The following is a 136,207-nucleotide window of genomic DNA, read 5'->3' as shown; positions in this document are numbered from 1 at the left end:
GGCAGTGGGCGAAACGGGTTTCACGTCACCCGCCCGCCCACCGCCCACCGCCCACCGTCGGTCCCCGCCGCGCCGCTCACGTCTCGTTCCAGTGAAACAAACAAAGTGCTGCTGACCCGAGTCATTACATTCCTGCTCCACTTCAAACACGCCGGCGTTTCACGGACTGTTGAATCAAGTGAAATACAACTTACATAAAATAGCAGGTGCTTGAGCATTTAAGTAGATCAATGAACAAATTAAAGATCCAAATAAGTAAAAGCATTTTAATTAGCCGTGTATACATTCCATCCGCCAAAAATGATGAATCATTCAGATGAATAAACAGAACAACATTTTGTCTTTGCATTACGAACAACACGGACACTGTTATAGTGATTCATTCATATATATATAATATATATATATATATATATATATAATATATATACATTATGTATATATATGTAATATATATGTATGTATATACATATATATGTATGTATGTATGTATGTATGTATACACACACACACATTATGTCAGAGGTAGCGATTATAATTCATAGTTAACAGCAGTAATTAATATAATCAAATAGACACTATTTTGATAATAATATTTCCATATAGGAGATACAACCCTTTACTTGAGAATAAATCTGTTTCTATGCAGAGTACATTTTTTTCAGAAAGGAATGAAAAAACAGCAGGAAGGTTCTTTATTTAACCAGTTGTTACCTAGACGGTCGAGTACCGGGGGAGTGGGAGTGGATGTAGTGTTGGACGTGAAATAGAAATATAGCAAAGCTAAATATTAGTGAAAAACACAGACCCATTGAACGGTTTCTCCCACGTTTCATCTTCAAAGAGATGCTTAAGAAAATATAAAACGCGTTCTTATTAATAAATTCACATCGTGCGGCATCACTCACAGATAACAGTAATGTTAAGGTTAAATTGATGTTCTCTTTCTTGACCTCAAACTTCATAGAACCGCCTTCGTTAACGACACAAGTGGGATTATACAAAATAAAGTGTTCAATAATACTCCTTTAAAAGATATAGTTGGGAGTCACAGCTGGTTGTCACCTACAGGCAGACATGGCGACTAGTTCCGCTAGAATTTGGACCACTTCGTCAACATATCGTACGATACTGCCACTCTGGTGCGGATGGGGGGAATGTTTAGAAGCGGTTACTAGCCAGGGTGAGCGCAAAGCGCGGCAGGCGTAGGAATGAAGGGACTACCACCGACAGCCAGGAGAGATATGGCACCTGGCTCAGGAGGAATTTCAGAGAAGTGTAGTCAGCTACAGTCCGTCCTGGAGATAAACAGAGACAAAACAAACAGGTCATGTGACTCAACATCATAATAAGGAAGCAAAACATGAACACAAGCAGCAGATGCTCACTGACCATCAATGTCTTGTATGCCGTAGCGCCTTGCCAGGTCACAAGTCAGGAGTACCTTCCCAGTCAGAGACATCAGATGTTTATCTGTTAGGAAAGAAAACGTTGACTTAGTTTGCGAATGAACAAGAATAACAGTTAAATTGAGTACAGCTCCTCAGCAATCATTTAAAAAAATGTAATCCCACCGTTTGCCAGGTTGACGATGCACATCCCACTCACTTCTGTGGATTCCCCATTGGCAAAGACTTCTTTGAACTGAGCCAAAAAAAAACAGATTGAGCACATAAAATAAAAAAACCTGCGGTGAAGGATTTACTGTAAAAGGAGAATGTACCTTGTTATCTACACCTTGTGTCTTTTCCTTTTCTAGTACGAACTGAGACACCAGCTCTGTTTGTACGGCTCCAGGCCACAGACTCACAGAAGCCACGCCCCTTCCTTTAAGCTCCACCGCCATGTCTGCTGCCAGCCTGTCACACTGAGACAAATAACAAAACAAAACCGGTTGACACGACAGCGTCTCACCTAATTACACAGCACATGTGCATTCATCATATTTGGCCTCCTGACAACATAAATCTGGGACTAAATTAGAACTTACTGCAGCCTTGCCAACGCCATATGGCACATTGAAGAGATACCGCAGACCCCCCATGGACGAAATCGTGACTATCAGACCCCGACCTTGAGCCACCATCATCCGGGACGCGTGAACTGAGAAGAAATAGTGGCCCCTGCCAGATAAAATAAAAATCGTTGGTAAACAATGCCAACGAATACTGATAACTGTCAGTGAACACAGCACACTACTTTTCACATCACTCTTACGGTGTCTAGGAGAGTCACCTGGAACTCAAACGTAATAAAAGAAGAAAAAAAAGTAGTAACAGCTGATGTCTGACGTCTGGTCTCGTCGACTCATCAGACATGACTAACAGAAAAGCATACCTGAGGCCCGTGTTGTTGATGGAATCCCAAATGGACGGATCCATTTCCCAGAACTTGACCCCCATATTCTCGAAGATGGCCTGAAAGAACCCATCGTGTTTTAGAGGTCAAGCTAACAGTCTAACGTTTTTTTTGATTGGCCTCCTAATTTTGTTCATGAGTACTTCCGGTTGTGTTCATGGATCTCACCTGGACTCCAGCATATGCGTTGTTCACCAGCAGGTCCAGCCTGCCCTTCTGCTCACGCTTGATCTGTTCAAACACGTCTTCGATGTCTTTGTCTTTTGTGGAATCGCAGATGACCGGGACGCACTTCCCCCCCCTTTCCTTCACCTGTGTTGACAACAAACGCGTCAGCCAAAGCGGCTTCAACACACAACCGCTAAGAAACGGCAACATCGCAGGGACGACGGCGTCAGAGTGGTCCAGACCTCAGCTGAGGTGTGGGTCACAGGTTGATTGCCCCGTTGCCAGTAAGAGACTCTAGCAGATTCAAGCTGGAAACGTCACCTGGGCAGCAGTTTGTTTCAGAGTGGTCTCCTGGCGCCCGGTGATGTAGACGGTAGCTCCCGCCTCGGACAGCTGGAGGGCTATTCCCCGGCCGATGCCTCTGGAGGCCCCCGTCACCAAACACACCCAGCCAGACAAGGACATTCTCCCTGGGGAAGAGACAATAAACAAGTGAGATAAGAGATAAGATCCAATGTGAAGTAGGAAAGACTCAGTCAGTCTAGTATCATCAGAGGTCAGCTGGGGAGTACACATGATTGCCACACTAGTCACTGTTACTTCGCATTGCGCATGTGCAGTCAACAGCTGATGATGTCATGATGTCACTGATTCATTAATGACAAAGTTACTGATCATCAATGAAGGTAAACTTTTGCCCCGATCACAACATACATGCTTTAAAAGTCCATCGCAGTCCGCTTATTTGACGTTAATCAGGGATAATAGAACCTGATACAAGTGTATAATTCACACAGGTGACTATATGACAAAGCAAAGATACAACCAGAAACATGTGTTTAAAAAAAAGAACTATAGCGTTTACACTTTACTCGCGTTCTATTGTTCGTATGATATATCAACCCATTTTTTAGACAGTTGCCTGAAAGTTATTTAATTGTAGGAGTACTGGTTATACTTGATCGTATCGCGATGCAAGGAATGCATGAACAGAGCCAAGACCCGACTGTTACTCAACTCCGATTGGGGACTTGAAAGTTTAAAGAATTTGCTTGAATAAAAGACTCTTTTACCTTATTCGGACTTCAGGCTGAGACAAGCGAACGGCTCTGTAGTCAAACCTTAGCGTCTGCTGTTATTATGTCAATGACCGGTGACGCGAGCAACAATGTGAGCAGTGTTATTTCCAAAGAATTTCGAGGCACCGTTTTCTGGTCGTGATATCGCGAGAAGACGCGGGACGACGCACCGAGAGGAGATTACGAGCTTTCGTGACGGTTGGTTACTAAACTTTACGTTGAATGAGTGAAAGACAATTGTGGATGTCGTGTTGGACCCGCATGCTATACGTCTACCGATTTGTTGTGTACACATCCCCACATTTTCCACTATTATTTTTTTTACAATTTTCCACATGGCGTTAGGCCTAGAAAACACCACACGATGGCGCTATAGTCTTGCTAAAAATACACAATGAATGTGCGCAATAAGGGTCGGTTTTTAACAGAGAATAGAGGCTGGGGATATAAAGGTCTGTGCTGGTCTGCTGCTGTAATACTACTTCAGAAGCAAGGCAAGTCTATTTGTATAGCATATATGAACGATAAGGACATTTAAGATTCTTCACATGAAACCATTAAAACCACCAAATTAGAAGTTTGTTTGCTCAGTCCAACAGGAAGTGATTTATTTAAACCGTTGTTTGGGAAATACAGAGGTGGACGACATTTCAAAGATCCCATCGAGTCACCAACATTTTTTGAGTTGAATGACAACAAATGAATTTAGTGATTTAAATTAATTCCTTCAATTTTAATTACTTTAAAAACTTGTACCGTTGTATTTGTAGTGTCTCCCATTTGCACAATGGTTTAGCCTCATGAAGAGGACTCCCTGTAACACCGCATCAACATAATCCCTCTATTATCCTCCTCAACAGGTATGACGGAGCAGCTGGCACATCACAGCAGACCACTCAGCCATCTGGGTGAGTATTGAGCATTTCAGAGCCAGAGGAACATTTCTATGTGTTCTCTAATGAACCATGCGCTCTTCCCGCCAGATGACGAAACATGCAGCTCCACCTCTGCTCTCCCTGGCTGTGAGCGTTAGGCTGTAAACGTGGCATGTATCTGTGACAGATGACAGATGTGTTGTTGACTCCTCCGGGTCTACAGCTGTACCGTATGATTACATCGTCAGCAGATCCTTTCCCCATCGGCCTTATTGCCATAATCTCATTACACAATCAATGTCTGTCAAATCAACATTTGTAGCTATCATTTCTGACAAAAAAAGATACATTGCTCGTACTAAATACATCGATTAAAAATGCATTTTCCAGGAGCCGGTTATCAAGAGAACTGCCTGAGTGTTACAAAGAAATTCTTAGCAGAAAAACAGGACACAGTTAGCTTACATGGATGATCACAGCAGAGATGAACAAATTGTTTTAATGATACGGTTAAAGGGGGAAAGAATATCCAAATCTACTTGGCCCTATGTGAAAAAGTAATTGGAATTGAACTCAGCTTTCAAAAAATGTGGTTAATCACAGTTTTCTCAAGACACCAGGAAGGGGGCAAATACCATTTTCACTGTATATTCAGGGTTTTTGGGCCACCCACTCATCGTTTTAATAACTTGGTTGTGGCTGTCTGTCAAAACATGTTTGCATGTCCTTCCAGGCTTGATAAATCCTAAAGAGACATCGGACCCCCTTTCTGTTGGAGTAATTAAATTCAATACAATTCATTTTACTTTGTATAGCCCAAAACCGCAAATTACAAATTTGCCTCAGAGGGCTTTACAGTCTGTACCCATACTCTGTCCCAAAACCCCCCCACATCGGCACAGGAAAAAACTCCCCAAAAAACCCTTCCGTGGGTAAAAAAGGGAAGAAACCTTAGGGAGAACATCAGAGGAGGGATCCCACTCCAAGGATGGACAGACTACAATGGATGCCATGTGTACAGAATGAACAATGTAAAATATGAATAATACATTCAATTCCTATGACAGAAATTATTCAATTAATTGTGAGTAGCAAGCCAGGCGCACGGCAGGACCACTGCAGGGGCAACCACCATCAGATAGAACCACAATCCACAGAAGCCTGTGGGGAGGGAGAGCACAAAGACTTTAGGAGAGGGTAATGTTGGTTTATGAGTACAGTAATATGATTCATATTTAAAGTAATAATGATGATGATGGCAGCAGCAGAGTCCAGAAGGAACTACGATCTGCTAGGGGAGAAAGCACAAAAAACTCCCAGAAAGAAGCTGAATTAGTCATGTGCATTACTAAAATGTGGATTATTGTAGAAAGAGAGTGTGAGAGAGGAGCTCGGTGTGTCCTAAGAAGTCCCCCGGCAGTCTAAGCCTATAGCAGCTTAACTAAGGGCTGGTCCGGGCTAACCTGAGCCAGCCCTAACTATAAGCAAAATCAAAGAGGAAAGTTTTAAGCTTTATCTTAAAAGAGCTGACCGAATCTGCGCCCCGGACTGAAAGTGGAAGCTGGTTCCACAAAAGAGGAGCTTGATAACTGAAGGCTCTGGCTCCCGTCCTACTTTGTAAAACCATAGGAACAAGTAACTCTATCTATGGAGCGCAGCTGCCTTGTAGGGCAGTAAGGTGTTACAAGCTCTTTAAGATACGACGGTGCCTCACCAGCAAGTGCCTTGTAGGTGAGGAGAAGTACCTTAAATTCTATTCTTGATTCAACAGGGAGCCAGTGCAGAGAAGTTAATACAGGAGTAATATGATCCTTTTTCTTAGTTCTTGTTAATACACGTGCTGCAGCATTCTGAACCAACTGGAGAGGGTTAAGAAATGTACAAGAGCAGCCTGATAACAAAGAATTACAGTAATCCAGTATAGAAGTAACAAATGCATGAACAAATTTTTCTGCATCACTTTGAGACAGGAAGTTCCTGATTTTTGATATGTTATGTAAATAAAAAAAAAAGTCCTTGAAGTCTTCTTTATATGAGAGTTGAAGGTCATATCCTGGTCGAAGAGTACTCCAAGATTCTTGACGGTGCTGCCGGGTACTGTCGTGTGAGCAAAACAATGACTACACTGGAGACTTAAATCAAAGCAATATGACAACGTTTATTTGCAACAAGAGTATTCTGACCTGTAGTTTAACGTGCACGGACCTATTTCAAGCAGTGAAATTACAACATGAAAAGGCGCTTAATCCAAAATGCGCTCGAATTATATAGTCTCTTAGAGCGTTTTTGATTGGTTATTAAGATGGAGGCTCCTGCTTAGAACCCTCGGACAGCCCCATTGGAGCACAGGGATGTCCATCCATCTAGGCTCTCGGATCAACACGCCTCCGGTTGTTCATGAGTTCTACATATCAGGATGTTTGTGAGATGATTTGCATATAAGTGGAAGGCACAGTTCTATTTATTGACATGTTATTCTTAGAAAGGGGGAACAGGGGCTTCCTGTTGAACTTCATTTGACCCAGATAGTGCATGCATCTTTTTGCAACATGTTCGTGTGCATGATATGTTGTTCGTGCAATCCGGCCTTTAAGCGGCCTTCACCCATTATTACTATGCATTTATAGTTCAAGTGTAATTTCATTCTAGCGCTCTAGTGCTCTGTGCACTTTGTAATTCCAATTCTCTGCAGAGTACCATGAAAAGCACTAAACAAATTAAATGTATAATTATTATTATTATTATCAATGTGATACTGACGAGAACAGCGTGGCATGTTTGGCTTTTCTTTGTCATTCTATTAAACGTTCGTCATATTTCTACTCCCTCCATGAAAAGGCATGACTTATCAAATAATTATCAGTGTGTTTGTCAACATGAATGGCGCCTTTTTACTTTACTATTCATTCATAATTTTTCAATATACAAATACTCATTGGAGCAACTTTAAAGAATATTTCCATGGTGTTTGAACAATAATGGAAACATCATGCAAAAGAGGAGCACAGGAGTTCCCATGGCAGCCAGTGTGTGTTCATGTGGTCGGCCCTCTCAACTCAAGGTGCTTACAACAGATGATTAGATTTAGGACTAGGGCTGGAGACATTCACAACTTAAAAATATGGGATCAAAGAGGAGAGGTGCTCTGAGATTCTTCTGCTCCGATAGTTCCCACACAGCTGGTGTCATGAAAACTTCCTCAGAATTAAAACCATGATTAGCTTTAGACATTAATCTAATAAAACAGTATGCCATCATTATATTTTACCATTACAGTAACCGGTGTCTCTTGATGCAGGCAGTTAAGATCAAGCAGGTTTTGTTCTAATGCCAAGGCAATAGAGGCTTAATGAAGTATGATTATCTCTCCATGGAACCTCAGCATGTGCTGCGAGTGAAGGATGCAATACTATACTTGTTAACAATCACTTTCCATCACAATTCCAGCTTTATCAACAATTAATTGGAGCAACTTTAATTGAAACGACAAATGGACAAAGTGAGTTTCATTGTTGCACAACCAGGTTGTTGTGTCACTTTGATCAAAGGCTTCTAATGGATTGAACAAATTCTGATCAAACAACATTGCAGCCAAGAAAATAAAGGCAGGCAGATCACACTCACACACACATACAAAAGATCACATACCTGTCGTTTTGTTCTCAATCTGAGCCTTACACAGCTCCTCCTCCTTTTCTGTCTCCTTAATCATGTAACACATCTGACTGTGCGCGGAAAATACCTGCAAAGGGAACATTTCACAGATGCAGTCTCCCTCACGCTGATTCCCTGAGATGAGCACAAGCCGGGGCCACCATTCATCTCGCCACATCGGACACAAAATCAATTTTGTGTCTGCTATCCAGGCCTCACACGCCTCATATTTGCATGTACATGGAAGACGATGTGGAAGACGCGGTGTGATTCTTCCCTTGAAGCTTGTGGGCATTAATCAGGCTAGTACAATGGGGTTGTTGTTAGTCATATGACTCTATACTCCATATAGAGTATATACCCCCATACATGGTGACTCCCACACGTAGGTTATGATGCATCTAACTCCGTAGACTCCTACACGTCTTCATCCAGGAAGCACCTCTGGACTACGGTTGGAGGAGGTGCTGTCAGTGATTGACCAGCGGTGCCTGAAGCAGTGAGTACGCTTTCGCCTTATTTTTCAACGCAGAGGCAGATATGAAAAGCCAGCACGCTATTGGGCTCTGAACTCCAACTGTTCCTGCGTGAATCATATACATTCCCCTCTGCAAGACACAGTTGCAGAGGTTGCAGATGTGGACGCTATGGAGACCCAAGAGTACAGGGGCAGAAACAGGAGGTCATTGGTGTTGGGAGACCTGGTAACGATATGAGTAACTTATTTGAGTACTAAATATTTGAGGTTTCACAATTCAGAGGCAAATATGGGTTGATGGATTGGTGTTATTTAACAGCTGCAGTTTAAAGGAATTTACAAGTCATAAAGCCCAGTTTAGATAAACAGGATCTCAATTGTATCCTGCAGAATGTTTTTTTTCTTGTGTCTTCTCTCCGTTGTGACCATTTGCAAGGGTACCGACCCCCAGTTCAGGAGCAACAATCTACAACAGTTAAAGGCTAGTTATACTGTATGCATCCGCATTCATGTCTGTCTCAGACTCACAAAGGCCATTTATTTTCCCATACTTTGTATTTGATACTCAAAGTGTATTTTGTTGACATTTTTAATACAGAACTTTTATTTGGAATAAAATACTTTTGTAATGGTAACACATCTGCACTGTATTAATTATATTATGTATAGATAGATTATGGATTATAAATGCTACTATATTGAGTTAAAATGATTAACATTAATGTGATTAACTTAATACAGACGGACAGAAGTGATAAACTGAAAAAAAAGTAAAAATCTGAATAACTGTCTATAAATGGTGTGATGAGGATGAAAATGAATGAATTAACAACATCCTATGAGATTGGAAGCTTCCTATTGGTTGGGCGACAGAAGTGTATACAGCTAAAAAGGGGAGGCAGAGGAATATTAGATTTAGATTTTTTTTAGACTCCTTCCCTTAAAACTACCATGTTTGCATATGCATTAGGTCATCATCTGCACTTCACTGCGAATTAGCATTGATAGATTGACAAAATACAAGGAAGACACCATTTTTATTAGTGTGTCAGACCATATACATGCAATAAAAATCTCTTTCTCTCCACAGGCTCCCATATGGGGCTGGTCGAAGATAAGATAATACTGCTGTATATGCACTGAGACTGATGCATGGTTAACATACGTTTGTGAAGTGGTTGAAGAGGCCAGAGAGTTTATAGCTCATAATTCTTCCAAAACAGTGTGGGAACAGTGAAATATAAGTCTGCTCCCTCTGGAAGTATGTAGATGAAAACAAGCCCGAAGAATCAAATTGATACGAATGAATAGGATATATGTACTGTATCAGCTTATGTATCATATGCATGTGTAGATGACCATATAGAACTAGGAGTTGAACGTGTATGGGAGAATCATTATATATCCATTGTTTATAATCAGACATTTGATCAATTGAAGCAGTGAAATGTGGAACATTCAGAAGTTTATTAAGCGACAAAAAAACTGACATAACTTTACAAAGAGCACAACATGCAGCGGCTTTCCAGATGTTCTCTGCATCGCAACACCGTGCAGACAGGACAGTATGAGAGACAGTGTTTCTGACGCTGTGTGAGACACGAGAGAGTGTGTCAGACAGTAGTTTTTGATATCCTACATTGGCTAAACTGTGTCTTAGACCCGCCGCATTGGGACACAGCCCCAGCCCAGCAGAGACATGCAGACATGTGGAAAAGGAGGTGCAGGAAAAGCATATCATATGACTTTATTGAAAGGTGTTTCAATAAAGTCATTATTTTGAATTGAATGCTGTTGAATGAGGAGTAAAGGACATATTGAAGAGGATTAAGTAACCAAAATGCAGCGATGTATATGTGTATGTTTCTTCACCAAAAAAGGTCATATCTCCAAAATGTTCCGCAGGGCAGATACATTGTACAATCAACGCGGCTCGGACCGGAGTTCAATTTCTTGGCGTAAGGAATTGGATGTGTGGCGGGAGTGCGTGGCTCCAGACCGAAATCCATGACTGTCACGCTCAATGTGTGACACTGGACAGCCTCCTTAAAAAGGGAGCTGGGAACAACAGTTGGACTAAAAGCAAGAAAATACGACCATGTATGTAAAACAGGTGTGTATTTACAGTAAAGCACTGTTTGCCAAGAGAGTGGCTACTTAGTACACAGAGAGAGGCAGAGAAAGGGAAGCTGGCAAAGTATGGGACTCTGTAAAACCTTTGCTGACGACATAATCGGGAGCTTCCCTGTTCAGTTTGCTTGGGCTGTCTGGACCCCTCTAGCGTCTTATAAAAGGTAAATCTTACAGGTCATGTGATGACTCACGGGTAGTAAAAAGAAGAGAACATCTGCTGTACCAAAGTATACTATCTAAAGCTATTTCCTCAACCTTTGAAACACTGGATGGAAAGATAATAAAGTCATAATAAAATAGCCGGATGATAAACCCTCCTGCTCACACCTGCACTCTGTTACGCTTCAAAAATGACTCACCCTCTCATGGCTACATTATTCAGATTGTCAACATTGATCAGTATGGCAATAAAAGGTTAACCAACGGCATTAAACTGGATTTTGCAGTTAAGGCAAAGGTGATACATTTACAAGTAAATATACTGCATTCAAAAATGTAGTTGATTGTATTTAAAGGAAAAGAACAAATTGAAAACGCAGAGTTGACCCTGTCACTGCTTATACCATTCATCACATATTTATGCATAAAACAAGCTGCATTCTAATGCAACAGGTTGAAGCACTTTCTAACAGACTTCAGAATTCAGACATTCCATTAGACCTCCTGGAAAGACAGTGTACTTGCACAACCAGCGTTTGAGAGTTCACTGACATCACCTAACTTTCAGCATTGCTCTACCTAACGCCCACCTGACTGGAGGACTAATAAGCTAAATTAAAAACACCTGTTTGCAGAGCCTTTGATTAGCAAATTAACTCACTGCATGAATCGAAAATGTGTAGTGGGGTACAAAGTACAATATTTCCCTCTAAAATGCAATGAAGTAGAGTTTTGATGTGAATAACTAATTGTTCGTGTCCTACAAATTTCATTTAAATTGTTTAGGTATTCTACATTACTTAATACTTCGAATACACTAAAAACAATCAAACATTTCCATTCAATACATTTGTTAGAGAGCTACAATTACAATCAGTTTTTTTAAATAGGCATGATTAGGGATTAAACTACCAAAAATATATGTACTAGAAGTAGTACTAGAATTTGGTGTCCCTTCTTTTCCCATCTTTCAACCATAATTTTAAAGTTGCACTGAGATTGTATATAGTAAGATTGGCCTTTCTGCCTAGTGTGTACCAACCCTCTTATACTGATAGTAGTTTTCAATAGTTGCACTAATAGTTGAATTTAGAATGATAGCTTAATATCAATGAACTTCAAAGGTTTCCAGTGAGCGTCGGAAAAGTATAATACTGAAACCCAAAGAAAACATTTTTTTACACACATTGTTTGCGCCAATAAATATTAAACTGGACATTTTCATTTTTACAAGTGGAAGAAAGTGATACATGTTTCAAACATTAAAGTACACTGCCCCCTTCTGGTTGAAATAGCGTAGTGTCCTGTTTCTCTCTTATTGGCAGATGCATCATGACCTCACGTGGGATAACCAGGAAATGGAACTAACCCAAGGCTTTGCTTTCGGTTAAATGTGAGTTTGTAGCTGCTCGATTAAAAGGTGCGTTTTATGTCACATATCTGTCCTCACACGACGTAGCTTCTACTCAGATTATTACTGTCTGTACTGTAGCTCACTTGTGTTGACCATAACATGTTTCTTCTTCCTGTTGCAGACAGAGACATGGCAGACCTTCCTCTTAACCCACTGGTTTTGATTGGTGCCGGCTCCAGCTTTGCATTCTCTGGCCTTTTCTATCATTTATACCAAGAGAAGAAAAAAGAACTGCAGAAGCTGAAGGCAAGTGACTCCGCCTGAATCGTTATTTGTTGTTCCCAAGTATTCCCAGAGCTCTATTCTTGATGATGATTTCGATGATTTCAAAACACAGTGTTTCTCTTTTTGGGGCGTTTTAGGAAATACCTGTTTTCAAACCAGATACACATCTGATTAAAGTGTTGAAAGCATCTCCCCACAAGCGACTTCAATATGTTGCAGTAGAAGGTACAACCATGCCGATAATGAGCCTTTTGGGGAATGCAGTCTGAAAACAGGATCTGTCAGTTGTTTTACAGTTTCCTTCATATCTCTTCTGAGGTCTGGTGCAGGCAGATGGGGAGCCTCTGGCCAGCCAGTTTGTCCCCCGATGCTTTGGTGTCATTCAGAAGATAGCAGTGGAGGAGCACTGGAAATACTGGAACTCCCTCACCAAGACATGGTGCTTTTAACCCGCAGCATAAAACCAACAGTGTGTCTTCGCCAGTCTACCAGCCCGTTAATAATAGTCTGATTATCTTTCCAGGAAATCCCGGACGATGAACAGAAAAGAAACCAACAACTCTGTGCCTTTCAGTCTGGTCAGCCCTGGTGCCTACAGCACTAACGTGTATGTGAAGATCCAAAACCCACTGGAGGCCTCTGGGTGCCACCTTGACAGGGTTTATAACAAAGTAAGACGTGCTGAAGAGGGCTTGGTGAACCTGCTGATGCAGGGCCTCAACGGGGAGAAACCAGTGGCGATGGAGGAGAGCGAGGAGCTGCTGCAGGTGGGGAGCACCTTGACCGGTTTCGGGGAGGTGGTGCTGGAGGAGGGTCAGGTAATGAGGCTGCAGGCCCCACGGGACGGCCGTAAGTACGTCCTGATGCCCACTGACTACAGGAGCTTCATGGACGGGCACGAGAGATCAGCTAACATGTGGAAGATGCTGACCGCTGTGACCGGCCTCACGGGGGCTTCTCTTCTGGCCAAAGTGATTTATGGCCTTGTGGGGAATCAGGACAACAGATCAAAGTAGGCTTCTAGGCGTAGATGCTGCAGATTTAACAGCTTTAATTCCTGTGTGACGACTTTTTGGGTGTCCTAATACTGCCTACGGTTATTTGTCTTTTTTAGGGTCATAATTATAGGATGATTTGTCAAATATTGGACAGAGTATATTGGGAAAGAAAGCACAATAAGACTGTAGAAAACACAACACTGAATACAAATGAACAAAACAGACATTTTCAAAGGCAACAAAAAATATTGTTTGAAATTAGACAGAACCCAAGATTTCTTATCCTTAACATTGTGTGTATTTTTGATATGTTCTATTTTTTTTAAGCACTACTGTACCTAATTGACTACTTAGTTATCTTATTGAAGCTCTCAACACCCAAATCCTACACCCGACAGAATGGGGCATTTTGGTCTGATGGACACAATCATTTTGGTCTGCAGGCCTCTTTGTAGAGGGGGAGTAATGATGCACTGCAGCACGTTGAGCTGGAACCTGTCATGTCAATAATGTGTCCTCCAAGTCATCGGGCTTCATTACATGAAGCATGTGATTAAATGTTTCAGAAGAGCACTCTTTGGGTGCAGGGTATTTTACTTTAGAAATCAACATTTGTTGAAGGGAATATTTGTTTTTATGAAATTGTATTTCTTTTATAATTAAAGGTGAAATCAGCAAGTTTTTATGGGGTTATCAATCGTTTTATTTTAGAATGTTTTACTTTGATTTTAACTGAACTTGATAAATCTATCTGGTAATTTGGTCACCGAGTTTCTGGTCATGTCCAGACGCGGTTTTTGTTCAAATAAAACATTGTTACATTGTTATATATAATATTACTTATAACATTGACAGACAGTTTGTGTCAGTGAATCTTTCTTCTTTATTTGTACATCGACCTTCACAGTCGTTACATGACCCGACACTGATGAAATGTCATAGGATCCTGGTGAATATCAGTGGCAGAAAGCTGCTGCGGAGGGCAACAACAAGTGCCTCAATCCCTTCTTCCAAATGACAGTTTTCATGTTCCTGTGTGTCCTTAGCTGAGCGCTGCTCGTTATTCCCCTTCCTCGTCTGAAGACTCCTCGGCCTCCTCCAGCCACTGGATGAACTTCTGTAGCTGTAAGAGATTAAACGTGACGTGACAAATGATGCAACTCCATCACACATTGGGTAGTAATGGGATTTAGTAAAAGGTAATATGATGGCAGCGACTCCTATCTCGTCAAACAAACAGCAACATGCACTCCTAGATGTGGTGGAAATTGTGAGGGAACACATTCCTCTTTGCAAACAAAGAGTTTGCCAATAACTGTTAAATTACAGCGTTACACTGTTATTCCCTTTGGTATTTCAATATTTTAGAAAAAAGCTCATCTGATCACCTAAAAAACAGGGAAAGTTCCATGTTTGTTTTACTACCCATATGCACTTAGTCAATCACAGTAGTAAACAACAGCAGTGACTTATTTCTATTGGATCTGCTTCACTTTTCTAGTCATTTTCATATGCATTTTATTTTTGTGTATATCCCTTTTAATGACTATTTCCTGGGGATAAAAGGTACTACAGTTGCCTTGACATGAGCAAAGCACTTTAATCTAAGGTAAAGATTTAAGGTAAGGATGAACACTCATTTTCACTGAAATGGTATTTAACACAAACCCAAAGCTCTCCATACGCTCATATTTGACTTCTGTAATGCCGGCGCCAGCTGGTAACGCACCGTCCTTCTACATTGTCCAAACTTCAGCCCTTAATTGCATGAGTATCGTGATCGTGAATTTGTTCACTGTCACTGAGAGGCTGAGTAGGAGATAACTTGTGGACGCGCTTCCTTCACTGAATCCAGGATCCAGTTACTGCGTTCTTGTTTTATTTTAGGTACACTATACAATTAATCTGTCATCTGTTTACGATACATTTTGACGTAGTTTTTGCGTTCTTTTTAGCGGTCAACAAAATATATGACTCCGTCTCTCACCCCCTCTCCTTCCATTTCCCCAAACTAAACTGTGGACACACCTTTATCCCCGTTGATACCAAACACCACGTGACTCAATTCACGTAAAGACAAGAAAAGGGGCGTACCAGGTGTTAGAAACTACACCTGTCTCCTGCAAGTGTGAAATAACGTCATGGAAAGCGTCCGGTGTGACACGGCTAACCCTGTACCTACCCCCTGGTTCTTGCGGAGCTGCCTGCTCTTGTCAGTGGTGGCTCCCTGCGAGAACCAGCGCAGTATCGTCTCCTCCTCCAGGATCTCCAGCTGGTACATGTTCATCAGGACCTGGATGGGAGGGAGAAAAAGTCCAAGCTCTTGTTCGCTGGGTTCACCCTGTGTAAAAGTCAGCAGACCACAAAATGGTAGCGGTGATTGTTCCCGACCTTGACCATAGCAGCCCAGTGACTCTCCTGCTCCAGGAAGTGTTCCTCAAAGGCAGACAGACAGTCTAGATGGTCCTGGGCTCTCTTCACATAGTTCTTAAACACTGGCGCCCACTTCTTCAATAACTGCGAGTTGAAAAAAGTAGAAAAAAAGAAAAGCATAACCTCAGAGTGGCGGATCTTTACTGCCATTGCGTCAGCACTTGACACATGAATGGAAGGTGAAGTTTACCGGTAGGAGCAGACCAACATATTGCGATGGAGTCAGCTGAGGGCCCTGCTGCTGGAAAGGGTACTCCAGCACCACTCTGGTTAAAATCTGCATCACCTCTTTAAGAGTGATGTTGTAGGCGTACCTGTAGAGAGAGAAGTGTGTCAGACTGCTGCAAAAGCGGTCACTTTTAGCAATAGAACTGCAGGCAACTTTTAAGTCTTTTCTTACTTGAGAGAGTTAATTTCAAGTACGAGATTGTCGAAGCTGATGTTTTCCTCCAAACCTCTCTGCAGAGTCCCGAGCACCTCCAGCTGGAAGACTACACATGGGCACACCAACGAGTTAGACGACTCAACCCACACAACATTTCCTGTGAGCACCAAATGCTTGTTTCAGGGAAAATCCCTAAAAGAAAAATTCTTTGGGCTTTCACGATCCCTTTTCAGGGAGTAATCAGATTGATCAGAGCCAGAAAATGAATTGCCGGTTCAGTTGTTGTTATTTTGTCTTTTGGGCCAGTAGGGTCCAACATATGGTTTCACAGACTGTCGAAACAATCAACTCACCTTTCACATCCTCCATCTCTGGGGAGGGGATCACTGGGTCATCAGGGTCCTCGGGCTCGCTGTCCTCACTTTCACTCTCAGGGTCAGGATTCAACACCAAACCTGTTGCAGAGGAAACAAAAGCCAGGTTGCTGTGACACGGACCATAGCAACACAGGACATGGATTTTTTCTTGCCATCATGCCACCTAACCCCAGAGACACTGAGAGATCTCTTCGTCCTCTGTGTCATCCAGAGAGCTGGCCTTCCAGATGTAGCCTCTTCCCCCGACTCCAACCTCTGCCGGGTTGAACACTGGAGCACAGGAGGACATCAGCTCATGAACACAAACACTCGAGCATTTGTTTATTCACGTACATGTCGGCACACAGACACTCATCACACACCTTTAAGTTTGGCTTTGTCTTTGCTGTGACCGACCGCGGCATCATCACTCATGAATTCATCATCATCCTCCTCTTCCTCCTCGTCTGGATGGTGCATGGACACCACAGTGCCCTCAGGTAGAGACATGTTTGGTCCAATCACCACCTTGATAGTCATGGATTTAATGAAAGTGGTATATATATATATATATATATATATATACACACACATGTATATATAAATATATGTATATATAACATCTAAAATTGAGCTCTCTTCTGTAGAAGAGAGCATATGCGTCATCTAAATGAACTGTAGGACTTTAGGCAGCAACTTTCAAATCTGCAGCCAAAACCTATTTCACAGTAGTGTATCTCATAGTATCTATTTTTTTTTCATTTAAAAAGTTTTCAAATGTTACTTGTTTGCTTGTACTATGTACTAGAGGCTATTACACTTGCACATCAGCTGCAGTAATCAAAGCAGTTGATACATTGATCTAAACTTTCAACGTTTCAGTTGCGCTGAATATGCTGAACACAGTTAATAAAGTTTTATCTAAAGGATGAAATACGTTGAAATGTCCGTTGGAAAGCAAGAGACTAAAGCAGCTGCATTGTCCGCTCAGTTGAAAAATTGGACGGCCGCTATGCAAACCTAGTTATTCGATCGATCAGTTTTTAGCTAATTAAAATGAAGGATAAATACATGCATTGCTTACATTATACGCCAGGACACACTGTTTATTCAGCTTCACCCATTCTTTGATCTCTGCCTTGTCGCAGACCAGAGACTGGCTGATCATCACATTGCTGGCAATGTGAACATTATTCCAGATGTAGGCATGGTCGAGGGTTACATTGTCACCTATCGTGTTAAAAAGGGGGACCGTCAACACCACTTTTAGTACAAGTACTTGCATATGTTCTTCCTCATTCAAAACACACAAATTAGTCCCTTTAGTCTCGGTTGCTGCCGGTCGAGGAGCTCACCTATGGTGCAATTGTTGCCGATGACGCTGTTACAAATGTAACAGTTAGCGCCGATGTTAGTATCGGAGCCGATGAGGACGTTCTCCTCCATCTGGCTGCCGTGGCCCAGGCTGACTCCAGACCCTCGGTAAACATTGTGGCGAGAATACGTGCAACTTAGTCCCTTCTGGTCAATGAAGTTGGCCTCGGGCGTGAGCGGGTAGACCCACCGCCGCACGAGGTCCGACGACACAGAGTCATACATGAGGAGATTGGATACTCGGACGCCGTAACCGTCCTTGGTGACATGCATGTGTATCTGGTTGCCCAGAATCTAAACAGAAATAGAAAAAATGATACATTCAATGACATTTGAAGAAAAACAATTTCCTAATTAAAAGAAAGTCGACTGTGCCGAACCTCCTCATTGACCAACATCCCTCTGACAAAGTCATTCCTGGACTGGTAGTCAAAATTGTCAGTGAAGAGCTCAGCAACCTGAAAAATGAGAGTAAAAGAAACACTTGTTACCTCAAAAACTGTCGGTTCAACAGCCTCCGTCTGTTCGTAAACTAACCTGTGGGGAGCAGATGCTGATGTGACAGTCCAAGAGATCGTGTCTGATTTCGAACTCGTCACTTCCATTGTGGAAAATGTTCTGCAAAAACACACACGAGTGACAGTCAATCGCCATCAAAAGCCCAAGGAAGTTAAAGATGTGACGAGATGTGGAACTCCTACCATGGGGAACTGGAGCCTTTTCAGGCCTTGGGTCTTCTGGTAGTGTAAAATCCGCTGGCTCTTACTGTCCATTGCAACAATGACATCATCTTCCTCGCAGCGGGACTTGTGACCTGGCGATGATTCCTTGAAGATCATCGTCATCACCGAGATGTTCTTGTCCATCTTTCGACGATGCCTATGTGCAATCAAAATGACACGCAGTATTAAAGCAGCAAAGATGGATTCCATTTATTGGAAACAATCTCATTTCTCCAGACTACATTAAAAAAAACTACCTCTTACCTGTGCGCGTGCAGTGCCGAACTGATGTCAATATTAGATACCACATCTCCGTAGATCAACACAAAGTCAGACCGCAAAAGGGACTTGGCATCAACATCTCTGAGAACATCCCCCAGGGAGCGGTACTGCTCTGAGGTGATGATGTGGACTGTGTTTGGAGAACTCTGTCTGCACCACTTCGAGCTCCTGTCAAACGCGGGGACAAACAAATGTGCCATCGGGGTTAATTTGCGCAGATAATGGTAATCACATAACGTTAGTCAGAACTTACAGCAAGTGCTCCTTGATTTCACTGGCCATCCAGCAGCAGAAGACGAAGGTCTCCTGCACCCCGGTGGACGTGAGGAACTCTAAGGTGTAGTCGATCATGGCGACGTTACCCAGCGGCAGCAGAGCCTGTCATCACACAATGCGACAGGTGTCATAAGTGGGACTGCGAGTAACCCAAGCACTGGTATCAACACCAACCAGACTGCACAAGTTAAGGCACGTAGTGACGCGGTTTTGTCTGCTGTAACGGTCCCTTCACCGTTTACACAGCATGTACGTTAGATAGCAACCGTTAGCGCTCCCGTTAGCTCGGTTCGATGCCTACCCTCGGCTGGTCTTTGGTCACCGGGAAAAACCTCCGGTTGAAGCTGTCAGCGACTAAAACAGCCTGCAGCGGCTGCTCCTCTTCCTCCTGTTCGTCCGCACCTTTCCTACCCGAAAGGCCGGCGCCCGAACGACTCTGTTTTCCTCCTCTGGCGGCCATGTTTGACTCGCAGGTGATAACCGAATCCGACTACTGTGTCGTCACACGCGGCTACGGCGGCTGCGGGGGGACAATCCTTCTCCGTGGTTGCAGTGAAATTGTTCGCACTTTCGCAGATTCATTGTGCCTCTGTTTACATTGTTTGGATTCCAACTATTTACTTTTCCATGGGTATTACACTACAAATCATACTTTAAACTTAAACACGAATAATTGGTGTTAACGTATACAATATAACAAAATACATTTTTTATTTTCTTCATAATGGTGGGCGTTATGAAGAGCTGGGTGAACACTTTGCACAAAAGATTCTCTATAGCAGGATTTTTTAAGGATAACTTTATTGCAAAAGAACTCAGCTACTGAACATCTGAACCAACATGTTTAACATCATCAGAGACAACAACATCTGGCTCCTGCCGTCAAGTAGTTTAGACAAGAACCTTCATACAATGTTCTCTGATAGCTCGACAGTGTTTCATTTTGTCCTCAGCCTCCTTAAGCACATTACGCTACCAGAAAAAGACCTCAACTATTGGTGTTGCTGGGTTATCTTCTTGGAATGCTCCAACACTGAGCCATAGTGCCAAGTTTTTGATGTCCAGGCAGCTGGAATTCCCTCAAATCCAATCTGTGAAATTTCAAAAGCACTTTTCAGAAATCATCAAACCTACAATGCTGGTATAATATTAAATATGATGAATGTAGGATTAGCAGACAGTCATACCTGAGCCCCGAGGCAGGCTCCAATAAAGGACCCTCTGCTACAGGTACATCCCCCACAGCTCATGGTGTCTCTGACAGCCTGCTCGTAGTGCTTGGCTGTCAGGACTCCGTGTAGCGCTGCTTGGAACGCACCAGGCAAACCTGAAAGAACATCAGCTACAGATGTGAATCAAGTGATAGCAGTGACAGCTGCCGAAGTTACGCTAAATACTCCTATTCTGATTAAAGAGGATCAAATGAGCTTTGTGAGGATACCTCATGTGTTCGGAAACACAGCGGGGATCAGCTCCTGAGGAGTCTTTGACAGATTCTTCTTCACCTCATAAATGTGCCCTGAAATAAAATCAAATACAAAAAAAACATAATTGAAAAATGGAAATATACATAAAACATAAATTGTTGCACATGATTTTTATTTCTTTAATTTCTTTCAGTCAGCAAAAAAGGTAAGTAACTATTTAGCGTATTTAACTCCCACATGATGAGGTAGGGCAAACCCTTTAATCACATCACTCTGTCCCATGACTTTGCCGTAGTAAAGCAACCAAAAGGCAGGCCTCGCATACCGATGATGGCTTTGTCCAGATCCTGGGGCTGCTTTCTGTTTGGGTCACTGAGCTGGTCAAGCACAGAGTCCACGGCTTTGGGATCTGGACCATTCAGGATGAAATGTTCCAGCAACCTGGGGAAATGAGTCCAAACCATACAATTTATACAAACAAATATATTACAATTTAGAATATTTGTTGACAGTTCTAGTCAGCTATTCAGTCTCAGTACTGATTACCTGGTAAAGTTCTTTGCACCTACGCGATAACAATTGTATATTTGATATTTGTGTCAGAACCCAGATTAAAAAAATAGTTAGAGCAAATTGATGTAAAAATGGAAAACATACTGACCTCGCAGCTGCTAGAGTCTCTGCCACACATGCGTCATTGTTCTGGGTGACACGGACTGCCTGCTCAACTTTGTCCAGCATGTCAGGCTTCCCTGCATAAAAAGCCACTATAGGAGCCAGTTTGGTTATCCCATCAATCTGACAGTCGTTCTCACAGCCTGCGGACAACACAACACATCAGTTAAAGCCGTTTCCCTTAGTGATGTCATGTTAGTTAATGTTATAAAATGACTTCAGATCTACCTGTCTCCTCTTTGCCTGAATCCACATTCTTCAGGAAGCTCTTCAAACTTGCATGTCTCCATGGTCCCTCGATGGGCAGCTGAGGTGTCGGCCCTGTTGTAAACAAGGACAAACACGTAATCAGTGGAAGGAATTATTCTGTAACAACGTAATAAACTTTTCCTCTTCTGCTGAATAGTTTTCCTACCTCCCTTCTCTCTGTAAGGATTGTTGAGAGGCGTGTCGTAGTCGGATCCAGGGCCAAAGAATTTTAGTGTCCGCTGCGTCAAGTCGTCAACATTTAGACCTAGCCATACAGGATGGGTGGAGTTTGAGTTCAATTGACAGTAAATATCAACTTGATAGCAAAACCTATTCTTTAGAGCAGGGGTCTCAAACTCGCGGCCCGCGGGCCAATTGCGGCCCTCGGGACGATATTTTGTGGCCCCATCCTTAATATGAAAGTGTAATGTTAGTGCAGCCCGCAAGTTTTAGACTGTAACCCCCACTGTCAGCTGCTGTGTGGGACATGTTATGATGTTCTGGTTTCCTACTGTGTGCTTGTCCAGTGAACGTGGCATGCATGTGACTGACATGGGGGGCGGGTCGTGTGTGTCGGCCGAGGTGCAGAGAGCAGGAGGGTGAAATTCAGTTTCCTGCCCTCTTTCGCGTAGGTGATCATGTGACTAACCGTTAGCATCGCTCGTTTAATAAAGTTTTCCTTTACGACTCACACTAACAACACATGAAGCATCTGACGTCACCGACGAGCGTCTCCGTCCATTACTACGCAGCTTCGATTCACGTAACTTCACGTTTGGCTATAAAGGAATTCCACGGTCACATGACCTTAGGTCTCCCCCGCTGAGTTAAAGGAGGACTAGTGTTGTAGTCTCATTCGGACCGATCCCCCAGGGTGGGGTTCAATGACTGCTTTTGAAAGTGAGTGTTAAGTTGTGTTATTGTCGACCATGCCGTTCGGACGCTAGTCTGACCCGCGTTCGGTTGAAGTGGGCTGCATCTAGCCCGCAGCTGATTTGAGTTTGAGACACCTGCTTTAGAGAATTTATAATTCTGTCGAGTCGATAAGATGAGGAAGCAAAGCGTACCGCCACATTCAGACAGGGACTCCAACAGAACAAAGGCCTGGTCACCGTAGCAGCTCTGCTGACCCGTTTGCCTCCTGTAGAAAGGGTTGGCCGACTCTGAGATGAATTCAGGTATCGGATGCTGAGCCAGAATCGCCTGCAGCTTCTGGAGGTCATACACCCAGTGTAGAGGCTGCGCTGTAGGAGACGAGTCATTAGACTTTAGTTAAAACAGGACATGAAGATGTGTAGTCACTAATTTTAGTAAACCACTCGGCTGGGTGCAAGATGAGATCCTATTCCTTCCTCGTGTTAACAAAGAGATTCCAGGTCTTTTGTCTCTTTGGGTGAGGCCCGTTTATTATTGTTCACAAATGATGTATTTTTTAGCTTCCCTTCTCCCTCTGTGTGTCTTAGTTTGCAGTAAAAACCCTGTGATCTCCCCGTCACCCAGGCCTCATTATCTCTGTCAGCTGCACCCCATATATAAGATACCTGCCACACTAAAACACACTGCCAGCCGTGGTCAACCTGAGATTGGCTCCCAATACAGACATGTTGTACACAGACATAACGAGTGACTATGATTAAAACAGGGGCTGGAAGAAGGACCCCTTTATTTTTACATGAACACATTGAACCGACTACATTAGAGACAATAGAACACTACACTTTGACAAACGATACCTGCTGCATCTGCAACTGCTGATCCTACAATGGCACCTATCGCTCTGTTGGCCACAGATGTAGCCATCTGTAAAAACATGCAAAATAATCCAATGATTTAGTAGAATTGCTATTTTTCTATTTAACAAATAAATATATATAAGTATATCTGACCCATGAATATAATCATATAGTGATAGTGATTTGCACTACGTTAACTAACGTTACCTCATCTATGGTATCTGACAGGCTGCGTGTTAGCTTGAATACTTACGCAATGGATATTTATGAGAGATGACCTAACGTTAAGTTAAGTTATGAGTGAAGTACCGTTAACTGCAGTCAGTAATGTTACCTGGGCGGGGAGCAGCTGCAAACTAACGCATAGTTGTAGCTTACTATTTAGCTTACGTTAAATATAAGCCGACATTAAGAAGTCTTACCTTAAACTATGTTACCTGTACAATATCTTCAGTCCGATTGCACACGTTACTCATTAGTGACGCAGCGTTAGTAAACATGTTATGAAAGGTTGTAGCACCGCCCACGCGGAAGTAAAATACGATCCCGCCCATAGATATTATATATAAAGGCTAGATGTCTTACAGCGGAGTATAGTACGTCCGCGCATGGTGGCCATCTTGGGTCGGGCAGCTCGCTCACCCATAACAGTGTGTTGGTAGTGGTACATGTACTTTAAATAGTAATAACTTGGTCATTTTTTTAACGGTTTGGTTTGTTATACGCGTCAGAGATGTAGGTATCACACCTATGAATAATGCTGTGTTTAATATAATTTTTAGGAATCAGGAAACATTTATTGCCATAATATGTCAGATATACAAGGAATTTGACTTGGCGGTTGGTACATACAACAGAAGACAGTACGATATTCTCTTCTCAGTACGATAGACTCTCTCTGCCCTCTTACGACCCGACGGACTGGCAAATCCCCTCCGGCTCTGTGGCTGTCTCAACCGGTGCGTGCCATGAGAGCCACCATGCGAGCATCGGAAAGGAGATGGGGTAAATATAAACTACCTGACGGCCTGCTTCAATTTCAATCTCTTCTCTCCTCTTTTTCTGCTTCTATCTCTGCTGCCAAAAGCTCTTTCTACCAATCCAGAATCGAATCCTCATTTTCTAACCCCAAAAAACTCTTTTCGATCTTCTCCAACCTCCTCTAACCCCCTAGTCCTCCTCCCCCCTTCTTCCAGGTGACTTTGTCAACTACTTTACCAAGAAAATAGCTGACATACGCTCCTCTTTCTCAAACCCACCTCCTACTTCTTGCATCCCACTGGCTTCACCTCTATCGCCCTCACTTTCCTCTTTCACCCCCCTGTCTCCTAGCCAAATTCTTACCCTAGTAACCTCTGCCCGTCCAACCACCTGCCCTCTTGACTCCATTCCATCACATCTTCTACAATCTATCGCACCTGACCTTCTTCCTTTTCTCACCTGTCTCATCAACAATGCTCTGTTATCTGGCTGTTTTCCTGATTCTCTGAAGGAGGCAATAGTTAACCCTCTTCTGAAGAAACCTACCCTCAACCCTTCTGAAGAAAACAACTACAGGTCGGTCTCTCTTCTTTTTTTTATTTTTGTCCAAAACTCTTGAACGTGCGATCTTTAACCAACTCTCCTCCTATCTCCACCATAACAACCTCCTTGACCCCCACCAGTCAGGCTTCAAGGCAGGCCATTCCACAGAGACTGCTCTCCTTGCTGTCCCAAAGAAACTCCTCTCTCTCCTCTGTCCTCATACTTCTGGACCTCTCTGCTGCATTTGACACAGTCAACCACCAGATCCTTATTTCCTCCCTTCAGGAACTTGGTGTCTCGGGCTCTGCTCTTTCCCTTCTCTCGTCCTACCTCGATGGCCGCACCTACCGGGTAACCTAGCGAGGATATGTGTCGGAACCATGTCCTCTTACTACAGGAGTTCCTCAGGGTTCCTTTCCTGGGTCCCCTTCTCTTCTCGCTCTACACCAACTCTCTCGGCGCTGTCATTTGCTCGCATGGCTTCTCTTACCACAGCTATGCCGATGACACCCAAATAATTCTCTCCTTCCCTCCCTCGGACACCCAGGTGGCGGCACGGATCTCTGCCTGTCTGACTGATCTCTCAGTGGATCCGCCCACCATCTGAAAATCAACCCCGACAAGACTGAACTACTTCTCTTTCCCGGAAAAGACTCTCCGACCCAGGACCTGACGGTCAACTTTGGCAACTCCGTGCTAACGCCCACTTTAACTGCTAGGAACCTCGGTGTCACACTTGACAGCCAACTCTCCCTGACTCCCAACATCACTGCGACAACACGATCCTGTAGATACACACTCTACAACATCAGGAGAATACGTCCCCTTCTCACGTAGAAGGCTGCCCAGGTACTGATTCAGGCTCTTGTCATTTCACGCCTGGACTACTGCAACTCTCTCCTGCAGGTCTCCCTGCTACCGCCATTCGACCTTTGCAGCTCGACTGCTGCCCGCATCCAGTTCAAAACATTGGTGCTCACATACCATGCTGTGAATGGATCAGGTCCAGCTTACGTCCAGGACATGGTCAAACCCTACATCCCGACCCGCACTCTCCGCTCTGCATCTGCTAAACTGCTCGTCCCTCCCTCATTGAGAGCAAAACGCTTGGCTAGATCACGACTCTTTGCTGTCCTTGCTCCGAAATGGTGGAACGAGCTCTCTGAAGACACCAGGACCGCAGAGAGCCTTCACATCTTCCGCCGCAAACTAAAGACACACCTCTTCAGACTCTACCTTGACGAAAAGACTAACAAATTGTAGCACTTATATTGTACTTATAACGCCACTCATCTATAGCAAATTGTAAATTGGCTTGTTTGAGGAAATTGCACTTTCTTGTTTCTTGTTCTTCTGAGTGTGTACCCCTATGGTTGAATGCACTTATTGTAAGTCGCTTAAACCGTCAGCTAAATGACATGTAATGTAATGTAATATTATATTTTATATTATATTTAAAAATTTAAAATAAAGTGTACCAACGAAAAGAAAGTGACATGGGAGAGTGACGCGTGCAAAGTGACCGGTGAAATGTCAGAGTCAGTCAGTGGGGAACCGGGCTCTGTTGATGACCTGAAGGCACCATCATCGTCTTTGGCAGGTTGAATTTCTTCAGCTGCCTCAGGAAGAACAACCTCTGCTGAGCCTGTATGAAAACACAAATTATTCGTAAGTATGCAGTGTCATAAATACATCTCTGTACAGGGTGGGGATTTCAACATGCGGCATTTCTTGATGTATATTTGTAAAGGGACATCTTGTACCTATTTAGAACATTATTCTATTTTTTAGGACATAACATAATTATTCATATTATGTATGTGGTGTCATAACTACATCTCTGACGTTTATAACAAACCAAACCATTTAGAAAACGGTTGAAAATTGAGCATGTTATGGTTATTTAAAAAGTACATGTATCACTACCAACACAATGTTATGGGTGAGCGAGCTGACCGACCCAAGATGGCCGCTATGTGCGGACGTTTGACTCCGTTGGCCGGCAACGCGGACGAGACATCTAGCCTTTATATATAATATCTATGACCCCGCCCCCCCCACTCTCCCATCTCGTGCACCACACGTTGTGTGGTTGCTGTCAACGTTGTACGACGCTTAATACTTCAATGCAACAGTGGATGCATTAAAGATACAATTAAATATAATACCGACATTCAGTTTTCAAGCAGAGGGCCGCCGCTTTTTGGGGAGAAAGCGTGACAATACAACGTTTGATTTGCAACTAGGTCACGTGACTATCAACTTTCCATCAGCTCAAAAAAAGAAAATGGCGGACTGTCGGTCTACTATCTGTGAAAAACACAATATTTCAGCATTTCGATGGCATTTCTAGCGAGAAGTATGCGATATTTTCATAATCCTCTATCAGAGAATGTAGAAGGCCTTCCGTTTATTAGTTTTTAGTGACGTAGTTGCAAGGCAATGTAAATAAATGGGTCAAAATAAAACGTAGTATTGTCACGATTTGGGGGAGAAAGCGTGAGGACCATCACGTTGGTCCGTGTACGTTTTGATAGTTACCGTAAAAAACAGAAAACAAAAACACTCGTTTTCTCGTTTTTCGTTTTAAATCCAAAACGGTAAAACGGAAGTGGACAGTCGTTTTCTCGTTTTTCGTTTAGAACCAAAAAACGAGACAAACTCACAACTTTTTACTCCGTTAATCCCTTTTAGGGTTTTGGCCATACAACTAAAATACGAAGGCGCTAAACCGGAAGTACGTAGATTTTCATAGTAACGCAATGGAACGTTTGTATGCTAGAAATCCGTATGCGATGCCAGCGGTTACCAGGGTAACATTAGAATAACAGTTAATTAATCGATATAAATAAATAATCCTGGTCCGATGGGATGTGTGTCAGCAAAAGTAACACACTCGTTGCTCTTGGCTCTAATATTTATTTCCCACGCATGTGTTGCTTCAGTTCAATGAGACGCAGAGTAAACGTGTTCACATCTCCACCAGTAGGTGGCAGAATACGTGTATTTTAACCATAGATTTTATTATATTTAACTGTGTTTAAGTTATGTATCTGTTAATTCCGAGGCATTTATTGCTGTTTTGTTTCATGTGATTTTTAGGGTTCATTCGCAACCATTGTTGTATTCATCTTGTTTTATTTATTTCATGGAAGAGGGTTTATTAAGCAATAAGTAATGACAGTTTATAAACAGGGACGTTTGTTTTCATTAATTCTGGTTTATTTGTCACATTCGAAATCGAACGGTTAGGCCCAATAGGTCAAAGGGCCCTGATGATAGGAAATAATGTTGGTCAAATGCTGTGGTATAAAGAAAATTACTTGTATGGCTTTATGGCATTCAGACATATTGAATATAGAATATTTTACATTTTTCTCACTAGACAAGAACAATAAAAAAAATGAATTAATTCATCATTGCCTCCATGTTACCTTTCACGTCCCACCGTCAGGCTGGAATTGGGTTGGGAACCATTGCAACAGACTAGCTGCTCTTTAGCATGTTGGACACACCAGCATGACACTGTTACAGAAAATGTATTTCCCGCCAAATAACACTGGTCTACTGAAGCCTGTTTTGGGAGGAGGGTGTTTTAAAACTGTGAAAACTGTGACCGTGAACTGAGATAAACATGTCCCTCAATATGTAGATAAGATTGCTGTTTGATGACACTGGAATCTAATTTAGTAGAAGAAAGAAATGTTTGGACAGGTTGTCTCCAGTGGCACAACAACTGAGCACAACATGCAGCAGGGAAACATGGTGGTCATGGCATCATTTCACATTCTATATTTGACCTATTTACAAGAAAGAGATAAATATAACAAGTGCTGACAATGCCTTCTTGTAACACCAATCAATCATTTGAGTCCATCTAGAAAAATTGTGGCAATTTATTGACGCCACTGTCCAGCAGTATAATAACATCTGTAAAGCACATTCCATCTCTGGCAACAACAAGTGCTCAGGATCAGGAAGCTGCAAAGTGTGAGGCTGGTGTTAGTGAGTTAGTGTTGTTACCACTCTGCAGCTACTGATGCATCCGGCTTCGCTGGCTCAGTAACTACTACTACTCTTCCTTAAAATAAGAATTGAATGTTTAACAATAACATTCTCTTGGGAAAAAAATGTCTTGGTGCAATCGAGAAGCTGCCCTAAAATCTGTCTTTGAGGTGGAACTAACATGGACACAATCAGTGATAACTTAAGGCTTCTTTTTTTCAAAATTGTAAGAAATCTGACGGCAATAAAACGTAAAAGTAATTTTCTTTGGAACACAGACCAACATTAGATCTTCTCATCCTTTGACCTCTTCGGTTTACATTCAGGATTGAAGTGGGACAAATAACGATTATATACGAAGGAACCAAAAGTACAGCATTAAATACATCTTTAATAACCTAAATGAATAACTTAAACACAGTTAAATATAATTAAATCGTATTTGGGTAAGGAGGTGGGAAGAGGTCAGGTTCGCACCGTAACTGCCAAGGTAGTGGCTATTACCCGGTTTCTTGCCCCTGCTACTCGGCGTGAATTGCGCAGGTTCTTAGGCATGACTGGGTATTATCGAACCTTTTGCAGGAATTTCTCCTCTGTCGTAGCCCCACTGACCTAATTACTCAGTCCTTCTGTATCATTTAAGTGGACTGATGAGTGTCAGTCAGCTTAGGTCTTTTTAGAAAGACCTATTATGCACTTCTCCGGTTCTGTCTGCCCCTGATTTTGAAAAAACATTTAAGTTAGAGGTGGATGCCAGTTCTGTGGGTGCAGGTGCTGTACTGTTGCAGGAACATGATGGAGTGGATCGCCCAGTTTGCTACTACTCTAAAAAATTCAACAGTTGCCAGTCCCGTTACTCTACCATAGAACAGGAGACTCTGGCGCTGTTATTTGCATTACATTTTTTTAAAGTTTATGTTGCCTCCAATGTGTTGCCTGTTGTGGTATATACTGACCACAATCCTTTAGTTTTTTTGGGCCAACCACAACCAACGTCTCATGCGTTGGTTATACAAAGTTATAATTTAGAGATACGACACATAAAGGGGTCAGAAAATGTGGTTGCTGATGCTCTGTCTCGTGTTTGAATGGACCACCTCTGTCCTCTCCTTTTCCGCCTGCTGACCCACCTCTGTCCCCTTCTTTTTGACTTGCTTACTTTCTGTCAAAAGTGCTGAACTCACGGTCAACAACGAGACCTGGCAGCAGTTGGAACAGAACATAAACTGCAGAAGACCCAGAGGGATTCTCTGGCTGCTTTTAAAAAGAGCCAAGAGGATACCCACCACGAGATGGTCACAAGCAGTCGTTTCACTGGGTTCTGCCTGATCTCTAAGATGTGACAGGAAAATCAGATCCTTATCACCAGGATCCAGGATTTGGAGGATGACAAAACAGTCCTTGAGAACATCTGCCTCGACTTAAAAAAAAAGAAAAGAGGCATTTTTGGGAGACGGATGCAAGACCGGCAGACGGAGATGGACAAAATGAGGCGCAAGATGCAGGACGCAGAGACAAAGAAATAGGAGACAGAAGAGAATAAAAAGGAAACCATCCAGGACGTCAACATCAACGTGCCTGAGACTGGACACCAGTAAGAACCCCTTCCTTCATCTACCACTCCATCCTACCTCATCCATCTGCCCCTGCTCCCCTTCCACCCACGCTTCACAGCGCTCAAGACCCCCCCCCCCCCCCTCCCACACACACACCCGCACCGCCCCCTTCAAAGCGCTCAAGACCCCCCCCAAACACACACCGTTGATTTTCCCTCCATCTATGGGTTTCCCACATAAAAAATCTGCTCCTATCAACATCTGGAGGATACCATCACCAAAGAAGAATGTGATAACATGGGCCACCCCATCATCTGTGGGTTCCCCTGTGGGTTTTCCCCCCTTCTTGGGTTTCCCACATAAAAAAAAAGAATCTCCTCCGTGAATCGCCACCTTAACATGGTGGAGGAGTTTGAGTGGCTCAGTGATCTATGTTGTCTGTGGCCCCTTGTAGGGTGAATAACAGGTCTCAGGGGAGAGTCCAGACTAAGAGCGATTCAAAAACCCTGATGCTTAGCTTAGTCACCTGGCCCAGTCAGGAAGACTGGACAGGCTGTGCCGTTCCCAGGTGGCCTCATCTCCCTGGGGGCTCCGGCCAGCTGGCTGGTACTACCCGACCCCGGCCCTAATCAACCAGACATGAGTGTCATCGCCGTAAAGCAATTGCATCGGGTATATATATATATATATATATATATATATATATATATATATATATATTACATTTGCCTGAGCACCTCTCTTTCACATTTAAAACTGGCTAATATTTATTGTATATGTATGAAAAACAACAGGTCCTTTCTCTGACTACTTTGGTAGTTGGGCCCAAAACAGCCTCTTCCATAATAGCTGTTTTCCAGAAAATTCTAAGGGGAAACATAAACCACCAATCATTTTTCTAATAGCTGGGGGGAAGCCTTTTACTTCTTGGTGATTCCGCATTAAGGCTGGCGGGTCCGTGCAGGTACCTTTTGATAGTCACTTTTACGGAAAAAGGGACTATCAAAACATACACACACCCATCAGTATTGTATTCCTTATTGGAGCATCTGAATTGCACAATGAATGGTAAATCTACAATAGAGGACAAAAGGCCAAAACAACAGTTGCATTGCACTGAAAATCCCCTCATTTAGTGATGCAGGTCCATTCAAAAGCATGGAATAGTAAACTGGGGAGTCTGAAAAAAAACATTTGAATGAATGAACTACCTGAAATATTTTCTCATTTATTAATAACGTCACCTACTGTGTCTGATTCAGGAAGAGAAAATAAGAAAGCCGTTATGTTGCTGCCCATAAATGATACCCGTTTCATTTGAACCTGAAAGTTTACAGTAACATGGTGAGCGCCAATATAGTTTCATATTCCATGGTCATTGACACCACATGAAACCACCCCCCTCCACTGTGACTATCACACGCATACAGTCAGTGCATCCCTCCACTACTCCCTTCATTCGTACTCTTTCCACCATCTTTTCCACTGCAGGCCTCATGTCCTTCTAGAATAGATCTAGGGTAATGGTTCTCAACGTACTTTTAGTGATCTACCTATATATCTAAGAAATATATACTGCTCTAGAGGAACAAGGAGTGTGTCACGTATGTTGTTGTTTTGGGAGTTTCACGGTACCATGTATTCTCTATTTAAAGATTACCCCTTCCCTTTTTATCTGTAAAGTAATTTCACATCATCTCAATGGCACATCCTTCACACACTGCACGGGATACTTGTGTACTGTATGTGCAGATGGACCATACTCCAAGCCCCACCCAAAACATACTTTCTTCTTGAGTCAGGGCTACGTGACTCCTCAGCAGGTGCACCACCCTTTCCTCTCTTCGTGTCCCTGGGCGACCCAGCGCCACATTCTAGCGCTGCGCCGGTGCCAGCAGCAAGCAAATTAGACACCGGCACCCCTGCCTGATATGTACTTCTCTGTCCCACATCCATTATTTTTAGCTGGGATGCAAGCTAGACTTAATATGGGAAAAGAGTGCCTGATATTTTCCGCCAGCTCTAAATCCATCATACTGATATTTCTTTAGCTAAGCACCCCCCCCCCCCCCCCCCCCACACACACACACACATACACACACACATACATACACTCATCCGATCAATCACAATCTTTTTATTCCACCTCTTTTTGCCTCTCTCTCCACCTCCATCCCCATCTTCTTCTGTTGTCAGTGGATATGTGTGGAAAAAGAGCAGGTTGGTCCTCGTCTCCTCACTCCACCCACTGTTAGGTCTGAAAACACACACACACACACACACACACACACACACACACATACACAAGAAGCTGTCACCCCAGTAACCCCAGTGGCCCCCACCTCATTTGTCCCGATTACAGACCACGTAGACATATACTTGCACCTATGTCAAACTTAGCCCAACCTCTCTTGCACCCGGTGCCCCACTGCCAGTTACCCATGTGAGGTTTTCAATAAGGTGGATGCAAGAGTCGGTCTTGCTCTCTTCTGGGTGACGCGGATTGGAAGGGGTTCTCTATACTTTTACCAAACTATTCCGTTTTTTCTTCTGGCGTCTACTTTTTCTTTTTAAAACTGTAAATACATCTTCATATATCCTAAAGAGGAGCCATGAAGTGGACCTGGGTGCTTGTGACAGTCTTGCTGTCCTTTGGGGGGCTATCACGCTGCAAAGAAAGCTTGGACTTCCCAGAGTACGATGGCAAGGACCGAGTGCACGACCTCAACGCCAAGAACTATAAGTCTGTGATGAAGAAGTACGATGTCATGGTGGTGTACTACCATGACCATCCCGGATCCAGCCGCGTCGCCCAGAGACAGTTTGAGATTGAGGAGTTGACCCTTGAGGTGGGTTGAGTTGGGGACCATGGGGTAGCATGAGATAGCTTACTGATGGGAAAGCTGTGTAACCACTGATGGATTCATAGAACAGCGCACACAAAAACCCTACACAAACTCAAAGAGTTTGATTGGAAGTTGTAATAGAGTTTGGTTTCACAATCTAGTTAAGTTTAATGTACTTGCATAGCTTTTGAATAAACCCATGTGAGGAACAGATAGCTGCTGGTAGAGGAATTAAGCAGGAACATATAAAAATAGATTGTTATTCATCAGACATATAATTAACATGTGTGGTTTCCAAAATGAGAATATAATTTCTGATGGACGTCTTTTTATAAAGGATTTGAAATGTATTGAATGTGAAATTGAGCACAGGGGTGCGTTACGGGAAAGTGATGCTGCAAGGTGTAAAATTCCTTCGCTGACTTCAGAAAACCTGAATAGTGAAGTCCCAAAAATGTGTCACAAGCCTGCTGTGTGTGGTCAGTGTCGTCCACCCGAGGCAAAGGGCTGAGCTGTGGATATGTGTGTGTGTGTGTGTGTGAGAGAGAGAGTGGATGTACATAACCCACCTCCATCAGTATACTCAAGGCCTTCTGTCAGCATGGATACTCAGCAGTGTAATGACATTCCTCACAGGGAGATTACATCATCATACAGCGAGCTTTCAGTATCAGCTCACAAACGCATTAAGCCACAACTGACATGGGTGGGTCCTCATATTACTTGAATATATGATATACTGCAAAAGTCGTATTCGCGTTTCTTATCCGTCTTGTCCACACATTTTAGATCAGACCAAAAACAGACCTACACAGAATTGATATTGTTTATTTATTGTTTATGAACTAATTTCCACAGTGAGAGGGCAAAGTTTTTTAAAAAGTGTTAGCGATGTCAGAATTTTGGAATCAATTAACTCAATCAAGTGGCTACTGTATTTTAAGGCACATGCCATGGCCACTGCAGAGTGTATAATAAAGGGTGCTTCCTTGTGCACTTTTTGCATTGTTATGTTTCCAGAGAGCGTCTCCTCTCTTTTTAGGATCAGCCTGCAAAACAGACACAATAATAGGTGGCAAAACATGAATGCACACTGCTCCCCTTGGCATATCCCATCCCATGGGCAGCCTGCGGTGTTTCTGTTTCTGTCTTAGGGATCGACCTCAGGGCTGCAGGCCAGCACTGGAGCTTCTGGCTCCAGTAGTGCACCCTCAGCTCTGTGCTGTGATTGACACTTGAAGTACTGTACTTGTCAGCGGATCACGGTACTCATACCATCACCCCCACTTCGCCAAAATAGTCCCTAAGCTGGTGTGGCTCGTCCTGCTATATTTATCCCGATCTGCTTTTGTGGTGGAATGATCTCCCCGAAGGCGTATGTATGTGTTTGCTAATGAAGGGAGTGGGTGTTCTGTGTGTGTTGATGCTTAATCATTTAATTATTTCACTGTGTTAGTAAATTACCCCCATTTACGTGAAAACAGATTATACAAATTGCATGTATTGAAGGACATCAAGAAGGTATGACGATTTATATGGGAAAATATGTTGAGGTCCAAGCAAACTGGAAATTAAATGTTATCATGCGGTGTTCATGTGTTATATACAAACTTTCCACTGCTACTGTATATATTATTTATCTATACAGTATATATATATATATATATATAAACATCTCAGTGACCAGGTACAAGATGGCACTGTTTAAGAAATACATAATTGAAGCAGCATTGAGTATTTTGCATGCAAAACGTTGATCCAGCTGTGACATCCCATTCAAGATATTATGAATATTAAGTTTATTAAATAAGGCAGATTACAGCTCAACAACAACATTTTATACTTGGAGGACAAGTATATATGAAGCAATACATGTGTCAGTTGATCCTTTGAATTTGTTTATTTTGTATAAATTAAAATCCACATAAACAATCTAGAATGTTTGTATGTAAAAACACATACGTATCTGTAGCGTTCCTCTCACTTGTGTTACTATAATATATTAGTTTTATCAAATGTTTAGACGGGAAAATAAAAATACCCTGTGTTTTTTCAAATATTTTTATTGATTGAACAATGTATCTACAACTGTTTCAGTTGATATTATGAAGACTTACTCACCACAATCAATTGCCCTTTAAAGGTTTTTTTTTAACCTACTTCAATGCCAAAAGAGTGTGGTTTGCAACAAAATATGTATTGCAGTGCAAAAAAATTAAGTCACAATATTTTAGGTGTAAACACTTCTGCACTAAGGATATACTCATATGTTTTAATTCACCTAATTCATTGAAGCTACAAACTCACTAACTAATGCTTCACAATGCCGAACCCATCTGCAATCAAAAGAACAGCAGAAATGATCTGCGCAACAACCTGCAGGATAATCTGGTTAGTCGGACTATTTATGCCGAAAGCAGCTGCTCGAAATCTCAGACACCCGTGTGTGTGCTTTTTACCATCCAAACACACTGACACCGCCCTCAAACCACTTTCTCGATGCAGTCGGTCTGTGAACGAGTTGCTGCCATTGGGAGAACCAGCTGTCAGTCATGAGGTTCAAGTTTCATACAGATTTAGAAAGTGCATGAGCAGCACTCTGAAAAGCAGGCTTTTATGGTAATGAAACTATTGAGTGAGACCACTTTGTGAAAACGGTATAAATGTTCACGAGATACTGCGCACTCATGCAGGCCCCATTCCCATGTTTTTTAGGTGTTTACTACACTGATATATCACGTCCTCAGTTGTATGACAGTGTCTTTGTTTTACAGCTTGCAGCCCAGGTCCTGGATGAGTTTGATGATGAAGACATCGGAGTCGGCGTCATTGATGCAAAGCTCGACAAAGTTGTTGCAAAGAAATTAGGTATATAATATAACTTACTACAAAACGACACCGCCAACTCAGACACTTCTCGTTGTCAACCTATAAATCCATTATGTCTAAGAATAAAACTTGTGGAGAGGATGAGGCCAAACTGCCAGCATATGTGACCTTTCCTCTGGCTTCTTCTCTTTTTCCCCAGGCCTTGAAGAGTCCGACAGTATCTTCATCTTCACAGACGATGAAGTGATAGAATATGATGGCGAGCTCGCAGCAGACACTATTGTGGAGTTCATCTATGATGTTCGTGAGGATATAATCTCCCAGTTAATAGCCTGCTTTATTTTTAGAAAGAAAATACCAGTTTGCTAACTTTTAAGATGACACACAGAATCTGACTCTGGGTTATCTGCCCCCCCCCTCCCCCGATCCTCTACAACCCTCCTTTTCCTTCATAGGTTCTTGATGACCCTGTGGAATTTATTGACAATAGTAGGGAACTGAAAGGCTTTGAAAACATCGAAGAGGACATCAAACTGGTGGGCTACTTTAAGAGTCACAAGTCAGAACGTAAGAATCTGTACTGTGATGGCATGATAACCTGTTTGAATTTGTTTTTCTTACAGTTGCTTTTCAAAATAATTGCTCATGATTGCACACCAAGCAAGTGCAACACAGGCCAGGATTCAGATTGATTGGTTTAACTTTGAGCAGCAGACTGCTTTGATATTTAAAGGGAGTGTCAAGTGACTAGGAGCCACATTAATGACGAGTGCAACAAGTCTACATTCTTAGATATTTCATACAGGAGCTGATCTACTGAAACAACTTGATGAATGCCTTCAATTTCAGATTTTGAGGCTTTTGCCGATGCTGCTGAAGAGTTCCATCCTCACATCAAGTTCTTTGCCACATTTAGTCCCAAGGTGAGTAATAAAAACTACTATCTTCCGTTTAACATTCAATAAACCTTTGTTTGCTTTTAAAAAGGTTTTCACAAAGAATCAACACACCGAAAACAGGAAACGCAAAACATAATTTTAATCCAAGAAATTCATGATTTATTTTTGCTATTAATCATTAAGATGGTCTCTGATTGTAACCCTTCTATGTTACAGGTTGCCAAGGCTCTGGAGATGAAGCTCAACGAGGTGGACTTCTATGAACCCTTCATTGATGATCCAGTTGTGATCCCAGGAAAACCTTACTCTGAAGACGAGCTGGTGAAATTCATTGAAGATAATGACAGGTACCTTCTATTAATGCTATGCTACAATGATACCATGAGGTGAGAGCTCAAACGACCATAATGAAAAATAAACGCCCCAAAACTTGTTCCTCTGTGATTTTTAAGACCGACCCTGAGGAAGCTGCAGCCACACAACATGTATGAGATCTGGGTAAGAACAAAGTAGCCCAAAGGTCTGTTTTTGTTCAGCTATTCTATGAAGATGGTTTGACAAGATTTCAACGCTCAAAACATCATGAAATTCCCCGTCTTTATCATTGACAATTAACTCCAGTGGGTTGAGTTTGTCTTTATTGCTTCTGCAGGATGACGATTCTGAAGGTGAACATATCATTGCTTTTGCAGAGGAGTCCGATCCAGGTAAAGGAACCCTGAAGGAATTGTACACATTACTGAATAAACACCACAAGACTCCTGCAGTAGTTTAGTTGTATATTTCCTCTTTTGTGCTCTACATTCCTTAGATGGTTTTGAGTTCCTGGAGATCCTGAAGGAAGTTGCTGAAGATAACACAGACAACCCTGACCTCAGCATTGTCTGGATTGACCCCGACGACTTCCCTCTGGTAAGAATACAAGACAGTACAATAACGCAAGCTTAAACACATATTCTTCACAAATGTCACCTTAAATTGACTGACTGATGACAGCTAAATTATTCCAATGATTTTTTTTCTCCCTTTTTGCCCTACAGCTTCTGCCCCACTGGGAGAAAATCTTTGGAATTGACTTGTCTTTCCCACAGATTGGTGTTGTCGATACTGGTGATGTACGTCATATTTTGGTACTTTTTATTTGATTGCCGGAGAATTTGTGTATTTTTTTGCAGTCTGTTGCATTGGTCAGGTTGGTAATTTGATCAATGACAAATTTTTTCGGTAATTTAGAACAATCTCAGTGGCCTTGTTTTGCAGAGGACCTTGTGCAAAATACCGTAAAGGTAATAAGACAAAGATAGACTGGAGTAATGTCCACCTGAGCAGAGATTGAAGTTGCTCTCCCTCTTTGTGCGTTGTATTAGGTCACGCATGCATGTGAGTGTACCTGTGTGTGTGGAATCCACAGGCCGGCTACTCGCCAGCCAGCTAATGCTGTTAGCACTGTTAGCTTCCAGCAAGCAGCAGCTCCACAGCCACAGATATGCTCTGAATTTGGAATTCATCACTATTACACCAATTTGTGTTTGATTACATTATCCCAAAATAACTGACATACTGGAAATATGTTTCTTTGATTCCGAGACGCTGGATAAAACTTTATATATTCTCTGAAGCTCCCGAACACGTCAATCTGGCCCAATATACAATCCAATACATGTGTCAATCCACACTGTAGCTAAATTTACACTTTGCAACTTTCATATGCGTCTGGTGCAAACATTGCTCTATAGAGCTACTCGTCAAAAACACCGCAAGTCACCCTCAAGGCTTTGCCGTCCTCAGGGAAGCTCCAGCTTCTTCTTCTTCTTCATCTTCTTCTTCTTCTCTCTACAGGCTGACAGCGTCTGGATGGACATGGGCGATGGCGATGACATGCCTTCTGTAGACGAGCTGGAGGACTGGATTGAGGATGCTCTGTCAGGTGAAATCGATCCTGACGAGGATGATGATGATGACGACGACGACGACGACGATGATGACGATGATGACAACGACGATGATGACGATGATGATGACGACGATGACGACGATGACGACGATGATGATGACGACGATGACGACGACGACGATGACGACGACGACGATGACGACGACGATGATGACGACGATGATGACGACGATGATGATGACGACGATGATGACGATGATGACGATGACGACGATGATGATGATGACGACGATGATGATTATTAAATCATTAACACATCCTTTACTCTTTAAGTCTGACCAATGCAGTTTCAAGAGTCAACATCATTAAGTCAAATCATCTCCTTTTGTAACTAGTTCTCGTGTTGAACTCATCAGTCCGTTTTGATATCACATCTCATTCTCTCCCTGCATCTCATCTGAACAATATTCAACTACTTTTTAGCCATCGCTCCATTGTTTTACCAAATCCTCCATGTAACAAAGTACAAAGTAAAGATCTATCTTCATTTTCACCTGTAACACTGTCCAGTAAAATAAAAAATGATAATATTTCAAAACCTCGCCAACTACTACTAATTTTTATATTGTTATCAATTTTTTATTTAAAAAAGCACCGGAGGGGTTACAATGTTGTATGCGTTGTGTCTGAGTCCGTCTGTGGATTCTGTTGCAGTCTGAATGTGTTTCCTCTGTTCATTTATTCTTGTTTACCGTAGCCAAACAACTGAAGTCAGACCCGAGGTGCTGGCAGGCTTTTCTGAAGGGTCTTAAGTACGACCACCTTACTCTGTGAAATCAATGTAATGCTGTACATTGAAAGTGCTGTACATCATATGGATGTTTTCTACAATGATGAAATATGACAACAGCCATATTCTATTTTTGTAACAAGAGGATTTTAACTGTAAAGTCTTAAATAAATCACAGCTTGGACAGGAACCCCATTATCATGTTGTTTTTTGAAGGCATGTGCATGTTTGTGAATTATAAAAAAATACAAATTGATATATATATATATATATATATATATGATTTAAATTGTTCCGTGGGATTCCTGATGTTTTTAGAATGCCTCAACAACAAACTTGTTATTGGTCACTGATGTCCGTGCAGAGGTGAACCACCAATACCGTGTCAAATAACCTTCAACTGTAGCTATACACTGTAGGCATCGTTAGATACATTTTTCCTAATGGTAGTTACTTAGTATGCAACGCATTTCAAGTTTGGTGCTCTTTCTATGGCAAACTTCTAAAGCAGCATAAATCTGTAATAGCTCCATTTTAACCTGGTAAATGGCAAATACAACACTATCGAACAGAATTAATTTTAAAGGATAAGTGTTCACATACACTGCACCAGAAACAGCATGGTGTAAATGTTGCAATGTTACCTCCACAAATTATATAGTTTGATGATTTTCAAAAAATATTTAGATGGATCAACAAATGCAGCTGATTAGGGCTGCAACTAACGATTATTTTGATAATCGATAAATCGGTCGATTATTTCTTCGATTAATCGATGAATCAGATTTTAAAAAAACGGCATTAAAAAGCTAAAACAGAACCTCAAATTCGTCAGAACTAGTTCTCTATACTACACTCACAAACACACCCTCATGTTCACTTGAAGCATATTCATTACATTATTACCATCATTGTAGTGCGAGTTAAGTAAATGCATACAGCTAAAAAACAACCAAGTGCTATGAGATGAATTCAAAATGGCATTTGTAAATAAATGCATTAGAGGCTTCTTAGTTGATTTAATGGATCACCATGTGTCTCCCTTTACAGGCATAACATCAACTACCGTATAACACACAGTATACGCGCAAGCGCACTGGACTACCATTTATGACAGCATTAAAAAGTACAACACACACAAATATATTTGTCAACAATAACCGATATGGGACAAAGCACAAAATATCAGACAACACATTGAAAAATGAATGGTCCAAAAGAGGCGAGTAAATAAAAACGTGTCTTAGTCTTGCTAACTGCTTTACTGCTGTTATTAGGGAGCTAACGCCAGCTTGATCAGCTGGATGACGAGTAAACAGGAGGCTTGTTACGTCCCTCACGTCAAAACGGGACAACGTGGACCGGGACCCCCCACGCTCGCACACCTGAGACGACTAGAAGAACAGACGTCTCTCCCTGCGTCATGTGACTCACAACAACTGCCGGCTGCTCTTTCCTCTACGTCGGCTCGGCGCCTTTATTTTAATTTTTGCTCCGCGCGCATCTCCGCAACTCATTGAGTGACGTAATAATCGCGCGACACAGCGAATCGATAATGAAATTCGTTGCCAACGCTTTTAATAATCGATTTTAATCGATTTAATCGATTCGTTGTTGCAGCCCTACAGCTGATATGCATGACTTGAGACAGGACAGAACAGTGTATGAAGGTGCTCATCTTTGACACAACCCACCCCCTTCAGTACGTGGCGCGCATGCGCCAACTAGAGACACGCCTCCTCGTTCTACAAGCCATGTGGTTGCCGATGATCAATAAAGACGTCTGCTGATTCCAGCCCTCCTGGTTTACTTTTTTAGCGTACCAACTCTGACTTTCAGCCATTGCCAACATGTCGGCGGGCGTCCAGGCGCAGGTGGAGCTCGTGCTAGGCGCGCTGGTCAAAGCTGCCACGGTGGAGTTAATCAAACTGTTCGAGAGCGGGTACCGAGCGCCGCCGGATGCGGGCCGCACCGAGGACAAAGGGCGACATGCCGCCCCGGGTGGGTTATCCACCGGGACCACAACACGCAGCATCGGTGTGCAAGTGGACAAGGACATGAATCCGCTCTTTGAGCTTTGCGGTGGGTGTCTTTTGAGCTTTTAACTCGCGTGACTTGTGTACGTCCCCGGGTCGGGCTGCAGGAACAGATGCACGAGGGGACAATTGCATCTTAAATTACAAATCGTCGTCCTTTCGCATGCAGCTCGGTAGACGTCGGGCTTCATGCATGTTCAGGTGTTGCATCGGCTTTGTTCGTGTGAAACTGTTGCGCTCAACTCCTGTGGGGCGGTCCTCATTCCTCCTCGTGGAGTGTAAAGGAATGTATGGGTGCCTCTGTTTAACCTCTCCTCTCCTCCACAGCCCCCCCTTTCCTTTCAGATGAGAATTTATACGGGAAGTGCAGTGTGAAGCTGGTGGAGGGGAGTGTCTTCGGAACAGAAATCCTCCTGGCTGAGGATGATGGCCAAGTTGACCCCGGGGCGTTGTTGCCTTTGGAAGAACAGGTTCGTGTGGATTTATAGGGGTTGTTAACTTGTGCCATGGGGACCCTCCCCATTCACCAGTAGGGTGAAACGGAGCATTCAAGTGTTTGTCACTGTTGGTACAGCAGCGTCTCTTGTCTTATTTGTTTTTGAGATGTTTCTTCTTCTAACAGGTCTCGGCGGAGACGGTAGATATGGTGAAGTTAAGTGAGCTTAAAACGGAGTCTCCAGATGATCCTCAAACAGACTTAATTTTGCATGGTAAGCAAAAAGCCCAGTGACAGTCGACGGGCGGTTACAAGATGCTGACAAACAAATTATGCACACCAATTTATTTATTTGTTTTTCCTCTGAAGCACTTGTATTCCTGAGCACAGATGAAGCCGGTAGTACAACCAAGAAACCAATCTGCATTACAATGAGCTATTAGACTTATTATATTTTACAACAGGAGTGTGAGAAAAGTCTTGCTAGAAACAAGCTTCTTTTCCTAAAATGTTTTAATGCTTGTTTGATGGATTGATGCAAATCATCAGAATAATATATTTGTTATATATATATATTATAAATATCTAACGTAGTAGTTAATGATGATAGCAAACTTAAGCAATAATACTCATCTACCTTTCTACATTTCACTAACAAGTAACCACATCTCCACCACAGACTAATTAACGTGAAGCCAAACTGCTGCAGCTTGCATTAAAGTGTGCCGTTGCATTTAAAGTTTTGCTTTCATTTAGTTTTTTTTCATGGACTGAAACCAGGTAGATAGAAACAAGTTACAAGACGGGATACAATAAAGACATCGCTGGTTGGTGTGCTAGACATTTCACCATACCTCAACTCATTCAAAAGCTGTTAACAGATAGACAAAGCCAGAAAGGATTCATATTCTGTCTCAAATGAACTCCTTGTATGCACTCAGTTTACAGCTAAACAAGACGCTTTCTGCAGAGCAGTGTTAATTTTGTCAACGAAAACAATGACAATTTTTTTTCATTAACTAACCTTTTTTCCATGACTAAGACGCGATCTTAAAAAATAAAAACTATGACTAAATCTATTCTAATTTTCGTTAACGAGACGGGACGAGACTGTCGGCCAGCAGAGATCCACGCGGAACTTTCTGCTCTGTTCTCTGGCGACGGCAGGCAGCGTTTCCTCAGCTGGATGAGCCAGACGTTACAGGCTTCTCCAAACACGTCTAACATTATAAAGTAATTGCAGGTTCTGAAGCCAAGAAAATAATGTATTGCACCGATTGTAGGACGTTAAGGGGTCTCTTTTGTTGGGACAGTGGAAACAATTTCAGTTTCCGGTGGCCGTGTCAAAAGCATTGCAAGTAAACTGACAAAGACCACAAAGTGTTGCGTTTAGGTCCCTAGTCCTCATGAAGTTGTTACACCTTTGCCAATTTGTTAAATTGCCTTGCAAATAAATGCTTTGCCATTTGTTAAAATCCAAATCCTTTCATGCAATGATTTTTCACATGTCATTTATATTAGCTCACACAAACACTCAAACCAATTTGTTCTTGGCCCGGCTCCTCCGTCACATTTTACAACCCATTGTGGCCCGCGAGTCAAAAAATTTGCCGACCCCCGCTATAGACCTGTCCTAGAAGGGACATCTAATGGACAACCAAGTACTGCAAGCTAGACTATTATGCAGTTGTAGACACAACACAGGGGATCCCTGGGCCTGAGAAGGGAAGAAAAGGAGTTTAATATAGCTATTAAATGTGACTAAAACTAATTACATTTTAGTCTAGTTTTCGTCGACTAAAACTAATATGCATTTTTCGTCTGAAGACTAAGACTAAATCAAAAGTAGCTGCCAAAATTAACACTGCTGCAGAGAAGAATACTTCTGAAGGGGAATGAGAAAAAGATGGTGGGAATGTATAAAACAACAAAAAATGCATCTTGATTTCTTTCTGCCTCTGCAGAGACATGGACGCTAAGTGCAGAGCAAAGCTCTCCGGCTAAACAGAAGCCCCTCGTGATCATACCAGATACTTTCAATATCATTACTGGGGAGACGGTTAAGTTTGTTTGCCCGTTGATCCTCAAGTCAGAGTCTCAGGCCCCGAAACCTGACATTTCAGAGACGCCCGTTAAAGCAGAGCCTCAGCAGGTCTGTGTCAGCACCGCCAAGGGCACCGCCTACAGTCCGTCCCCCACTGACGGAGCGGTGACCCCGGCCCCAGTGGAGGTTTGGGAACGGACCCACACGCCAAAGGAGACTGAGCACAACCTCCACGTGAAACTGAAACGTACTTCTCCCAACCACGAGCTGACGCGTCCCTGCGCCGTACAGCTGGTGGACGTGCTTGCTGCGCCCGAATCGGAGGCGAGGCTTCAGGGCGCCTCCGCTGACGGTCACGACGCTAACCACAAAACGGGTTGGCCTCTGCCCAAAGACCTCCGCCGGCACCACAGCTTCCACAACGGCCACCGCATCTGCTGCTTCACCCCTTGCGAAAACGGCGTTTGGCGGCTTCAGAAGGCCGTCTCCCACGCCGGAGGCGGATACCCGTGCGGCGTCTGCGGGAAGACATTCAAGCGGCGGAAGATTCTCCGGCGGCACGAGCGCTTCCACACCGGAGAGAAGCCGTACCCGTGCTCTCGGTGCTCAAAGTCGTTTGCGCTGAGGAAGAGCCTGCGCCGCCACCTGAGGTTCCACACGGGGCAGAGGCCGTACACCTGCACGCATTGCAGTAAAAGCTTCCGCCTGCGAGAGAATCTGAAGGCGCATTTGAGGTTTCACACGGGGGAGAAGCCTTTCAGCTGTGCAATCTGTGGCAAGAAGTTCAGGATCCTAAAGAATCTGGAGAAACACAACCTGACCCAGTGTGGGTTCTTTGTTCCTTCGTTCAGGACGATCGCTGGCTTGTAGCAGTGGAATCACAGCCGCCAGTGGGTGGTTGTGTTGGCCGCACAACTCTCTAGCTCATTCTTTTAAGCTAAGGAAAAGACTGTGGTTGATTCCAGTAAAACCTTATTCTAATGATGTTAATGAACAATGATAGAAAGAAGTCTTATGCTACTGATGGTTTGAGAATCTTCTTTCTTGCCCTGTTTTTGCCTTTGTGGTTGTGTACCAATGTTTTTGGAACAGAGTGAAAGGGTTGTACAACTACTTGACCTTTCTTAGCATTAGGCCTTCTCAGAAACAAATGATCACTACAGAAGATTCCTTCCACAGCAGATGAACTACTGAGTGCTCAGGCACGGGATCGGACCTGCCAACACTAGTTTATTGGTTATACTTGTGTGTACTTTGGTATTTTTTTTATTCTTTTATTTACATCCATGTATCTTATCAAAGTGTTTGGTTTTCCTGCTGTGATTACTGAATGTCCCTAGGCTTCTTTCCTTCTATAACATTAATGTCAAAGAAACAAGTGCCCGTAATGTTAAAACCCCTGAGAGTAACAAGTACATGTGGCCAAACAAATGCTATATCACATTCCCTTTTTTATTAAAAAGAAAATCATCTACATTTCACTATTCCTGATGATGTCGCCGATAATTTTCCAACGGTTATTTTACTAGATAACTGTTTCTCGTGTATTAAAGAAATACATTTTTGTGGTACATAACTTGGTTATTTTGTTTCTTCAACGTACTACAATCAGCAGGGAGGAAGGATACGAATTTCTAACAAAGCGGTAAAAGCACACTTGAACTAACCAATGCCTTATTTAATGTCAAGATTGCATGTAAGTTTAATCTGTTATCACTAGTTAAAAACATACGTCAATATGCAATATGTTATTTTATTTAATGGACTAATGTAATATGGTGTTTCTACAACATATTCAGATATGTTAGGTAGTATAAAATATAAATAATGCAGAAAATAAATACTGATGCAAAGAGTCCTGCATTTACAACATTACTTGTGATGTTCAAAAGTAAAAATCTATTCATCCAGAATGTCTCCTTACACCTGTTAAAGATGATTTCTACTACTTTACGTTCTGCCCGGATGCCTCAGTCTGAATATATTGGAATTTGTTATGTGAATTTTTAAAATGAACAAAATTATAAATCTGCTTTTAAAATTACCACTATAATATAACTGTAATAAGTTCGTTCTGCCATATGAACAATCATTTAGTTCATATTATTTAACCAATGTTAAGAAATACATTTTCATGATTTTTTCTGATCTTTGATGATATATTGTGCGGTTTCTGACATCAGGGTACACAAACAGGAAGGGAAAAATTAATGTGGAGTAAGTCCAGTCAGGGAACTCCGGGTGACAAGGAAATATGATGATTGATGCAGGATTTAATACATACTACATACCTTTCACATATCTTTGACTTGATGTTTATATTTTGAATTTACGGCACGGAAAAACACGCTGAATAAGTTATTAGCCAATGTTTTTTTTTTTATGGTTGCTTGAAGACCCTTTAACGTTAGTAGAAATGACACCGTTACCATTATTATTTTGAGTGGACGTCAGCAGGTCATGTTTCAACTTTTTCACCGCAGGCCAAATTCCTCTCGCTGTCGACCAACTTTAAGCCCCGCCCACCCGGAAGTACGCATACAAACTCAGCAACGCTTTCGATTTTGCAATGTGTGCACGAGTGACAGCAGTTTAGTTACTTGGAGGTCGTTAACTGTCCCCCAGCATTCACTTTGAAACGGATTCCCTCCCGTTATCTCGTGACGAGTGTCGTGAGTTATGCAGAACAAACGAGACAGAAGTGTTGACGCCATCAGGTGAGCGCTGGACAAGCTCTGCGATTGACTCCGTCCCGACTGTTCCTTTGCTGCTCAGTGGCACTAAAAAAAGGAGAAGAGGGATTAAGAATGGAGGATATGGAGGATGCGGAGAAAACGAAGCTGGAGGAGCTGCTCATGTGCCCGGTGTGCCAGGACGTCTTTAAGGATCCCCGGCAGCTGCCCTGTGGACACAGCATGTGTTTGGCCTGTCTGCAGACCCTCATGGATCACTCTTCAGATGTTCCCTTCCGCTGTCCAGACTGCAGGACTCATTTTGGACCGATCGTTGGGGTGCATAGGAGCTTCGCACTGGCCAACATCGTGGAGGACTTCAGGATGAACATGAGGAGGAGGGTATCAAATATAATCACCTTTTTCAACCACAATCTCTTTAATCATAACATACAGAACTGTTGACCATGGTCTGACAGCCCTTTTCCATCTGATTTTTGTTGTGTGTGAGCAGGAAGAGCAGACAAAACGTGTGTACTGTGACTGCTGCCCGGAGAAGAAAACTCTGGCCATCAAAACGTGTCTGAAGTGTGAGGTGTCGCTGTGTAAAGAGCACGTCAAGGACCACCAGGAGCTGCCCGTGTACACGGGGCACCCCTTGGTGAGCCCTCTAGGTGACCTCCTGGAGAGGAAATGCCCAGAGCATGAGGACCAGGTGCTAAGGTACTTCTGCAACAGCTCGAGGCGCTACCTCTGCAACATTTGCTCCCTGGAGAGCAAGCAGCACAACCTGGCCACTGAGGCCTCTTTTGTGTTGCGGAGACAGCTGACTGTGAGTTTTGAATAACACACTTCTATGTACAAAAACAAAATGTCAATAGTAAAACGTGTTAGATTCCCAAAGGAAGTTTTGTGATCGCAACAGAGTGGGATTACCCGCACTGATTTTGTATGTGCCTGTTGCTGCATCTTTGTGGAGAATCAGGTTTTGGCAGATTTTCTGGTTGCTGAGAACCTGAAATGTTTGAAATAGTTAAATAATGATACTGTGCAGAATAGGATGATTTCTTTTGGCTACTTAAGGGAAAATGAAAAAGCCAACTAAATGTTTAAGGGTTTAAAGGTGAGCTGTATGTACGCAACAGGAGTACATGGACCAACGCTTTGACGCGCTTAAGGAGCAAATCGGAGAATCCTTTGAGTCTGTAAAAAAACTGCAGGAAGACCTCAAACATGAAGTAAGCTTTGTTCATTTGATCTGAGTTTTCTAAATGATTTAAAAAAAGGGATTTCCGTTTATCCATCTAATGTGTACTTTCTTCCTTACAGAAACAGACAGTGAAACCGGTCGCGTCGTCCCTCAACAACGTCACAGTGATTCTTCTCGGCCTGTGGGTCATTGTGTTGTTTTATGGTAAGTTAACTCCCAGCTGTGGTATTGAGTGCATCCCGTGTGAAAATGCACTCCATGTTGTATCTTTTGTTTGCTATCAGCTTACCACTACTCTGTGGAAGTCCAGACGCTCACCGAAATGCTCGATGCCCAGACGAACCGCGTGCATCACATTCACTCCGCCATCGTGGGTAAGGAAGGCCTCGCACACCCACTGCTGCCTACTTCCATGACAACAAGCCAAATCAGAGAACGTCTTCAGTCTTTGTGTATTGTGTTTAGCACATATTAATTTCCATATACATGACATTTGTTAAGGGGTATGTGTATTTGGGTGTTAAAGGAATAGGTCAACATTATGGGAAAGTTAGTCAAAAAAACAATTGGCTACCCCCTGCAAGTGAGTAGCTTAGCTTAGCATGAAGGCTGTTAGGGGGAAAGTCTGGTTCTGTCCAAAGGTAACACAACCCACCCTCCACAACTGTTAAATATCTGAAATGAACATGTTGTTGATTCCAATGCTTTCAGTTTTAATGTTTTGGTAAGCCAAGCCGACCAGCTGCTGGATCTAGCTCCATATTTACAATATTGTTCACTACATGAGAGTAGCATGGTCCCTTCCTTACATTTAGCAAGATTGCATGCAAGTGAAATGTTTGATTCCTAGAAATGTCAAACTATTACTATCCTTTTAAATAGGCTAATGGTTATTCATATGTGAGAAAATCTCCATCTGCGTAACTCATAAATGAATCAATGCATGAGTTGAATTTAACTGCTGTCTGATCAGATTCTCCACTTACAGGGAAAACTAGACCAACATGGTTAATCTTTTATTTTTTTCCATCCCTACATAGAACTCTTGATGAATCATCCAGTAATGAGCCACAGACCTGCAGGGACAGAAGAGCAAGCTACAAGATATGATCTTGTGAAACTTTGGAATGAAAACCTTAGTTAAGGGCATTCCACAGGGAACTACGCTTTGTGTTTGAGTAAACTGACGAGTCTGATTGGGAGGCTGTCAGAACATGGGCTTGTTGTGACTGTGGGATGCTGGCGAGGGAGAAAGTCAGACCATGCGGGTTTTTACAGCCACAATCATGTCCTAATTAGCATATTACCTGTTATCATTGTTCTACTGTCCTGGTTTCAGATCGTCGTTCCCTCAATAGTTAAGGCTAAAGTCTGTTTGGTTTCTTGCAGAGCAAGAAGCCTGCAGAACAAAAATACAATTATTATTTTCCATCACTATTCAAGTTTCACGTTCCTTTTCTTCACAAAAGGAAACATGAACATGTTTCCTTTTCATAACTTGATTTGAGGAAACACGTGAGAGAATTCCAAAGAATGATCAAACTCCTGGAGGTGCTAACATTGTCAAAGTATCTCTAAAATCTGTCATATATCTATCATCGGATAAAAACAATGATTCTGTGCATAGGGTGATTGTTATGCTGCCCACAGGCTGAAATTTGAGGGCTATGTAGCTTTTGCAGAACAAGTGACAATTACAGAATGTGTCAAAAGTAAAATACATGTGGTGGGAAAAAAATGTAATTGTAGCTGCTGTTGAGCCTTTGTGAACTGAAATAAAGAATACCAATTACTCCACATTCTCATCCCCATCACATTTAATATCTTCTTTCGATGCAGCGTGGAAAGAAACATTTAGTGTCTTATCCGGCCTCTGCAGGCATCTGCTGTGACGTTATCACACCCATGGCAGCCAGAAGGGTCATCTGTGTATGTGGCTGGCCATCATACACTTTCCATCTCCATGCTGAGAAAAATTCCTCAATGGGGTTAAGGAATGTGGAGCAGGGTGGGAGAAACGCCATCCGCATCCTGTTGTGGCTCGCAAACCACTGCCTGATTATGTTCGAGCCTTGGAAACTGACATTGGCCCAACCCATTACATACGTTGGCAATTCATCTCCAATCTGACCCCTCTCCTGTTCAGGGATGAGATCACTGTAGAGTGTAGAAAGGCTCTGTATTGTATGGCCCATAACGTGTGCACAGGTGTGGCTCTTATCCCCTCAGGAACACGCACATGTCCTCGGCCTCTTCTGTTTTGCCTCCCAACTCCTCCGCCACGCAGCCTCACTCTTCTTCTTCCTGGCGGTTGACTTGTCCCATTCCTTGTTCTTCCATTGTCAGATATTGTAACACTGTTTTGTGCTATTTATATACTTGCCAGTTGATGGTTAATGAGATGCACCGTTGTTATAGACAATCGAGATTCACCTGGGACACATTTTCCAATTTACGACAGATTCAGAAAAAAGTAAATGTATGCAAATATGCTGGACATATGACAACTTGTTCAGCCATTTTGCATGTAATGTCTTACGCAATGAACTAATGCATGTGTGGTGACCCAGGATGCATCTTCCCAGCCCTCAGCAGATGAAGCACTATAAATCCCCTCCCCAAACAGGCAACTGACATACAGCTAGGTGCACTTTGTAATGGCAACAAATGTAGAACCATATTATGTATAACTATTTTGTCCTTGTTGTAATCTCTAAACGTACATGTCATTTATTAAGAAACGGCTACTGGGTCTACGCTTCCTTGTCACTTGTATAGAGTAACAAAAGTACAAACTATGCACTGGTTGGTACGGCTCGTCTCATCCAGGGAGTAGCGAAACTATCCAAGGCCAGTTAACAGATAAGCCCCCATGGGTGCAAGGCGCATAGATGATAACTTTTTGCTGTGCTCTGAAACCTCACAGATTACTCCTTAAATGTTTACTCACTAAAACCAATAAAATACATTAGAAACACATTTTAAATATAAATATCAAGCTTACCTTTATTCCCCCCCCATTAATTAAGCTTGTTGTGATGGCTGCTATTTTGAAAAGACCACAAAAAGCAAGTTGTCAAGGCCAGACCCCCACCATGAGATGTCATTTTAAAAAGGTACAGATGTCCTCTTCAAGCAAAGTAAGGACTCAATACAGAGAAATTAGTATGAAAGGAAGTGGAAAAAGCGACGTGCACTACACTGTCCAAACATTTTGGGGTTTCAGGAGGATACAGCTGGTTATATTAAAATAGGTAAAGTTAATCCAGAGTCAAGATGATTCAAGTCAGTGTATAATTATAACAACACAAACAAAACATCCCTCTGGACGCAAGTCTGATTTGCTGGTATGCTTCTCATTGTGATCTAACTATTTGAAATATACATATATTTCACAAGAAAGATTTAAAATCTACTTGAAGATTATTTGATTATGGATCAACCTGCTCAAAGCCCACTCATCATGGCAAGATGTGATCTGACTGCATGTCACAGAAAAGGTTCATATACCATGGACAAAGTCTACCGTCCCCCACCTGCTCGCTGCCTGAGTGTTTTACTGGAATTTACAACCAAGACATGCTCCACAGATTAAAAGCTGGACCCCCCCCTGTGAAGTGGGGTTTCATTTAAGTTACACAAAAGATTAAACACACAGAATATTAGTTATTTATGGATTATAGTATTCATTTAATCCTACAAAAGGACAAGGAAACAGAACAGGAGTGAATTGGTTCATCTAACTGCAATAGCAGCTTTTTTCCCCCAAACAAATGGCAATAATAAACCTAAAAGGCTACTATTCTCAGTACAAAAACAAGGTGTACAGTGGTAATAATTGTTACATATTTTAGCCTCAGTTACCATAGAATTGGAAATGTTGCTTCTCTAGAGACATGAAAAACCAAAACATCACTGAGCATGAATTCCAGTCAGTACTGTACAATCATGTCACAAACTGCTGTGAAAGTGTCCTCTGTGAGAGCCTTTTACAGTAAACAAGTATAACCTGACCTGTATGAGCCAGAAAAATAACTTTTTCCTCATCAACTATAACACTTCATTGTGCTGATTTCCTTCTCTAGCTGCCTTCAAGTCTCTCGACTAAAAACTGTACCACAACACCAAATTATTGCCCTTACCTTTCATTACAATAGTGTGCCAAAAATTCTAACATGGAAACGCTGGCCTACGTTGGCTCGGACTGAAAAACAAGTGTTCTGTTGATGAGATCGGTAGCCGCTGCTCATTTCACAACTCCCATGGTCTGACTCCTGATCGAGCACCACGCCTTGAATATAGTGCTGAAAAAAAGAAATGGAAAATACATGGTTCAGAAAACGCTCATTTCTGCTGAAAACTAAATGCAATCAAGTGCATGTTTCAATCGTCCACACACACCTGCAGTGAGTGGCCACACATTCGTTGCTGCAGTATTCTTTGTCCCAGTCGCAGCTCTCTACGGCCGGGTTGTTACAGCCCGTCCTCACACACACACTCCTCATAGCAGAGGCGTCACCAGACCCATTCACCTCCATCTCCTCCTGAAAAAGCAAAGCAGGAAACGCATCGAAGAGCAAGATCATTAACATCCGGTAAATTAAGTAGCTGACTCAAGTTAGCTAAGCAAGCTAGTGATTAGTAGAGACACTGTGGACCGTTGTGTGTGAAGCTGCCTTATCCATGTCAACTGGCATGTGTGACCAGCAGCTTCTCAGTACCCCGGATGTCGTGAGGGTAACACTCGTTTTCTTCTCTACGGCAGGGATTTACACCTGTGCCACATTCTTTGTATTTCCTAATGAACAGGCGTTTATGAGATCTGAAGTGCCTTAGAAATATCCCTGCATCCTTCCACAGTACTTTTTATTTCTCTGGACAAAAGACCAAAGTCATTCAATACATTTTTTTTAACACAATAAAATCTGCCATATTCCTATTGGATTCTGCTGCTATGGTTTCTCACTCCTTTCGGCCCCTCAAGGTCATACGATACGACTCCTCCGCTTCACTCTACAAGAGGGAAAAGGGTTTTCTCCAGATAAGTAACAAGCACACTCAAAATCACATTCACAGTTGAATGAATGTGTTGCTACGACAACAGCCATGTGTTGTCCGAGGATGAATAATGTTGACGATCACCTGAAAGCTATTTGTGGAGAAACAAGGTTTCACAAAAACAAACACAGCAGCTAATTAAGAACATGTACCTCTTCTGAGTGCAGCACTTCTGTAACTTCGTCGTCCTCCGTGTTACCCAACGCGTCGGCCGAGTTCACCAGCTGCACAGACATGCCGGGCGCAGACTGGCCGGTTGCGGTAGATGACAAAGACACTGTGTTCGGGACGATAATGGGCAGGACTTCTTTGCCCTGCAAGGATGCAGGAACAATCTTTATCTGGAGCGGCGGCGGGGGAGTCGCCGCGATGGACACGGGCAGACCCGGCGTGCCGCTCCCCTCTCGAGGCTTGGCCTGCAAGGGCGGGGGCGCCGGCGCCATTTGCTGGAGCCGCGGCGGAGGTGGTGCGCTCTGCATCTGCTGCAGCGGAGGCGGCTGACGAGAGGCCCCCGACACTACCAGCGTGGGTGTCAAAGCACAGACGCCTCCCTGCAACACGGTCACCACCTGGCCCCCCGCCTGCAACATGTGCTTTGGGATTATGATTTTTGTGATGGTGGGTGACGGGGGCAGCGCAACTGTGGGAGCGGGGGGCTTGTTCGCCCCCGTGCGGGAACGCGTGGTCATCTCCGGCACGTCGAGGATGATGTTGGAGGCACAAATGTTGGTGATGGTGTTCTCTTCCAGGCTGCTGGTAGGCAGCCTGACGGCCTGGTGACCGGCAAAGGGAAAGGCTGTGGGTGTCACACTGACAGCCGGGGGTGGAGGAGGTGGTGGTGGTGAAGGAGCGGTCTCCATCTCATCATTTGCAGGCTGTGGGGCAGATACAAAGAAACACATTAAAGCGATTTGAAAGAAAAGTTTTCATTCAGAGGAAAGCCGGAACTTACTTGTATGAGCTGGTTCTCTCTGTAAGCTGCCAGAGCTTTCAGATACTCCCGTTTGGCTGCTTCCGTCTTCCTCTTATACACCTAACGGAGACGAGAAGCCATCGATGTAAATCACTGTTTCTCCCCCAAAAGTGGCACGGGACATTCACCTAAGCAAATACCTGCTTCTGTCCCTCAGCCAGACTGTCCCACATGGAGGCCACAATCTTTGACACTTCCCCAAAAGAGGCGTTGGGGTTCTGGCCCTTAATGGCTGCCTGGGTGTCTCTGAAGAACAACGCGTACGCTGAGACAGGCTTCTGCGGCTCGTTTGGGTCCTTCTTCTTCCTTACTTTCTTAGGGCCCACGGCCCCAGTCACAGAGGCCAGTGAGGCCGGCTTCCCGCCGCCTCTCCTGGATGTAGCCGGAGACACAGAAGACGTAGGAGTCGGGTGGGAGGACATGTGGGAGAGGGAAGAGGTGAGATACAAGGGGGTATCTACCAGCACACACCTCTGAGTAGGGAGAAGACAAGCGAAGACAGGGAAGGAGACTTATTAGTGCGCAAGCAAACATTAAAAGGTATCAAGTATGCTTCTACAGGTGTAACCTCTCACCTTGAAGTCATCCATGTCCTCGTCCTGCAGCGAGCCAGCCGGTGATGGGGTCGCCGAGAGCGGCTGCTCGGAGGTCCCCGAAGGGTGCCCGATATTATCACCCCCAAGACCAAGTGCCAGCTCAGACGGGTTAATGGTGCTCAAATGGCTGCTCCCCAAGAGACTGTGACTGATGTCCCCAAGTTGGACATCAATGGTCATGGGGGACGAACTGCTGAAATGTGAACCACTGGAATTCCCCAGTTCCTGCGGACAGAATTTAAACACAAAAACATTTAAACACACCCAACAGCATTCGGGGGCGATGGTCCCTCAGGTCCCAGATACTCACCAGAGCAGAGGAGCTCAGAAGGGCCCCCCCTCCGGCTTGGCCCATCGCCCCAAGGTTCAGTTGCTGCAGGCCCTGAGAGCCAGAGTTCACAAAGGTGGAGGCGAAGGAAGGGTCATTGGCCTCCACCACTAGGTTACTGACCAGGCTGCGGGAGCCAGAAGCCCCCCCGGGGCCAAAGTGGGACACCGCATCGCTGATGCTCAGCGTCGGGTCCGGGTCGAGAGAGATCGGGGGGATCTCGAAAACCTCATCCCCGAGACTGGGGGTATGGAACGTCTGCTATACGAAGAGGAGGAGACGGAGCGAGTGGTCAGTCCTTAACGACCGCAGATGCAAGCATACAGGTGGGCGCGGGGAAGACGCGTCCCACGGTCTCCGCGTGGACTCACTCACCTCCGCGGACAGGAAAGGGTGCCCCCCTCCGCTGATGGCGAGGTAGCTGTCGCCGCCTTCTGTGAACTGAAACAGGCCGTTGAGCACACGCGCCGTTAACTAACGTTAACCAACGTACACGCGTTGTATTAGTTAAAGCCGCCCGGTGGTGATGCTTGGTTACCTTGTTTTCCTCCGAGTAGCCACCGTAGGTTTGCGTGTCCAAAAACTCCGAGTCAACATTTTGAGCACAACCATCCGACAGTTCGGAGTAGAAATTGAGGTCCATTTTGAGAGGATTTACTCCGAACACACATACACCCACATACGCTGTATGCTTTGTCGTAAAGTGTAATACGTCAAGGTCTTACCCATTTAGAACAACTATCTAAAAATGAAATAAAGTTGCTAGCTGCTTGCTAGCTAATGTGTGCCATCGGCTAGCATAACGTTGTGGTCAAGAAGATGAAGCTAAGCGATCTCAGCTTTGAGGGCCTATGCAGACCTGGGACATGAGGTTGCTGGGGGCTGATAAAAGTAAAATAATAAGTTATCAAAATACTGAATAAGCTCCCCGGGGAGCAAAGCTAGCAGGAGGCCCGACAAAAACCCATTCATACGGTGGTGTGATGCTACCACCATGTCCGAAACACAGCTAGTGTTGCATTCACGGGCTATCGGAAGGAAGGAGATTATTTCAATAAACACAGAGGTATTTAGAAATCTACTAACGTTAATTATATATACACACACACGACTTTAGCTTTTAACTTCATGTCAGCTATGCGAGACTTAATACATGATGGTTAAAAGATAAATAGTTTTCTAGATGAACAAAAGTCTAAACCTTTAGAATTATTTACAACCATGTTTTGAAGCGTCACGGTTCGTTTGGCCAATAAAAAGCCAAACACTTGTTTCCATTTCGTTATTCCTGTAGATAATCCAACCAACTTTTTATATATAAAAAGTTTGATTATTTTCCATGGACGAGAAAAAAAACGCCCTGAAGGCAGCACTTCCGATTTAAACTTCTCGTCCACGCGCCACTTAGCACTCAGAGAGCGGAACAGATACCCTGCTCAAAAAATTAAAAGAATAAAACAATTTGCAAACACGTTTCATTATAAAAAATAATGAGGTTGATATCTAGTAGTGATGGTGAGATAAAGCCTCATGAGGCATCGAACCACTTCAGCCAATTGGTTCGAGAAAGGGTTCATTTCTCGAAGCTTCATGTGCACACAAAACCACCTACTGGCCAAGTGTATAACCACAGGCAGCTGTATCTAAACCACATAATGGATGCATTGAATTTTTGTGTCTGTTATGGCTGTTGGGAATGACTATGAATTAAAAAAAATGTATGACCAAATCATTTCTGTACATAAATTATCACAAACGTGCATAATAAATATGTTTTAATGTATTCTGTCTGTGTAAATTTTCCCCAAATGGTAGTATCATATGATATGGCAGGTTGTGTAGTAATGTTATTCTGTCACTTTATGAAAATGGCATGGGCTTAAGCAGGCAGAGGACAGTGAAAGTGCTTATTGAACTATGAAGAGGGGACTGAATATGCTTGTGTAACTTGGACAATGATGTACAAGACAGGGGACATTTTATTCATTTTTATTCAGAAATAAGTTACTCAACAGTCTTTCTCAACCATATTGGGAGCACCATCAGTGACCATACATGTCACCTTATTAGCAATTCCCCATTCCTCCATCAGGGAGGCTTTGACACAAGCTATATTTCCAGCAGTGGTGATTGGGGGAAATGTCTGTACTCTTAACAGCACTGAACTGAGTGTGGTTAATAAACAAAAGTGAACAGGAAAAAATTGTGCTGCTGCATTTATAATATTGTAATGACTTACATTGGATGGGGGAAGCTCCAGTTTCCTCCGTATTCTCATGAAAGGCACGGTGATGCCTTAGCATGGACGAGGTGTTGTTATCGTACCCCAACTTCTTGGAGCACAATAAACACCTCACCTTTGAATAAAATAAGAAACTGAAAAATACAGTTCTTGATAAGCAAACCTAATGTGTCTGAAATAGTTACATTTAGCTTACCTTATTAGGAGTTATCGAATCAAAGTGTTCCCACACAGGGGAAATCCTCCTCTTCCTAGCTGGCTCCATCTTATCTATCATTCTCTCCTCACTCTCCTAACTCTCCAAACTATATCTCTCTCGAACTTCTCTAAACTACATAAACGCTATCCAAACTCTCAACTGACCGAAAGTCTCCACCAACAACTCACATTTTGAATGGAGCCTGAGGGGTTTATATTGATGTCAAACCTCCCGGCAAAATCTGAACTACTTCCCGAAGCAGTCACGTGGTACAGCCGGGCAGCGAGGCTTCGGACGTCATCATTTTGGGCTCCTCCCCCTAAATGAAGCACGCCTCGATTAGACCCTAACCCTAACCCCCTAACCCTAACCCAACCCTGACCCTAACCCTTACCGTGTGAAGACACGACAAACCTCGGACCGTCGGCACACCTCGTAACGTCACTAATATCTACTCAGTTTAATGTCACAGGGTGCCTGGAGTTCTCTATAATTATGGTTCTTCTATAGCAAATGCGAGTGGAGCTTCAGTGGGTAGTGAGCACAGGGCACACTACAGGACGCACTGAGACCTCCCTTATGGAGTATTTTTCCTGATTGTTTGGGCAGACACATTCACACCAGTGGCCTGCTGGAGGCCTGCTGGAGGTCATTCTGTGAGGCTTGGTGAGTGCTCGACCAGTTCCTCCTTGCACAGGGCAGCAAATATCGGTCCTGCTGATGGGTGGAGGACCTTCTACGGACCCGTCCAGCTTTCCAAGAGTAACTGCCTGTCTCCTGGAATCTCCTCCATGTTATCGCGATTGTCCTTACAACTGCCCTGCTGGAGGAGTTGGACAATCTGTGCAACTTCTGAAGGTTTAAGAAATTGCTGCATTCTCCCTGTAGTGATAATGACTAGTTAAAGCAAACACTAGTGGAAAACCAGTAATAGAGATCAAGGTTGAGAAACTTGAATTGGCCTCCACATGCAACACCAGCCCAGCTTTGGGGGTTGTCTCATTGTTGCCCCTCTAGTGCACCGGTTGTTAATTCCATCAACACCAATGCAGCTGAAACTGATCAACAACCCCCTCTGCTACTTCACCAGATCATTATCAGACAAGTGCAATTGTATTCATGTCATACCCTGATAAAATTGTTCCTTTATTCATTTTGAGCAGTAATAAGCTTAACTTATTTTGACCTTCATGTCACCAAAATGATACCTTCATTTAAGGACCTTTTTGTTTTAATCATGTGTTGTGTTTAAGGTTAAGGTACATGCATGCTCTATTATAAAGTTAAAGCTTCGTTTGAGGAACAGCATGACCACAAATGAAACATTTGATTCATTACACTGTTGCAGACCTGAGGGAGGGGCACATGTTGCTTTTGATGTTAAAAAATAGTGGAAAGTGAGAAACTTACCCGACAAATCCTGCTTTAATGACTAATGGATTAATGGTTGATTGTCTTTCGACCAATATCATCGTTTGTAACGGTTTGTAGAGTGTACTAAAGTTAACATTAAAGGAAAATCTGTCCGTCTTCTCCATCGCTGAGGCTCAGCAAGTTGAATCAGTTCACCTCAGACTATGAGCAGGCAGCAAGGCCTTCTCTCGTGGGTTTAGTGCCCACCTTGTAACACATAGCAGAGCAGCAGCTTTAACTATCCCGCACTATTAGTTCTGCCTTGGTTGCCATAATGGAGACATTACTCATATTAGCAAGTTGTACCTCATAACAGGAATAATTGAAGCTCCTATGCATTATGAAATGCTGGACATGCAGTTATTAGACCGTTATTAACAGAAAGAAGCTTGTTTGAACAGTAAACCTCCTTATAGCTTCTGCTCGGAGAAAGTCTTAATAACACAAACACACCTGCTTTCACTGTAGATTGCTGTTATTCATTTCACAGGTACACTCAGATCATAAAACAAGAATAGCAACTCATTGGCGTCATCTTCGCACCGTAGTACATAATTGACCAGCTCTACATTGGACAATACAGCCATCCTCCTGGCACTGCTTCAGTAACTAATACATCATTTTCCCTCTCAAACCCACACCCCTCCCATACAGTGATAACAATAACAGTACGTCCACACACTCCGCCCGCTTTCAGTTCACGGACTCATCTGGATACAGAAGACATGACCAAATGAGAGAGGGGGATCGCGGGGGTCTGCGTCCGGGCTCGGCTCAGTACACGTCCAGTCTCATGTAGCGCTAGAGCACCAGGATTGAGGTTATCTGATAAGAAAAGGGTGTCTGTACAGCAAGGGTCCCCTTTTGGTCATGGATGGGAATGTCATGGGAAAGAGTTGGTTCTGGAGGGAGGAGGGGGGACGAGTCATGAAGTAAGAAAGAAAGCTCAGCTTTTTGCCATTTTGTCAGAGAGGAGGATCAGAAGGGGAAAAATGAAACACAAAAATGTGATGAAGAAGGGTGTGAACCTGATCATTTCAAAAAACACCTATATAAAATAAACAAAAGTTGAAAAAAACATTCATCTATAATTTGATACATAATGGGGTAAAAATAATTGGAGAAATTACATGATTCATTGTTGAGGAGGGGACTAAGTCAGATGTGTTCGATATGAGAGGCTCAGTCAATCCTCTGAGCTTGATGAGGAGTCAGAGTCCTTCTGTGCTATGACGACATCGTTCAATAGCGCCTCTTGATCCGAGCTGTCATAGTCACCTTGGGAAAGGCTGTCGCCGCCCTCCATTTTCACGTCAAAGTCCGGACTGGTGAGGAAGTGGTGGGAGGTCTCCAGGTCCTCCTCATCCATCATGTAGGCGCCGTCCGACACCAGAGTCTCCTCTTCCACTGCGTCCATGTTGGGGTCTTCGGCGGTGGGCTCTGGAGCGTGGTGATGGTGGTGTTGGTGGTGGTGGTGGTGGTGACGCCGCCTGTTTTTCTTCGGGATCTCCGTGTGCTCTGCTAGCAGTCGGTGGAAGAAAGTCGCAGGCAGAAAGCCCTGTAAAAAGAATAATAATTGGAAGCAACCGGTAAGAGGGCACAATCTGCTTTTACAGAGCATTTCCTCCTTTAATGCTGCAGTAAGCACAGTTCAGTTTGGAAAAGCCTTTCAGCAATCCAGTTTGCAATGAATGTATGCTATACTCTGCTTTGTCATGACACTGACAGTCGCTACAACAACACAGAAAGGCTTGCGATGAAATAACACCTCCGAGTACTTACAGATTTCCGAACTGTTTCAGACCAGTCGGGTGCTACAGCATTATCGGGATTCTCCTCCAGATATTCCCTCAGGTCTTGCAACATCGGACAAAAAGCAGCTCCGACCTACAGAGGAGAAGCATTTTGGTTGTCTGTTGACAAAAGCTGACATAAAGCCGGTAAATCCAGGCCATGATGCCAAACGCCAGGATCTCACCTTCTTTCCCGTCCTCATGTTAATGACTTTGACCTTCTCACTGCCTGTCACGGGTTTGTCGGCCCTCCTCCTCCTCTTCCTCTTGCTCCTGTTCACAAGAAGCTGAGGAAACAAGACAATATATGTAGCAAAGCCAAAATATAGCTAGGATATTTGGTTTCCTTACCAGCCTTATAATAACCCCGTCAAAGTGAATTGACACTTTGTCCTATTCACAAAAATCACAAATATATACCTCCAGCATGTCTCCCTCCACCTCATAATCTGGGTTCTCCTTTAACCAGGTGGGAGGGTCTCTGCGCCGAGGAGTACGCTCCAGTGGATCATTGAGTCCATCTGGGTCTGATAACTAAAAGAGAGACAGCCAGAAAAAAGTTAATCTAAATCCAAAGCACTTTGGTCTTTGCACCCAGCTCTTCCTGTAGTGAGTTGTGAGTAAGTGGACACTACTTGTAAAGCGCTTTTCTTTTCTTCAACTCAGTGCTCAGACACTACATGTCATCATTCACACACATTCACGCCTGGAAGCTGCCGCCTACCCACCATCAGGTCTCTAACTAACCATTCACAACTCAAGACAACTCACGGCAGCAATTTGGGGTGAAGTGTCCTCCCCAAGGACACATGTTCACTGACTAGCAGTCGAACCACCGATCTTCTGATTGCAGAAAGACCCCGATCTACCGCTGAGCCCCATTCGCTCCCGTCAGATGTAGAGCCAACACACGTACCTCTTGGTCCTTGCGCCGCTTGCGGCCACTGCTCTCTCCCCCTGAGCCATTGGGCATCAACGACTGCTTAGAGAAGGTCAGCTTCAGCCCCTCCTCCTGAACGTGTGACAAATGCAGACCTCTAATTTAGCCATGATCTACACCTGGTAGTGTCTGTTTTTTTACTTTAAAAATGGACCCAAATTATTTTGGCACACCTTCGTACAAGCAAAAGTACTTGATTAGAATTAGTATTTGAAATGAAAGGCAAAATGCCCTTAGTTTGTGTATATATTTCTTAAAAGTGTATGCCTCAGATAACATGGCTTCATTCTCCACTGTTGAGTCACCTTAAGGAGCTTGACAGTGAACTCGCCATCTTCTCCCTCTTCCCCGGGGCCACTAGCAGTGCCGGCGGGTTTGCGGATCGCCCTTGTGTAGGCCATCTCATCACCCACCAGCTCCGAGCTCGGGTTGAGCTGAGCCTCGGGCACGTAGCGCCGCCCTGAGGGCCACTGACCGGTCACCATCAGCGTACACAAACTGTCCAGGCGGTTGATTAATACACGGTCCTGAGGGAAAAAGGAGCCCAGTGAAGGAGTCATTCACAACTATAAAAATAAAGGTCTCGTAATCAAAAGAAGCCACACATTTTGTGAACTGCGCATTACATTTATTACCTTAGGCCAATCCACTCTGAGGGGATCAGGAGGAGGTATGCCATCCTGAGATGGAGTCATAGACAGTAAGCTATTTTCCTCATCTACGTCACACAGCTTCATGCCTGCTGTTGAGAAAAACAGACAATATAATTATCTTTCAGTTTATTCTTAAAGCACTCAACGTCTTCCTCAACAAATACCCACTTACCTCTTCCTGCCTCTTCCTCGCTCTCTCCACTCTCGTCACTGCTGCCCGATCGCCCGGATGACGATGAGCCGGAATCAGAGTCAGAGTCAGAATCCGACCCCCCCTCTCCCTCTCCCTTCCTTCCGCTCCTCCCCCGGCTCCTCTTCAGGCTCCAGCCCGGCGCCCGTTCCTTGCCGTCGTGGTGACTCAAAGGCGTACTATGCAGGGCCGCACCGATTCCCCCGTCAAGCAACCGGACGTCCTCTTTGGCCAGCTCCTCCTTCACAATGGGCACCTCCTCCACAGTCTTCAGCTGGCTGAGGGGCATGATGGGCATTGCCTCGGGCGGAGGTGGTGGGGCCTGCTGGTTCTGGATAAACTCTTCTCGAGCCTGGCAGAAGGTGAACTGTGGGTCCGAGTAGATGGAGAGCTCCGTGCGGCTGACACCGTGCAGCGCGGCGCCCAGCATCAGCTGACGATCGTGTTCCGGAATGTCCCACCAGGCGGGCAGCTCGGAGCTGGGGGGAGCCAGATGCAGACGCTCCTCCAGGGACGGGCAGGGCAGCGCTCTCTCGCGGAGGCGACGCAGGAGGCTAATACGGTAAAGGGTTCGGGAAGCGCGCTCCTCAGTGATGGGGGCGACCGTCTGGGAAAGCTCTGCTGATTCTGAGCAGGATGAGACAAGAGATATTTACGGGTAAGATACAGTGACAGTCAAGGTATTCTGCTTTTAGAACACTGAGAAAAAAGAACCACTCCACATTTAGTGCAGGAGCCAAATACGGTGTTATTCTCTGTGTGTACACAGGGTGGCGCTGTACTAATCCTGGGCTTGGAATCACCATTGTTGTCAGGTGTTTGACCCCGGAACAGTTTACTGTGTTCCTGACGGGATCAATTGTCGGTGGAAAATTAAGGATTTATTTGATGTTGTTCTACACCGAAGAAAATAAAGGACCTCTCATTGAACAAAACTTGACTGGATGATGTATCAAATGCAACGGCCATTGAAAATGATTCAAGTTAATTTAGGCTTAACGCCAGCGTGTCAACCAGCTCACTCCTGAGGGAAAGACTCCTCAGTAGAGCACAGTGCTGAGCCTGGCTCCTTTAACAGTAAGAGTGTGAGGAGGACGTGTGCATGTGTGGTTTCAGACAGAGGCAGAATTGAAAGTATATAATGTTGTGAGACGTCACAAAAAGTAAGCATCAAGCAATAATTAGCTCCTGCGCAAGTAGCTGCGCCGAGCTTTAAGCAGCATGTGTTCAATGTTAAGGGAGTTACCTTCGCCACGGCCTGGGCGCAGGTGGCAAACTCGCCGGCACATGGCGAGAAAAGAGCGGAAGTATCGACTGAGGCTCTCATCCGTCTTTTTATCCAGACGAGCAAAAGTCCGGAAGCGGTTCCAATCAAAATCAAGATCTGCTCCGTCGGGAAGACCATGCTCCCTTTTGATCTTTTCCACACCAAAAGTCGATACCACGCGGTAGAAGTCGCACTCCTCCCTACGCGTCCACCTGGGAGTGAGACAGAAAGGCGAAGTGAAAGGCGAAGTGAAAGGGAAGAAGGAATATTGATTGGATATCAAAAACCATGATAGCAACATCCTTGAAGCTGATGTTTTAGGTCTTCATTGATACTGCATGTGCGTAATGAGCCAATGACAGGACGTGAAACAATGCAGATTTAAACATGTATGAGGTTTTGAGAAGCACTGGGTGTAAATATAAATAACTTATAACTGTTTTGTACCACTGCACACTCTTGCACTAGTAAAAAGAAAGGCTCTAATTGACAAAATGCAGCACATAGAAAAATTAGAAAATAATTCCACGGCAGTGTACCTCTGCTGGCGCTCCTGCCGTGCGATCTCCTTCAGCTTGCTGGCCTGCTCGCACCTCCTGCGCCTGCGGTCGCCCTTAGCCTCCGCCTCGATCTTCAGCTGCTCTTGCCTGTAGCTGCGTTGGTAAGCTGTGATCAGTCGCCGCAACCGCGCCGTAAGCGATGAGCTCGAGGGCCAGTCGCTCGCACCGCTCTGGCTGGAAAAGGATTCCGGGATTGCTGGCCCCACCTTGTCTTCCACGGAGATCTCATCATCAACGTTCATGGAATCGGGCTACAAGACGAGGGGAAATGGAGGCTTGTTAAAATTGCTTTGCTCTGTTGCTTGGTTAGTCAAAATCAACGTGTTAAGACGGAGCGGGATCAATGTGACGGCTCGGATTCCTACCTCGTCGAAAAGATCTTTGGCGTGTCTCGATGCAGGCTTGAACTCTGGGTCCTCTGAGTACTTATCATAATCAGGACTACACAAAATAAACAATTAAGCACCAGTAGGCACAGGGCAGATATGAGTCAAGCAAAGACACTGCTCTACAATATATTTAATATAGTAAATTGACTTTGACAACTCTCATCTAAGGTACAATGAAGGCAAAGCTTTGAAACTAACAAATGTCAAAGTGCCTGCAAAGGTACAATAACCAGTAAAGTCCAACATAACTCTATAGGCAAATACGTTTGGAAAACTCACTCATCCCCCAGCTCAGCATCACCAGTGTGCTGCTCAGCATCAATGGCCTTGTCATCAGGTCGACCGGCTCGCTCCAGGAAGCAGAGGCAGGGATCCGCACGCATAGTGGTGTACATCTCATAACCTGATAACACAAATAGGGTTAAGCCACTTTTAACGTTTAATAAAACGTACCAGAACAGAGTTAATTGCGCCTGCTCGATAGTGACAGTGGTAAACATGACCACCGGCCAACCGATCTCGCTCTGACTTCCGAGTAGTTTATTGATGGAGGCCAATAACGTTAGTGTTTTGCACCCGGTTACAGTCTTGAGAATGGAGGGGCGGGTGAGGGGGGAGTCAGTCGGTTGCAATCTGCAACCACATTGCTAGATGCCACCAAATTCTGCACATTAAGCTTTAACAAATCCTTACAACATTTAACGTTTTTAGCTTTTTATAAAAAGAGAAAACCTACCATGTTTAAATACACCAGCAAGCAGTGAACGGTCCGCTTCGGTATCCCACCACCTTGCTGGTACCTCCTGCTGCTCCATCTCGGGCATCCAGATATCAACGTCCCTGAAAAGAAAGAAAAAACATATCAAATGAAATGAATGAACGCATCAATGAGCTCCAGTAATTGAGCCTGTGTGTCTGCCTTTGGCTGAATGGGCACACTTAAATACCTGCTGTCAGCCCCTTTCAGGACAGCATCTGCATGTTCGCCAATCACCTCCTGTTTCAGGTAGTAGAGCATGCGCACCCTCAGCAGCACCCTGCGTTAGGAGAGAGGTTTAGCGTCTGAAGGCAGATGACAGTGTCTTCTTATGAATTCGCTCCACTGACTTGTTGCACTGGTGCTTGAGGTGTTTGCGGTAGCTCTCGTCCAGAAGCAGGGTGTCAGGGTTGTACTTGCGGATCCACTCCACCTTCTGGACGTCGAACGTGCTCTGGGCCTTTACCCTCTTGCCCTTCCTACCTCTCGGGACGGGGATGGACAGGCCTAGGCAGAGATGAACGTTATACAGTCGCGTTTCTTCTCTACCAAACCAACTACCACCTCCACCTTTTCACTTTGAGAAGGTCAACATTCTGCGTGAAGCTCCTACCAGAGTGGTTGAGTAGTGTTTGCGGCTCGCGTCCGTTCTCCGGCGGCGTGATGAGCTCCCAGATGAAACTCTTGATGTTCTCATCCCCGCGATAGTGGAGCAGACAAAAGACCAGGATGACTCGGCAGATTGTCTCCACGTCGCGGTCACTCAGGCGGCGCTTACACCTGGCATGCGATAAGATGTCCCTCCAGCGACCCCAGCTTGAGCAGAAGAAGAAAGCAGGTATTATTAGTGCAAGAACAAGTGACAAGCGTATTACGAGTGTAGATGGAGAAGCAAAGTCTACGTACCCATAGACAAGCAGGTGCTTCTCCACCCGGAAACAGTCGGTGCGGCCGTAACCCCCTCCACTGTGGCGGTCGGAGCGCCGCGAGGAACGCGACTGTCTGGAGCTTGCCGGCGGATACTCGTCGTCGCTGTCCGCGTCAGACAGGTCTCCACCTTCCCCCCGTAAAGTTGAGTACTGGCGCGTCTGCTTGCGGACTCTGGGAGTGTCGATCACGAGGGTGTTCTGTGTAGGACGAAGGAACTTTTAGTCAATTGTATCTTATTCTAATAAATATAAACGCATATAATACGGAAGCGTTTATTCAAAAAGGCCACTGCATAATACACCAGTGAAATCTACTGTGACGTAATGCTGTGGCATAAGCACTGTAACCCGGAAATTATCTTCACTGTTAAAAAGTTTTAAACACCCCGAGCTTGCCTTTCGGTTCATGGTGTCCATATCGATGTCAGCTCTCTTGGCCCACTTCTGCCAGAATTCAGGGTCATCGAGGGCAATGTCATTGCGGTTCTCAGAGGCCACGAAGCTGGCCTTAGAGAAGGTGGAGCCCTTGCCCTCGCTCTCGATGGTGATGGTGGTGGCTCTACGCTGGAGGATCTGGTCAATGTCCTCCTCGCAGAAGCGGCTTCCCTCATCATTTTCATCCATGATGGCGGCGTAGGCTCCTTTCCTCAGCAGGTCCTCAATCTCCTTCTTGGAGAACTGCTGTACTTGCTTAAAGGGGACAGAGAATACTTTTATTTAATAAAAATGTCAACTGTCCTGGCTACTAAATGGTGAAACGAGCACTCTGATGACATCAGGACCACAGAGAGCCTTCACATCTTCGCCGCAAACTAAAGACACACCTCTTCACTCTACCTCGACTAAAAACACTAACCAATTGTAGCACTTAAATTGCACTTATCATGGCTCTTATCTATAGTAAGTTGTAAATCGGCATCTTTGATGAAATTGCACTTTCCTCAAGAAACGTCTTGTTCTTTTGAGTTTGTATCCTCATTATTGTAAGTCGCTTTTGATAAAAGCGTCAGCTAAATAACATAAAAATATTAAATACCATACATTTCTGACTAGTAGGTTCTCTTACCCCGTTGGCGTTGCCTTCTTTGTTGCCACTCATGCTCTGCAGGACAGCACGGTCCAGGCCGAGCTTCAGGCTTGCTTTATCAAGCATCTCCCTCTCGTAAGAGTTCCTGGTGATCAGACGGTAGACCTTGACGGCTTTAGATTGACCAATACGGTGACACCGTGCCTGAGCCTGGTAAGAGAAGGATCAAAAGCGCATCATTTGAAGCTGGTGAAGAAAACAACGGTTCCAACTTTTGTTTATGAAATGAAAAAGAAACACAAGGAAGCGAGTAGACATGGGAAATAAATATAAAGATGGTTCAATGTTGCAGTCTCATAGAATTATCTTTATGCCAGAAAGAATAACAGTACAATCTTGTACCTGTAGGTCATTTTGAGGGTTCCAGTCAGAGTCAAATATAACACAGGTGTCAGCAGCAGTGAGGTTAATACCCAGGCCACCAGCCCGAGTACACAGCAGGAAGACAAAACGGTCAGAGTCAGGCTTGCTGAAGCGATCGATGGCAGCTTGTCGCAGGTTTCCCCGCACTCTTCCATCAATTCTCTCATAAAGGTATCTGTAAAGATAAAGGCGAACATAGTCGATATTAACACAACCCTTGAGTCTTCAAAATACTTACTAAGGATTGTGGCAATATTTATTAACTGCAATTAAATACATCGTGGCCCTCTTACCTCTTGTTGATGAGGTAGTCCTCCAGGATGTCCAAGCAGCGCACCATCTGGGAGAAGATGAGCACTTTGTGGCCGCCAGCCTTGAGGCGAGGCAGCAGCTTGTCCAGTAGCACCAGCTTGCCGGCCGACCGAATCAGGGCTTGCAAATGGAAGTCGGGCGCCATCGGGTCATAAACACCCCGCAGCTCGGTTACAATTTTCTCCTCCGCGCCTGGACACAAAGGAGTACAATGTCATCATGCTGGCTTTTCACAAGCTCAGGTTGCTTGTTGACAGCTTTGGAGAAACATTCAACGTTTTTCAGCAATGTTAAATGTCAATCCTACTTGGCATCGCTCTCAAAACGATTGTGTGGACTGCATGGCACAATTCAGGTCAGTGACTATGTGAAATAGACATTTTCTAACAAAAATTCGTGCAAACAGCCAGACGCTCAGTCAATATTAAGTTGATATGCACTACCATTGATAAGGTAGGGGTGGTTGCAGCACTTGCGTAGCTCCATCATAGTGTTGAGCAGGTTGGGGACATTGCTGTTACTGGTTACCCCCAAACTGAGGAAACTGAAGTTCCTCTCCAGGATGGCGCGGTAGTACTTCTTCTGGACATCAGTCAACTCAACCTGAGAGTAAAACACATTCAAAGAATCAGAGGGTCACCTTATTTATATTGCTTAGACCTCTTAACGGGAGTATACATTGAACGTGCACTATTTAAACTGACCTCAATGATGGTCTCCTGTTTGGGTGCCAAGTTCTTCTCAACGTCCTCTTTGAGCCTTCGTAGCATCATGGGCTTCAAGATGGCCTGTAGCTTCTGAACCTGTAGACCCGTGAAAAAAGAGAAGAAAATAAGATTCATTTGGACTGCTACAAAACAACACATTGCACAAGGCAAAGAACGTGTGGAGTATATTTTTAACCTGTTCTTCTGTTTTTAGGTCTCCAAAGTCCTTGAGGAACTCTGTCTCAGAAGGGAACTGAGCAGGCTCCAGGAAATGAAGCAGGCTGAAGAGTTCCTCCACTGTGTTCTGGAGAGGAGTGCCGGTCAACAACACCTTGTGTTCCTGAGAGAAAACACAAGAACACAACAGAAGTGGAGGGAACACAAAATAAAAATTGTTAAAAAGTAGACAATACAGAAGAAAGAACCAGGAATAAAAATGGAGAGAAGAAAACCCCATAACAGAAGAGTCCTAAAATTCCTTTAGACATTTAAACAGCGCCCTGCTACTTTTTGCTCATTTGAACGTTGCTCCCCCCCCCCCAAAAAATCTAGATTGGGCTGTGACCCACTCACCACATCCAGCATCTTCAAGCTGTCCAATAGCTTGCAGTTGCGATTCTTGAGGCGGTGGGCCTCATCGATGATCACACAGCGCCAAGAGATCTCCCTCAACTCTGGACAATCCGATAACACCATCTCAAACGTTGTGATGAGGGCGTCGAACTTGTATGCACCTGGGATCAAGTGCTCCTATAGACAGATTCGACAAGTTTCTTTAGACATGTTTACCATCAGTAAAGTGAATCGACAACAATCGTTATCAATGACTCCACCTTGTCGTCTTTGAAGTACATCTCATACTGTTGGATCATCTGCCTGCTGGCCAGGCTGCCGTGGTAGACGATGGCGTTCATGTCGGTCCATGTGCTGAACTCCCGCTCCCAGTTGGTGATGGTGGAGAGTGGAGCGATGACCAGGAAAGGGCCCTGGACGCCAGCATCGTACTCCTCTGACAGCAGAGCGATGGACTGGATGGTCTTCCCCAGACCCATCTCGTCTGCCAGGATACAGTTCTGCCTGAGAGACGAGAACCGGAGAGGAAGAAGTGAATCTTTGGGAGAAGCCATCAACTACCATCAATCCAACAGGGCTAACGTTTTCCAGAATAAAAACGGCACAAGGCCTTCCTAGTGTTAAGCTGTATTAGAAGCCTAATTCAAAAGTTGCTACTGCTCCAAATGTAATAACAGCGCTAATCCAGATGTATGAGGATTGCAAAATCCACTTTGCTAAAGGCGACAGATGGACTGTGTGTGCGACAACTACCTGTTGTACCAGTTGAAGAGTAGCCAGTTGACTCCTTCAAGCTGGTACTCTCGGAGTGTGTTGCCGTTCTTGTACTCTCTGGTCTCCTCCAACTTCTTCCATGAACTGGCAGGCGGCCGCGGCTGAGGATGGAGAGGGAAAAATATCTATGAGTAGGCAAGAACAAGGATTTCAAAGATCTCACCGCGCCGTCTTCCATTTGACCGCTCACCGTCCTCTTAAGGCGAGGTTGCCGGTTTAGGATTTTGCTGAATTCCTCGACCTTTCCCTCGTCCACGTCCTCCTTCAGTTCCCAAGTGGCGTCCTCATATGGCAGAGAGCACCACTTGACCAAGTAGTAGATAACAGGCTGGCGGGCAAACAATGAAAGCTAGTTTTTAAAACTATTGCAAACATGTTAATTTGTAAAAGCTAAAAGGGCTCAAAGAACAGGTGAGCTCTTTTGCCCACCTGTGAAAGTGATTTCTCTTACCTCGCCGTTGTCCTTGTCCACACTGTGGGACACGTCCAGGATCCTGTCCGCCTCCACATAGTCAGGGTTAAAAGCTTCCTCATCCTAAACAGAAACAGTAGAAACGGTTACATTTCCAGCAGCTCAACTGGATCCTAAAGGGAGAGGTTTCGGGATGTGCGCCACTCTCACCTCTTGGAAGAGATTCCTCATCTGGGCTTGCTTTGTCTTGAAGCGCTTGATCTTTTGATGGATCCTCTTATCCTTCTCCAGCTGACTCAAACTGGCCCACTCGCAGTGCATGTAAGAACTGAGAACAAAAGAGTCAGGTTTTACTCATAAATGTCTCTGTGAGAAATAGCGAGTGCTTAAGTTGTACATTGAGGTATGGAAACTCACTAGTTTTTGTATTTTACAAAGAATTCCTCAACAGTGGTGTACTGGCCCTGTGACACCTTGACAAAAACAAAACGTTTTGGGATTTGAATAATTCTTAAAATGAAATTAAAGAATTAGATTGGAATTAAATAATTGGAATAGACATACTTCCTTCTTGGTCAACCTTAAAGACAGAATTTTGTCTACGATGGCAGCATCTTCCTCACTTGGGTTTTCCTGTAAAAAAATAAAAATAAAACAAACCGTCTCAATCAGTGTCTATCTTACTTGGATATAGACATATCTTATCAATCCCTACAATCTCACATTTTTAGTTAATTTAAACTCACCACAAAGAACTGCATGCTGGGCTGTCCATCAACGTCTAGCTCCAATTCCTGTTTAAGCTGCGCCGCTGTCCCACCACTGATGGAGGCCACAGCTGCCGCAGTCGTAGTCACGTCTACATCCTCCTGCTCATCCTCGTCATCCGTTATCTTGATATCAAGGTCCTCCGTGTATTTCTTCCTTTTAACCACGCGATTGGAGCGCCTCTTCTGGCCAGAAGACAGGTATAAAATTCAGTGTGTGTGTTTATTCAAGCGGTTTAAGATCTACCAAAACGGTACGAGTCATTCATTTGATTGGTTAGTCATGTATTGATTAAAGGCAGATGTTGATACAACTATCCCTCTATTTAAAATCACATTAAATAGTTACATTAAGATCTTCCAGTCCTTTGCTTCTAGATTTTTTTCTTACTTTATATTTTAGTTGAATACCCGTTTTCAAGGGTGCACAATGTAAACAATTACCTCATGTTTCCATTCCAAAGACCACTTTTCTAATCTAATGCACACCAATCTTATTCATTTAACTATATACGAGTTTGTACCGTAATGAGGTCATCGTCCAGAGCAGCAGGTGATGCAGGGCTCAACTCCCCGTCAGAGTGATCTGAGGACGCATTGCGCTTTCTTTTCTTTGCCCCCACCAGTGTAATCGTGCTGCGGAAAGGTGGCGGGAGAGAGGCCAAACAAAGACTGGTGAGAAGTGTACAGTAAAATGGTTTCTAAAAAGCCTTATTTCCACACATAGAAAAACGTGACAATGAACAAGAAATCAGTTTGAACAAAATGGTTCCCACTCAAACACGATCACTTACTTGGTCTTAGTTTTGCTTTTGCTCTTGTTCCCAGAGCCGGCTGTTGCCGTGCCTCCACCCGCTCCACCCGTTCCTCCTGGCGTCTTCACTTTGCTCTTTTTTTCGGCCCCACCCGAGGGTTTGGGAGTCGCTCCTCCAGCCACAGGACTTTTCTTCTTGCTTCCTCCTCCGCCAGACTTTTTCTTTGCAGTGGACACCACAGTCACAGTGCCCCCCAGTTCTGGGGAGGTCTGCGTGGCTGGAAGCTCATCCTGGTTCAGGACTCTTGGCAGGTTCTTCTCGCCCCGCGCTTTGGCCCGGGCAATAGCTTCAGCCACAATGCGGTTTGCTTTCTCCTGCTTGCAGAGGATCTCCACCCGTCGCACAGAGGCCGGCTCGCCAGGGGCCTTGGTGATGCGGATGGCCTGGGACGAAGTTGTGGTTGTAGTAGAGGGGCCCGCGGCCGACGTGGTGATGACCTTTACCATAGACATAGTGCCGCCGGCCGAGGATGCCGAGCTCGTCTGTCGGAAGGAGAATGTGTGAGAGTGCAGAAACCCTTAAGCCCTGCCTCTTTATATACTGGTATGCATGGATTGAAAATTAGGAAATGCTTATGCACATCTGGAGGTCTACCTGGGGTTGCAGAAGCATTTTGATCGGAACCGCAACTCTCTGTCCTCCTTGGCCCTGCGTGATCTGTAACACCTGTGGGCTTCCAGTATTGCCAGTTCCTGAGACCAGCTGGTACTGTATCAGTGAAAATAAAAAATATGTTTGATGCCACAGTCACAATTAAACATAACTAAAGTAATAGATTTCAAAACCTGAAAAGTAGAGGTATCGGCGACGATGCAGGTGACGCAAAATGTTCCTCTCGCTTCCAACCTTTGTGCTAAGCTAGGCTAAATTTATCCTGAACATATGTCTGCTGTAACGGCGACTTATCTTTTTAATATTGAACTTGGGATAAGTCAGCAAAGAAAGGTGCTGTGTTTGTATCCAACATAAGTTAGATCAGAAAACAATTTACTGATGCATTAAAAACAACTAATATTCTTACATGGCAAATTAAGGGGGAAAACTTTAACACTAAATTGCTAATGGATGCTACTTAGAAGAGGCTATGTGGGAACATTCATCATTTGGATCTGGCCTGTGCCACACAAAAGGTAGCCATTGTTCCTTTGTGGTGTACTGTAGCAGGACATGCAATATTAAGTGGGACGGCTTAAAACGAGCAGAAACAACTCAAGTAGTTTATGTGGCTCTGTGCGTCACACAGAGCCACATTTGCTGTCAAAGCTGGTGGCATTTTGCCAGGCAGCAACATGCTAGAGGGTGTCTGATTTAAAAATGTATATATGAGAAAGAATTAACTACTTACAATTCGTTCTATTAACATCAGTAATATCCAAGACCTCCCACACACCCTTTGAAAGAATCAATAGAAAACTACCAGCTTGCACGGAGACAGCACTCCAGACGTTCACAAAAGAGGACACCAGAGTGATTTGACAAAGAAAACGATAATAATATACTGGAGGGAAAATAGAAATCTGGTTAAATGAACAGGTACCTTAAAACTCTAGAACACATTTTCCCCCACCTTAATTCCTCCTTGTTGGTTGGGCTGCTGCTGCACCTGCAGCTGAATTGTGAGGACTTTGGGCTGGCCCCCCGCCTGGCCTGCAGCCCGAGCCTGGGTCAGGGCTGCTAGCTGGCTTCCCTGGAGAACCAGTTTGCCTCCCGGGAGCTGCCCCAGCACCAGTCTAGTTGGGACCTGCTGCTGGCCCCCTTGGGTCGTCTGAATCTGCTGCACTTGTGTCAACTGTTGCTGTACTTGCCCCGCTTGGGCATTAGAGCCAACCTGGGAAGGCTGTTGGAGAACCAGGGTGATCCGCTTTGCTTCACCACCCTACAATCACATACACAGATTGAAAGCAGTTATGACACTGTGGAAAACAAGACTGATCTAAAAGTACAGCTAGGACCGTTGCTGATTTTGAGTGACACCTGCTGTGGTGCCGCTGTCAAACTGACACCCCGTGGTCTGCCTGCTGTGAGAGAGGAGACAGCGCTTACCTGCGTTTGGGCCTGCATAGCTGGCTGGAGCTGCACCTGGCCGTGCACTTGAGCCTGGCCTTGAGCCATCTGTGCTTGGGATGGAATCTGGAGCTGAATGGTCTGGCCTTGTGTCTGCTGGGGCATAGAGGTCAGCAGCATCTGTTTCACTGGTCCATTGGGAGACTGCAACAGCCTCTGCACACCAGCGGCACCCACCTTGACTTGAGCTGGTCCCGGGCTGGCCTGATTCAACACTGTCCCCCCCTGCAGGATGGACATGCCGGGCTTAAGAGGAGTGCCAGACAACACGCGGATGACCTTTCCAGTCGTCTGGCCTGTGGCTCCTGATACAGTCTGCAGCACCTGGGCTTGACCTTGGGGACCTTTGAGTATGACAATTTTGCCACCAGCCTGCTGTGTGATGGCAGCCAACTGCTGTGGGGTGAGCTGATGAGTTATCTGCGTGAGCTGCTGCGTGGTGGCAGTGGTGGTGATTGGGGAGCTGGACACTGTCAGAGGTGAGCTCAGCAGCACAGTGGTACTGGTGGGTATGCTGGTCTGAACCTGGATCTGAGGTAAAGTATCAACCGGTACAGGAGCAGAGACAGGGGCCACAGCTATGGAAACAGTCTGAGCGGCCGCCACCGGCTGCTGCATGGCGACTTGAACGGGGGCTGGCTCCGGGATGGCGGGAGCTGCTACAGAAACACCAAGGTCTGCATTCACCATAAGGTCAGGCTCAGTCGTTGGGTCCACTTGGCCCAACGCCATCTTAAGGGCCTCCTCCACGGGGTCCGAGGAGCCCTGCGAGAAGGAGTCATCCTGCAGGGCATCAAGGTTAAACAGGGGTGTGTCCTCAAAAAGGTCCATGATAGGGTCCGCCATCTTGTCCACTCCACAGAGGGAGACGGGCACAGTTAAAAAGACTCCGAGATGGAAATTAAATAGTTGCGGTCCAGTTCTTCTCAACTTTCAAGTAAACAGCTAGTAAAAGGAGAGGAGAAACACTGGTGTCAATGAAGCAGCAAAACATGAATTTCAGCATTATTCAAAGAAATGCTATACTAATTATTATATAGCTCAACCCTGTATACAACCAAAATGAGGTTGGTCTCATCAATGGTCAGTTGTAGTGTGTTTGATGTACAAAGATAACAGTGAGAAAAGTGGCCCCAAGCAGCCAAAGGCAACCTTGAGGTTTAAGTGGCGATCTCCTTCTAAAGCTACTATTTTGTTTCCATGTTTCTTTGATGCGTATCAACACCACACATTAAAGTTTGGTCCCTAATGCGCAGAATGAATGCATCGTTTTCTAAATCACTAAACTTTTATAAAACACTCACATTCAACATTACGTTACTGGGATTGAAATATTCAACTGCAAAGCGCATCGCACCACTAAATCGTTACGGGTTATAAAATAGAACACAAATATTTTTGCCAATAGACTGTAAAAAATATATATGTATATATATTGTTTTTGAAAACACATAATTGACTCGTTGCATTTTCCTGCAAAGGCTTTCAATGTGACATTTGAGCTTCAAAAACAATTACAGGAGGCTTCAATAGGTTTGAGCCACCTTGGACGTGCATTAAGTAGTTGGTAGTAGTGTGAGTCCAGGAGGGTACTGATGTTGGGAGGTGGGATGCGCTCCTCTCCGGTTGTATCGCAGTCTGTCTCACAAAACCGTCGGCTAGCATTAGCTTGTACCGCGACTAAGATGTGCTCGTTACAAAAGCGTGCGTGGCACCGAAAGCATATTAAGGTCAATAAACGTGATGTTTTTGTGGGTACGGAGACCTCCCCCCCCGTCTCTGCCATTTACTACCAACCATTCAGTCCGCCGGACTCCTTCAATCTCATCAACAAACCGGACCAAACCAAAGCAACGTGCCACAATAACCATCGCCCGACAACGTTCAGACACGGGTTAGGCCGCAATATTGTTTCGGTTGGTCTGCGTCTATTTTTCGGCAAAATACATGAAAATAACCTTCATATCCACTGCCCCAACTCTCACAGTAGTAATTTCGGGCTGCTAAATTTACCTTTCCATCGACACACATGGCTTTCTCCGTCTCACAACACTGTACGATTACAGGAAACGGCCAGGGGAAGAGCAGGAACTAACATTCTTGCCAGAGAAAGCGTAGAATGCGTGCCCCTCGTCTGCCATCGGAAGCTGATTGGTCCGTTACCTCCCAAGCCGGCAGCATTCGGCTATTTCATTGGCAGCTGCAGCAATCCGTCACATTTACAGCCACTTCTGGGCGGGATGAGAAGCCATAGTTAGGTTGAAAAGAAATAAATGCGGCCTAGCTGCAATGATTTGACTAGGTGATCTCCAACGTTGCCGTTTTACTATTATAAATGGCCACATTAGAAAGCTCGGGCCCGTCAGAGCTGACTGGAGAAAAATAGACGGTGTTATAATCATTGGTTAATGGACTGCATAACCCGAGAGGCCCGCTTGTAAATGATAATATCATTTTTGTTCCTCAAGGCTTTATTACATTGGCATCAGCTCAGATATTATCCTCACACTGGGAGCTTGCTTTACTAGCTAAAGACATACCTCGAAATTCCGTCGGCACATTGACGGGTTGAAATCGAATAGTATTATATTTTGTGCAATTAACAACAGCTTTTGCCAGGTACCAATGTCATTTATGTGCTTCAATTAGTAATTCCGTTTTGGGACTGGGGCTTTGGTGCCCTCTAGTGCCGGCAGACGGAAATAGGATTATTATCTGTTGGCTATGATAAGAGACTGGGCCAAATTATTCTGCTAATAAGAGGGCACCTGTGCAGAAAGGGGCCCTATCAAACTCCACCACCTTTTATCCTCTCTTTAATACAATCACTTGATATTAGGTGATAATGGCAACGTGAAGGTCTTTAGCATGTAAGATGATATTGTATTTTAGTAGTGCAGTTTTTTACAAAAATAAAGAGCAATTAATGTTACCAGAAACCTAACGTCGCACAGGGGAACTGCATGGGCATCCCGAGTCAGTTGCCAGTTTTGCACAATGGTAGCTTAATCTGGCCTTCCTTTTTATGTCACCATTTCTGTTCTTCAGCCAAATATGTTAGAGCTATGATACTACCAAGAAAAAGGGAAAAAGATTATGATAGGCCTAATTATCTGCACAGGGATTAAAGGTGATGTGCTTTTGAAATAGAAGGCCGAAAGAGAAAGAGAGAGATGGTCGTGAACGAGGGAAGTGAAAGCGAGCGCATGTGACAGCACACACCACACTTTATCTGTGGCAACACTGTAGAGAAGAGCCTGCCTGGTCGCCAAGGCCTCCATCTGTCTGTGGCCCTGCAAGGAGTATCCGCTATTCACCGCACTTACTCTCTGCCCCATGCCGCTCTGCTTGGTCCACGCCAACGCTAACTCTGCTGGTGAGAGCTATATTTACAAACAGCTGCCGTGGCATCAGTGAGAGTACAATGAGAGGGAGGGCGGGAGGAATACTGTTTTGCCTGAGCAGATTAAACTAGTACGCCTCAACTCAATTATTGCCCATGAGTTTATGTTTGTCTGAAAATGTTTGTGGGAAGGAACACATTAAAAGGACACTCTGGGCCAATGTTATTTCATTTTATTTCAATATTTTCCCCTCCATAGAAATTTCTGTGTAAATAAACATTTGTTGCAGGAGACAGGCATATAGAGGACTGTCTGTGATACAGCACAGCAGAGTAAAGGGGAAGTGTGGCACATTTGTAGGCTTGCCAGGATGTCATGTGGAGTACAGCAATGTCTCAAACACTTTGAAAAAAAATAATCTTAGCACAGAGGTCTATATTGCACACGGCTACTTTATGTTTTCCCCCACAATAAACACAATAACTAGTTATTCACAGAAACAGAGCATATTAAATACACAGGGAAGTCATGTTTACTGTACTTTCTTCTTTTGGGTCTCAAGTGAGAATTACCTTCATTTGCACAATCGTTTTTGCATAAAACACCTCTCTTTGTGCGATGAATAGAGAGTAACAGACTAGTGCCACCTTTTTTTTTTTTACCTCTGCCTCACCCTTGCTCTTCTCTATCCAACGCTCCTCCTTTCAGCCCTCCAACACCTTAACCACCTTCCTCACAGGGGGAACACCAGGAACCCGGAGAAGGTGGAGTACTTCCAGCCTCCCATCAGGTTGCCTCTCTCCAGTCTGAGGTAGGCCTTGTCCCCCTTCTCCATAATCACCAGACCGGCGTTGGTGGCAGCCTCTCTGGTCACGTCCTGGTCGCCTGCAAACGCCGAAATCATCGGCCAGCCGTTCAACATCAAGCTGACCTGCAGTGAGAGGGAACCAACAACGGGGTTAGAGAGGGCATGGCGCTCCGCTGTGAGAAGCGTCAGAGTTGAGGTATCACACCTGAATAGTTTGCCTGTTGTAGGCCTTCACAACGTGGAAGTTGAAGCTGTACACGCCTCTTCTCGGCGCCAGGAACACACTGCTCTCTTGGTCAAAATGAGTGCCCACGTTCACCAGGATCTAATGCCGCAGCAAGAGAGAGAAGGAGAACAGAGGAGGGAGTCTCTTGGGTCATTCTTTTCGTCCTCGCATTTTTAGCTCGGAATCCTCCTAATATACTAGTCTTTCATGTTTATTTTAATACAGTTACATATTGCAAAAAAGCCCCAAAATATGCATGAAAATGCCGCCCAATATGTCTGTGCAAGTCATCTAAAAGTCCAGTGTTGACCTCATCGGCATTTGCCCCCACTGTTAGATCTCAGGAGAGTGCAACAACAGAATCGGTTCTCTTGAGTCAAACGTGCGCTTAAATTAAAAGTGACACATGAAGCAGTGGCATGCTCACATTGTCGAAGTAGATGATCATGGTGCGGTTGCTCATGTCAGTGGGCTCGTGGTTGGTCTGGCGGCTGGCGGAGAAGGCCACGCGGCCGGAGCCGGAGCGGACCGACATGCCCAGGGCGTTGCCTCCGGGTTCCGATGAAGGAGTGGAGTCGCACACCACCAAGCACTTGCCCTCCAGGATGATGGGCTCCGTGTCATTCTGGCCCATAGACTCCGTCGGCCCCCACAACAAGAGCACAGCCAACAGCATGGGGAGGTTGAAGGTCACTGACCTAGGGTGCATGACTGAACCTGGGATGTGTGGTCAAATATCTGAGATCGATTCTACAGTGGCGAAGCGTCACTTTGGACAACTTGACATGAAAACAAGCATGCTACAGTGAAACTAATTGTCTAAATGTTGTAAACTCAAACCCTCGGTGTAGTTTTGACTGGTAAAAGCCAAAGTACAATATTATGCACCCAACAAACCGATGTATCTTCAAATACTATGCACAAAGTATACTCAGAATTCTTCATTTGCCATGGCTGTCAATCATTCCCTTTCCCTCTGTCCTTCTAGTTTTCTTTTTTGCCCCCGACAAGTCCCAATGCTCTCAAGTGTCCTACGTGCTGTGTCAGCCGGAGCCAGAATGACAATCACGAATACAAAAAAGAAGTAGTCTCTGGGTATTTTCAAGTTGATTTCTTCAGCAAAAAACCTGACAAGGAGGCAGAAGAGAAGGCGCCGTTAAAAGGAAGAAAGGCAGCTAAGTGAGCAAAGATCCAAGTTCAGACTTTGGCTGATGGAGATGGTGGCGAGGACGGGGCGGTGAAAGATGCTGATGAGAGGCGAGGGACGAAAAAACAAAACAGATGAGGTAAGATTCTGGAGAGGTGACAGGGAAAGGATGCAGGACCCAGGAGGGAGCAAGAAAGAGAGGGTGTGGGGGAACAACTCCACTGAGTGACCATCTGTCTTTTACACGACCCCCCCCCCCCCCCCCCCCCCAACACTAATCAACACAAATTCCCTCACACAGCCTTTCACTACACTTGTGCTTTTGTTTCACACCTATGGGAAGGAATATAGTAAGTACACATAAAAACCATGTCCTTGTTTAGTATGTTTCTTTTATTTAATTTCTGGATGTAGCAGCCGTTCTGTTGTACTCAAAATAATCAAATATTCAATTCTGGTTAGGAGACATTGACCTCAGTAGTGTGTGTGTATATATATATATTTCTTATATATATATTAAACACTAAAGTATCTTTTATTGAATTTTCAACCATTTATTGTTCACCAAGATGAGCAACAGCAGGTGTGACAACATGTCCTTGGCTTTAATACCTATACTCATCACACAAAAACATAGCTAACATTTTGTTAGGGAAGGCATCACATTCGAAAATAATCAGTTCAATAATCAGATTAATCAAATATAATCAAATAACCAACAATAAAATCAATAATCAAATAAACAGTTCATCTTTAATCGAGTGCTCTAGGATAAACTACACATTCTTTGCAGAACAGTGCTAGTATTTTAAGTGAAAACAAAAAAGATGATCACCTGTTTCCTTCTGATCAGTCTTGTATTCCATGTCCCAGGTGGAGTTGCAACGTACGGTCAAAAATCCCATATCACATTATTTCCCGGCAGAGCAGTCAGGGAGTCGATCGCAACCAAACCGGAGTGTACTCATATCGCTGCGTCTCTCTCTCCTTGTCCCCCCCCCACTCCCCCCTCCCTCCCCCTCACAGCCTTTCCCTCCGGTTCTTTCTCACCCGCTATGTTACATCCACCCACTCACCTTTACAGAGAAATAAATAAAAATGGTGTAATAATTGGCCACATGAGCTGCATCAATGATAGCAAGTGAGTGGCAGCCGTTTGTTTTCCCTTTAAAATCAAATCAGTGATACCTTCTTGTCGCCTCAAGATGTTAAGTTTCAACAAGTTACAACCGTGTTTACCTTAACAAGAAAAATGTACATCTCCGTTGATTTAAGTTGCTTCTTTTCCGAGTAATCGTATACGAGACTGAATTAATAGGTGAGTGTATGACCACATTAACCAGCCGAACCAGATGAAGGTACACCTGATCATCGGGTGTGAGATGCTTAAGCAAAGGATGCAATGAGTTAGTGTCCAGTTACCAACACCGTTATTTACTTCTTCCTTTAGCATTGTTATCACATCAACAATCATCTGCAGTTTTTTGGAATGAAAAGCACATGAACAACAATTTAGCAATCGTGTTACCAAACCCTATTTTGTCTTTTCACTGGCTGTCCAGCTAGGATCGGGTCACATTTGCTCAGGGAATGCGCTATTCTCAGATATCTCCACCCCAATATAACCTGATCACAGTTTTAAGAAATATGGTTTTGTCACTTCATTGAGGAAGAAGAGGAGCTCGGGCTCAGATCTGAAAGGAGACAAACATCAGAGAGGCTCAAAGTGGCAGGCTGTGTGGTTTCTCTAGAAGTGGAAGAATCAATTGACACCGCTTTGTCTTTTCTCCGTCCTCTCTCCTCTTTCCCCTCCTCAGACTTTGGCGATAGAGATGTGACTGTTGAGCTCAGCTTTGTAGAGTCCGAAGCCTAAGCACAGCGGCTGAGTGAACGTGGCGGAGAAAGTGTGGAGGTGGCTCAGGTTGTTCGATGGTCCCACCTCGGAGAAGGTGATGGTGCCCGCGGCGTAGTCCACGGCGACGCCCACTCGGTTGCCAGTCATTCGGCATGCGAGGCGGGTCTTCCTGCGGTTGTGCCAGGCGGCCAGTCTCCTGTCATGCTGCTGTGTCAAGCTCCATGATACCTGGAGATTCAACCAAAGCATTTTAATCAAGGGACATGTTTTTATTCTTTTGAAGCTAGAGCTGAAACAATAGATTAGTCAACTGCCACCGTGTTTGATTATTCAAAATTGCTTCTCTAAGGCAAAGGTTTTTAGCCTCTCTCGGCTGAATTGCACTCTGGGAATTCTGTTCAATTTCTTGAAAATAATACCTTGTTGTTCCCAAAGGCGTTGCCCTCTTTCCCCTTCCGTCCTATACTTCGATAGCAGACGCCAATATCCCAGAACCCCTGGGCCTCCAGCTCCCAGTAGTGAGTCCCAGAGGTGAAGGTCTGGATGGTGAGGACCTGCGGCCAGTGGTCGAACCGTTCGGCGTGGGCACCGTAGGGCAGGCGGCTTTTAACCCGCGCCGCCGAGCGAAGGTCCTCAGAGATGCTCACCAGAGGATGGGCTGTGTTAGTGTCCAGGGTCAAGGGACTGCTTACTGTGTGAAAGGGAAAGGAAATATGTTATTCCTATGTAAATAAGCGGCCGCTGGCTGTAGCTTCGTACTCAATGAACAAACATGAGGCGTAGAGTTCTCATCTAACGCTACGCAAGATAGAGAAAAAGCTGATCCCCATGAAATCTTAAACAGTTCCTTTAAGTTGAAAGTGTCGGGCGTGTGTCACCCATCTGCCACTCACACAGCTCCCTCTTGAGTTCACTGAGGCAACGCAGGGTGCCGGTGATGAAATCTCGATACTTGCTCTCAATGTCCTCCAAGATGTGTTTCCTGTCCAGACTGATGGGGTCGGGGATGAAGGGTGGGTTGTTCAGGTCGGCTAGTAACCTAAAATACAAGAGCACAACATGCTGCAGGAGGAAGACACTTACAGGTGAGAGGCTTCTTGTGTAGTGAAATAATTATATTCATTGGTTGAATTTGTCCTCCCTTTGGGGCCCTTTTTCTTATATGTATAAAGACCGTGCACACAACCACACACACCCACACACACACTGACGTGTTTTAGACTTACTTTGTGTCATCGGATTGAAAGGCCTGCGGAAAGAAGAGTCAAGGATAGCTGAGTAAAACGTGACTTAAGAGGACTGGAAGAATTTCCAATCTCACTTTGTATCTGGATAAGGAATAAAAAGGGTTATTCAACAAATAACTAGCTCCATCTGTGGGCTGAGCTTACGCAACATTATCAATAATATTTATCCTTATTGCTTGGACTCTAAAAGTGCTAACAAAGAGCTGTTTCACGACAGCATAGTCTGTGGGTTAGAAACTGAACTGTTCTCTGAACTCCTTTTGAAAAACTAAAATTGGCTTTGTGCTTTAAATAAAAGTACAAAGTGCCATGGCCTTGAATATCTTTTTTTCTCTCCATCAGAGTCTTCCTTTGCTAAAAAATACAACTGATCCAGGGGCGTTAAATTATTCTGCTAAGCACACCCCAAGACAAATTGTAACAGTTCATTGCACGACTAAAATCCCCATCTAATTTTACTCTTACCCAGATGAGCAGGAAGGGGTCCGTCTCTGCCAGCAGCGAGGCCAGGTAGTGCTGGATGCTAAGCGCCTGGCTCATCTCGCTTCGCACCTTGGAGCAGTCTTCGTGCACGCGATCTACGACCTGCTGTCTCTCCCTCCTGGTGATCTCCCTCAGAGCGATCACCAGCCTCACCACCTGGACCTGCAGGTCCAAGCCCAGCCGCTCCACCTGGGTGTTGTCCTGCTTTAGCGAGTCCTGAAACCATTTAAGAGAAGTGGTCGGTTTGATGCCGGATCAGTGAGTGGTTGAGACATGATCAGAACACCTCATCCATCTGAAAAGCAGAATGACTAACCAACTATCTACCGAGGGTGTCATTATGTTGCATTGTCCACGCAGGTTTAATGTTTTTACTCACAGCCATGTTGGAATCGAAACTCTCATGCTCTTGGAGGATTCGCTCTCCATCTTTCAGCTTCTCCTTTGCTTTGCTGAGCAGGGTCTGGAGTATGATCTGTGCAATCACACACGCATGTGAGAACACGCACTAGTGCCACAAACAAACGTTAACAAACGCATCTAGTGCTCCAGCTGACCTTCAGGTCCTCCTCCACCTGCCTCAGCGCCTTAACTTTGTGCTCAGCATGGGCTCCGTCCAGCAGACAGTCACCGCACACATACATCCTGTCGTCGGCGCAGTAGTAGCGCAGTATCTCTGTGTGTGTCGGGCACCGTCGCTGGGAGAGGTCCCCGAGCGGGTCCACCAACAGGTGGTTGCCAAACGCCGGCCTCTCCAGATGGGGCTGGAGGTGCGCGGCACACAGCGACACTTCACACCTCAGGCAGGTCTTGACAGCCGGCGGGGTCTCTCCTTTATCCGTGGAGGGAGGGCAGCAGTCACACGGCACTTCACCGTGCTCCTCCTGACACTGGGGGCAGGTAAAGCGACCTTTGCCCTCGCCCTTTCCGCCCCAGGCCTCGCGGATGCAGGCGGGACAGAAGCTGTGTCCACAGGGCAGGGGGTGGGCCTGACTGAAGAAGTCTCGGCACACAGAGCAGGTGAGCTCCTCCTCCATGGACGCCATGGTGAGCGGATGAAGGGTCTCTGGTGTGTGTGTGAGTGAGTGTCACACAATGCTTCTAAATAAACAGTAGATAAGAGAGGAATCAAAACACATTGCTGATTTGGATGGCAGTCAGTGACTGTACACACATGCTGAGGAGATGTAACCATATCGGCCCCAAATGAGAGACAGCATTTCAACAAGTTACATGATGCTGTAAAGCAGCTGGTGGCACGTCCCTTCTCCACACCAACCGTGCACTCTGAATTAAGTAATCCTGTCCACTGGGCTTTTTCTTACCGCGATCTATGATTAGAATAGTAATGAGCAAAATGAACGGTGGTTGGACAAAAGTAACACCTCTCTACCTGAGGGAAGGAAGGAAGTGTTTGTAGAAAAATATGCTTTGCTGATTATCACAGTAAGAGTAAAGGGCTGCAAAACTGACTCTAGATTAACTTGAGTCAAACCCATGCGAAGGGGATCAGGAGATCATCCTCGACAGCTTGCTGGTCTGAATCACTTTACACGTGCTCCGCTTTTGCACGTTTAACCACAAGCTCAAGCAGATGTTCATATCAACTGAGTTTAATGAGAAGCTCAATAACAGTCTGGAACAGAAGTGGGATTTCCTACCTGCCGGTGACCTGGTGTTTGCAGCCCGTAGCCATCAGTGAGCGTGTGTTGTGTGTGTGACCTTTTTGTTGACTGTGGAGGCTAATCCCAACAGATCCACCTCCCCCCTGGCGGCGCGGGACTCAGAGAGATCACATGACCCTGAGAAGGGGTTGGGGTGGGGATTATTAGGTTAACTGTCGTCTCAGAAGACTTGTTTCTTACACTACACCATTTAAACCGTGCCAACATCAGCTCATTTTGTTTTTTTTTAATAAAACATGGAACTCTATGCTCATCCTTTGAACTGCATAGCAATGCTCCTGACTAACACATATTGTATTATATATAGAATTGTCCAAAACCATTGAATGTACAAGACGCAAAGAGACTTATTTCACATATCTGAGAGGCTTGTATTTTTCCAGAGCCCTCAAATCACAAACACAACTTCAGGCTGATTTTGTCAGAAGCAATTATCAAACATTAGGCCTACAGGTAAAAGCAATGAGGTAATAATGGAAGCTGCAGGGAATCCACAGCTGAGAGTTGAGAGCTTGAAGTTCACCCATTTGCATTTACACTAGTGTACAGATTACTTATCCAAATGGAATTTGAGATCCTTAAATTTCCCTCTTTTGAAGTTTTGAGTGATCCATTTCAACAGCTGTTGGATGATTGTCATGAAATGTTGTACAAACATTCATGTGGACCCTTCTGGATGAATCATCAAGTGAGTGATAATAATGGTGAGGGGGGAAGAGTTCACAGGAACGGGGTAACGTTTTGGGAAATAAGCTTATTTGGTGTCTCGCTAAGAGTTAGCCTTAAGGATCAATATCACACTCACATTAAAATTATGAATTTAAAGCAGGCACTTAGCTCAGTATTACAAAACTAGGAGAAACAGCTAGCCAGGTAGCATCCAAAGGTAACAACCCCCCCATAGCCAGAATTAGTCCTGGTCAAACCACAACTCTTCTTTGTGCTAAGCTAAGCTAGCCATCTCCTGGATGTGTACATTTGCAACAAAAATGAACTAATGAGCATGGCACTGAGCCAAAAACGTTAATTGTATGTATAGTGTACGGTAGGTGTATAGATTTAATCCATGCCCGTTTGGGCAAGATAAAATGTTACTGTTTTTTCCGTTGAATATGTGTCATAAATGCACGGCTTGCTCTTAAAGCTATAAAGAGGTTACCTAAACCCTCTCACTACTCGACCAGATGACAGTGAATAACTTTACAGTCTATACGTGTTTTTGTAGGCTAGCAGGAAGGGACAGTACGGTATGTGATGAGCACAACTTAATCATATTCTTCCCTGAATTTGGTCATACTTTGACAGGATGAATGGGAAATAGCAAGACCATTCAACTTTGCTCGGAAAATTGGGAAATTTAAAAGCATCAAGGTCAATACTCTACAGATGTAATACAAGATAAAGCTTCCCTTGTGGTAAGGATCCTGTATATTACATAGATACCATGGTGTTGTAGGCCGGGTAAAGTGCCTTACACTTCTTAAAGTCTGCTGGCCTGCTATGCTCTCCTGTGTCAACTGAAGAAGGACAGATCTCTATCACACAGACACAGACCTTCTCACTGTCTTACTCCTCTTTTGACAATGTCAACCTGATCCTCACCACATTATTCATGTTGCCATTCCCCATCGCCTGCCTCCTCCCTTCCTCACTACTTGTGGGTCTCTTCATAGAATAGGGCCATGCGACACGGCACAAAGAACAGGTTGAGCATTTTGGGGCCTGGTGGTGGGGACACTAGCACTTTTCTTCCTCTTTTGTTTCAGAGAGGTCACAAGGAGATTTCTCAGTTTTTTTATACTAATGCCATGTTCTATCTTAGCCCCTTTTTTTTCATTAGGATGGATATAAGGGACAGTGGAAGCATTTCCTTGCTGTGAAACACCGCTGATGAGCCTGTGAGACTTTCAGGATGAGCTATCAGACATTTCCCAGACGGAGACAGTTTTCTAATTAGTCTGTGGTCTAAAAATGGAACTGCATCGAAGAGGGAGTTTTTCCTCATACCCTGTGTATTGTGGCTCAGCTTTGAACCATCTTTCTTTCACATGATATGTGTAACTGCTTAGAATTTCCAAATCACCTCCCAAACAAGAGGTGTCAATTCAAAAAGCGGTGCCCATCACACAAAGTAGGACAATTGCAGGCATCTGGAAAATCACTGTAATAATGCTGCGCAGGCTTCTTAGGGGCGCTGTACCCTTCAATGTCTACCCCAGTGTACCAAGATTTCTGTGCACACTCACACACACATAGGTGAATAATCTAATCTAATCATAATCTGAAATGATTAAAGATTGCTCTGATAGGCTGGAGAAACTGTCTTTACAGATGTATTTGAATTAGAATAATATGTAATATGTATGTACATCATATGTTTTTTTTTCCAGCGTGACTGTTTATCTTTTACATTACATTACACTATATGTCATTCAGCTGACGCTTTTATCCAAAGCAACTTACAATAAGTGCATTTCAATCATAAGGACATAAACTCAAAAGAACAAGGAACAAGGAAGTGACACTTTTATCCAAAGCGACTTATCTTGATGCATTAAATAATTCATACATTAAATATATTTGTTTTTAAAACAATATCCACATTTTTATGCAGTTGTGCTTAATTTTAGGTGGACCGTATGGGTTTGAATTTGAGGTACTCAGGCTAATTGTTTTAGGTTTCATCTTTTTTACTGACCCAAAGATCACAGCATCTGTCCGCCACGGGTTCCCGTTTATCACATGATAAGTTCGGTATAATGCTTCTCCTTTTGTCCTGAAAAACACCATACGCGTAACACTCGTGGCACACGTGGTGTTTGTGTGTCCTCTCACGCAGTTCAGCAGATCTTACAAAGAGGAGGTACAGTAGGTTGGTTAAATTGTCCTGTGCTAATGTCCTAATATTAAAATGCCCTCACAGTTAGCAACCGATCGGGTATGCAGGCCTTAATGCATTGGGACACCATTTGGGCAAACACCCAGAAGATAAATCCCACTAACGTTGGGTGATTCCATGACTTTTCATCTTCCGCCATCAGGAGATTAAAATGTTACATTTGTTTAATCGTTTGATTTATGATCATGTGTTAAAAAAGGACCTTCCCATCACTGTCAGTTGTAGGCCTACTTTGTGTTTACTGCCAGGGAGATACTGTAACTAAGTCTTACAGGTGTGTTGGTCAAACATCTACTTTTTGAGCTGTGATGTAGTTTCTTCACGGTCATTTTTCAGTGTCTATAGCATGCAGTGCCTGGCACATCATCATTGCTGTAGATGTGTAATGTGTGCTGTTCTGATTGGATTTCATTCTTTCATTGTCAGAAAAGGTGTTAATGGGTTAAATGTGTATTCTCAGGTAATAATTAACTTAGAGACATATATATCTCTACTTTAACTAAAAAATTGTAGCACTTAAATTGTACTTATACTGGCTCTTATCTATAGCAAGTTGTATTGACTTACTTGATGAAATTGCACTTGATTGATTGATTCTTGTTCTTTTGTATCCTTATGGTTGAAATGGTTGCTTTGGTTAAAAGTGTCAGCTAAATGACATGTAATGTAATGTAATAAATGAATTTGCATCGACCCGTATGTTTTGAAGAAAGTCAAGATAGAAGATATTCAAGAGGAAGGCCATAGGTGTGTAAACAGCATCCAGACCTATAATCGTCTCTTTGTCAGTCTTGTATCCAAATGAATCATTGACGATGATGAAGGAGTACCTGCATTTGTCTCAATGGTTGTGTTCGGGTAATTCCGGCCGTTATATCCGTTATGGGTCAGTCTAATTTAAGACCGTAAATCAAGTCACTGATTGAGACTACATTTTATGATATTATATTAAAAATATGAATTATGATTGTTTGATGATATCCATAGGTGGCACATGTCATGCATGCGTCTTTGTTGAATCCCCTCATGTCCGACACGGTGTGTGCCTGCAGGCCTCCGTGAGACGCACACTGAGAGACAATGTGGAGGTAACCGCGGTCACTGTTCCCCCGAGGACCGTCTGGCGGCGAGGGCCATTAATTATAAGAGACAGCGAGACAGACAGCCGGCCTGCTAACCAGACGGACAGACAGTTCCGCAGAGAGCGTAGACAGGCCCGACGGGCGCAGGCCCCGACACATACAAAGAAAGGAGGAAGAGCAGCACGCACGGCCAAGAAAAGACCTAATCCTGCCCGTGCGCTCTCTGCGCCGCCCTGCTCTCCCCCCCCCCGGCTGCCAGTGGACTATGAGTAAATACATCCAGGCACAATAACCCTTTGTCACAAGAGAAACAAACGCGATTTGCGACGGGGGATAAATAATTGAAGAAAAAAAATGCGTCTGTCCGACTGCGCATCCCTGGGAGTGAATAGGGAATTGCTGCGCCAGTGTCCCGGCTGAGAGACGGAGCAGATCTCACCCAGCCTAAGCTGCTGAGCCCCCCCCCCTCCCCTCGTGTCATTACACAATATCGCTGCCAAAAATCATCGTTTCAAACATGGTAAGTTGTTTTTTTTGTTATATTCAAAGCGGTTGTGTCGGCGACGAGCGGCCTGTGGGGGGAATGCACATCCGGGAATGTATTTTTTTCGAGAAGTCATAATATTTTATGAATCATAACTTGTTATGATGTGGGAGCGCGCGTGGCGTGCAACAGGTCGCCGTACAGTAGCGGGGACGCGCATGCCGGAGCCGTATTTTGCGCTTGTATGGAAACATTGGTGTAGAAACACCGTGCGAGCGTCGTAACACGCGAACATAATGGCGAGATGGCACGAGAAACGCGTTGTTGGCACAATAGAGTTCTGGTTAAAAAAACAACGATATTCTCTCCTTTGGAACGTTTGGGAACTATGACAGTTACGGCTTCTCGGTCTTTGACACAATATTGTGGATTAGCCTGCGCAACGATGTGCACGTTTACAGACGATTTTTTTCTTCTTATTTTAATCATTTTATATTGTGCGGGAATCACTGCTCTGTTGGCAAATGGAAACTCTTATTAAATCATTCGGACTTCCACTGTTCTAAAACGGAATATCTGGGTTATTTTAAAAAGAATTAACGCACACATTTGACTGCTTCGTTGTGACGACCCGACGTCCAGACTTAATGTCAAATCTCGATTACATTTTATTATTCTGTTCGAGCCTCAGTAAAACACAGAAGAAGTAGGGGGGGGGGGGGGGGGGGTGAAAAATGATATTCCTCTCCGGCCGTGTCGTTCTCTCAATACCTTTCTCCACGTGGTGAGCAGTCGGGACGAGGGGGAAAGAAGAGCGAGCATTGTGCCTGCAGTCAGTGGCCTTATGTGTGAGAGCGGCTCTGAGAGGGCGATGTTCACTCAGCTGTGCTCCCTACACGCCATTGTTGCAAATTCCACCTCATTTCAGCTGCGCTGTTTACCGACAGCTCACACACGGATCCCTCACCTCGAATTGACCTGGATATCAGCGTGTGTGACGAGGTGGCCTCAGACACCAAGTGCTTGTTTAAACGTAAAACAGAAAACATTCAAGGAAAAAAAGCGGAATGAATTTAGCCGAGGTGGTGTTGGGTTTAACGCGCACCCGCGGCTCGAGTTTCCTCGTGTCACGCAGAGGAAGACGCGCGGTGACGTTCGGGGTTTTACAGGCTGGTATCAGTCATGGAAAGCTCAGGCGAAGGGGCCTGTGTGGGATGAACTTGAGCACCAAAATGTATGAAGGATGACCAAAGAGAGGCAGTGGACTCTTGGCTCAAAAGAAGGGGTGTTCACTCTGCCATTTGAATGCAAAGTAGTGGATGAACAAGTGAGCTGTGTGTGTGTGTGTGTGTGTGTGTGTGTGTGTGTGTGTGTGTGTGTGTGAGCGAGAGAAAGGAGGGCCAACGGTGAGTTTTGAGAAAAGGGAGACTTGTTGGGAGAAACAGTCACACATGCCTCTTTGGCACTTTAGTTTAGTCTTTCTTTCACTGCACCACAATGCTACCAAGGCGGACACGCTTTGCGACTAATCAATCCGGAGCATCCATTGTCACAATTTTGGAACGTTTTTCTTCATTTTATCCCCTGTAAGTAATTTAGATACCTACTTTTTTCAGTGCGCAGGGAGACAGAATAAAAGTTGTGTGTTGGCCAATGCGCCCCTGCGTCGTTCCCATCCTGCAGAAGCATGTCCCGTCGGAAACAGAAACGACCCCAGCAGCTTATGAGCCTGACCCTCGGTGCCTGTCGGATACTTGAGCATGGTGAGAAATATACTGAGACAAAATAATATTGGTGAATAAGTGGGATTGGATTTGTTGTAAAGTAAAAGAAGAAAAAAACTCAGAGACTGTTCCATTTAGTAGCTTATAACAATGGTATATTTATTTATGGTAAATCTTATATAGGTAGTCTGTGTGACCAAGGGTAACTTGTTAAACCGTATATGGAAAATACCAGATTTTGAATGTCCATATGGGCAGTTAAGTCCTGTTTTTAATTTTGTTGACTTCATTTAATCACCATCCTCATTTCTAAATGGGTTTCTCAACAGAATGACAGTTTAATCATTTCATTTGTATTATGTTAAACGCTTATAAAAAGAGGGTTTGTTTGAATAATTGGCCTGCAGTGTTTAATTCATTCTCTGCTGTTGCAGCCATTAGCTGCTTTCTGTGCCCAGTAAAATCCCAAATGTCTTCACTCCTGATCGTTGCCAGGTTCAAAGACACAGACCACCCAGAATGGGAGGCTATACAGTAAATACCCTACGAAATAATTGGTGAAAAACAAAATATAGCAAGATACAGGTTTTTATGAGCAAAGAGTTGTGCGTGAGAAGGTCAAGGAAAATGAAACTTTGTGAGACACTGTATAAGGTGTTCTTAATGCAATAGCATTAGACCCCATTGTCCCCTTTCAGCTTTGTTGCTGGGCACTAAAGCATGAACATACCCATGAAGAAGTGTGTGTGTGTGTGTTTACTCCAGTTACAGGAGTAGGGCCCACATTGTGTCATAAAATTGTAGCTTTCAAGCAAACAAAAGTAAGTTACGTTTGTTAGTGTGAGAACGAGAAGTCCTGTGCAAACAAAATGCTCGCTATTTTCTGTAAGTTGCAAAGTTGTGTGTCAACCCAGGTCCTTTCACATCCGTCCCTCACATTTTTGGGCTAACTTAGCTTGTTGATAGGGTGTGAGTCATCGTGTATGTCCCTGGGGCTGTTTGTTTTTCTTTGTCTTTCACCTCTCTTCCTCTGCCTGGCCCTAAACAATATTAACCCCCAAGGGGAAATTTTCTTTCACAAATTTCCCCTTGGGGATTAATAAAGTATCTATCTATCCATCTATTTAAACCATATCAGGCATGCAACCTCAGAGTGTTTAAGGTCAGGACTGCCGCTGTACAGTGTCCAGCAACTTGCCAGCACCTAACCCTTAGCTTCCCATGGGTTACTGGGGGAAGGGCTCTTTAGGAGATGAAAGAAAGACAGATTGAATGAAGGACAGAAGAAAGAGAAGGACGGCAGGGATGGAAGTGTGTGTATGTGGCTTCTTTTTATTAGGGGGTTCCATTGTCTTGTGCGTGTGTGTGTGTGTGTGTTGCCCTGGAAACAAGGTAGACCACTTTATAATGTGGCTGTACATTTGAATGAAAACAACAAATAGGTTGCAAACTTGAAACAGGCAATGACTATATGAAAAGCACAACACTAGGCTACTAATATTCTCTGTACTGGCTGTCAACCCACAGTTTTTATGTCAAGTGTGTTCTTTTAATAAACAACCTCCTTCACTTTTGTGTTTGTATGTAGCCATGTTTCATTTAATCATCTTTGAGCCTTTAATACACTTCAGTGACATATCTGTAAGTAGCTGCCGTCCTCACAAATTCTATTTGTCCTGACAATTGACATTTGTGTCATGGGCAGGATGATGCATGATTTCAGGTTGTTGTATTTTGAGTTGTATTCTGTTGTTTCCAAGATTTTGAGTGATGTTTGTGTTGAATGGCTCTAAATAGATTTTTTTATTTATTTATTTTGATAGATATTAACACATCTTTGTGAAGCAAGGGGAAAGGGGTGTCCCTCTAACGATGCAATTAACTAGTTTTTGGAGAGCAGTGTTCTTTTAGTACACGTCTGTTTGTCCGTGCCCCAAGTAGCCACCCAATAATATCCCTTATTTTTCTGGTTTTCGGAAGTTGTTCAAAAGTGCCCTGAGAAGTTTTAGAAAGCTATATTATAAAAAAGATTGTGGACCATTATGCAAATCATAATTGTTTTGTTATTTCTTCTTTCAATTTCCCTAGATGACAACTTGGCAGTGAACTCAAACTCCTTTCTATTTATCCCGGATTCTCCTTCGTGCTCTCCATCGTCCTCTCTTCAAAGCTCCCAGCTGCCCCTTGCTTTCCTTTCATCTGTTAAGGGCTCTCAGACCCCCTCTTTACCCATTGAAGATCCAGTGATATCCTGCCCACTAAGCCAGTCCCCCCACCAGCCCCTCAAAGACCCCCAGCCCTCATTCTCTCCTGACTTCCCTTACTGCTCTCTCTCTTCAAAAACTCAACATCCACCTGTCCTTCAACTGTTGGATTGTAAATCTACATCATCTGCAAGGGCCCTCATAGACCCCTCACGGAACAAACACATGGCTTCTCCAAAGCTGGGGCTGTCAGCCACCACCAATTCTTCTTCCTCCTCCTCTTCTTCGGCCTCCCTATGTCCCCCACCACATCCTGGAAGCCCCAGCCGAGTGCCAGAAGGCCCCCCCAGTCCAGTGACTCCAACTCCAAGCCCAGGAGTGACTTCTGCCTCATCTGCCCCTTCTAGGGCCCAACTGAGCATTGCCCTGATCCTGGAGGAGCTCCGGGTGCTTCAGCAAAGGCAGATCCATCAAATGCAGATAACAGAAGAGATCTGTAGACAGGTGCTACGCCTCGGTGGAGCGTCCTATGCCGTAGACACACCCTCACAGCATCTTCTCCCTCCCCTGCCCCAGCTCTGCCTGGAAGGCAGCAAAGGGGCAGCCAGCCCAACCACCCAGCCAATTGCATCTCAGCCTTCCACCTCTGTGGCTCCTCTCCTGGCATGTTTCTCCTCTATGCTACCTTCTCAGGCAGCCAACAAACCCACAAAGCCAAGCAGTTCATTGTCTCAAATCCTGCAGCCCCAGAAGCACCAGATGGAAGGAGCGGGAGGAAGCGCAGGAGGTCAAGGTTATCTGAGAGTGAGTTCTCGTCCCTCAGCTGCCTCCACCTCTTCCTCGGCTGCCATCCCCATGGCTTCATCTAACTACCCACTAGGCTTATCTTTAGCTCTGCCCAACCGCTATCTCCATGAGAAATCTTCAAACACCACTTCACTGAGTGGGCACAGTGGCCTGTCCTTTCTAAACTCATCCCTCCCCTCATCAGTATCAACAAACTCTCAAAATGCTATGCATTCTTTCTCTGGAGGAGCAGACTCTTCCTCTGCATCCAGCTCAAACAATACTGGCCGCCTCCAACATGCCTGCCGCTTTTGTGGGAAAATGTTTAGCAGTGACTCTTCCCTACAGATCCATCTACGCTCACACACCGGAGAACGACCCTACCAGTGTCCAGTATGCCTCAGCCGTTTCACCACACGAGGCAATCTCAAGGTGCACTTCCTACGTCATCGTGAGCAAAATCCAGAGCTCTCACTTTCACTCTTGCCACCTTCTTTGTTTGGGGTAGCATTAGGGGCCACTGGGGTATCTGAAATGGGACAGAGTATGAGTGGCAGCAGTACTAGTGGCATGAATATGATGCAACAGAAGCCAAAAAGCAGGACTGAAGATGAGACATGTGAAGATAATACAGAGGTCACTGGTACGCACACTGGCTTTTCTCTAGGAGCTTCTGGAGGATCTACACCTTCTACCCTACCCTTGCCCCCTAGTGTCGACCTGGCTTTGATTTCCCACTCCCTCCTGCAACTCAATAGGGCAGCAGCTGTAGCAGCTGCAGCCTCTATCACTTCCGGCTCATCCCACTCTTCCACTTCCACCTCATCGCTGGCTACCTCCCTCCTCAACAATCCAGCCCTGTCATCGTCTTCCACCATCACAGGATTATTCAAGGGTGCTAAGCAGCAGCACTTTGATGAGAACACTCCTCCTCACTTACCAATGCTTTCTCCTGCTGCCTACTCCCAGCTAGCCCACCTGCCGAAGCTCCTTTTCCCATCCGTTTCCAGTTCTTCCTCTACCCCTGCTGCACACACATCCCTCTACAACCATCCTGCCTTAGGCTTGCTACGCACTCAACTACCCTCCACTCCAAGCTCCCATCAACTTGCTTCTTCAAGCCATACTCCGCTTTCTTTCCCCTTCTCTTCGTTTTCTAAAGTCCCAGGTCAACCCACCACCACTCCATCCTCCCTGCCCTCTTCAATGGTTACCTCCACTCCCTCATCTGAAACCTCCAAGCTGCAGAGGCTAGTGGAGAAGCTAGAGAAAGCACCCCGCCCTTCTTCTCCATGGACTTCCTCCTCTATTTCGTCCACAATGCTGGAGATGCTATCTAACAGTGCCACTTCCTCTTCAAGTTCAGGCAACAGTCGTTTCACAAATGCCAACACTTCGACTACATATGTCATGGCGTCCCCACCATCAACTACTCGTGCTTCCACTTCGGTTTCAAACTTCACACATGAGATGATTGCTGCCCTAGGAATGAGTGCCACTTCCAATGGAGCAAGTGCCATTGCAGGGGGCTTTTTGCCATCACTAAGCATCAGTCCAGCTGGTAACCTAACAACCAATCAGTGTGGGGTGTGTCTAAGGGTGCTCAGTTGTCCCAGAGCACTGCGTCTGCACCAGGCTACACACCTTGGAGAACGCCCTTTCCCATGTAAGATATGTGGTAGATCCTTCTCTACTAAAGGCAGCCTGCGGTCACATCTGGCCACCCATCATGCCCGACCACCCAATGCACGTGCCCAAAATTCTTGCCCACTGTGTCAGCGCAAGTTCACTAATGCCCTAGTGCTTCAGCACCACATCCGTATGCACCTTGGTGGACAGTTGCCCACAGATGGCACAGATGATTCTGCACATGAGATGCCAGCTGAATCAAATGCCAAACCCTTGACACAATCTCAATCCCAGTCCATTGACCCAAATACTGTCTGTAGTAGAACACCTCCCCTAGCTGGCCACTCTAAGAGCCCAGCCCAGAGCTCAGAATTTCCAACTTCAGCAGTAGGTTCAGTCCCTGCATTTGACAGTATAAAATCAGTTGAGAATACCAAAAATCAGAGCAAGTCTGGTTCCTCCAGCCCAGACCTCATCCCGCCGTCTGACCTTAGCCCTGACCCATTCTTGAATCCCACCACAAAAACTCCCCCACCAGGCAGTGTAGAACCCCCTCTCCTTTGTGTCAGTGCCCCCTTGCCAGCCTCAAAGCAGGGCGATCAAGCTTCCCCAGTTGGCAAAGACAGCCAAGTTGAAAAACAAGCTACTTCTGATATTCATCATCTTAAATCCAGCCCCTCTCCAATTTCCTCCACTGTTACCAAAACCTCACTGTCAGCTAATGCTATGGTAGTGGACCGTGGAGAAGATGCAGCTCCTACCTCCTCTGAAGCCCTTCATGGCTCAAGAACAAACCTTGAGGACTTACAAAGCACACCTGTCCCTGGTGACCCCTTTGCTTACACCTGTCCCGGTACCTCCTCAGATCTTCTACTGAGTCAAAATGTTTCCAGTGTAATTGCAAAACCAACCTTAGAATCCGAGTCAATCTCCCCAAGACCCAGATCGCCAGAACCCATGGAAGAAGACCAAGATCAGTCTTCTTCACCAGCAACACCAAAGCAAGACCAAGCAACTGTGACTGACAACGACCCCAATGTGACATCCACTTTGGAGATTGCAGACACTATTGCTGCTGGGGTAACGGCTGTATCGCAGAGACCAGCCACTTTTGTGGGGGAGATGCGTCAGAGCTTCCATTTTGGTTCCTATGGGAGGGAAGACCGGGTAGAAGATGTCAAGATTAGTGGATTGGCTCCAACTGAAGCACTGGATGGTTCTGTTCCCATCAACCTTACCCCAACCCTCCCATCTCCGATGTCTCGCCCTGAGAAGAAGACCTATTGCTGTGCTGAGTGTGGAAAAGAGTATGCCAGTCGCAGTGGCCTAAAGGTGATGACAGAAAATTGCATGATATAGAAATTACTTTAAAAAGATGGATATGGATATGTTAAAAGAGTACCTGTGTTAAAATGTTTGTTTTCCAGGAGATCAGTATCAGTATTGTGGAGCTTTAGTGTAGAACTAAACCTGTATAAAAAACAATAATATTTGTGTTAAAAGCTGCTAAAAGAATTGCTTTATCTTCCCAGGGGCACATGAAGCATCATGGTGTGGTAACTAAAACAATACGTCCACCAGCCCGGAGTAGTCGTTCCTCTGCTGACCAACTTCCTTCTTCTACATCTATGACTTCCTTAAATATTCCGGCCACCAGAAGCTCAGCCGGCTTCTGGAACCAATACCAAGCCTTCCTCAACACCAGTAACGAGCCAACCGATGACCCAACTCCTGGCGTACAAGGAGATAATGGATTGACAAAATCGCCCATTCGATCTCAGATCGATCCAAGAGCCCCCGAGGAAGCTGAGCAAGGCTCTAGTGAAGGGTCATAACTTGAGTCAGTGGGATTGGCTGGATTATGTTTTGGTGTTTTCAATCAATGTTCACCTTTTGGTGAAACTGTACATTTGCGTAGTACCTGCTTCCTTAATACAATTCAAGTAGCCTGTTGATCTGATAGTCAGAGTAATTTGTTTGTACGTCAAAGTTGTGAGTTAATCAGCTTGGTCTTGTAGTGTTTAAGAAGGAGAATAAGAAAAAAAGAAACAGCTAATGTACAAATAAAGATGAAAATATTTGACAAGTAACAAAGTAACAACAATAGTTTTTGCTAGATTTAAAAAGTGACAAAACCTTGCCTGGCTGAAGTCATTAATAGTTTGTTTCACATTCTAACAAAAAGCATATCCCTGATGTATCAATGTTTCACATCAGACCTGATTATTATTATTTTTTTTAAATGTTTTTAATATTTTTACATTAGCTAGTTAGCCATACGATGGTGCACTAAAAATAGTTTTAAGTTGATGTCAGTATGTTAAAATGTTGGTACTTGTAGTGTTTACCAAATCTGATTCAACCGGCACCAAAGCAGGTTCAAACTAACAAAATGTTATTTCTTTGTGAATGCTTCCCGATCTAGATCTGTTTTGTGTCTAAAAGAGGTTTTCTTTTAGTCCAAAGGAACTGATAAATTTGAATACTTTGCGTGAGCATACAAGACCAACACGTTTAAAGGTTTTTGTGGGGAATATTATGTTTTTAAGTGTCGTTTGTGGTTCAGATAGACTCCTCGCTCATGTTGTTGTGAGTTAGTTTTCACTATATTGTCCTGTCAAACCAGAAGCACAGCTGCAGTGTTTGTGAACCCAGAGAGGAGGGTCTTGTGTGTGACCTTCAGCTTTGTGAATATTATGATTGTTGTTTGGTCCAAAAGTAATATCTGTAACGCTTTCAGTTACTAAAGTTTCAAATAGCTATAAATATATCAGAAGTCTGTCTGTTTGTTGTAAACTGTGCGTTCAGTGCTCCCTATTAAAAAAAAGAAAAAGGAAATCTAGCTTCATCTTGTGGCGCTTCTTTTACACAAAAAATATTGTAGCTGGTGTACAGCCTTATTTTCACTAAACTCTGCATGAACACATGCTTGCAGACATTTGTGTGTCCAGTTATAATGTCCGTAATCCCTAACAGTTACACGTCATTAATCTCTTCCAAGACAATCCAGCGGCCCTCTCTCGTGTCACATGAACCGAGGGGAGTGGAGGAGGCAAGCTGTCTTTCCTCAGCTAAGACCAACAAAGCAGCTAAGCTACGTTATGTTTGCACATGTGGTTGTCAACCGAAAAAGCATGTTTTAATTCTCAAATGTTGTGTCTTAAAGTATTTACACATTTTCAGAAGCCATCTTGCCATGTGATATCCGACTAAGTATTAGCACATGATTGTCAATGAGCACACCGCCGGCAATTATAATGTGGAACCAAACCAACACTATCTCTACAGAGGTTAGACAATAAATATTTCTTTTTTAATGAAACAGGGTATACCGCATGCAGGACAAAATATTCCATGGTCAGTGTGATGCATGGATGCAGCATTACACATATACCTTATCTGACACGTGACGTGTTAAAATGTGTGTGCAATCTGTGCATTAGAGGGCGCAATTCCCCTTCTAAAAACAATTTGGTGCTGCATGTGGTTTGTTCGGGATTTTTTGAACAGAACTAAAAACATCGATTAGACCGCATCGATGTGTAAAATGTAGTATGTGCATTAAGATAAAGAACAATCTGTAATTGACTGATGAGTTGTACGTGTCTAAAACTGAAAACAGTACAACCAAGAAAAGAGTTTACAACTTTTTGTTTATTGCCTTGGCAAAAAACTATTTTAAGGTCACCTTGGATTGATCTAGTGTTATATCATATTTCCGTTCATGGAATCCTGAAAACTTGTACCGCTTTGACATCACTTTGTCGCCATTTATGGTCAAATTCATAATTGGACTTATTTGCGCACTCTTCTCTGATAATGTTTTTTTTTAAAGCATTAAGGTATTTAATCACAGGATAAGAGTAAAAGCGAACCGTGCAAAGTCTAATGGGAAGGTCGCCCAGTTGATTCCAGCCCTCCATGTAGGAGGGGCGTGCTGGTTTGGGAGGGGGAGGTTTACAACTCTCTGCTTTCCTGCTCACGGTCTCCGGGGAGTATCGAGCTACCACGTCTGCAGCGGGGACGGAGGGGGAGAGGAGAGGGCATCGAAATCAGCGAACGCGAGACTAGAGAAGAGAGGACGGCAAGGCGGCAGGACTGCTTCATGAAAACAAAGCCGGGTGCAACATCTGGAGCAGAGCGCAAAACTGAATTTTCACTTAAATACGCGCAGACAGACTTACTTCACCAGAACGCAAGCAGAATGCACACTGGACAAATGCGTCTCGTGGTTTGACGTTAAGTAACTCGAGTCACAAGTTGCAGAGGTGCATATATTTTGGAAACTCGTTTTGTGCTTTGCGCCGAGTTGATCTCGGTCGGGCCGTTTTCGTTTATTGGATACGTTTTTTCGCTGACAATGTTTTGACAAATAGCAAAGTGACGATTACGCGAAGGAAGATCCGTCTCTTTTTTTTTGTTTTATTTGGAGAATCAAGTGATGGCACCAGAGCTCAAATCACTTGTGCGACTGCTGCTGCTGGCAGTGGTTTGGGAGCTTAGCGCACACGGAGCAACGGAGCGACAAGTAAATCCAGAGGTGAGGAATAAATCCAGATGAAAACAACAAGCCAAATAAAAGAGAGCATAAATCCAGAATGGAAGAACAAAGCCTGATAAATAAACCCAGGATCAAGCAATAAGCCAGACACATGCATCTAGAAAATGCCTGAATCCAGATGAATAATTCCAGAGTCATATAAATAAATAAAGACAGAGAAATACATTGAATGGCAGGTAAATTAAACCAGAATCAAGGAATAAAGCAGAATGAATTCAGAACTGAGGAGTAAAAGAAGATACATAAATTCATTACGGTATAAGGGCTGACCAATAAAGTATCAAGGAATGACACTGTATAAATGAAACCAACATTATATACCTAAACCCATAAATAAATCCAGTCAACATCAAGGAATATAACTAAATAAATACATTTTAAATGAGGCTAGAAAATTCAATCCAGAATCCATGAATACAGACAAATAAATAAAAGAGAAATACAGATCAATGAATGCAGTATTGAGGAATAAGACAGATATGCACATTGAAAGTAGTCAACAAATAAATGTAGGGAGAAGGAAGACAACAAATGTTGGTCAAAGAGATACATTTAGGGTTCAGAAAGATTTCAATGATGTGTGACCAAGAAATAGGCTGTAACCTCCTCAGTAGAAGCAAAGGATCTTTGCTGCTGATATGAATAATTTCCTGATTGGACAACTTTGATTTCACAGGCCTTTGAACAGTTGATTACCACCAGGATGGCTTTGTTAAACGTTTGCATCCTGATGGACAATCATTACAACAGATTTCTGTAGGAGGCACATGGGGTTGAAAACGGCTTTGACCCTGGGCTATAGGAAGGAGCCCATAATGATGACAGCGCTAGTAAAAAAACACAAAAAAGCTGAGAAGGCAAAAGGTGGTGTTCTCAAATGAGAAGAAACGCATGATCTTGTATTGTGGTCGACGCAGAGACAGAGGCAATTTTTGTCGGAATGGAGAGGTGATTGGTAGTTGTGGGTGCAGTTATATTCAGAGAGATGTGGAGATGTAATTGATGACATCTGTCTCATTAATAGCTGAGCGGACTCCATGGAGGTGGGTTTTATAATCTGAGAGGTTCTTCAACATTTGAGACATGGTCAGTTGTGGAAAAACATTTAAGACTTCCAATGGAGCTGAGGTACCAGGTGAAAGTACCACTGTAGATCTATTAAGAGTGTGCTATTCTTCTCTGTTCTGGTCCGTTTACTCAGATCTGATCTGTCTGCAGTATCAGCAGTCATCCAACCCCACAGCATCAGAAAGTTCTGTATTTTTGATGCGTTGTGGTGATGCCTCTACACACCTCCCTTCCTTGGTGGCATTATACTGTGTGTAAAAGCAGAACAGCCATATAGTGAGGCCATACATCCCTCTATTGTGGCAGTGGAAGAAAACTCCATTTACAAGAGTTTCAAGTTATTTATTTTATGCAAAAAAACAGGTTTAGTTGTTCCTATTTTCTTAGGCTGTTGATGGATCAACTAAGAAAAACCCAACAATATACTCTTTAAGTGGAATGACTTATTTATGAGTTCAAATGCGCATATGTTTAGCTAGTGGCTAACCCAATAGTGTAATTTGTTCAGTAATTGGAAGATTTAACTATGGATATTAATTGTTAGAAGTGTTGCAACCCTGCTCTGACTCTCTTGATGCAATGCTATAAATGGCCAAATATATTTTGAATAAATGGTTCAAAATGTTTATTATATCAAGGAATGTTAACAACTTATAGGCTTCAAGGGCGATCAGGTTCTAGACAGATTTAACACGAGAACAAAGTCTCAGCCATTTTTCTTGCATCAGCAAAATAAGATGCAGTAAATAAATGAAGGTACACTCATTTATGCCGGTAATTGATCCAAGAGGAAGTCAGATAGTTATTTTCTAATTTGGAAATAGGTATAGACATACAAATAGTTTTCCATCTCCACCATTAAAAAGAACGGCAACATTTGACAATCTGTAACCCAACGAGCTACTTGTCCAATGTCCTCATAAAGGAAATGGAAGTTTTAGGCACATCACAATGGAACAGCAGAGGGATAGCAGGAAGGCTCAAGTCTAAAATTGCGCCTGACCTGAAGTCTCCTGGAAAGTGTTTTTTCCAATAAGTTTATGTTCATTTAGTGATTCACCACCTATGATCTTTTATAAAAAACACTGCTTCCTGTGTGTATATTTACTTTATAACAACATTGGATGCTAGTGATCATAATTGTTCCCTCAACAAAGCATATGGAGTTGTGTTTTAATCAACAAGTTGTCTGATTAAGTGAGTTCTTGAGTCTTGTTCCGTCGGCCTGAGTTTAAACAATCCGGCGTTGTGAGGATACAGAGGTCATATCCTGTGGTCTGTGGTAGAGACAGGAAGTGGGTAGTGGGTTTTCAGTCGCAGCTGAGACGCCATGGTGTGTCAGCAACCATGTGTGTGTGAGACTCACTGGCACACACACACACACACACACACACACACACACACACACACACACACACACACACACCTAATCTCATACGGGCACAGATCCTTTGTTCACATTCACACAGGAATGGCTACAGGCTGAGGTCATTCACTGCAGAGGAAGATAAATGTACATGAGATGAGATGATGAACGCAAAGACAAGGAGGAGGCTGTCGGTGACTAGAAAGGAGGGCATTGTGTTGACGGGACTGATGCAATCTGGGAAAAGGGACATTGGAAATAGAGCAATTATCAAGTTGAATTGGGCAGGATGTAGATCATAGCTGTCATGCACACACATCCTGAATGAATGTACGTATTTTCCCTTGTGCTGCTTACGCGAGTAGATAGATAATTCTAATTGATAAGACTGGTAAGTTTGAACCACTCTCAATCTTGATGTCTTACTAGTCTTTCCGCGGATGGATGGATGGATGGAAGGAAGGAAGGAAGGAAGGAAGGAAGGGTGTGCAGGTTTTAGACAAAGCCACGTCCTTAAGGTCCCCAGTGAGTGGCCTGAGGGCAGCCTTCCCGGTCAAAGAGGAGGTGTTACAGGAAATACGGTAATACGCAAAAGTCCTTACCTCATTTCCTGTTCATAAAGGAAGTGAGCCAAGTTTTAGGGAAGCATTTTCCTGCCTTTGAGATTTGCATATAGGATTCTTCTTAATGCTAAGATGACATTGGCACAGATGAGTGTTTTTCCACTCCTGTATTGCTGGATCTTATAATTGTTGGCTGGGGAACGGTTGTTTTAATAGACAGCAGCTGGTGCATTTACACACACACACACACGTTTAAAAACCCTTTTACGTGAGGATCTCCTGGCCCGTAGGGTCAGCAACATGGTACGTGTCATCCTTAAGAAATGGAATTAAACAAATATTAAGAGAACATGAAGATTTTTTTTTAAGTCTGACTCTAACATGTTGTTTGAAATAACTACACACAAACTCCCTCACACAATAGCAAGCAGTAACAAGCAGCAAGTGTATTGGGAGCACACATGTAACACATAATACTGCAGCCCTCTGGACGGACTGAGTGGATGTGTCAGCTGGGTGTGTGTGCGTGTGTGTGTGTGTGCTGTATACCCAGCATGCCTCAGTTGGACTCCCATCGCAGTTGACCAAAGGTTCTTTCCATTGGCCTGCACCAAACGGAACAACAGACTCTTTCTTTTCTGAAACGTAATCCCTCCGTCTCCCTCTTGTCATCCTATACAAAACGAGCACTCTGCCTCCAAACATCCATAGCAACCGTTGTTTGATTCTTGTGGATCTTCCATTAAACAAACTCACATTGCTGCAAGCTGAAACCTTTATCCCATAGAAGCGCCTTCTGCCTGTAAGCCTGCGGGTCCGAGGATCAATAGTGAATTTGACACTAAAGTGTATCATGCATGAGTTTTTGTTTTTTTGTGTTCTACAGTACATCGGCATCAGGGTGTATGTGGAAAAATCACTCTACTTCAACACATTCATGGACGTAGAATGGTGAAATGCCGAAATAGGTAGCTTAAAGTATTGGAAAAATTAAGTTGGTGATACAACTAATAAGCATACAGTTAGAATTCTTCACTAATAGAATGATCAAAAATTGAATTGACGGGTTGTTAATGGAAGAGTATTTGAGTTCATTGAAGGCCGGGAGTGTAAGAGTGGTTCAGAACCACTGCTCTACATCAAAAGACTGTATTAGCTTGGGCTGTCATCTCCTATGCCACTGCAAATAATGACCATTCCCTCTTCCTGCTACTGATTTAGTTACTCGGCCCATTAGTCCGGACAAAAATAGCAGAGTGCAACAGTGAATAAGACTTTGTGAAGTCCCCACAGGGACCTACGCACAAATGTTGTGGGAGCATTAAAGTTAAAACAAGTGCTCTATGTCACTCAACAGCAGTCTTTTGACCAAGCTTTCACCGAAAGTTAGGATTTTGAAAAGAAAACAAAGTGAGTGGATAAAGGAGAAGAAAAAGGTTTCTAACAACCTTTTTTTTTAATAATCACACTGAAATGCATTTTGAGATGCTAAAGTTCCCGCTTATGTGGCTGTGCAGTTGAAAACAGTGAGGCTGTTTGTGTCCACTAGAGCTTCATGGGTGAGTCATAACCAGAAAGGGCTCATTCAGGAGTGAAGTCTAAGCACTAAGACCTCCATGTCTCCCAAGGACAGACAGAGAGGGAGAGATTAGACCATCAGGGCCTCCAAAAGGACATTCTGCCATTGAATACTGCGCAAACCCACTCAAGCATAGCGTTATGTAAATAGAAACATACAGCGCTGAGCACATATTCAGATAATCTGTCAGCACTGCTTTGTACAGTACAGTACAGTATGAATGGGGGAAATGCTGGAAGAAGCCATTTTAACATGCCTCCATAGGCTATGGGTTGTTTCAATGGAATAACTTAAATGGAGTTATATTCCCTGTGCCATTTCTTTTGTTATATTAGTAGCTGGCAGGAAGGGAACGGGGATCCCAGCTGTTGCACAGTCAACATAATGGTTACAATATGGTCCATACAGCAACAACTGCATGGCTCTGGGTGTGGTTGTCCATATGGAATTACCCTAAAGTCTCAGGGTTTGCATAAGAGAGCTATGAGGGAGGAGAGATGGAGTGATGAGACGAAGACAGGGACATGGACGAGGGGGAAAGAGTCTGACTTTGAGGTTTGGATGCCCTGAAGAAGAAATTCCCAGTTAAATTACTGACGCTGCTGCTTCACTGGAGACATCGGTTGAGGTTGCCCAAGGCCTGACTCTCACACTGGGACACTCCCTATCTGACTCCCGTCTCTCTTTTCAATCCTCTCCGATCCCAAAACAACCGCTAGGCATTTTTGGTTTTTCATCAGAACTATGCACAATAATTCCCAGTAAGTTAAGTCGAATCAAGCTCATGACAAGCTCAGAGGTTTCGGTTGTCTGTACACTCACAATAGCCTCAGTGTTATTCGTCCGCTCCAGTTTAAGAGTGAAAGAGTTTAGGAGAAAAAATGTGGGAGAGGTGTGGAGTCTGCTGGCCCAGGTCCAGATGTCAAACCGGCACCGCAGTGAAATAGGTTTCCAGCGGAAAGTAAGGTCAAGCTAAACTGAGACACAGATCTGTAGGCCTGAAGAACTCACTGACCATCATAATATGTTTTGGAAGGGCTTCAAACTCCACTAAAGGGAAGAGTTCAGGAATGAGTGTTGCAATCTGCTCAGAAACACAAACAAGTAGCTACAGAATAACTTCGGTGTAGACACTGAAGTGAATCTTTAACTCTTGGGGGGGTGTCCTCGTTCAGTTTCTGTCTCGCAGAGTTTTGTTGAAACGAGAACTCTTTGTTCAATGTTTTTTTGATGTTGGCTTACGCTTGGAATGCTTCTCTCATGGTTACTTTATTAGCTATTAACTATGACCTTCAGTGAGCCAAATGTTGGTGCTTGAATAGCTTTTGTATTAAGTCATTAAACAGCGTCACGCCAGGTGCTTGAGATGATTCTGCTCTGACGGTCCAAATCCCCAGATATCAAAACACACACAAGACGTTACTCTACAGCGTATTATCTCTGTCTGGGAGGAAGGTGTTGTTGCTGCAGTCACATGGAAACATCCTGAACTTGTAGTGCCTGTAACTCATAACATCAACATCAACATCATACAGAGTAGTTATTTTACCCTGATTCAGCTTTATTAAACAAACCAGGACTTGTTTATGGGTCTGTTTCTAATGAAACCTTTTTCCCTTTCCCTGGAAACACTGGAGTTTTCTTGGTTTCATTTAGCAATATTTTGCATGACTAAGACCGATCTCTCCTTTTTGTTTTGTTTTAAAGTCATGGCTGCAGCAGTACGGTTACCTGCCCCCGGGGGACATGAGGACCCATGCCCTGCGCTCTCCTCAGTCCATCTCCTCGGCTATCGGCGCCATGCAGAAGTTCTACGGCCTCAGCGTCACTGGCACCTTTGATTCCAACACCATTGAGTGAGCAATCTCAAACAGTTGTCTCCACAGTATTTCAAGCTCAAAATATCTCTTGCCGTGTCTTGAGTGGACCATGTCTTGTCTTCGGCAGGGCCATGAAGCGGCCGCGCTGTGGAGTGCCAGATAAGTTTGGTGCGGAGTTGAAGAGCAACCTGAGGAGGAAGAGATTTGCAACCCAAGGTCTAAGGTGGCACAAGATGGAAATCACCTTCTCGTAAGTCAGCAATGTGCTGCCTCGATGCAACAGCGCAAAATTGTTTGTAACAAGTTAACCAACATAAGAATCCCCCGCCCTGTGTCCTTAGTATACAGAACTACAGCCCTAAGGTGGGTGAGTACGAGACCCAAGAGGCCATCAGGAAGGCCTTCAAGGTGTGGGAGGGCGTCACCCCACTTCGTTTCCGGGAAATCCCCTACAGTTACATACGAGACAAGGTCGAGGAGTTTGCAGACATCATGCTCTTCTTCGCCGAGGGTTTCCATGGGGACAGCAGCCCATTCGATGGAGAGGGGGGCTTCCTGGCACATGCCTATTTCCCCGGCAATGGTATCGGTGGGGACACCCACTTTGATGCGGCTGAGCCATGGACAATTGGGAACGATGATTTGTATGGTGAGTCTTTGGTGAATCTATGTTGAAGCTGACATTTTGATACATGAGGGTAACTTTTTTTCTATGATGATTACCCTAAAACCGATGATGCCTAAATGTTGGGAGGTACTCTGTATGTTTGGAGTCAGCAGGAATCTCAATTCTGTTGTTGGCAAAACACACGCAGCAACATGTCCAGTCTTGCGCCACTACAACCAAGGGAGTTAATACCCTGTGCTATGTTGATACTGCAGAAATGAAGAAGTGTTTATTTCTGGAACACAGCTGACAAGCCGTTTGGTCAGCTGTCTTGGTGGCACATCTTCGTATGATATGAAGATAATTTAATCCTTGACTCACTGACGTGAAAAGTATTTGTGTGCATTTGAGTCACCTAAAAATGAGGAAATGGCAACACTCCTTCTTCATTACTATCGTCTTTATATTATTCTATGATCAAAGACCTTCTCTCTGACACTTCAAAAGTCCTATTAATTTCTATTAATTGGTGTTTCGGTGTTGACACTGTTACAGGTAATGATTTATTCCTGGTTGCCGTCCATGAACTGGGCCATGCTCTGGGTCTGGAGCACTCTGGGGACCCTTCGGCCATCATGGCTCCCTTCTACCAGTGGATGGAGACCGAAAAGTTTGAACTTCCTGATGACGATCGTAGAGGCATACAGCAAATTTATGGTACGATCTCCTAATCACTATCTTTCTTTTCCTAACTGAAGTTACACCTAACCAGAAAGCTGAGTAAAGGGGGTACAAAACATTACCCATTCCACTTTTGTTGAATGTATTGTTAGTGTAATCTTCGGTACTCTTATTTCCTCTCTGTTGTCTGCTGCTATATTGATCTCTTTTCTCCATGGAGGATCATTATGAGTCAATGCTTCCAACAGAAACAGCAGAAGATGGAGAGTAAACATGAGTTTAGGTTTACAAAAATCCTACATTTGACATTTTAGGTTCTGGATCAGTGCCTCAACCCCCAGATGAATCACCCCACACGCCCAACCACAACCCAGAACCCACGGATTCACCAGACAAGCCTAGCTACGGCCCCGACATCTGTGACGGACACTTTGACACCATCGCCATGCTTAGAGAAGAAATGTTTGTGTTCAAGGTAAACACGCACAACCTTGTCGCACATGCATTATTTTGACAGTTTGTCACATAGGCTGTTAATAAATCTCTTTCCACTTTCAGGAAAAATGGTTCTGGAGGGTACGCAACAACCAAGTTCTGGATGGATATCCTATGCCAATTGGTCACTTTTGGAGGGGATTGTCAACCCATATCACTGCCGCTTTTGAAAGGGAAGATGGGAAATTTGTTTTCTTTAAAGGCAAGTCTTACTTCAGTATGGTAACATAAAATGTAATTAAACATTCCCTAAATGCAGTCCTCATCAAACAGTCAACAATCTTCTAAGTACAATCTAAATACAATTTTGTATTTCTCTCTCCAGGGGACAAGTATTGGGTGTTCACTGAATCCCATCTGGATTCTGGTTTCCCTAAGAATCTAAAGGAAATGGGCACCGGACTTCCCAAAGATCGAATAGACGCTGCTCTCTACTACACCCCAAATGGACAGACATACTACTTCAGAGCAGACAAGTTAGTCATTGTCCTTGTGTGTGCGTGTATGTTTGTCAAATCCCCAAATGAGACTGTGCATAAGTTTATAAACCGGTGATTCCTAAGAGCATCCATTTGTGTCCACAACACCAAATGATATGTTTGAATAATGACCATATAAGGTCAAAAACGTTGGGACAACTGCATATCATTTTAACGTTGAAATAAAGCTCGAGGAACTTTAAAGCTGACGAAGCCCACCTCATGTTTACAGTATACTCATTGCTTTGAAACCGCGCAGTGAAATGTGGGGATTTCTTTGTGATTACAGTGCAAATAGCCACCCACGTGAACAGAAACCATGACAAATCTATGCTACGTTATTATTACTATCTTAAAACTAAGTAAGCTTGTCTGGCGGTTGAAAGACTTTATACCAATTTATCTACCATATTTCTACAGAAAATCCCCATTTTGTGATGTACTTGGTAGTTTAGTTCAGCAAAACTACTAAAGAGATCTGTCAAGACTCTCTGTCAGAACAAGGCTCAAGTCAAGTCCCAAATTCTTTGGTCCAAGTCCTGTAAGTCGCCATAAAATCAAGTCTTGAGTTTCTCAACAATCCAGGTCTTTCATGTTTTATGACAAGTCCAAGTCAGGTCTCAAATCCTTTTCAGAGATGGTCCAATTCAAATCTGTCGGACAACATCTCAAGTTAAGTTTCACGCTCAGTAAGAAGCCCAAGGCAAGTCCTTCAGGGAGAGTTGAACCTCATGTCTCTCTGGGCGATGAATCAGACCAATAACTCCCTGAAGCCGTTTCTCTCCTTACCTTTCCCCTCTCATTCCTCGTTTAGATACTACCGTTTCAACGAAGAACAACAGAGCGTCGACAGCGGCTATCCAAAGGCTGTTAGTGTGTGGCAAGGTGTGCCTAACAACATCAAGTCAGCCTTCATGAGCAAAGATCAAGGTGAGGGGGACGTGTATGACATCACCTACAGTACACTATTTTTTCACACCTACTTGTGAACCACTACTTCTGGAAGTTGCTTTTCTGTGCAGTTTCAGGTCTGCTTCTCACATGCCTTTATTCAACCCCCCTAGTGCACACCTACTTCTACAAAGCCAACAAGTACTGGAAGTTCAACAACCAGATGATGCGTGTGGAGCCGGGATACCCCAAATCAGCACTTCGCGACTGGATGGGCTGCCCCAACGAAGACCCCAAGACTGACGGAGGAAGAGGAGGCGGCGGACATGACAAGGACAAGGAGCGGGAGAAGGACAAGGAGCGAGAGGACAAGGACAGAACCAGAGATAGAGAGAGGGAGAGGGAGAGGGAGAGAGAGAGAGACAGAGAGAGGGAGAGAGAGAGGGAGAAGGAGGTGGTCATTATTGTGGATGAGGAGGAAACAGTCGGGGGTGGCGGTGGAGCCGCGGCTGTCGTGGTGCCGCTGTTCCTGTTGGTGTGTGTTATTGTGACTCTGGCTGCCCTGGTGTTTTTCCGTCGGTACGGTACCCCCCGCCGCCTCCTCTACTGCCAACGATCTCTACTGGACAAGGTGTAGACGTAGGAGGACGGGAGTGGGAGAGGAAAGACAGGGAGGGAAAGAGGATCAAACGTGAAAGGAAAGATACAGATAATGAGAGCAGAAGAGATGAAAATTGGAGGAAAAGCACTAGACTTGGATTTTTAAAATATTCATACCACTGCCAGATTCCTTTTGCTCTGTTGCTCAATCACTCCATCCTTCCATTTCTTCTCTCCCGACCTTCTATCTCAACCTGTCTCCTCGTGGTTACTGACGCCAGCTCATTGCTGTTTGTTTTAGCTTTTTTTCAGTCTCATTTTTAGGTTTTTGTCTGTGGTCAGTGTTTCTGTCCTTGTGAATTTCTGCTTCGACCCTGCTTCTCCGTGACGCGCGTTCTTGCATGTTCTTACGAGTAAGCAAAGAGCGTGTTTGATCGTTCATTCCTTCCCATCAGCGCACACATCTGGAAACCACAGTGGCACTCGTCATTTTGTTTTCTAATCTCCCAGTAGAGCAACATGTCAGAGCCAGTAAGCACCATAAAAGGGAAATCAAAACATTAGCTAAACTCTTGATGCACTCATACCAGAGTAAAGTAATAAATATGACTGCGTCTTCTCCTTTTTATGTCTTTAGTGCTGATTATTATTATGAAATGATGTCATTATCATTATGACTATTACTATTCTTGTTGTTGTCCTACATGTAAAGATTGTGTTTTTTGTACATTGTCATTAAAACGTCCTGCTGGACAGTGACATACAGTTTTTAAAGTGGCCTTAATTTTATAAATGTGTGGAGACAGTGAATGGGGAAGAAGTTTATGTATTCTTGATTTTTTTTTTTTTTTTACCTTGAATCAACCTTAAATGAAATAAATTCAGATCTGAAAATGATTCTTTTTTGTCATTGTACTTGATTACAGTTTTGAAATCATTGTGCTACATTACCAGTCAACGTTATAGGTAGTCAACAACCATAATTATAATAGTTCTACTGATAATGACCTAGCTTTCTTAAGGAGATTGTGTGTGTGTGTCCTTACTAATATTTTTAAGCCTCTCTTACAAAATAAAACAATTTTCAAAGGCTTTCTGTGCTTTGATTTTCAATAAGTAAACAATTCTGCAGAAAATGTTTTCTGCAGAATGGAGCCACTCAATCCCATTAATGCAGCAAAATTTCCACCTATGTTTCAACTGCTTTCATATAATCCCGCTCTTGCCTGTACTCTTTGCCTTATGCTCTCATGTTGATCTCACCCGTCTGGTCTTCACCATGTCTTCCTGGACCTCCAGGTTTCTTGATCCCCGACTGCATCACTCGTATTGACGGGGGCTCGGAAACTGGCAGGCCTGAATCTGGGTCGGAAAACGTGGACTGGATCCAAAGCTTAAGTAGAAACAGGGATGAGGAGGACTGCGTAAAGTCGTTGTAAAAAAGACAGGGTGTGTGTGAGGGGAGGGAGGGAGGGGGTGGGGGTCTAACCATTGTCCTTACTTACGAGGAGCAAAGAAGGTGGATGAGAAAGGTGGACCACATGTGTGTTTGGATCTAGGGTTTGATAAGCATAGGCGACGTTTCATATTCCATGACAGGCTTGGCATGTGAATGTGTTCTCACAAGGTCCTCACAAGAGCAGCATTTCCAGCAGGCCCTCATGCATGTGTTACACAGCTATAAACGCCTGTTCTTTTGCATTATGCACTTTGTATATGTACACTCCCATCAACCATGGGCCAATAAAAGCCCAAACAGCAAACTTGGGCGTCTCCACACTCTTTAATGATCCCACTAATGAACAAATACCATACAGAAATTATACCCGCTGAAAAGATGACTGACTGCAAGGGAAAGAGTGGGTGGGAGCCGTCACCTCTATGATACATTATGATTACAGCAATGAGGCTCTATGCAATGAAAGTTATATGTAATGATTTTCCTGTTGTGCCCAAAAGGCTTAGGGCGCCCATTTGTCTCCACTTTTCTGCAGTCTTGTGGAACTGAGGGCTGGAGAGAGAAGTCACGAGGCTTTTTGTGGGGGGAGGAGATAAGGGAGGAGTAAGGAGGGTTAAGTCACATTTGGATGCCAGAGATGGAGCACAATTCCATGAGCAACATCTGGAATTCCAACTGCATCATGTAGGCCGGGCACACAGCAGGACGTGGAATGGGGGTTGGTTTGGATATGTTTAATTGGCTTTTTTTTTTTTATTTCACACCTGGTCACAATAACGGATACGCAAAGACTCAAGAGGTTTTAGCAAGCATCTTTACTGCACAATGTTTAACTCTCCGCGGCCCTCACACAAAATGCAAGTCAGACATCCAGCAATGGGTCACGATTTTGATCTTTTCCCCAGTTGATTCTGCAGAGCGAGGACATTTTTTTGCCTCAGCACATGTCTTCCCCGCACCGCTCTCTCTTCTCTTCTCTCTGTGTAACTTGAGAACTTGTCTTTACTGTCTGGAAAATGACTCACTCCTCACTCCTCAACTCCAACAAAAGAGCACAACACACACTCGGCCCGGGCCGCTTTCAGCCACCTCCACTCGGGCTCTCGCATTTCACCCAGATAAACGAAAAAGGTAATTTCTGTTCACTTCCCTCAAAAGCAGTGATACAAACAGACTCGTCCCGTCGCCCCCCCCCTACCCCTCCCCATTCTTTTGTGCCGGACATCTAATCCAATAATCTCATCCGTCTGCATCGAGCCCTACTCAGCAGACATTATTAGCAGGCTCCTTTTATGTTTCTGTCTCTGCGCTGGATACTTCCTGTGCCTGTTTAGGGTTGGCATGTGTATGGCCTGCAAAGCCAGCCAGCGGAAACTTCCAAATAGGGGAAGTCCCGCTCTTGGCCATTGTGTCTCATAATAGCCGACCCGAGTATCACGCAGGACCAACCACAGAGAGAAGCCATTCCCGTTAAATGAGACCAAATGACAAATCGACAATGGTCAGTGTTGCATTCTGTCCGGCAACAAGGACGTGAGACGGAGGACAGAGAGCATTTCTTAAGGGATCTGGAGAGTGGCTTAATAGGTCACACATGGTTTTCATTTGCATCAGTTAAAGCTATGCTACTTCCTGAACCAATGCAGCAAGCAGGAAAAGGGTTTTTCTATTCTGTTAAGACTCACTGTGACTGTTAAACGCTGCTAACATTTTGAACCTGTTAGCGTGCTAACATTAGCATTAAGCTCAAAGTTTAAGCCCCACAGTGCCCAGGTGATTTAACGATCATTCCGAATTTTTGTGGAAAGTTGAAATGATAATAAAAATGTATTCAGATGTTTTGACAAATTAAAAACTAACAATTTATTTTGGACATGGAAGTGCTGGCATACGCACATCCATTGATTGGCCCGAGTAAAGCAAGCACAATGCCAGGAGCATGTTTAAAGTTATCTGTTACACTAAAGCTAGGACATGTCGGAATGCTGAGAAAATGTTAACCGTGTATTAACAGTTCATAATGGGAAATAAATGTTGACATTTAAAGAGTCCTACACACTCTCACATAAGGGTAGTTATTTGGTTTAGTAGTGGTGTTCGCGGCCTGTGAAAGAGTGGGATCAATACATAATACATATTCCTTCTAGCTCCCCTTGGGGCTATGCATGGAAAATAAGTTTCCTTATTGATATTTCCCAATCTGTTTCCCGAATGTGTTAACTGGCTGTGTGGTTGATGATCTGTTTTTTGAGCAATGCAGTTTTTTGCTGACATCGGAACCCCCAAGTGCTGAATCCGCTTAAAGCTTAAAATCAGTTTAAAGCTACGTGCCGGCTTTTGTTACACTCAACACAATGTCTGCACTTAGAAGCGGGCGTGGTGCCGTGGGAGCGGCCTCTCTAAAATGCCGGGAAGGCATTGTGTGGGCGACAAAAAAATACAGGTGCAAGGAAGTCGAACAATCAACATTTCAACTTCTTTAGGTTGCATTTTCTTCGCAGCCGTCTCATGTGATGTGGCTTCCCAAGCCCTGCGTAAAAACAGCATCACAGGAGATGCTGATTCAGACTACACTCAGCCTGACACAGTCATAAGGAAACCCCCCCTGCTTTGCTCAGGGCCCTGGTCAGGATTGTGGGTGCATTTCACCTGGCAACGAAGCATATAGTCACTATCTAAACTCTGAAGACCACAGGAGAGAAGCAGCATCAGTCCCCCACCCCGCCTGATTTCCTGCAGTGTTTTCATGAAGTTTCACACAACTTTATGGATGTTTTTTTTCTTTTTCTTCTCTTGCCCCTTCCAGCGCAACAAGTCACATCTGGTTTCCGTAAGCACTACATGTCATCACAAAGACGGGGAGAGGAGGACTGAAAGAGGGGGGGGGGGGGGGGGTGGTGTTTGAGTCAAGGGAAGTCATGAACTTCAAGGAGTGGTAAGATATTGCTGTCTTTCATTATCCCTCCCACTCCATGCACGTGTCTTCTAGACACAGGCCAGCTTCCTGTCAATCAGCACATACAAAGAAATCTGTGGCCGCAAGTAAGTGTGTGTGTGTGTGTGTGTGTGTGTGTGTGTGTGTGTGTGTCAAATTCAAAGTCAGTGGCGAGTTGGTGAGACATGGCGGGATCAGAAAGGCCACATCAGAGGCTGCCTTTGAAAGTGGAGCTCCTCACGGCGGTGCACACGAAGGCCCATGTGGTTACACAGAGGAGGGGAGGAGAAGGGAGGCAGCGGGGTTGCGGGGGGGGGGGGGGGGGGGTTGCTTACCGAGCAAAAACATATTGTTTTTACTGCCCATTCGTCAGTGTGAGAGTGGCTGTGCTCAGCTGACTGGCCGCTCAGGGAGGCCGTCGACCCGAGCTCCACACCGGACACACGGGCTCTGCTGTGTGGCCACTAGTGGTTCTGAATAAAAAAGAAAAAGACATGGTTTCATCTTTTCTCTTCACCGGGGCTGTGCAGCTGTTCATCATTGCCAAATCTGGCTTTGCCCAGATCTGGGCCGGTGGAGGACTTGCTGGTTAAAATGTTTAAACTGCAGCCGGACGTCCTTGTGTGTTCAAAGTTCCAATTTAAAACTTACTTGGCGTTTCTGTAGTTTGTCCTCAGGCTCCGTGCTTTCAAATAAACAGAACAAATGGTCAGCAAACTGCTGTTCAAATTGTTTGGGCTGGTCTACCAGCAGAACTTGTCGTTGTTGTCTAGTCCTCCTTGACCGCCAAAGTTAAAAATAAGTTGGAGTAAACAACTTTTGTGCGTGGTTTGTCCGGGCTTCCGGTTGCAACATTTTTGGGCAAAAACAAGCTCTGATAAATCAAACAGGCTTTACTTGGACAGCAGCAAACGGCAAAAGGACAAAAAGAAAATGTAAAATGACACAGCTCGACTGCAATTTATTTGTAGTCCAGTGGTTTTCAAATGAATCCTTAAAAATAAACTGTGTGCAAGATGTGAAAAAGGTTTGCCATAACATCTGATTTGTATCTAAATGTTTTTTATCTTGTTTAACACACTCAACAGAATATCTTTGAACTTTGTCCGAAATTTCCTCTTGTTCTAAAGCGCTCTAAAACCCTCCAAATTGTCTCTGTCTCTCACACACACAATAAACAGCATTTTTACAGACTTGATTACAGACTAATCTTTCTGCAGTGCTCTCATACCAAGCAGGCGGCCTCAGATGGAAATGAAGGATTTGCTGGTCCTCCCAAGTCCAGACGCACAGCGTTGCATCAGGGCAGAAAAATGTTGTGCTCAGCGACCGTGGCTGTAATTATATAGGAGCAGTGCTGAGCTCTGCTCTGCGGGGTGAAACGAGGGAACACGGGGCAGATGCAGTCGCAGGAGCAGAGTGGCCATAACAGGAGTGTAGGGTACAGACGTTAACTCTCCTTAGATGAAAACAGAAGGATGAACGTTGAATAAATGAAAAGAGGTCAAGCATGGATGAAAAGGTAATTTGCTATCAGAGACCTGTGTAACCGTACTAATGCATCCTCCTCCTTTGTAAGCAGAGTTCTCTGCATTAAGTGAATCTCCTTGTGTCAAATGCCTGACCTGGTTCACATTATGGTGTGACTGACACCTTGTGGATTCTAAGCGTATACCACGATTAAACAAATTCTCTAAATTGGACTATTGTCACATGTTTGCAACCGCAGAACCTACGCAAGAACCTAAAAGACTAAATCTGTCAGCAGGGAGAATGGAAAAGAAAACATCAGTCATTTCAAATGTCAATTTTTTATTATTTGTACATTCACCACTGATAGGCGTACTCAAAGAAGAAATTAAAAAAGAAAGAAAAGAAAAACATACCTTTATACGAAGATAAAATTAAAGATTAAAAAACAATATTAAAACCATTGGTAACTCATAATGCACCCCCCCCTCTCTTGGGCCTGTATCGATATTGCCGGGTAAGAGAAGGGGAGGAAGGACAGGAAAGGAGGAAGAAGAGAATCAATGATAAGAACATGATAATAACTTGTGTCAGATGTGACGGGCCTGGACACCAACGAGAAGAGTCTCATCTCTTTACTAAACAGGGGACAGGGGGAGGGAGGAACACTTCATTGCGTTAGTAGTTATTCCACACCTGTCCAAAATACCCCAGAGCTGCCTCACTTAAAGACTTGATTTCGAGTTATGTTATATGTCTGTACAAAATGCCAAACACACCTCTTCCAATATTTTCTGATTTATGCAAGCCTCTGCACAGAGGTCTTCTCTTTAGGCAGGACTGGCAAGGAGAGCCTTGGACTACATGCAGCAACAAAAGGATTCCTCATCTCGATTCCACAGCTGTTGAAACACCGAGGCGACAACTGGTCATAGCAAATCATAATTGGCACCTACACTTTGGAGCAAAGGGGGGTGCCACATCGCAAAAACAACAAAAAAACAAACATAAGAAAATATATCAATACTCGACTGACGCGCGTCGTACAGCACTCTGGGAAACAGCGCAGCAAAGAGATCATGGTCCCTTTTAAGCAAGACTGTAGGTGTAGATGTGCTTAAAAAAGGTGACAATTTGAGAGATGGCGACAACGTCAGTTGGTCCTCGGTTGGGTCTTAGTTGTAAGAAAGTACATGTAGTGAAAGGCAAACGGAAGAGGGAGTCTCTAGGACAGTTCCATCGGGCGGTTGGCCATTAACGCCGCCTTTCTCGCGGGTCGCTGCGGCTGCGAGAGCGGCGCCCCCCGTCTTCCCCGCGGCCCTCTGGTCTACGGTAGCCATCCCTGCGTTTGTCATTCTCCCGCTCCCTGTCCCTCCCTCGGTCTCTGTCCCTCTCTCTGTCCCTGTCTTTCTCCCCCTCACTGCGCTCTCCAGTTGGCACACCTCCAGCCTTCATCCTTTCCTTGCGCTCCTCTTCCCTTTTCTTCTCCTTCTCCTCATCCTGCTCCTTCCTCCGTTTCTCCCGCTCCTTCATCCGGTCTGCGCGGGCAGCTTCCCGCTGAACAAACTGAAATCAAGGGAACGCAGGCAGCGTGAGTTTGGTTATGTACTTGAAAGTGATGCATCAAAAGCAGCCGGCAAAGTGTGGACGGGTCTGTGTCTCACCTCTTCATCCGTAAGTGGAAGCCAGTATATGCAAGGAGCCGCTTTAGTTTTGCGGAACAAATCATCAAGCAGCTTTGCAGGGGGATCCTCGGCTGGTTTCTCTGCCAATAGCAAACAATGTTAGGGCTGTGACAAAGGCTCACATTTTTATTTAATATGGATCCTTTTTATTTTAATTGATTTGCTACCAACGTGTCAGAAAACGATGTAAAATCAGTTCGACCTCACGGCTGGATCTCTTACCTTTCTTCTCGGTCTTCTTCTCCTTGCTTTTTCCCCGCTCCTTGCGGCGTCTCTCCCTGGAGTGTGACCTGGGAGGACCTCCCTCCTTCTCTTCACCCGGTTTCCCAAATTCTCGGACCTTGTCGCGATCCCACTCCCGCTCAGCTCTCCCCTTCTCCCGGCGCTCCATCTCCCGCTCGCGCTCAGCCCACTGGTCGCGCTCAGGGAGGAGGGAGGGCAGGCCCGGAGGTCGCCCGCGGGCGGCTCCGGGCCCCTGGTCCTCTGCCGCGGGCCTGTCTGCCAAGCCTTTGTGGAAGTCCAGCTACAGAGCAGAGATTTGGCTCAGGCTACAGATATCCAAAGAATTGTGGAGGAAAGAGAAAAACATAATAACAGAAAGGTCTTACCTCATCCTTCTGGCAGAAGTCCACACGGAGGACTTTTGGGTTGCTCTGAGGCCATTTCACCCCATGAAGAGATGCCCGTGTGGCAACGGCCTCCTCTGGGCTACAGTACTAGACACAGAGGGGAGCTCGGTTAGACAGCAAAGAACCTCCGATAGGCAAAAAGATGTCTGGTTCAGGTTGAGGTTCAGGTCACTTACGGTGACAAAGCAGTGAGACTTGATTTTGTCTATCCAGAAGCCCTCCTCCAACAGGGTGCCGGTTCTGCTGAGCAGCTCCTTAAGCTGCCCCAGGGTGAACGGTCTCACCTAAACACCAAATCAAGAGTATTGTGACTGCTTCAAACTATTTATGATGGTGTGCGCAAAAATAAATACCCCAAAATATCCTGTATACATGAAACATACCAGCAACAATGGTGGTTAAGCCCATTAAAGAAGCACACAGGTTTAATAGAAAGGCTGCAGCTCCGTTAGCACCAGTACACCACCTTGTTTCACCTCGATTCCCTTGGTCAACACCATTATCAAGTGTTCATACTTAAAGTACAGCTTGCATTAAGGACAACATGTTCTCACCAGGTTGCTGATGTGAACAATGTTGGAGACTTTCCCTCGAGGGGGCGAAGGCTTCCGGGCCGAGCGAACGGGGTCATCAATTGTGATGGAGACACCCGTTTTCTGCTGGCTGATGGAGCGACGGATGAAGGTGTCGCTGGGGGTCACTAGGATAAAGGAGGAAGAGCAGTCAACATCACGCATCCATTACTACATTGACGATGTTCCTGTTGTTGCTGCACTTGTAATATAACAAAGAAAGAAATTGTAATTGTTAAATTCAGAAATTGATTAAACTTGAAGCCCAATCAATTTCTAAATCAAATATTGTGAATTGTTTGTGATGAATGTAATGAAGACCATCCTGTGATGGATGCCTTACCAGTGTTGCTTTCTACATCATGGCTGGTGTGTGACGGAGACTGGGTTTCCATGGCTCCAAGGAACGAGGTGTCCATTTTGTCGCTGGGAGCCCCGGTCCTTTCCCCGTCTCCCTGTGGGTCCTCTTCCTCCGAATCCTCATGTCTGCTCTTCTTTGTCTCCTTCTCTCCATTCTCCTGACTCTCCAAGTGCACCACCTGCAATATAGGGACGGTGTTCACACCAGAGAATGTACATGGAGCGTGAGCTAGTGGAAGGATTTTGGATGTCCTTTTAATAAGGTTGAAGCGGTGTGTTATAAGAGGCTTCCCCCTGCTCTCCTGTTGCTATGGTACCACTGGCAGCTTGTTTGGGCCTTAAATGAATCTGTGGTCCAACCGAGTAGCAACGCAGCTTGGAGCGCCATGACGACGCACCTTATATTTGATACCAACATCTTGTTCATGTAAGACAGGGGTCCCCAGTACGATCACCGTGACTTGGTCGATCGTAAAGTAGCTTGCAAGCCGAAAAGGTTTGGGCACCCCTGATGTCATGAAGACATTAAACAGCTGTGGACAAACCTGTGTTACAGTACGTTGAATTTGAAGGTCTTGGTCAGCCCGCTCTTTCTCTTCATCCTCCGGCCCAGAGAGGACTGCTTGCTCCGGGTCCAGGTCCACAACTGCTTCCTGCCCGAGACTCTGGCGAATGTCTGGGATCAGGGACTGAGGGCAATAAGGGCAGATACTGCTTGAGATGAAGGGCCCTGCCATGTTCAACACAGAGGACGGAGGCAACGCAAGTGCCTCACAGAGCATGTGTCCACTAGAGCGTAACAAACAACCAAAGTTCCGTCAGTCTCACTATGCTGGAAGTACCTTGAGTGAATCGGTGGTGATACTGATGGAAGGTTTCTTGGCAGTGACGGCTGTGCTGGAGCCCCACCTCCTCTTGCGACCGGCTGCGGCTCCTGCGTCCTGCTCGACCTCGGCACTGCCAGTGCCTGGGGACATTTTACTGCCTATGACGAGGCAAGAAATAGTTTACCCTCAAGTACATAGCATATATAGGTACATAGCATACAAGGGTACATGACATCACAAAACTACCGAGGCGACATATTTTTATATATTTTTAAAGGACAATCACGCAATCCATGAGCTCAGATGTTTTAATGCGCTGTTTCTAGCATGAGTCTAATGAAGCCATGAATTCATATGTTATAAAGTAAATGCTGGTAAAGAGCATGTTGGAAGGTGACTTACTGCTGATAGAGATCTTACGAGCGGAAAAGGCCTTTGGCGTCTGAAACACAAGAAGATAAAAAAAAAAAAAAAAACCCGATACAAGGGAAAGGTGAGAGGCAGACAACAAGTGGTCAAGGACAGGTTGGAGAGCAGGTGGAGCAATAACAGGAAGGGGGGTCTTTTTGAAATTAAGAATTACTAAATGGCAGCGGGCTACTTCTTACTCTACTGCTAACTAAGCGCGTGCCATTCATAATCATTCGATAGTAGACCGTAGTTGCAGTCTCTATCACACAAACAAGGATCTGGTGTATATGCCGCAGTTTACATTATTGTAACTTTAAAACTATTTCCTAAGAGCCACAATAACTCCAATTAGTTTCACAGAAGTGAAAATCCACTAAGATTATAAGAAAGCTGTATAGCGGCCTAAAATAAGAAATTATTTTCTTTAAAGAGCTGCTTTTCCCAAAGACTACACAGGGTATGATGGTAAAATAAGCATTTTCAGAACTGCTATCTAATATGACATTGAGTAAACGTCTACTTATTCCCTGGTACCACTGACACCTGATCCTTACTGGTTTGGATATGGCCCAATCACGACTGCATGTACTGTATCTAGGCAACAAGGATCCAATCAAAGGTGGCTCAGATGTTTGGATGGAAATCTGAACGCGTGTTGGCTGGCACGATGGTGTCAATAGTTCATTTGGATGAGGCTTTGAAATGCTCTGGATATGCTGTCATCCTCAGGTGTTCTGGCATTAGTCCTTTAAAAAAAACGTGGCAGGCTCTTGACATTTGAGTCCAATTAGTTGGGAGACCAGATGTTGAACTCAGTCACGGAGCACAAAAAAGCCAAATTCTGATGTTCGTATTCAGGCTCCTTTGAGGAACAGCAACTTCATACAGAGAGTCATAAAAAAGCAAAAATCCAGCGATGGAACCGGACGTTCTTCTTCGCTTCAAATTCAAACAGTCAAGCACATTTAGTTCAGGTAGAACCTTTGCCTCTTTGAAAACTCGTGTCTTATCCGAGAAGGGTACTTGCTGGAGAATTCCGAATCCAATTCCAAGAGATTAACAAATTCCCAAAAGTCCTTTGTGAAGCATGTACCAGTTCACCACGCATATCAAATGGCATGTCAATAACTCTCCATATTTCTCTGCAAGTGGGTTAAAAAAAATGTCTCAGTGAAATCATATGGAAACTATCCAGTGGTGGAGTGTCACCTCAGCCTTGACTTGACGTGAGCACACATGCCGGCGTGTCTTTGTTCGCCTGATTAGTGAATTAAGGTTAAGGAGGGGTGGCCCAGGTTGACTAGCCAACCCCTTCTTTGAATCTCCTTGTCCAATCAATAGTTCTGGCCAGCCATATCCATGACAATGAGGATGCCATAGTTGCCAGGGGAGTCCCTCTGCAGTGCAGCTTTGGGGGCTTATCTGTGGCCAACTCTGGATTCTTGGGGACAGTGGAACAGGTGCAGCAGTAGCAGTAGTAGTAGTATGCAGGTACCAATAGGGGCAATGGAAGAGGCATGAGCACCTTTATAACAAAGCAATCATTTGGGGTTTAAACATCAGCCACAGTGAGAAAACGACCTTGCTGTTCCTGCCTATGACAGTGCCAACAAAGGATTTTACTAAACAGCCATCATGTAATTTCCTATACACATTATACCACTTGTAAAAAGGGCTTCTTAATTCAAGGAAATATATTTTAAATTAACAAAAGTATAGATGCATAATCCATAGACCTACATGTACTGTGATTTATCCAGGTAAATTAAACTATACTACAGAGATTCAACTCCATCTAAAGTCCTTCTGGGCTTTCAACAGCTTCGAGGACCAAGATGATGGTGGTTCTTCCGGTGCCTTACCTCCTCGTTGGTCTCTGGAAGTTTCTCAGCCTCTGCCATGGCAGTCTCCTTCACCTGCCTGAATAGTGTAAGAAATATATATGAGCAGGAATGGAGGGATCTGATGAGCAGTCCAATAGAAAGGAGCACATTTTTTTAATTTTAGCGCATTTATTTTCAAAATGGTGGGAGGATCTATCAAAACTAAACAGATGAACTTGCATACAGTCCAACTTTAATAGGAGCAATTAAACTATTTGAATATACCAATACCAAATACACTAAAAGGTGATGTATAAATCCAAAATGTGAGTGACTTGATACTGGTACATAAAGTACACCATTCGTAAACCTAAAAAAACCCTACTATGTTCCTTAAATGACATTTTGCATTTAAATCATGGAGCCTTTAAATAAAAGGCAGAATTCAATACTAAATGTCAGAAGTTGACGGAGCCCCTGGCAGCTCAGTGGAGATGCCTCAGGGATGCTAAAATAATGGCGCCTTAAGCGCATCTCACACTGTCGACCAGAGTCTGTCAGTTCACAAATAAGTTGCTCCTAATTCTTCAGTGCGGCTCAAAAGGACGGAGACGAGGAGGAGTCAAAACAGACGCAGTGCTCCTTCAGACCCGCACAGAACGTCCGGCTCCCGCCGACAGTCAACGAAGGCGACTCGGTACCTGAATAATGAATACTGATCGCCTGCCTCGCGCTCTCACGGCTCCCTCGTGCGCGCAAACGCTAAGACACAATATCAGCGCGGCGGAACAACACGGCAAAGAAAGAGCCCGTTCATTGTGCTAAAACGGCTGCGTCGCAACGAGCCTCTCCCGTCTCCACCGTCTCTCCCCCTCCCTCCCCCGACTACTCTCCTCTGGACGAGGTCATTCTGTCCGCCTGGCTACCACAGACCCTCGGCCGCTGGCTGGCTGCCGCACGGAAAACATGCCGCCATCAGCAGCTACAACCACCGACAGAACAGCCCAGTCGCAAGGAATGGGGGGGGAAAGGGCCGCGTCTAAAAACAGGACCCGCACCGGTGCAAGGCAGTCTCATCAATCGCCTGATGGGAAAGTTAGTCCCCGGCATCTCTTATGACACCTTTTTACCATTACCTTAATGTATTTTGATAGACGCCGTGTCTCTGATGCAGTAAATATTATCAGATGACAAAGTCATTGCCCGCATTGTCATTATTTGGTCACGCAGACATTAGGTTATTCTAATTTACAAATTTTATTTCATTCAATTCCTAATTATATGTGCTTTCTGGTGGAGTGGCAGTACGTAACAGGCAGTGGCAGAATGCACTTATACGGCATCTTTTAAAAGCAGAGAAAATCATTAACATTTCTTTACAGTAGTCTTCTTCAAACCAGTTAAATCTTGCACTTTGTTGATATTTTTTTAGGTATAAAAATAAATTAATTATAAAGAGGATTGTATTGATACATATTGACTTGAGCTGTACTAATAATCACGTTAAAACATATCAGTTCCCTCAACAAAAAACAACAACCAAAACATAAAAGGCAGACCTTTTTTTGTCCATTTCTTCTTCCTTGTTTGTCCTCTTTCTTTGTGACTCCTCTCTGGTTGGCGCGTCCATGATTGTTTTCTGAAGATTCAAAAAGGGCAGAGAATGTGAAATAATATAATTTATGTGGAAGTAATTGCGTAGTTCTGGTAACACCATCAAAGGGAAAAAATAATAAAAAATAATGACAACTTAATTTTTGATCAATCTTAGTGGCAGCCATTTAAAAATGAAGGCTGGTGGTACATTAACTTATGAGAAACTGACCTTTGTGGGAGTATCTCCATCAGCGGCTGCTTTACTCTTTTCTACAGGCGGGTCTCTTTTACAAGGGGAGGCTGTATGAGTTTCCTTTAAACCCTCAGCCTTTGCATGTCGTGTCATCTGGTGCTGTGGTGAGATATCTCGGTCAGGTTCCCCTTCCTAAAAAAAGACAAAAATAGAGACATTGAAAGCACCAACAGCAGACGTATATAGAAGACAGCAGAGAGTGTAATCGGAGTTACGTTAAACAACTATTGATAAATAAAGGAAGAATATTGCATGTGGTTGACTGCCGTGGTCAATATTCTGGGATGGGGAGGTTTGGAAAAAAAACTTTATTAAAAAAACCTTTATTACACTCCCTAATCAATTTATGGTGCGGTTTTCAATTAATTAAGCTTCACACCAGAGTTAAATTCTCTATTTCAGCGTGAATCAAGTTCATTTTGTTTTTAATCACTTTTGCATGAAAGTTTTTTTTTCTGTGAAAGATGAACTTCCAAGATGATGATGAAGCACTTTATGTCAGTGAGAGAGAGAAGTTCCTTTCAGACCACTTACCCGTCTGCCTCTTGTAGTGGAGATAGTCTTCTCTTGAGAGGACGAGGATGAGCCAGAAGACCCGGAGGATGAGGACCCAGAGTCGGATTCTGAGGATGAGGAATCATTAGACGTTGATCTTTGTCTCGCTTGCTTCTCTTCCTTCTTCGCGTCTCTTCCCCTACGCTGTGCGCTGTCCAGTGGGTTTGTAGCATGGCTTTCATCCACTTTTCTGGTGTATTCCTTTTCCTTGTCCTCCGACACAGAGCCCGTGGCTCCATCTTTTTCGGAAACCGGGGCAAGTGTGGTCTCCTCCTCCGGAGTGCCCCCCACGTGTCCCGTGACCTCCTGCTTTGTCATCTTCTCCGGGCCTTCCTGTTCAGTGGAGGACTGGAGTCCTTCCTCGTGGCTTTTTGCGCTGTCGGTGAGGGAGGAGCCAGGTGAGGCCTGGGGCTGGGGGGTATCGGAGAAGTTACGAGGTCGCTTGATGACCATGGAAGGGGAGGAAGATTGCAGCTGAATCGGGCTGTCCCTTGAGAACCGGAACTTCCTAAAGGAGGATTGAGGCACCGGAGGCGTTGGTGACGTGATGGCGCTGTGTTCGTCTGCTTCAACCCGGGACTTTGAAGCATGATCATCTTCCTGCTCTCTCCCCTTTGTTGAGGACTTTCTACCTGGTACAGCAGAAAGGGGGAGAGGAGTGGACAAGGAGGTGAGACCGATGTCACGGCCGCGCTTGGACGGAGGGAGGTGACTTTCCCTCTCAGCCATCCGAGCTCTCTCGGCCTCCATCTCCTCCTTTTCTTTCTGCATGGCCTTCTCCTTTTCTAGCCTCTCTTGTTCCAGAGCCCTCTCTTTCTCCTCCCTCTCAAGCTTCTCCTGCTGCAGAGCTCTCTCCCTCTCCTCTTTCTGTGCTACCTCTCTTGCCAATCTTTCTTTCTCCTCCCTTTCTCGTTCCAAGGCCTTTTCCTTCTCTATCCTTTCTCGCTCCAATGATTTCTCCCTCTCAATTCTCTCCTTTTCCTTCCTCTCAAGCTCTAACCTCTGCTGCTCCAAGGCTCTCTCTTGCTTCAATTTTTCTTGTTCTAGAGCTCGTTCTCTCTCCATTCTCTCTTGCTCCAAGGCTTTCTCTCTCTCCAAACGCTCTCTCTCAAGGGCTTTCTCTCTCTCTAGTCGCTCCTTCTCCAGGGCTCTCTCCATTTCCACTCTCTGTTGCTCAAAGGCTTTCTCTCTCTCCAGTCTCTCTTGGTCCAAGGCTCTCTGTCTCTCCAACCTTTCCCTTTCCAACCTCTCCTGCTCCAGAGCCTTTTCCCGCTCGATCCTCTCCTTTTCCTTTCTCTCAGCCTCCAGAGCTCTCTCTCTCTGAAGCCTTTCCTGCTCAAGCGCCCTCTCTCGCTCCTTCCTCTCCTGCTCCAAGGCCCTTGCCCTCTCCATTTCTTCTCTTTCCCGCCTCTCTCTCTCCTGACGCTCCTGCTCCAGGGCCCTCTGTCTCTCAAGCTCCTTCTGCCTCTCTATCTCCATCTCTTGAGCCAAGGCTCGCTCCCTCTCTTCCCTCTCTCTAGCCAAAGCTACTTCCCTGTCCTGTCTCTCTCGTTCGAGGGCGAGTTCTCTCTCCCGCTGCAAAGCTTTCTCGCGTTCTTCTCTTTCCAAGGCCTGCTGTCGTTCCATTCGCTCTTGGTCAAGTGCCCTCTGTCTTTCCTCTCTCTCCAGCACATCAGCTCTTTCCCGCTCTTCTTCCATTGCTCGTTCTTGCTCAAGTTTCCTCTGCCGCTCCAGCTCTAGAGCCCTTTCTCGTTCTATTTCAGAGTGCCTCTCTTCTGTTGCAGTGGCTTTGCGCACACCAACAGGTAGTTGAATATGAGCCGAATGTGCTCCTGGGATACCCTGGTTAATGCCTGGAATTGTGGGAAAGGACACGTGGCCGGCAGTGTTGGCTGTGTGAGTGATGGCAGACACCAGACCCTCTGGAGGCCCTCTACCAGGAAAAGATGTTGCCAGAGAACTTCCGTCTTGCCTTTCACCTGCCCCACTGGCGTGGTGCCAACCTGCTCCAGAGAACGCTCCTTCTGACTCCATTTTACGTGCCAGAAGGGTCAGTGGGCCCGGCTTGCGCTCGGCATGCCCACTTCTCTGGGGCTCTGGGCTGCTACTGCGGCTGCCGCTGCTGGAGGACCCAGAGCTGGAGGTGCTCGATGAGCGCCTGGCTTGGGCTACATCTGGACTCGGGGGGCTCTGTTTCGGGGTGTCAGGCAGTGGGAAAGACAGCTCTGGGGGTGGGGAGGGAGGAGGAGTTGGCTGGCGGAGTTGAGGGGACAAAAGGGAGGGCATGTGTTGCTGCGGGGGTTGACAGGGGGCTCCGGACCGCTCTCTGGTTGTGGGCGCTCTGGCCGGCTCTCTGTGGCTTCTCCTCCGAGTGCCGCTTTCCCAATCGTCGTCATCGCCCCCATCCTCCTCGCCATCCTCACTATCGTCGTCGTCGCTGTCTGAAGGGGCTTCTTTGGAGGCAGACCCCTTCTCTGGCCGATGCTCGCCGTCAGGGACGCCTACAGCCATAGAGCCAGAAGCGGGAGGACCGGGCATTTCAGCCTCCTGGTTCCTGTTGCCCTCTTCCTTATTCACTGCACTAAACAAATTGTCGACACCAGACGGGCCAGGCGGCTTGTGCTGCTCAGCCAATCCTGGCGTGGCCTCCTGATGGAGACAGAAAGGGAGGTGAGGATTATTTTGCGTCGCAATATATCACTTGTCTTAGTAAAGGATCGGGAACCATTCTTACTAGCTCCCTTCAAATGTGGAAATGAGATTATTTGTGCTCCCTAATAATTATCTCAACAGCAAAAGATATGCAAATGTAATAAGAAAAAAGAAAGAAAATAAAGAGATGTCTGACCTGGGCTTGAGGAGGGCATGATGTACTGTTATTGACTTCTGTGTGGTCCTCTGGCTCTGTATGAAAAAAAGAGATACAAATATAAATCAAAATATTTTACACGTATATATTATAATGGGCTTGTGGCAGTGGAGGATTCTTTCGAAACTTACCATTTGTGTCGTATGCTTCGCGGGCCTCTCTTTCCAGCCGCTGCCTCAGAAGCTCCTGTTGCTTAGCCAGATACTGCTTGATAAAGCTGTTCTGGCTCATTTCCTCACCAATCTGGACAGAGACCATTAAAATGAGGTTGAATGGGTTCCATCAAGGCCAATTGCATATACTTTTCTGCAGATATTTCTGAATATTGTGCAAATGCAAATAGTCTCTCTTAAACTCAATTTTTGCCAACTTCTTTTTTGTAGGCGAAGAGGCTTCGGCAGTTTATGCAAAAATGTAGGCACCTTTGAGACACTTACCTGTGAGTTTGGCTGCAGTCCAATGTTAGCAGTGGAGGTCCTCTGAAGATTCTCAAGCATGAGTGCCTGTTAATAGAACAAGAAACATTTCAAGCAATGTCAATAACATGCAGACATGCTTGATAGTTAGTATGGAATTCATGACAACCTAATTACTGTGTACTGAATTCAGTAATCCTTTTCATCATGACCGTCCTTTAGAATCTTTTGAGCGCAACTGTCCATCGGTGGAGCTAGCAAAAATGCCTTTAATAATTTCTAGTTTGGAGAGTGTTGCCTTTGATTAAGTGTTTGATAGAAATAAACTAGAAACTTGGTGGTGAAATTTCCGGTGATCAGGAAAGTCCCCTGGTCAAAATCAACACCATAAGAGTGATAAGAACCATTCAGACCAGCATGAATGGTCAGCAGACCAGATTGAGAATGATGTTGGCAAGACAGAGATGCAAGCCAAAGCTTGACCTGACTTGGTTTAAATTTCACACAACTTCGATAAAACACTTCTCATCCATCAACTAGCCACGCAGCATCCCTCCCGCTATGCTCTCACTCACGGTGCACACCATGTAAACACCACTTGCGGTTACCATGGCACTACTCGGAGGACAAATGGTAACTAACCTAGTTGCCCGCTTAATAACAAGAAGAATGTTCCAACTCACTGGGAGGCAGATATGACTGAATAACTGTCACAATGTAAACAAACTGGCTCGTGCGGGACATGTGCAGACAAAATGCCTTTGATCCTTTGTAGGTCAAAACCATTGCTAAGTTGGACGGAAAACGGTAAAATCGGCCTATTTGATGACATTACATTCACATTAAATAGATGCTCGGGAGTTACCGGATAATAGTTGTGCGGCTGAAAAAACGTGTGCCACGTAAACCTGCCAACTAAACACGCGTAACGTTAATTAGAACATCACCCTCGGGACCGACATCGTTAACGGTTTCATAGCTAGCAGCAAACCAGGCCACAGCTCACAGCACAGTGTTAGCGGGAGAGCTAACGAGCTAACAGGACAACACATCGCCGACACACTTTGAAATTACACACCAAGTTGATTGAACTACCCGTAGTGTTACGGTTGATATAAATGCGCACGGCAAAAACACAATTCGACGACAGCGCAGTGGGAAAAGACGCAAATTCTCATTCGGCTAATGGTCGTTAACCTCGATAACTCTACTACGCTGCTCGGCAGTAGCGGCACTCCGTCGTCGGCCCTCGAGCGAACGTCAGCCCGTCTCATCCTTAACGTTAGCTCACGGCACCCGTGGCCCCGAATTGCACAGCAGAACTCACCCCTTTGAGTCTTTTAACGAGAGCATTCTTCTGCCCACTTTTCGAAAGTCCTCTCTCCTCAAGAGCAGCTTTTAAATCCGCTACTCGAAGGGACTGGAGCGGTCTCCCGTCCAGCGTAACGTCTTCGAGGTCCGCCATTTTCCGTTCCTCTAGTCCGTTCCCAGCGAGAGCGACGAGCAACGCCTTCCTCCACCCAGCGTCACCGACGACGACTTCCCCTCGTCATATATCATCGAAATGTAACGTTTATCAAAACATGATGCCCACAACACACCGCGTTGACTGACAGTACTGTTGAATCTATTGCATATAGTAAAGCAAATTACCATTTTCATGTTTGTTATGTTTTATTTCACCGACAATAAACTCTGCGCAAAATGTGCGCATGCTTGATGTTCTACACACCGAGGCTAATTAGTTAACTGCACAGTCTTCCTGTATGTATTTGCCAGAGAGGTTAAAGCAGCGCTCATTCAAATTCACTACCTTTAGTATTTACCGGCAATAAGGTGATTCACGTTTGAAAAAGGTCGGACACTCGCAATCATTAATGTTAAGAGCAGTTCATTGCGACCCTGAATTCGGACTTCGTTAGTAGTATTTAGGCTAAGCTACATGTTAACACCACCCAGACCTTAAGGGGTCTCTCTCTGTGCAGCTGGCACAGCTGATTAACTTAACGCAATAGCGGACTTTTCTCAGGTTGCAACGATCCTGTCTTTGCAAAGATGTCGTGGTTCAATCACGTCAGTCAGGGCTTAAATCAGCAGCAACCGCATCCCATTGACGGCGGAAGACTCGCAGCCACAGACGTGCTCAACTCCAGGCTCAGGGGTCCAGCAGAGGGATCCCCGACCATGGCAACACATCACTGGACCGGAAGCACGACCCCGAGCCCCGGTGACTTTCCACCGGCTCCGCAGGGTGTATACAGCCCTCCCAGCCTTGGGAACCTGTCCTGCGCTCCTCCGAGTGCGGGTCGGCTCAGAGAGCCGGAGCCCATCTCCTATGTGAGCCTCCAGGAGCAGCGGTGCGTCCTGAGCTGGTTCCAGGGCTGGAACGCCGCTCAGAGGGAGCGGTTCTTGCAGGACCTTCTGGGGAAAGCTGTACCTGGGAAAGTGTGCACCCTCCTGGATTCCCTCAGCACTCTCGAGGTACCTTCTGCTCTGTCACTTCTAAAACACACGGCCCGTGAAGGGATGTTCGGTCATGTCCAAACATTTAACCGCTGCTTTTCTCCTTTTTTTTGTACATCTGCAAGGTTAAAGACAGGCTACCAAACATCTACGAATGCCAGCTGCGCTTGTGGAGTCAGTGGTTTGAGTCTTGGGGAGAGGAGGAGAGGAATCATTTCCTGCATATACTGGAAGAGCAGGACCCTGTTTTTGTGGGACACTTTTACAGGAGCGTAGCCGGTACATCAGGACGAGACTGACTAATGCTTGTATTGTGATGGAAAAGGAGGGGTTATAATGACAATTGTTAAAAGAGCGGATGTTTGTTTGTAAATGTGTACTGAAACAGAGGTGGGTCTCTTGAGAGAAATGTCTGTGTAATTGTGATTGGATTTATTGTTGCAGATAAACATTTCATTATAAGAACCCATTCAATATAAGTTGTTTTTATTCAGTGTCATACAGTTTCTGAGGGGTTGCATTACTCTCTCTCTGGCTTTCTCTCTCACACACAAAAACAAACAAACGTTTTAGTTTAGTTCAGAACTTTTTAGTGCTTCCGTCATGGTTTAAAAACTAACTGTAACATAACTATACTCAATGGGTACATTTTTCTGGACTGAGCCCAGTTACAGAATGAAAAGGACAAGAAGACCAATTTTATCATAAAAAATGAAATGCCTCATTCTACAATCGTTGTTGTTTTCTTACATGCAGCAGCCATAACAGCAATATATATGAACTTATATGCATCTAATTTACAGCTTACTGTAAATCCAATAAATTGTATTTCGAGATGCATGGATTTGACAGACAACAAAACATTCAGACAACAAAATGTTCATTTTATCCTGCCAACCAATCCAAGAGAAAAGGATACTTTTGATGTCTTACTTTCAAGATCCGCAGTGAACAAATTGATAAAAGGATAATAAAATACCCTTTTGTGGTTCAGCAGAATTCTGAGTGGTTGCGTCTCAACCAATCTAAAAACTTTACTGCTACGGCCGACGCCGTTTGTTCAGGACAACAGTCCAGAAACCATTTGTTGGATTCACTGGCCACCCCATAGTGGTAGTAACAAGCCTTCCAGCTCCCAACACCTCCCAGTACTGGGTGTTGTTGGTGTCTGCCGGTTGAGAAGTCTGTTGTGCCAAGGGAGGCTAGAACCACATCAAACCGGCCTGGATAGTCGGGACGTCTTGTATTTCGTCAGATGTGGACATCTGAGTGTTCTCTATGTACAGGGCTATTTTAGAATGTATTTTTGCGTCCACGGTCATCCTCCCTGTATTATCTTTCCATCACCTTTTTGAAAAGAAACTGACGGTAAGTAAGTTATTCAGTTTGAATAGTCATCATTTAGGATTCAAACATTCATTCTAAATAGAAATATCCCAAAAATCTGCAGACCCAACAATAATTCCAAGAAATTATGGGGGGCGGAACTTCTAGTTACTTTGTACAATATCCTCAAGTTTGTTCTTCTCATCTAGCAGGTGTAGCACTGAATACTGAATATAAAACGTTTACATTTCAACAAGAATCCAGAGAGTGGCTTTTTTATTGTCCACTGAATGAATCGCCTAATTGCCAGAATGTTGAACATACTGTCAGTCCTCCTGCAGCTTGTTATTCTTCCTGGTCTGCGCTTGTAGATCCTGCTGCAGCTGGTTCGAGTGCGGCATCCTTCTCATTCAGCTGCTCCTGTAAGTAATCTGCTGGTTTTGGGATCTGCAGCAGCTGTCTCTCCAAGTCGGTTTGGCTTTAACAAAATGCGTAGTTCAAAAAGTACGTCAAATGTAGCAAATACACCAGATCTAAGGACTACAGGATCCCACCATTATACTGCTGGTTTAAGTTAACTATTATCGGTCTTCTAATATGACTAAATTTACTGACTATCCGTAGGAAGTACTGCTGTGTTCATGCTCCCCGGCCTGTTCTTTTGACTCCCGCTGCAGCTGCTCGAGGGCGGCATCCTTGTTCAGCTGCTGCTGCAGGGGATTTGCATCCTTTCCCATTGTCTACACTGCCCTTGTTTCACAGTTAAAGAGATGGAAGCCATTCTCCCCAAAAAGACCCAAAACATCCTGACGTCTTTTGAGGCCCCTCCAGGAGGCTCTCTGGGGCCGTGGTTCGGCACGCTGACCATCGCCAGCCAGCCCTTCGAGGGCCACAACAAACCTTATTCTTGGACCTGAGGGGTTAGTGATCGGAGTCTTCGTAGAGAGACATGCACACACATGCGTCAGCTATGCAGAGTGTACACCAACGACTCCATCCTTAAACATGTGACTTTTTTCTATGATGCATCAGCTGAATGTGTTGACAAATCGTTTATTCAAGGCCCAAACTCAAATGTTGGTGTCAAAAGCAGCCAGACTATCCCTCGGTGTGTATATTTGCCAAAAAATGTTGTCACATTTCTATTCATAAATATTTGAATCATCAACTGAAGAAAAAAACCTGCTGAAATAATTGCACACTCGTGTCCACATGGGGGCAATCGTGTCAAGTGAGTTAACCAATTCTAGTGCCCTATTGGACACATGGCAGCCGACATCAATATCATGTTATCGAGTAGCAACTGTCTACCTGGAGTTCCTTCATCCCAACGCTCTGTGTGCTGTTAGTGAATCGGCATGCTCCCAAATGGTTTAAATCTGGAAGCACCAAAAAACTATTCATACATTCTGGATGGACAAGAAGGGTTGATAGCATTTCCCATCAATCCAAAGGTGCACTTTATGGTTTCCTCTGTAGACCATTGCCTTCATTTCTTGTTAAAAAGGTTTGGTTATGATGTTTGATTTAAATTCAAGCCAGATTTCTTTTTTTAGGTTTGAGGGCATGACTTGACTGTTGTTCAATATTCATTATCATTATCATCTAGCTAACAAGAAAAAATGTTTGCTGAAATCTTGTTTCACTGTGCTAGAGTTCACTCTGCATCTTTTTAAGTTCAACTCATGTGGTGATTAACCTGGAGGAATTTAATCCGTTAGGTCTCTGCTCGTTTGAACAATTATGATAATTTAAAGCATAACTTACAAATAAAAGTAAGCAGCACGGAATGTATAAAGTGTATTGTAACCCTGCATGCGGACACAGTCACAGCATTTCACTATACAAACAGCTGTGCTTGCCTGCTAATGAACAGTTACCACAACACATAAGTTTGAGATAATATGCAATTCGTCAGGGATAAGTTAAGGTTTGAAAGTGTGGGAAATCTTCAAGGGGGAACGCAGTCTTGTCAGCCAATCCACCCGGGGCCCAAAGCACCGGACGAAGCTCCATGTGTAGTCTGTGGCTTCGGTCAGGGACCAACCAGGCTTCACCACCACATAATCACAGAGATTTCTGTCACCAGAGTTCTAATCACCCGCACCTGCATGTCACTAATTCATCAGCACTGTCAGCACAAAAGCATGATCCTCAGACAGTCACTTTGTCTAATTAGCGCTTTCGCAGTCAGACGACGCTGAGCTCGGGATGAGTGACGCCTGCTCCTGCTCCGGCGCAGTGAGCGTTTTGGTGAATAGGGGAGAGAGTGAAACATACAGACGTCTAAGCTACAGGTGGCGGGGGAAAACAAACGAGTAAGAGCGCAAGAGTAAGACGCAGGCAAGGGCTGCTAGTCCTTGTTGGTGAGGATGGCTGGGAGAGAAGGATATAGTGATAGCATGGAGCTAAGTGAGGAAGAGACACGAGTAGGGTAGGAGAGTGAGTGGACAAAGGCTGGGAAGAAAGTGCTCAAAAGAGGGAAGCTAGTCTAGGTGAAACGGAGAGTGAAGCAAAGGAAGAAGGGGAGCCAAATGAAAAAACGCTAAATGTAGTGCTACAATTTGAAGGAGAAGGAGGAGTTCGGAAGATGGACCTATTAAAACTGACCAGAATAATGGGAGCACTAATAGGAGAAGTGAAATATGCAAGGGTCTTGGGAGATGGAAACTGTGACGGGTTCGTCCTACGGGGGGGTCTCGGAATGACGAGAATGCAGCGGTTGGTTCCATTTTACACTTTATTTTACTGTTCCCAACAATCATGGACAGCCGGTTCCAGCCTCCTCGTCTGCTCAGCCCTCTCGCTGTCACCGGATCTCTCCTACTTCAAGGCAGAACAAACACACACACTGATTAATCTTAGCTGAGGCTGATTATGCCTCGTTATGCACCGTTCCCCGAACCACTCCCTTCTCCGTCCCCTCTGCAGCCAAGCCAAACCACGCCCGCCACCACATACCCCCACCGCCCGACTTAGGCCGGGGAGCCATCCGGCCGAACCTACTCCCCCCCTCGCCCTCGAGAGGGCGGGAGAGGAAGTCTGCCAAAACCATCTGCGCCCCCGGGCCTATGGACCACCTTGAAATTAAAAGGCTGTAGAGCCATATACCACCGAGTGATCCGGGCGTTGGCATCTTTCATGCAGTGGAGCCATTGGAGCGGGGCGTGGTCCGAACAGAGGGTAAATGAGCGTCCCAGGAGGTAGTAGCGTAGGGAGTCGACCCACCGGATGGCCAGGCACTCCTTTTCCACTGTGCTGTATCTGGCCTCCCTCGCAGACCTTTCCTGCTGATATACACCACGGGGCGGTCCACCCCCCCCACCTCCTGGGACAAAACGGCCCCCAGCCCCCTGTTCGACGCATCGGTCCGCAGGATAAAGGGGAGAGAGAAGTTAGGAGTATGAAGGAGTGGTTCCCCACAGAGAGCCTGCTTTACCTTTTCAAACGCCTGCTGGCACTGAATTTGTGAATTCAGTGCACGGTGTGTGCATGGGGACTCGTGAACGTCCCCATGCACACACCGTATTCTCACCCGGTCTGCCTCCACCAATGCCCCCTGCCAAACCAGGCTCTGGTGATTCATAGACTGCGTACAGCCTGAATCCACCATCGCCTGGCGTGTACCCCCCCCTGGATTCTTACAGGTAGAAAAGGCATACGATATGCTTTGGAGGGATGGTCTTTTGATTAAAATACATCTATTGGGAATTAAGGGGAACCTCTTTAATTGGTTAAGGGAGTTTCTAAGTAAAAGAATAATCCAGGTATGAATAGGAACGGAAAAGTCCAGGAAATATGAAATAGAAAATGGGACACCGTAGGGGAGTGTGGTAAGTCCTTTATTATTTTCCATAGTAATAAACGACATCTTTGGAAAGGTCTCAACA

General features: G+C 44.6%; 16 protein-coding genes and 1 long non-coding RNA gene across 29 annotated transcripts in view; 8 read left to right on the top strand and 9 right to left on the bottom strand.

Moving 5' to 3' along the window:
• homeza (homeobox and leucine zipper encoding a) overlaps positions 1-50 on the bottom strand; it is a 5,065-nt gene extending 5,015 nt beyond the window's left edge. Inside the window, exon 1 of the mRNA XM_040171294.2 lies at positions 1-50. This exon is cut by the window's left edge and continues 559 nt beyond it. The gene's annotated coding sequence lies outside the window, so the exon portion shown is untranslated.
• A 202-nt stretch (positions 51-252) lies between these two features.
• Positions 253-3,900, bottom strand: dhrs1 (dehydrogenase/reductase (SDR family) member 1). The gene is made up of 9 exons (XM_040171297.2): positions 3,600-3,900; positions 2,848-2,996; positions 2,527-2,670; positions 2,338-2,417; positions 1,991-2,123; positions 1,724-1,867; positions 1,575-1,644; positions 1,393-1,473; positions 253-1,298 (listed from the first exon to the last, which is right to left on the bottom strand). Exons 2-9 carry the CDS (start codon positions 2,989-2,991, stop codon positions 1,162-1,164), a joined length of 933 nt encoding a protein of 310 aa, XP_040027231.1. The 5' UTR covers positions 2,992-2,996; positions 3,600-3,900; the 3' UTR covers positions 253-1,161.
• LOC120816051 (uncharacterized) lies at positions 3,693-4,872 on the top strand. The gene is made up of 3 exons (XR_005711799.2): positions 3,693-3,803; positions 4,466-4,513; positions 4,589-4,872. It is a non-coding gene; the product is annotated as an uncharacterized LOC120816051 (long non-coding RNA).
• Positions 4,873-12,207: 7,335 nt separating this feature from the next.
• mul3 (mitochondrial E3 ubiquitin protein ligase 3) lies at positions 12,208-14,399 on the top strand. Its single transcript, XM_040171068.2, has 5 exons — positions 12,208-12,324; positions 12,440-12,564; positions 12,681-12,768; positions 12,862-12,982; positions 13,067-14,399. The coding sequence occupies exons 2-5, from the start codon at positions 12,448-12,450 to the stop codon at positions 13,557-13,559; spliced, it is 819 nt and encodes a 272-aa protein (XP_040027002.1). The 5' UTR covers positions 12,208-12,324; positions 12,440-12,447; the 3' UTR covers positions 13,560-14,399.
• Position 14,400: 1 nt separating this feature from the next.
• Positions 14,401-19,941, bottom strand: eif2b5 (eukaryotic translation initiation factor 2B, subunit 5 epsilon). The gene is made up of 16 exons (XM_040171066.2): positions 19,671-19,941; positions 19,347-19,471; positions 19,076-19,261; positions 18,791-18,968; positions 18,627-18,707; positions 18,470-18,547; positions 18,071-18,383; positions 17,800-17,945; positions 17,099-17,243; positions 16,905-17,006; positions 16,713-16,814; positions 16,375-16,465; positions 16,165-16,288; positions 15,933-16,058; positions 15,724-15,834; positions 14,401-14,664 (listed from the first exon to the last, which is right to left on the bottom strand). Exons 1-16 carry the CDS (start codon positions 19,827-19,829, stop codon positions 14,602-14,604), a joined length of 2,130 nt encoding a protein of 709 aa, XP_040027000.1. The 5' UTR covers positions 19,830-19,941; the 3' UTR covers positions 14,401-14,601.
• A 124-nt stretch (positions 19,942-20,065) lies between these two features.
• Positions 20,066-24,007, bottom strand: LOC120815947 (crystallin J1A-like). Its single transcript, XM_040171067.2, has 10 exons — positions 23,876-24,007; positions 23,454-23,520; positions 22,788-22,964; positions 21,887-21,985; positions 21,700-21,792; positions 21,458-21,614; positions 21,122-21,237; positions 20,811-20,888; positions 20,557-20,696; positions 20,066-20,460 (listed from the first exon to the last, which is right to left on the bottom strand). Exons 2-10 carry the CDS (start codon positions 23,518-23,520, stop codon positions 20,362-20,364), a joined length of 1,026 nt encoding a protein of 341 aa, XP_040027001.2. The 5' UTR covers positions 23,876-24,007; the 3' UTR covers positions 20,066-20,361.
• An 8,861-nt stretch (positions 24,008-32,868) lies between these two features.
• casq1a (calsequestrin 1a) lies at positions 32,869-39,986 on the top strand. Its single transcript, XM_040172147.2, has 11 exons — positions 32,869-33,387; positions 36,159-36,252; positions 36,413-36,513; positions 36,669-36,780; positions 37,063-37,136; positions 37,329-37,459; positions 37,565-37,610; positions 37,765-37,819; positions 37,924-38,024; positions 38,153-38,227; positions 38,952-39,986. Exons 1-11 carry the CDS (start codon positions 33,151-33,153, stop codon positions 39,309-39,311), a joined length of 1,386 nt encoding a protein of 461 aa, XP_040028081.2. The 5' UTR covers positions 32,869-33,150; the 3' UTR covers positions 39,312-39,986.
• Positions 39,987-41,156: 1,170 nt separating this feature from the next.
• Positions 41,157-46,167, top strand: LOC120814343 (uncharacterized). The gene is made up of 4 exons (XM_040169712.2): positions 41,157-41,878; positions 42,160-42,302; positions 42,455-42,542; positions 44,233-46,167. Exons 1-4 carry the CDS (start codon positions 41,647-41,649, stop codon positions 45,180-45,182), a joined length of 1,413 nt encoding a protein of 470 aa, XP_040025646.2. The 5' UTR covers positions 41,157-41,646; the 3' UTR covers positions 45,183-46,167.
• Positions 46,168-47,119: 952 nt separating this feature from the next.
• LOC120814358 (E3 ubiquitin/ISG15 ligase TRIM25) lies at positions 47,120-49,991 on the top strand. The gene is made up of 6 exons (XM_040169719.2): positions 47,120-47,386; positions 47,499-47,816; positions 48,130-48,222; positions 48,314-48,398; positions 48,479-48,568; positions 49,235-49,991. The coding sequence occupies exons 1-6, from the start codon at positions 47,120-47,122 to the stop codon at positions 49,336-49,338; spliced, it is 957 nt and encodes a 318-aa protein (XP_040025653.2). The 3' UTR covers positions 49,339-49,991.
• Positions 49,992-51,863: 1,872 nt separating this feature from the next.
• tox4a (TOX high mobility group box family member 4 a) lies at positions 51,864-56,812 on the bottom strand. Of its 3 annotated transcripts, none has more exons than XM_040169708.2 (9): positions 55,688-56,812; positions 55,525-55,590; positions 55,132-55,410; positions 54,801-55,046; positions 54,366-54,698; positions 54,205-54,285; positions 53,405-54,127; positions 52,596-52,738; positions 51,864-52,498 (listed from the first exon to the last, which is right to left on the bottom strand). In XM_040169708.2, the coding sequence occupies exons 1-9, from the start codon at positions 55,790-55,792 to the stop codon at positions 52,441-52,443; spliced, it is 2,034 nt and encodes a 677-aa protein (XP_040025642.1). In that variant the 5' UTR covers positions 55,793-56,812; the 3' UTR covers positions 51,864-52,440. The 3 variants fall into 3 exon arrangements, with proteins under 3 accessions (XP_040025642.1, XP_040025645.1, XP_077954815.1); XM_040169711.2 differs by having other exon boundaries at positions 55,132-55,407; positions 55,688-56,196; XM_078098689.1 differs by having other exon boundaries at positions 54,366-54,592; positions 54,794-55,046; positions 55,688-56,174.
• Positions 56,813-59,460: 2,648 nt separating this feature from the next.
• Positions 59,461-76,585, bottom strand: chd8 (chromodomain helicase DNA binding protein 8). Of its 10 annotated transcripts, none has more exons than XM_040169690.2 (40): positions 76,369-76,585; positions 74,533-75,300; positions 74,335-74,451; positions 73,859-74,167; positions 72,886-72,999; positions 72,271-72,773; positions 72,001-72,112; positions 71,456-71,662; positions 71,274-71,342; positions 71,127-71,182; positions 70,920-71,037; positions 70,749-70,832; positions 70,488-70,625; positions 70,277-70,398; positions 69,784-70,027; positions 69,524-69,700; positions 69,147-69,290; positions 68,948-69,046; positions 68,687-68,846; positions 68,225-68,435; positions 67,911-68,106; positions 67,548-67,718; positions 66,878-67,171; positions 66,459-66,679; positions 66,166-66,368; positions 65,903-66,059; positions 65,743-65,832; positions 65,532-65,635; positions 65,075-65,198; positions 64,772-64,847; positions 64,386-64,657; positions 63,826-64,058; positions 62,562-63,206; positions 62,372-62,478; positions 62,042-62,263; positions 61,713-61,808; positions 61,217-61,330; positions 60,982-61,083; positions 60,786-60,890; positions 59,461-60,561 (listed from the first exon to the last, which is right to left on the bottom strand). In XM_040169690.2, the coding sequence occupies exons 2-40, from the start codon at positions 75,199-75,201 to the stop codon at positions 60,190-60,192; spliced, it is 7,557 nt and encodes a 2,518-aa protein (XP_040025624.2). In that variant the 5' UTR covers positions 75,202-75,300; positions 76,369-76,585; the 3' UTR covers positions 59,461-60,189. The 10 variants fall into 10 exon arrangements, with proteins under 10 accessions (XP_040025624.2, XP_077954810.1, XP_077954811.1 ...); XM_078098684.1 differs by having other exon boundaries at positions 71,456-71,659; XM_078098685.1 differs by having other exon boundaries at positions 71,456-71,659; positions 74,335-74,448; positions 76,369-76,520.
• A 1,331-nt stretch (positions 76,586-77,916) lies between these two features.
• cbln12 (cerebellin 12) lies at positions 77,917-80,891 on the bottom strand. The gene is made up of 4 exons (XM_040172003.2): positions 80,716-80,891; positions 79,161-79,860; positions 78,713-78,832; positions 77,917-78,630 (listed from the first exon to the last, which is right to left on the bottom strand). The coding sequence occupies exons 2-4, from the start codon at positions 79,440-79,442 to the stop codon at positions 78,433-78,435; spliced, it is 600 nt and encodes a 199-aa protein (XP_040027937.1). The 5' UTR covers positions 79,443-79,860; positions 80,716-80,891; the 3' UTR covers positions 77,917-78,432.
• A 407-nt stretch (positions 80,892-81,298) lies between these two features.
• Positions 81,299-85,244, bottom strand: trim110 (tripartite motif containing 110). The gene is made up of 8 exons (XM_040172002.2): positions 85,127-85,244; positions 84,023-84,566; positions 83,845-83,940; positions 83,448-83,681; positions 82,962-82,984; positions 82,629-82,774; positions 82,155-82,426; positions 81,299-81,963 (listed from the first exon to the last, which is right to left on the bottom strand). Exons 2-8 carry the CDS (start codon positions 84,509-84,511, stop codon positions 81,694-81,696), a joined length of 1,530 nt encoding a protein of 509 aa, XP_040027936.1. The 5' UTR covers positions 84,512-84,566; positions 85,127-85,244; the 3' UTR covers positions 81,299-81,693.
• Positions 85,245-89,228: 3,984 nt separating this feature from the next.
• On the top strand, positions 89,229-98,800 carry sall2 (spalt-like transcription factor 2). 2 transcript variants are annotated; one of them, XM_040171607.2, is made up of 4 exons: positions 89,229-89,651; positions 91,232-91,378; positions 93,428-97,290; positions 97,491-98,800. In XM_040171607.2, the coding sequence occupies exons 2-4, from the start codon at positions 91,303-91,305 to the stop codon at positions 97,791-97,793; spliced, it is 4,242 nt and encodes a 1,413-aa protein (XP_040027541.1). In that variant the 5' UTR covers positions 89,229-89,651; positions 91,232-91,302; the 3' UTR covers positions 97,794-98,800. The 2 variants fall into 2 exon arrangements, with proteins under 2 accessions (XP_040027541.1, XP_077954808.1); XM_078098682.1 differs by lacking the exon at positions 91,232-91,378.
• A 999-nt stretch (positions 98,801-99,799) lies between these two features.
• mmp14b (matrix metallopeptidase 14b (membrane-inserted)) lies at positions 99,800-111,565 on the top strand. The gene is made up of 10 exons (XM_040171836.2): positions 99,800-100,498; positions 106,803-106,951; positions 107,043-107,165; positions 107,257-107,564; positions 108,078-108,239; positions 108,518-108,678; positions 108,762-108,900; positions 109,024-109,174; positions 109,992-110,107; positions 110,242-111,565. Exons 1-10 carry the CDS (start codon positions 100,400-100,402, stop codon positions 110,703-110,705), a joined length of 1,872 nt encoding a protein of 623 aa, XP_040027770.1. The 5' UTR covers positions 99,800-100,399; the 3' UTR covers positions 110,706-111,565.
• A 5,292-nt stretch (positions 111,566-116,857) lies between these two features.
• On the bottom strand, positions 116,858-130,454 carry acin1a (apoptotic chromatin condensation inducer 1a). The gene is made up of 18 exons (XM_040171834.2): positions 129,856-130,454; positions 128,550-128,615; positions 128,244-128,355; positions 128,092-128,147; positions 125,223-127,892; positions 124,665-124,820; positions 124,399-124,478; positions 122,879-122,936; positions 121,008-121,047; positions 120,621-120,763; positions 120,324-120,467; positions 119,762-119,957; positions 119,401-119,546; positions 119,023-119,130; positions 118,826-118,933; positions 118,440-118,740; positions 118,197-118,297; positions 116,858-118,098 (listed from the first exon to the last, which is right to left on the bottom strand). Exons 1-18 carry the CDS (start codon positions 129,991-129,993, stop codon positions 117,787-117,789), a joined length of 4,935 nt encoding a protein of 1,644 aa, XP_040027768.2. The 5' UTR covers positions 129,994-130,454; the 3' UTR covers positions 116,858-117,786.
• A 129-nt stretch (positions 130,455-130,583) lies between these two features.
• Positions 130,584-131,465, top strand: c3h14orf119 (chromosome 3 C14orf119 homolog). Its single transcript, XM_040171835.2, has 2 exons — positions 130,584-131,009; positions 131,117-131,465. Exons 1-2 carry the CDS (start codon positions 130,584-130,586, stop codon positions 131,288-131,290), a joined length of 600 nt encoding a protein of 199 aa, XP_040027769.1. The 3' UTR covers positions 131,291-131,465.
• Positions 131,466-136,207: the final 4,742 nt, after the last annotated feature.

This window comes from Gasterosteus aculeatus, chromosome 3 (assembly GCF_964276395.1).
Source record: "Gasterosteus aculeatus chromosome 3, fGasAcu3.hap1.1, whole genome shotgun sequence".
In the NCBI taxonomy this organism is placed as follows: Eukaryota; Metazoa; Chordata; class Actinopteri; order Perciformes; family Gasterosteidae; genus Gasterosteus; species Gasterosteus aculeatus.
Note: the sequence above shows the minus strand (reverse complement) of the source record. Positions and strands in the feature narration are given on the sequence as shown.

Bases quoted from the DNA above. Each gene is read 5' to 3' on its own strand.
- dhrs1 (XM_040171297.2), bottom strand. From the start codon at position 2,991: ATGTCCTTGTCTGGCTGGGTGTGTTTGGTGACGGGGGCCTCCAGAGGC. The intron at 2,671-2,847 runs GTGACGTTTCCA...TTGTCAACACAG, and splicing joins TGAAACAAACTGCTGCCCAG to GTGAAGGAAAGGGGGGGGAA. The intron at 1,868-1,990 runs GTAAGTTCTAAT...TATTTGTCTCAG, and splicing joins ATGGCGTTGGCAAGGCTGCA to TGTGACAGGCTGGCAGCAGA.
- mul3 (XM_040171068.2), top strand. From the start codon at position 12,448: ATGGCAGACCTTCCTCTTAACCCACTGGTTTTGATTGGTGCCGGCTCC. The intron at 12,769-12,861 runs GTACAACCATGC...ATCTCTTCTGAG, and splicing joins TCAATATGTTGCAGTAGAAG to GTCTGGTGCAGGCAGATGGG. The intron at 12,983-13,066 runs GTGCTTTTAACC...TTATCTTTCCAG, and splicing joins AACTCCCTCACCAAGACATG to GAAATCCCGGACGATGAACA.
- eif2b5 (XM_040171066.2), bottom strand. From the start codon at position 19,829: ATGGCCGCCAGAGGAGGAAAACAGAGTCGTTCGGGCGCCGGCCTTTCG. The intron at 18,548-18,626 runs GTTAGTTTACGA...CTCATTTTTCAG, and splicing joins TCAGCATCTGCTCCCCACAG to GTTGCTGAGCTCTTCACTGA. The intron at 14,665-15,723 runs GTAGGTACAGGG...AATCTCTTACAG, and splicing joins AGCTCCGCAAGAACCAGGGG to CTACAGAAGTTCATCCAGTG.
- casq1a (XM_040172147.2), top strand. From the start codon at position 33,151: ATGAAGTGGACCTGGGTGCTTGTGACAGTCTTGCTGTCCTTTGGGGGG. The intron at 37,137-37,328 runs GTGAGTAATAAA...TCTATGTTACAG, and splicing joins TTGCCACATTTAGTCCCAAG to GTTGCCAAGGCTCTGGAGAT. The intron at 38,228-38,951 runs GTACGTCATATT...TTCTCTCTACAG, and splicing joins GTGTTGTCGATACTGGTGAT to GCTGACAGCGTCTGGATGGA.
- LOC120814343 (XM_040169712.2), top strand. From the start codon at position 41,647: ATGTCGGCGGGCGTCCAGGCGCAGGTGGAGCTCGTGCTAGGCGCGCTG. The intron at 42,303-42,454 runs GTTCGTGTGGAT...TTCTTCTAACAG, and splicing joins TGTTGCCTTTGGAAGAACAG to GTCTCGGCGGAGACGGTAGA. The intron at 42,543-44,232 runs GTAAGCAAAAAG...CTGCCTCTGCAG, and splicing joins AACAGACTTAATTTTGCATG to AGACATGGACGCTAAGTGCA.
- LOC120814358 (XM_040169719.2), top strand. From the start codon at position 47,120: ATGGAGGATATGGAGGATGCGGAGAAAACGAAGCTGGAGGAGCTGCTC. The intron at 47,387-47,498 runs GTATCAAATATA...GTGTGTGAGCAG, and splicing joins GGATGAACATGAGGAGGAGG to GAAGAGCAGACAAAACGTGT. The intron at 47,817-48,129 runs GTGAGTTTTGAA...TGTACGCAACAG, and splicing joins TGTTGCGGAGACAGCTGACT to GAGTACATGGACCAACGCTT.
- tox4a (XM_040169708.2), bottom strand. From the start codon at position 55,792: ATGGACCTCAATTTCTACTCCGAACTGTCGGATGGTTGTGCTCAAAAT. The intron at 55,591-55,687 runs GTAACCAAGCAT...GGCCTGTTTCAG, and splicing joins GCTACTCGGAGGAAAACAAG to TTCACAGAAGGCGGCGACAG. The intron at 55,411-55,524 runs GTGAGTGAGTCC...CTCTTCGTATAG, and splicing joins ACCCTTTCCTGTCCGCGGAG to CAGACGTTCCATACCCCCAG.
- chd8 (XM_040169669.2), bottom strand. From the start codon at position 75,201: ATGGCGGACCCTATCATGGACCTTTTTGAGGACACACCCCTGTTTAAC. The intron at 66,369-66,458 runs GTACGTAGACTT...CTTCTGCTCAAG, and splicing joins AAGCACCTGCTTGTCTATGG to CTGGGGTCGCTGGAGGGACA. The intron at 64,848-65,074 runs GTGAGTTTTCCA...TATTTTGTGTAG, and splicing joins GATGCTGAGCTGGGGGATGA to TCCTGATTATGATAAGTACT.
- cbln12 (XM_040172003.2), bottom strand. From the start codon at position 79,442: ATGCACCCTAGGTCAGTGACCTTCAACCTCCCCATGCTGTTGGCTGTG. The intron at 78,833-79,160 runs GTGAGCATGCCA...CTGCGGCATTAG, and splicing joins TGATCATCTACTTCGACAAT to ATCCTGGTGAACGTGGGCAC. The intron at 78,631-78,712 runs GTGTGATACCTC...CTCTCACTGCAG, and splicing joins ACAACAGGCAAACTATTCAG to GTCAGCTTGATGTTGAACGG.
- trim110 (XM_040172002.2), bottom strand. From the start codon at position 84,511: ATGGCGTCCATGGAGGAGGAGCTCACCTGCTCTGTGTGCCGAGACTTC. The intron at 83,682-83,844 runs GTGAGTAAAAAC...AAATGGTTTCAG, and splicing joins GTTTCGATTCCAACATGGCT to GACTCGCTAAAGCAGGACAA. The intron at 81,964-82,154 runs GTATTATTTTCA...TTGAATCTCCAG, and splicing joins ACGCCTTTGGGAACAACAAG to GTATCATGGAGCTTGACACA.
- sall2 (XM_040171607.2), top strand. From the start codon at position 91,303: ATGTCCCGTCGGAAACAGAAACGACCCCAGCAGCTTATGAGCCTGACC. The intron at 91,379-93,427 runs GTGAGAAATATA...CAATTTCCCTAG, and splicing joins CTGTCGGATACTTGAGCATG to ATGACAACTTGGCAGTGAAC. The intron at 97,291-97,490 runs GTGATGACAGAA...TTATCTTCCCAG, and splicing joins CCAGTCGCAGTGGCCTAAAG to GGGCACATGAAGCATCATGG.
- mmp14b (XM_040171836.2), top strand. From the start codon at position 100,400: ATGGCACCAGAGCTCAAATCACTTGTGCGACTGCTGCTGCTGGCAGTG. The intron at 107,166-107,256 runs GTAAGTCAGCAA...CTGTGTCCTTAG, and splicing joins AAGATGGAAATCACCTTCTC to TATACAGAACTACAGCCCTA. The intron at 108,240-108,517 runs GTACGATCTCCT...TTGACATTTTAG, and splicing joins AGGCATACAGCAAATTTATG to GTTCTGGATCAGTGCCTCAA.
- acin1a (XM_040171834.2), bottom strand. From the start codon at position 129,993: ATGGCGGACCTCGAAGACGTTACGCTGGACGGGAGACCGCTCCAGTCC. The intron at 124,821-125,222 runs GTAAGTGGTCTG...GTCTTTTTTTAG, and splicing joins CCACTACAAGAGGCAGACGG to GAAGGGGAACCTGACCGAGA. The intron at 119,958-120,323 runs GTTTGTCCACAG...CCTATATTGCAG, and splicing joins TTCAACGTACTGTAACACAG to GTGGTGCACTTGGAGAGTCA.
- c3h14orf119 (XM_040171835.2), top strand. From the start codon at position 130,584: ATGTCGTGGTTCAATCACGTCAGTCAGGGCTTAAATCAGCAGCAACCG. The intron at 131,010-131,116 runs GTACCTTCTGCT...TACATCTGCAAG, and splicing joins ATTCCCTCAGCACTCTCGAG to GTTAAAGACAGGCTACCAAA.